The sequence below is a fragment of the Gopherus flavomarginatus genome, chromosome 2 (genome assembly GCF_025201925.1).
Source record: "Gopherus flavomarginatus isolate rGopFla2 chromosome 2, rGopFla2.mat.asm, whole genome shotgun sequence".
Classification (NCBI taxonomy): Eukaryota; Metazoa; Chordata; order Testudines; family Testudinidae; genus Gopherus; species Gopherus flavomarginatus.
In genome coordinates, this window is record NC_066618.1 from 4818138 (window position 1) to 4960845 (window position 142708).

The 142708-nt window shown below is 53.3% G+C and overlaps 1 protein-coding gene and 1 pseudogene across 1 annotated transcript; one reads left to right on the top strand and one right to left on the bottom strand.

Moving 5' to 3' along the window:
- Positions 1–4715: 4715 nt before the first annotated feature.
- Positions 4716–72435, bottom strand: LOC127046011 (SCAN domain-containing protein 3-like; annotated as a pseudogene).
- Positions 72436–134552: 62117 nt separating this feature from the next.
- On the top strand, positions 134553–139828 carry LOC127045936 (cathelicidin-related peptide Oh-Cath-like). The gene is made up of 4 exons (XM_050942832.1): positions 134553–134787; positions 137539–137646; positions 138470–138553; positions 139430–139828. Exons 1-4 carry the CDS (start codon positions 134602–134604, stop codon positions 139565–139567), a joined length of 516 nt encoding a protein of 171 aa, XP_050798789.1. The 5' UTR covers positions 134553–134601; the 3' UTR covers positions 139568–139828.
- Positions 139829–142708: the final 2880 nt, after the last annotated feature.

Below are 142708 nucleotides of genomic sequence, written 5' to 3' on the forward strand. Positions count from 1 at the left end.
ACCCAGAATATCTACAGCTATTCACTGAAATGGGACCTGAATTATGGGGAGTGGCTGGAGAGGGGCCTTGACCTGGTCTTGGGGCTTTCCCACTCTTTGGCACACCTCACAAGACCGGACATACTTGGTAACGTCCTTGCCCATCCCCTCCCAGTGGAAGGACTTCCCCAACCGGTCTTTGATTCTGTTCACCCCAGCATGGCCACTAGGATGATCATGGGCTAAGCTTAAGAGCTTTTCCCGGTACTTGGTTGGAACGACCAACTGTTTTTGCAGGTGCCAGTCTTCCTGGTGTCCCCCAGAAAGAGTCTCCTTGTATAAAAGTCCTTGTTCTAAAACAAACCGGGATCGATTAGAAGAGCTGAGAGGCGGTGGGGTACTCCATGCCGCCGCCCAAGCTTTCTGAAGGCTGTCATCTGCTTCCTGCTCAGTCTGGAACTGTTCCCTTGAAGCTGGAGACACCAGTTTTTCCTTAGACTGTGGACTTGGGCTTGGTCCCTCTGGAAGCGATGTAGGTGATGGGGTTGTTTCCATTGCTGGTGAACTGCTCTCTGCTGGTGCACCAGGGGGTATTTCAGGCTCTGGCTGAGCCTCTTGGGTGTGGTTGTTTGCTGCTTCTGCCAGTTCAGGCTCGCTGGTGCCCTCTGGCGTTGGGGTTGAAGATGGATTTGCAAGCACTGTCGTCAGTGCTGGCAACGGTTCTGGTGCTGGCTGCTTTTCCAGTTCCTGGTCTGGGACTGGAAGCACTGTGGCTGTTTCCATTGTTGGCATGGGATCCGGGTCCACTACCTCTGTCTGGGTCTCTGTTAACACAGATGGGGCCTCAGTGGATGGCTCAGGAACAGGAATGGGTCTGGAAGCTTGCCTGGTTTGGCTATGTGTAACCGTTCCCACTCTCTTGGCCCGCTTCACCTGGTTCGCCAAGCCTTCCCCCAGTAGCATGGGGATGGAATAATTGTCATAGACTGCAAAAGTCAACATTCCTGACCAGCCTTTGTACTGGACAGGCAGTTTAGCTGTAGGCAAGTCTACAGCTTGTGCCATGAAGGGGTAAATTGTCACTTGGGCCTTTGGGTTGATGAATTTGGGGTCTACGAAGGATTGGTGGATAGCTGACACTTGTGCCCCCGTGTCTCTCCATGCGGTAACCTTCTTTCTGCCCACTCTCAAAATTTCCCTTCACTCCAAGGGTATTTGAGAGGCATCTGGGCCTGGGGATCTTTGGTGTGAGGGTGGTGTAATGAACTGCACTCGGTTGGGGTTCTTTGGGCAGTTGGCCTTTATATGTCCAAGTTCATTACACTTAAAGCATCTTCCAGCTGACTGGTCACTGGATCGAGGTGGGTTACTGGAGACTGGTGAGGTGGAAGAATAGGGCGTCTGTGGCTTTCCTTGGGTTGTTGGTGGGGTCTTTGTCTGCCCTCGGTTGTAGGGTTTATTGTCAGTGTGCCCTCTGGGGTATTCGTTCCCCTTGACAGTACCTTTTTTCTTTTCTGCCACTTCCATCCATTTGGCTCCAATCTGCTCCGCCTCGATTACTGTTTTGGGTTTCCCATCTAGGATGTACCTCTCTATTTCCTCAGGAATACCATCTAAGAACTGCTCCATTTGGATCAGGAGATGCAGCTCGTCCATATTGTTAACCTTTGTTCCTGATATCCAGGCTTCATAATTCTTTTCAATGTGGTAGGCGTGTCGGGGGAATGACACATCTGGTTTCCATTTTTGGTTTCTGAACCGCTGACGGGCATGTTCAAGTGTTATCCCCATTCTGTATCTGGCCTTGGTTTGAAAAAGTTTATAATCATTCATTTTCTCCTTAGGCATTTCAGCCGCCACCTCTGCTAAGGGTCTACTGAGCAGTGGCCTCAATTCTACCATGTACTGGTCTTCAGAGATGCTGTACCCAAGGCAGGCTCTTTCAAAATTTTCTAAAAAGGCCTCAGTGTCATCACCTGCCTTGAAGGTGGGGAATTTCTTGGAATGTGGAACAACAATTGGCGAAGTGTTGTTAGGATTAGCCGTGTTCTGTTGCTTAGCCTGTTCTAATTCCAGGGCCTGCCGGTGGGTCTCCCTCTGGAGTTCCAGCTCCCTCCTGTGGGCAGCCTCTATGGCTGCTTGCTGTCTTTTGAAGGCTTCCTCTTTGACTGCTTGCTCTCTTTTTTAGGTTTCCTCTTTGGTTGTTTGCTCTCTTTTGTAGGTTTCCTCTCTGATTTTTTTCTTCTCTTTCTCTCAGCTCCATCTCTTTTTGTTTTATTTCTAGTTCTTGTAGTTTCTTTTCCATGTCTCCCTTGTGGTCTGCGTTTCTGATTTGTTCCTCTGCCTTCAGTCTTGCCAGTTTCTGTTTCAGGTCCTTGGTAGGCATGGTTCCTGTTTTCTTGTGTTGGGGTGCCCTCTGGTGTTTACTGCCTGAACTGCTGGTTCTCTGCTGGCTTCCTGGAGTTGCTTAGCAACAGAGTCCTTTTTAACTTACTAGCCTCTCCTGAAAGAGTTAAAAAGCAAAATAAAACTGTCTTTCATTTACAAATGTGTCCTGGCTGGAGTGCATTGCTGACCACTTAAGGCTGCTTTGTTTAACAAACGACAGTCGTTAAACCTTAATAGCCCTCCCTATGCCCAGCTAGCACAGAGCAAGGAATAGAAAAAAAAATTTCTCTGGCTGCAGTTTAAAAAAATAAACCCCTTCCCGCTGCTCATAACCAGCTAGCAGAGAAGCAAATTAATAATCTTACTGGCTTTTGGATTGTTATCTATCCCACCGAGCTGCCAACCATGTCATAGCATTCCTTCTCAGATCTGAACCTTAGAGTTCAGAAAATGAGATACTAGCACCTGAATCCTCTAAGCTTAATTACCAGCTTAGATCTGATAGCACTGCCACCACCCAAAAATATAGTGTTTTGGGACACTCTGACCTCCCCAACCTTCCCTGGGGACCCCAAGAACCCAGATCCCTTGGGTTCTTAAAACAAGGAGAAATAAACCATTCCCCCACCTTTCCCCCTCCCAGAATTTCCCTCCCTGGGCTATCCTGAAAGATACTGATCCAACCTCTTAAATCACCATACAGAGAAGCATCTCCCTTTCCTTCCACAAAGAGACAAACAGATTCAAGGAAAACAAAGAGATTCTATCTCTCCCCCTCCCATCTCCCCCCCACCTGTCTTGGTGAGTTATCCCAATCCCCTGGAATAACACAAGGGAAACAAGGAAAAAAAAATCAATCAGGTTCTCTAAAAAAAGAAACCTTTTAATAAAAGAAAGGAAAAAGTAAAGTATTATCTCTGTAACTTCAAGATGTAAATATACAGGGTCCTATAGCTTACAGACACCAGAAAGAGACTTTCCCCCCAGTACCAATACAAATCAAAACATTCCCAGCAACTAAACATATAAAAGTTAACCAGCCAGATCCACAATTGCAAATAGAGTAAAACAATCAAAAAGCCTAAACCGCCTGTTTTTACTTACTATTAGAAAAGAAACTTAGAGAGCCTGTAGTAATGTCTGGTCTTTCTCAGACCCTCTGAGAGAAGAACACACAACAAACAAAGAACACACACAAAAGCTTCCCTCCTCCCAAATTTAAAAGTATCTTGTCTTCTGATTGGTCTTCTGGTCAGGTGTCCCGTTCCCTGCTTGTAACCCTTTACAGGTACAAGAGACATTAACCCTTAACAATCTGTTTATGACAATATGGCAATACAAATTCAAAATAATATATGTGAATATTTACTTATAATACTATCAGTGGACAGTTACCCCAAAATTTGGACCCACGACACCCCAACAGTGGCTTGCCTATAACTGTAAAACAATTAACAATTTGTTCCGCTTCAGTGGATAACAAGAAGTTGAACACCTTGGAGGAATTGCTCGGGTTTTACCAGGAAGTTTGTCTCGGACCCTCAGAGAATTCCCTGGAACAGACTAGTTCTGTTAACCCATGAGAGGACATGAATACAGCCTTCTGCTCAGAAGATTGATGCTCAAGCAGTAATTTTTCGAAAACAAAGTGACATTTATTTAAAGAAAATATTCAGTTACCATACATTTAATAATTGAGAGAGAATGTACTAAGACAGTGCTTCTCAAACTATCTGATGTGGCGGACCAGCAATTTTTTTTGCAATGTGCTAGGGACTGGTACCATATTTGTGCTGTATTATTATCATATTCGCATAGGCACATGGCACATCAGATCAGAAAAACTAACATTCTTCACTGTATTAATTGGAATGGGAGTGTGCATACCAAGTGTAGCGTACTTGTGGAGATGTTCCCATTTAAATACATTGAAGACTGACTTAAAATCTGTGCATCTGTGTGGATAGTATAAAATGACTACTATTCGTTTATGATCCAAGAAAATATTTGAACATTTGTAGTAATATTAATTTATATTGGAAACAATATAATGAATATAATAAAAGATGGCAGACATTTTGTTTATTTTGTAAACAAATAATATAATATTACAATACAAATAAAATATTAAAAAAATCGAACAAGCAGTCTCCTAACAAAGATATTATTAAAAAATTATATATAAGTAATAAAGTCAAACTTTATAATGAATAAAGTAAAGGTTAAAAAAAATTGAAAGGAATAGGTAACATTAAATTGAAATCACAGTAATTTTGAAAATGTCATAATACTAAAATATCTAATTGATAGGCTATTTTATTAACACAATGATAGGCAGGTTAAAACCTTTAACCTTTACTAATGTGAAAGATAGCCTGCTTCTTCGTCAGCTTATCCAGTCGTGGCTCAATTGAGGACAGTGCCAGGTGCAATGGAGAATGAATATCCATACTATTCCTGTATTTTGTCTTAATGACACTTGTTGGGAAGCCAGTCTCGCAGAAGTATGTTGAAGGAAATGGGAGAAGAGTTTTCAGAGCAATTTCAGTAAGCTCAGGATATTCTGCTTTGTTTCATAAGAGGAAGCAAGTGATGTTGTTTCGAAACTCCTCTTCAACCTTTCGTCAGCAGGCAGCTCCAACAGTTTATCCTCCATAGTGACAGTTAAGTCATCTTTCAATGGAATAAACGGATTTCAGATCCATCCAGTTCCTTTCCGTGGATGATCATCTCAGCGATGAGCTGCCAAAATCTTAACAACCGGTTCCCTATAAAAAGTTCTGATTTAAGGGATGTTTGACCACATTATGTATTTTTGAACCTTTCTCCATAAGAAATGGCAATGCAGTGAATCATGAGGAGTCATACTTAATAAAAAATTTGTTTACGTTTATTACAATAGAAACAAAGTATTGCTTTATTACACAAATTTAAAATACATTTGAAAAGAAGAAAATATAAAGAGATGTATGAGTAAGCAAACAATAATAAAGAATGAAATGCCTTTTCTTGTATTTTAAAATGTTACGTGATCTACTTAAGTGATTAAAAAAAGTAATATATTCATGTATACAATGCAACAACAAACAACATTTTAAAGAATATTTAAGTAGTAATTTCAAAATGGGTTCTTGATCTTCTCCATAATCTTTGGTGTTGGATACACGAACTCTGGTATCTAATGCAGATTGATGACTTCTCATCCATGATTTAACATATGGTATTGGATTCCAGGAACTTAGTGGTTTTCCCAAAAAATTTATGGTCACAAAGCTTGAGATAAGTTTAATTGTTAAATTCGCCCTTTTATCACTACAATAATATTCATCAACGAAAAAGCTCTCTCTGCTTCTGCAGAACTAATTGCAATTGTATTCATAATTTGCTTTGCTCTCCTTATTGTTTCTGGATCAGGAAGATTTTTTGATTGAATGTTATTGTCTACATTGTCACGAAAATCATTTAAATCGACTACAAATTTTATGAATTTACTTAATTCATGCACTTTTTCTTCTCCTGATTTCCAGGGTAACCTGACTTCTTCAATATTCCATGAAGTGGGATCCATAACATTGAATAATTCAACTATTTTAGGTGTATTACGAGAATGACCTAAATTATCTTCTTTATATTTAATGTGCTTTTCGTTTAATAATCTTGCCTTCATTTTTTTCAATAATGCATTCTTACTTTGTCTCGTGGCAGTGATTTAAACCTTACTGTAGATGGGGTCCGCCGGGGCTTGACCCTCCTGGAGGGGGAGGGGAGCCACACCAGCCTCACTGTCATCCCTGGGCCGCTCCTCGGGCCCGCGGTCCTGCCCTGGGGAAGCTTGTCGCTGCAGTTACAATCAGCTCTGGCCCTTTGGGGCAGGGCAGAGCAGTGGCAAAGTCAAAAGGGGCCCAGGCCTTGGTTTGGGCGGGGCACCAAACACAGTACAATCAGCTCTGGCCCTTTGGGGCAGGGCAGAGCAGTGGCAAAGTCAAAAGGGGCCCAGGCCTTGGTTCGGGCGGGGCACCAAACACAGTACAATCAGCTCTGGCCCTTAGGCCGGGGAGAGGGGGAGTCTATCACCCGGATACGGGTGGCAGGGGTAACGCAGACCTACCCACTCCTCTGCGTTCCAGCCCGGGGCCCTGGTAGCAGCTGTCACCGCTACCGGTGGTCAGTGAGGGTCCTGACCGAAACACACTGACATTGGCAAAGTTAGCTCTGCAGCCTGACTGGAGTCAGGCGCCCCCGGGCTACTTCCTACCTCCCCCCGTACCTCTACCTGGTCTGGGGCCTCTGTTCCAGGGACGTCCAGAACCATCGGTTCCTCCCAGTCCGGGCTGGGCGGCAGGTCCGGTAATGTTTCTGGGAATGCGGGCCAAGCCTGGTCTGGGGGCTCCTCAGGGCCGTAGTAGGGGCGAGGGAGCTCTGGCGGTTCCTCGTTGTAGCGGCCTCGAGAGCGCTCCGGCGGCTCCCCGTCGTATCGACTGCGGGGACGCTCTGGCAGCTCCTGGCCTCCGCCTCTGGCTCGGGCAGTCTCCCAGCTATGGGCGTTGGCGGGCATGTCTGCTCCTGCTGGTGGCAGACCTGCAACTGAAGGCTGGGGCCCGGCTTTTATTCTTCCGGGTCGCCGCCTGACCCTCTGAGGGGCGGGACTTCTGCCCGGCGGCCCCGCCCCCATGGATGACTGACGGGGCTCGACCCTCTCAGAGGCGGAGGGGAGCCACACCACCTCGCTACACTTACATTATCTTCAAACTCTATGCATTTAAAAGTATCACTTTCTATCATTTCATTAATTTTATTTTCATGTATTCTAAAACTATCTTTTAATTGTATGAAAAAAAACAATTGTTTGTTTGATTAGTTTATCTGCCTTTGTTAAACTCAATTGTCCTGCTTGCAGTGCATTTGATGATAATGCAAGTTCATCCAAAATGTCAATCATTAATGCCAAGTCTTTTAAAAATTCTTTGTTTTTCAATCTTTTTGCCATGCCAGAAAATTTCTGATTTTTGGAAAAGTAAATATGAAGAGCTGGATATGCTCTCCAGACCGCTTTGACAGCTCTAAGGCTACAAGAAGCTCATTGTGGACCAAAATCATGGCCTATTTTGATGATTTTAATATACAGTTCTTCAGAAACTTGTTTAAGTTCAAACTGACTTTTATTTGACTGATGAAAAATTGCATAAATCTTGTCCAAAAAATCTTGAAATGGCTTATTTCATTTATATAATTTATAGCATCATTTAAAGCCAGTTGTAGCCAATGATTCAAACAATATCAAATTATAATGTTTGGAAAATCTTCAATCAGTCTTGTAACAACTCCAGATTTATGTCCAAGCATGGTGCTAGCGCCATCAGAACAAAATCCGATTAATTTTTTCTTTAAATATTCTGTGTCAAATTCTGTATCAGTTAATGTATGTCTCAAAGCATTATAAATATTTTCTGCTTTCGTTAATTCTAATTCCACTAAATTGAGAAAAATTGTTGGTGAAGAATCTTGTAGTTCACATTTTAGAAGAATTACAAGCACAGTTTTACTTGAAATTGTAGAAGCTTAATCAATAATACAAATCTTTGAATAGTTTTCGATGATTTTACTAAAAATTTGTTTTCTTATTAATTCAGCAATATGTTCTACGATTCTGATGGCTGAAAATCGAGAATGTAGGCAGTTCCCTAAATCAGTTTAATTCTTAATTTGTAGCTCTACTTCATCCTTCATATCTGACATTTTTCGGTTTCTTTTTACTAACCTGTAAACAATGTTGAAAATTTTGCTGGTTATTGCAATATTTTGTTCAGTAAGTTTATCAATCACTGTAGTGAGAGGTTCTTTTTTAGATTCATGTAAAATATTTATAACTCTCAAATGAGAGCTTGATTCAAAATGTTCCTTCATTTTTTTCTTAATGAAGCTTGCTGAACATTTTTATCAGTTCCAGATGATTTAATAGTACACTTCTGCCATTCCAAAGAAATGTGTAGAGATTTTCCTCCAAGGACCCCAAATGTGACATCTTTGCACAGTGGGAACAGCCAAGTTTTTTGCCTTCAATTATCAAGCCAATGTATTTATTTAAAAAATATTGTGCCTGCTCAGAATTCCAACAATCGGGTACTACATTTTCACAATCATGTAAATCCTCTTCCATTGTGGACACATTTTCAGGTGATTCAACTTTTAAGATATTTTCATCACCAAAATTATCGTCATCGGCGTTTTCAGTAATTAAATCATTATTTTCACTACTCGAACTACTGACTAATGATTTTGTCATTTTACTGGAAAACCAATCACTAATGCTTTTCTGGCGTTTCATTTGTGAAGGGTAAATAATATTGAATAGAAAACTTTAATCTTCGAATAACAGTCCAGTTAGTGTTACACACTGAAATATCACATGCAATTTACTAGAAACAAACAGACCGACTATGACTGGTCGTGTAGAAAACAGTTGCACAAGTGCACGAACAAGGCAAATGCGACTTCAATTAATTAACGCAAGAAACAAGACGTTCTCTCTCTCTCTCTCTCTATCTCAACAAGATGAACTTGGGAGCGATGACATTTGACTCACATGCATATATCAATTTAACGAATGAGGCAAGTGCGACCCTGTTAATAAAATAATAAACTAGACTGGGGTGAGCAAACATCGGCAGGGCCGGCTTTAGGGTGATTCCACCGATTCCCCCGAATCGGGCCCCGTGCCCAGTGAGAATCCCTTCCCTGGCTAGAGCTGCCTTTTTAATTTTTACTTACCCAGCAGCGCTCTGGGTCTTTGGCGGGTTCTTTGGGGTCCACTTGGGGCTATGAGAACTGCAACAGGCAGCTTGTTTGCAGAAAGTGACCTAGACAATGTGTGTGCAGATACTTGAACGGCTGCAGCAACTGTCTGCAAAGTCCACAGCTAGTTGCTGCCAGCCAGCCCCAGACGGCCACCAGGCATAACACTGCCAAGTGCTACCCGGGCACAGGCTGCTCCATTTGGCTTACCTGGGGTAGGATGACCAGACGGCAAATGTGAAAAATCGGGACAGGGTGGGGGGGTAATAGGAGCTTATATAAGGAAAAAAAACCCCAAATTGGGACATCTGGCCATCCTAACCTGGGAACATGGACCCTGCCCCGCTAGCCACCGCTCACCTTACCAAATGCTACTGCAGGTGAGATCTGAACCCACCCAGAGGCAGAACTGGGGGCTGACTGTCCCCTGGAGGAAAAAGGAGCCCCCCCCCCACATCCTGTCCTAGGCAGCCAACCCAAGGTACGCCAGCTACACAACCACTGCACAACAGCCCCTGTCTACACTACACTCAACAAACAATCCGTTGTGCTGCAAGAACCCTGTGCAGGCCCAGCAGAGCATACAGCACCTCAGCCCCAGCAACACAACCATAACACACTGAACACAACCCTCCTCCTCCCATAAGTGACCTGAACTGCACAACCAAGTATTATACATCCCTCCTCAGTGCACAACCCGCAGCCCTCACCCACTACTGTGCAGACCCTCTCCCAGCCGCACAACTCCCCTGCTACGCAGCCGCCCTGCAACACACAACTCTGTCCGGTGCACATGCTATACACATGTCCCTACTACAGCACTCCCCGAACTAAAAAATGCACAATGCTCTGAGCTAGGGGATGGGGGAAGGTGGAGTGGGGGCCAGAGGGGGGGAACATCCTCGTGGGGTAGGGGGCCCCTACTGGGCCTGGGGCAAATTGCCCCACTTGCTGTCCCCTGCCCTGCACCAGGTGGCCCTGGAGCTCGCAGTCCCCCTTACCTTGGCGACCGCTCAAAGCAGCAAGACAAGCTAGAGCTCAGCTGAGCTGAACTTCCCAGCTGCCAGCGGGGGGCCACTGCGGCTCTGCGAGGCAGAGGCTGGGGACAACCCCTCATGGGGCAGGGGGCCCCTGCAGGACCCGGGGCAAATTGCCCCCTGGGCGGCCATGGCGCTCGCAGCCCCCCTTGCCTTGGCAGCCGCTCAAAGCAGCAAGACAAAGCTGCGGCTGGTCACTGAGGCTCTGTGGGGGAGGGGCTGGGGATGGAGGGGCATCCTCGTTGGGCAGGGGGCCCCTGCAGGGCCCGGGGAAAATTGCCCCCAGGTGGCCCTGAAGCTCCCGGCCTCCCTTTACCTTTTGGCGGCCGCTCAAAACAGCAGGATGAAGCTGGAGCTCAGCTGAGCTGGCGGGCTGATCACGATGCGGGGCGAGGGGAGGCAGGGAATCCTGGGGGCTCAGGTGGGGGACAGGGCGGTCCCACGGGCCACATCCAGCCCACGGACCAGAGTTGTTCTACCTGCCTGACTCTTTAACATCCGGTTCTCTACCGGCATCTAATTTTAGCAACCGGTTCTAGCGAACCGGTGCGAACTGTCTGCAGCTCACCACTGCATCTTCTGCTGGAAAGTAAAACTCTAAACGTTCTGCCAAATTTGTCAAGTGTTCACCGATGACGTTTGTTAGAGATGTAACATTTAAGGTCTTTGCCTGCATTGGCGATGATTGTTGCTAATTTGTGAAATGTCATAAACAATCTCTTGACGCTTGACTCTTCCATGCTTCTAGCTTTTGTTTCTGTCTGTCGATCTTATTTGCCATTGTAAGTCTCAAAGCCATTCTTCCCTGCACGGAGGTGTTGAAATAATTAAAGATGGCAAAGATATCAGCCAAATAAGCCAGCTTGGCTATCCAGTCCACATCTCGGAACAATTGTGACCAATTTGTTTTTTTGTCCTGAAGAAACTCGGCAACCTGATTTCGGAGCTCAAATACTCTTAACAGGACTTTTCCCCTTGATAACCAACGTACATCGGCATGCAAATAGGAGCTGTTTATGATCAGCTCCCATATCATCACATAATGCAGCGAATAGTCTATAATTTATAGCATTCACCTTTACATGGTTCACAATTTTTACGACCTCACTGAGTACACTGTTTAGTTCTACTGACATTTTTTTTTTGTTGCAAGACTTTCTCGGTGAAGGAAACAGTGCATCAACTTGCATTTGGGTGCAAGCGCCTTAATCTGGGTAACCACTCCAGAATGCCGTCCTATCATTGTGGCAGCGCCATCAGAACATATGCCTACAGAAAACTTGAAATCCAATCCACATTTGTTGTTAATGTAGTCACTCACAGTCTTGAACACTTCAGAAAAGACGGTTACTCACCTTTGTAACTGTTGTTCTTCGAGATGTGTTGCTCATATCCATTCCAGTCGGTGCGTGCGCCGTGTGCACGTTCATCGGAAGACTTTTTTACCCTAGCAACGCTCAGTGGGTCGGCTGGGCGCCCCCTGGAGTGGCGCCGCTATGGCACCGAATATATACCCCAGCCGACCCGGCCACCCTTCAGTTCCTTCTTGCCGGCTACTCTGACAGTGGGGAAGAAGGGTGGGTTTGGAATGGATATGAGCAACACATCTCGAAGAACAACAGTTACAAAAGTGAGTAACCGTCTTTTCTTCTTCGAGTGATTGCTCATATCCATTCCAGTTAGGTGATTCCCAAGCCTTACCTAGGCGGAGGGGTCGGAGTGAGATGTGGTAGCGTGCAGAACCGCTGAGCCAAAGGCTGCATCATCTCTAGACTGTTGGACCAGAGCATAGTGCGAAGCAAAGGTGTGGACCGATGACCAGGTCACTGCGTGACATATCTCCTGGATAGGCACGTGGGCCAGGAAGGCGGCTGATGAAGCCCGAAGGGACATGAGCCAGGTCATAGCATGTGCGTATGCACGCTGTTACCCAAGAGGAGATCCTCTGGGAGGAGATTGGTAGACCTTTCATCCATTCAGCGACTGCCACGAACAGCTGGGGGGATTTCCGGAAGGGCTTTGTCCGCTCAATATAAAAAGCGAGCGCCCTACGGACATCTAAGGAGTGCAACTGCTGCTCCCGTCGAGAAGAGTGAGGCTTCGGAAAGAAGACCGGGAGGAAGATGTCCTGGTTGGTATGGAAAGCCGACAATACCTTAGGGAGGAACGCCGGATGAGGTCGCAACTGCACCTTGTTCTTGTGGAAGACAGTATACGGTGGGTCCACCGTAAGCGCTCGAAGTTCAGAGACCCTTCTGGACGATGTAATGGCCACCAGGAAGACTGTCTTCCACGACAGGTACAGGAGTGAGCAAGTCGCCAATGGCTCAAAAGGCGGATGCATAAGTCTGCTTAGGACTAAGTTGAGGTCCCAGGTGGGGGCAGGGCGGCGTCCTGGGGGGTAGAGGTGCTCCAGGCCCTTAAGAAATCTAGTAACTAAGGGATAGGAAAACATGGAGTGGCCACTTTCTCCGGGATGGAATGTGGAGATAGCCGCCAAGTGCACCCTCAGAGAAGATATCACCAGGCCCTGTTGTTTAAGAGACCAGAGGTAGTCCAAAACAGCGGGGATCGAGACCTCAGAAGAAGTAACATTCTGCGTTGTACACCAGCAGGAGAAACGTTTCCACTTGGCCAGGTACGTTGACCGAGTGGAAGGCTTTCTGCTCCTTAGGAGAACATGCTGTACCGGAGCGGAACAGCGTACCTCCGATCTGTTCAGCCATGCAGGAGCCATGCCGTGAGGTGAAGGGCCTGCAGGTCTGGGTGGCGAAGACTGCCGTGGTCCTGCATTATGAGGTCTGGAAGGAGTGGTAGGGTAACTGGGCTGGCCATGGACAGGTTGAGCAGTGTGGTGTGACAGGCACGAATGGCTTCATCGCAGTGTTGACAAGTTAGATCTGCTTTGTGGCGTCTGTGAGCTGTGAGAATTTGGTGGAGGGCTCGTCCAGGTAGGTGCCCCCATTTTTTGTGCATCCACGTTAAAAAGGGGTCCCGGGGGTCAGTGAGGGTAGCAGAAGACACCTCGGGGCTACTGGGGGTCTCGGCCTTAAAGATCCGAAGACGTTGGTCGAGGGTGGTATGGAGTGGGTTGCTGTCTGGTCAGTGGCAGGGACAGTTGGTAACAAACCAGGGTAATTTAGTTTTAGGCATGAGGGTGAAGACTTGCTCCCATAGGTCCTTGTGCGCTTGCAGCTGTCCCTCATGAGTGAGGATGGATACCCCGTAAGCAGAGTCAATACCGAGGACAACCCGAGTGCGAGGATGGGCCCAAGTGGGGTGGGAGGTGGCTAAAAGTATCCCCTGAACTTCGGCTAATTGTGCTGAAACATGACTTGGGAGAAGTTCAGCTTGAAACATTTCACACTGCTGGCAAAGAATACCAGCGCAGGGGGAGGGGGCTGTGCCCCCGTCGGACACGATCCATGGGTCAAACGCACTGAGCTCAGCTAGGTTGGGATCTTCTTCAGCTGTGGGACTTGAGCATAATGCCCACTGACCAAAGGCCTCCTGTGCTGTAAACACTAACTTTTCCCATGTGGCTGATGACCCGTGAAACTGTGAAGCTGGAGTTGTCACGGAGTGTGGGGGAGTCCAGCCCTGCACCCCTCTTCCTGGGACCCACAGTGACTCTTAGCCAGCCAGTAAAACAGAAGGTTTATTGGACAACAGGAACACAGGTTACAGCACAGCTTGCAGGCACAGTCAGGACCACTCCACCGAGTCCTTCTGGGCTTTCAGGGTGCTTGGATCCTAGCTAGGATACCCTGAATTCCGCCCACACAGCCCCAAGCCCAAACTCAAACTGCTTCCCTCCTGCCACTCCCTTCCTTTGTCCCCTTCCTGGGCAAAGGTGTTGACCTTTCCCCTCCCTTACCTAGCTCAGGTTACAGACCCTGGCATCGTCCATCCCCTAAAGTCCTCCCCTGCTCTCCCACTCCCCACACAGACAGTCCCTACTGCATCACATCTCTCCCCTCTTCGATACTGAACTGAGCAGGGTCACTCTGCCCAGTGACCTGGGGACGTTCAGGGTCCCCTCTCCGGGACAACGCATCCGCTGTCAGGTTGGCACTTCCCTTCACATGGACCACGTCCATGTCATAGTCCTGCAGGAGCAGGCTCCACCTCAGGAGCTTGGCGTTGGCTCCTTTCATCTGGTGCAGCCAGGTCAGGGGAGAGTGGTCGGTATACACGGTGAAGTGTCGCCCAAAGAGATATGGCTCTAGCTTCTTAAGGGCCCATACCATGGCCAGGCATTCCTTCTCGATGGCCGCGTAGCTTTGTTCCCGGGGTAGCAGCTTCTTACTCAGGTACACGATGGGGTGTCTCTCCGCCTTTTCATCCTCCTGCATTAACACCGCCCCCAGTCCCGTGTCTGAGGCATCGGTGAACACCATAAAGGGTTTGTCAAAATCTGGGTTTGCCAGAACTGGGCCGCTAACCAGAGCCTCCTTCAGCGCCCGGAAAGCCTCCTGGCACTGCTCAGTCCAGATCACCTTGTCTGGCTTCCCCTTTTTGCACAGTTCAGTGATAGGGCCGGCTATGGCACTAAAGTGGGGCACGAACCTTCGATAGTACCCCGCCATCCCAATAAAAGCCTGGACCTGCTTTTTGGTTTGGGGAGCAGGCCAGTCTCTGATCACCTCCACCTTGGCTGGTTCCGGCTTCAGGCAGCCGCTCCCCACCCGATGGCCCAGGTAAGATACTTCAGCCATCCCCACCTTGCACTTCTCAGCCTTTACTGTTAACCCAGCCTTTCGGAGTCAGTCCAGGACTTGTTTAACCTGGGACACGTGGTCCTCCCAGGTCTGGCTGAAGACGCAGATGTCGTCAATATACGCCACGGCAAAACTCTCCATCCCCCTCAGTAGCTGATCCACCAGGCGCTGGAAGGTGGCTGGTGCTCCCTTGAGGCCAAAGGGCAGGGTCAGAAACTCACAGAGCCCCAGAGGGGTGATAAAGGCCGATTTCAGCCTGGCATCTGCGTCCAGCGGCACTTGCCAGTAGCCTTTGGTAAGATCCATAGTGGTGAGGTACCGAGCACTTCCCAGCTTGTCTAGGAGCTTGTCAGGCCTGGGCATAGGGTAGGCATCAGATACGGTGATGGCATTGAGCTTTCGATAGTCCACACAGAACCGGATTGACCCATCCTTCTTGGGAACCAGCACCACTGGCGAGGCCCAAGGGCTGGAAGACGGCTGGATCACCCCCAAAGCCAGCATGTCCCTGACCTCTTTCAAGATCCTGGGCAGTTTTACCAGTGACCCGAAAAGGGGAGCATCTTATAGGGGGATGTGACCCGGTCTCCACCCGGTGGACAGTCAAATTAGTGCGTCCAGGCTGGTTGGAAAACAGCTGTCGGTATAGATGCAGCACCCCCCTGATCTCAGCGTGCTGGCCCGGGGTCAGCTGATCAGAGAGGGGAATCGCCTCCAGGGGGGAACCAGCTTTTGTCTCAGGGAATAGATCTACTAAGGGGTCATCTCCCTGCCCCTCCCAATGTCCACACACGGCCAACACCACATTCCCCCTGTCATAGTATGGTTTCATCATGTTCACATGGTACACCCGACGGTGATGTGCCCGGTTTGACAGCTCCACCACATAGTTTACCTCATTCAGTTGCTTGATAAACTTGAAGGGCCCTTCCCAGGCGGCCTGGAGTTTGTTTCTCCTCACGGGGATGAGAACCATCACCTGATCTGCGGTGGTGAAGGCACGGGCCCGTGCCGTGCGGTCATACCAGACCTTCTGCCTCCTCTGGGCTCGGCCCAAATTCTCCCTGGCCAGGCCCATGAGCTCGGCCAGTCTTTCCCGGAAGGTCAGGACATACTCCACCACTGACTCTCCCTCGGGAGAGGCCTTCCCCTCCCATTCATCCCTCATCAGGTCTAGGGGCCCCCTTACCCGCCTTCTGTACAACAGTTCGAAAGGTGAAAACCCGGTAGATTCCTGGGGCACCTCCCTGTACGCGAACAGCAGGTGAGGTAAGTACTTGTCCCAATCCTGCGGGTGCTGGTTCATAAATGTTTTTAGCATCATCTTCAGCGTCCCGTTGAACCTTTCTACCAGCCCGTTGGACTGGGGGTGATACGCTGAGGCCCAGTTGTGCTGGACCCCACATTTCTGCCATAAGGACCGGAGCAGGGCCGACATGAAGTTGGACCCCATGTCCGTTAAGACCTCCTTGGGGAACCCCACCCAGCTGAAAATTGTCAGCAGCGCATCTGCCACTGTGTCTGCTTCGATAGAGGACAAGGCCACCGCCTTGGGGTAGCGAGTGGCAAAATCCACCACCACCAGGATGTATTTCTTCCCTGACCGGGTCATCTTGCTGAGGGGTCCCACTATGTCCATGGCCACCTTCTGGAAAGGTTCTTCTATGATGGGTAAAGGCCTCAAAGCCGCTTTCCCCTTGTCCCGGGCCTTCCCCATCCTCTGGCAGGGGTCACAGGATTGGCAGTACTGTCGGACATGGGTAAAGACCCCAGGCCAGTAAAAGTTCTGTAGCCGCCTCTGCCTGGTGCGTCGGATTCCCTGGGGCCCTGCGAGAGGGACGTCATGGGCCAGATACAGCAGCTTGTGACGAAACTTCTGGGGAACCACCAGCTGCCTCCTGATCCCCCACGACTCTACTTCCCCTGGGGGAGCCCATTCTCGGTACAGGAACCCCTTCTCCCACAGGAACCTCTCCTTGCAACCTCTCCTCATGGTCTGTACCGCACTAAGGTCAGCCCGGTCCCTGTGCTTCCGCAAGGAGGGATCTTTCTGCAACTCGGCCTGGAACTCAGCAGCTGGGACAGGGATGGGGACCGGCTCTCTCTTGCTGGCTGGGTCTGAGGCCGCAGCCTCTCTGAACCGTGCCCCTGGGCGTTCCCCGCTCCCTGGGTTAGGGTCCTGCACCTCGGGTTGAGTACCTTCCCCGTTGTCGGGGTGCAGTGCCCTTTGCCGACTCTGACTACGAGTCACGACCAGGGCACTCTGGGTGTTACTAGGCCAGTCCTCGAGGTCCCCTCCCATTAACACGTCAGTGGGCAAATATCGGTGTACCCCCACATCCTTGGGGCCCTCCTTGGCCCCCCATTTCAGGTGTACCCTTGCCACGGGCACCTTGAATGGGGTCCCGCCCACGCCCATCAGGGTCAGGTAGGTGTCGGGCACCATCCGATCTGAGGCCACCACCTCGGGCCGGGCCAGCGTCACCTCTGCGCCCGTGTCCCAGTACTCAGTGACCTTCCTCCCGTCTACCTTCAGGGAAACAATACACTCCTTCTGGAGGGGCAGCCCCGCGCCCACCCGGTAAACCAAAAACCCGGAGCCTGGAGCATCCACAAGTGGTATGTTGCCAGCCCCCCTTTCCTGGGAATGTAGCCCCTCCTCCGATTGGGTTTTTACCCAGTCCACCCTCTGCGGGTTGGGTCTGCTTGGTCTGTCCCTGAGCTTGGGGCACTGGGCCCATATGTGACCTCGTTGGCCACAGCGATAGCAGCCCATGTCTCGTGGGTCCCCTTGAGTGGGTCGGAGGGACCTGCCGCTGGATGTTCCCCTTTTGGGGGGGTTCTCCATAGGACCCCGCTGGGAGGTCCCATGATGACTCTCTCTCTGCGTTGAGGCAGGCTTGCTCCTTCGAGACTCCTCCCTGCCATCCCCTGCCCGACTGTCCACAAATTGGTCGGCCAGCTGGCCTGCGTGCTGTGGGTTCTCCGGCTTCTGGTCCATCAACCACAGCCTCAAGTCGGACGGGCACTGCTCGTACAGGTGCTCCAGTATGGATAGGCCAAGCAGGTCCTCTTTAGTTTGGGCCCCAGCTGTCCACTTGCGGGCATACCCCTGCGCCTGGTTGACCAGTTGTAGGTATGTGACCTCATGGGTTTTACGCTGGCTCCGGAACTTTTTCCGGTACATCTCAGGAGTCAGCCCAAACTCGCGGAGCAGGGCCTGTTTGAACAGTTCGTAGTCCCCTGCCTCCGCCCCTTTCAGTCGGCTGTACACCTCCACGGCTGTGGAGTCCAGTAAGCGGGTGAGAACTGCGATCCTGTCTGCAGGGTCAACCCTGTGCAGCTCGCAGGCATTCTCAAAAGCCGTCAGGAAGGTATCTATGTCCTCCCCCTCCTTACGCCGGGGCAGCAAGTGCTTATCAAAGCTCTTTGTAGGCTTGGGTCCCCCCTCACTCACCGCAGCTGGGGCCTCACTTCTCCTCAGCTGGGCCAGGTCCAGCTCATGTTTACGCTGTTTCGCCTTCTCCTCCATCTTTTGCCTCTTTAACTTGAGCTTCTCCCTTTCATATTCCAGCCGCGACCGCTCCACGGATGCTGAGCGTTGCCGGGAGGATCCCCTGCTGGGGGGTGGGCTTCGCTGGGAGGATCCCCTGCTGGCTGGGGGTGTCACGGTGCCCTCGGTATACACTGGGCTCCTCCCCGCCCTTCCCCTAGGCCTAGGAAGGGGGGGTCTCGGGAAGCCCTCGTCCGCCGGCTGACCACTCCCAGCGGGGACAGACACTAGTGCCTGCGCTGCATCTGCCTGGCTGCTTCCCTCAGAGACAGGGCTCCGTTCATTCATGCGGTCTCCCTGCTCCAGCTGGGCAATCTGCTGGTCCTTGCTGAGCCTCCCTCGTGCAGCCCCCTCTGCCTGCACAGCTCCACCAGGTCACACTTGCGCCGCTTGGCATACATCTTCCTGCTGACCACTCACAGGCTGGGGTGCTCACCGCTCCCCACGGTTTCCAGGTGGACCCCTAGTGCACCAGCCCTTCTTGAGGTCACCACCTCTCTGCCAGGGTCGAGCTGCAGACTCCTCCGCCCCTGGGACCGCTTGCTGCAATCCCCCGGGGGACCCTGTTACTGCAAAATCCTTCTCACTGGGCACACACTCCCAGGGGTTAATCACCCCTTCGTTTTACTGCTCCCCAGTCACTTACTGCAGGAAGCGCCGTCCACGGGGTGCAGTATATCCCACCACTGCCACCAGTTGTCACGGAGTGTGGGGGAGTCCGGCCCTGCACCCCTCTTCCTGGGACCCACAGTGACTCTTAGCCAGCCAGTAAAACAAAAGGTTTATTGGACAACAGGAACACAGGTTACAGCACAGCTTGCAGGCACAGTCAGGACCCCTCCATCGAGTCCTTCTGGGCTTTCAGGGTGCTTGGATCCTAGCTAGAATACCCTGAATTCTGCCCACACAGCCCCAAGCCCAAACTCAAACTGCTCCCCTCCTGCCACTCCCTTCCTTTGTCCCCTTCCCGGGCAAAGGTGTTGACCTTTCCCCTCCTTTACCTAGCTCAGGTTACAGGCTCTGGTATCGTCCATCCCCTAAAGTCCTCCCCTGCTCTCCCACTCCCCACACAGACAGTCCCTACTGCATCACAGGAGTAAACAACAGCCAGGGACTGAGCTGCACATGGGGGCCCTGGAGCTTGCCATAAGCCAATTTAGCCCAAAGGGCGGCCAGTTTGACTCCAAGGAGCATGTGTCCCACCGATCTGTACCGGTACTCCGGACCATTAAAGGTGTGGGCACTGTGATACACCGAGTGGTTTTCCTGGGCGATGACGGCACTTACACTGTGAGTTGTGACTGACAATGTGATAAGAACTGGGTCTTTGGGGTCCCACCGATGTAGGATTGGGTTAGAATGGGGCCATGCTGTTAAACCGCTTACTGCCTGATCGACTTCCTCGGTCCAGAGTAGCCTTTTGCTTTTCGCGAATTGCTGAACAACGAAAAGAGCATTAAGCAAGTTGGCCGGAAGGAAAGCTCGGTGGTAAAAACTGAACCCCAAAAACTGAAATGAGACTGATGGCAGTAGGCAGCTCTTTGCTATGCTAACCTCCCACCCGTCATTATGTAGGGTCTGAAGGACCTGATCGGTGACGGTTTGAACGGTGCCGGAATTGGGGCCACAGATGAGAATATCATCTATGTAATGAACGACCTCGAACCCGGGTTGGGGTGATACGACTTGAAAGGTCCGACTTAGGGCCTCAGTAGCGCAGGCAGATGAATTCCGGTACCCTTGGGGGCAGACCCGCCACTGATACTGGGCGCCCTCGTACGCAAAATTGAGAAGTCCTTGTGGGTCATAAAGGGGTATCTGATAGAACATGTCTTTAAAGTCAAGGGTACATGCCCACTTGGCCTGCCGGTTAAGTAGGACACGTTCGATTGTGGGTAGATCCCACTGGCTTACAAATGCAATAGCTTCGATATGTTGGTTAGCTGACTGGTAGTCGATAACGATATGGAACTCATGAGGCTTGTGGGGCTTTGGAATGCCCCATGCGCTAGATAGATATCGACTAGTGGTAACATGACAGATATGTCGAGCGCTTTTGAGTTGAGCTAGGAGTTGACTTATGGAGGCCTTTCCCTGGGGGGGAGTGGGGATAGGTTGGTATTTCCACGGGGTTGGGTTACTTGCCCTGGGTTCGTGAGGATTAACGATTGAGGCGACAGGTAGGGCGTGAATGATGACTGGGGCTAATTTGAAAGTTTTTAACACCCACCCCAAGGATGGCCTGATCTCCCAAGAGGGCAGTAAACTGGACGGGGGTGCCCCGAAGGATAGCCTTTACCTTGACTTCGGGCCGGGACTCGATACTGTTGAGCCCCTGGGCGTGAATGATGCGACCCGTACGCTTATGGGGTATGGATGGGGGAATGATAGCTGCCTGGGCACCCGTATCTAATAAAAACTGGACCTCCTGATTGTCAAGGGTAACTAGAGGAAAATACGGCCTGGAGTTATCAGACCGGGTGTTGGCCGCCATTACGCACCTGGTCTTATGTCGTTTTCCTGATGTGGGCCCTCTGGATGGTCCTCCCACCCCAAGGTTATGGCCAGCTCTTTTTGTTGTGCGGGGTTTAATTTGCAGGTGGCATCCTTGCTAAGCCCCCCTTTATTGAGTAGGAACCCGAAGATTTTTCGTTCTATATAAGAACTTTTGGGATACTTGGGCTTAGCCTCGGGGGCTACTGCGCATGCAGCCACTACGGGTTGGGGGGTAGGCCACTTCAAGTGATCCATAGCCTGGAACAGTGAGGTGACCGGTCGGCCTTGAAAACCTCGCATCCATAACAATGTACTTGTGTCTCCGAGGGGACTACTATTGAGTGCTATGTCTACTACTTGTTCATGTACGAGGATACCAGCAGGGTCAGCGATGTAGCAATAGGCCTGAAATGGACGTAATTGTTGCTGTGCTTGCGTCAAACCCAGTGGTATTTGTACAGGATCCCAGCAGATGAGGGATGCCCCCGCCATGGTATAGATTAAACTGTGGGGGGTAGAAATATCCTTTGGGGGAAGCTGGAACGCTTGGGGGCTGTTCTGCACTTGTAAGTATGCGGCTGCTGGGACGGAAATGGGCCAGACCGGGGTGGTAAGAAATACTCTGCGGGCAGTTTCTCTAGACCAGGAGGCACTTCGGGAGAGTAGGGTTGCCTCCTCCTGGTTGATCAGTTCCTGGCCGAATTCTAGGATGAGCCATCCTAACCAAGCGAACACCGGTTCGTTTGGTTCTCAGCCGGTGTCACTAATGAACTCCTTCATCTCCGCTTTGCTGCGGGTACGCCATTCGTAGGTGATATTCTGTGCTCCAGTTGGGTCCACTTTAGTACATGTTAACTGCACTGGCATGGCCTCAACAGGGCTAGGGTTTGGTTTTTCTGGGTTCACCTCGAGGGGTGGGGGTGGTAGAGCTGGGTATAAACTGGGAGCTGACGGGTATGGTGGAGGGGAGGATTCGGGGGTTTCAGGTGGTGGTTGGGCCGCATCGAGAGCCTTGGGGGTCTCAATTATCTCCCGGGTGGTGGAGGTTAGAGCCCCCACAAAAATAGTTAATTTATCCAGGGCCAGACCTAGGATTTTATGATAGGCACTGGCAACGGCTTCTGGCTTATACTGGTCGGGGCGAAGCTTTTTAGATACTTTCCCGTCCTCTAATTCCTGAATAAGCTGAATTACCAGTTCATGTGCGGGGCCCCTGCTCGGGAGCCTTGGGTTAATGGTGGGTGGATAGGTGCCCCCGACCGCTTTTAAGACCTTTTGGGCATCCTTCCACAAGCGCGCTGGATCAGTCCCAGCACCGGCTTCCCCGGACTTGGTGCAAGTCGGTCGATAACTGGCCTCTGTGGGGGTTAGCCGAAGGCCCACGTGACACGTTAAAAGACAGCCTGCAGCACTGATGGATAGGATAACGGTATAGGTTTGGCTCGAGTACCTGACTCCAATAATACAATTCCAGCTAATTGCCTCAGGGTGCCCCCGATCGAGCAAAACATGATGTTGGAGATGATTAAACTCATCATCGGGGGTTTTGTCAGTAGCCTTGGTTCGCCATGGACAATTAAAATGTGTGGGTGGCGGAGAAAAATTTCCCTCACCCCATCCTGTTCATGACGCCATGACCAAGACAAATGAGGTTCGAGTAAGTGTTTAAAGGGAGGGAGGAACAACGGAATGCAACAGAGTGGAACTTAAAGCCAAATGGCTGTTTATTATTTTTGACTGGATTAGTAACGGGGGATGAGTTACAACTTGGACCGGGAAAGGGTAATTCATCAACTAAAGATATCAGAATAAAAAAAATAAAAACACACACACAACTTTATACTGAGCAAAGGAGGGAACAAAGGGGAAGAGACTAGGCAAAGTGGAATATTTACAAAATTAAAATGCACATACCACACTCCAGATGCAACTGACCAGCAGTACAGACACTGAGCGCATGGCAAATTGGTGGGATGTGACTCTGACACGACACAACACGAGCCGGCGAAATCCGGAGGAGACCCTGGCTGATAGGGTGATGAGGCCTCTCAGCTAATACGGGGGCACTCCTACCGTTTTTGGTGCAGGACACAGTTTTATCTGGAGACCCTTACTCGTGTCAGTGTTGGATTGGTTCCTAGCTCCTTTGCCTTCCGGGTTCCGGGCTAGTGCCCTTTACGTCAGCAGGGGCTGCACCCGACACACCACTCCTTTGCTCATCACACGCTTGCATTGTAGCACACGGCTCTGTTCTGACTGACAATCAGCCAGACCGGAAATCTGAGCGTGGGTTTAGGGTTGCGACAAGTCTCACTGCTCTGAGTTCCTTTATATCTGTCTCCTAGGTGGAGCCCCCAACCCAGGTCTAACGTGTCCGTTACTAAGGTCATGGATGGTTGAGGGGTGCTGAAATTCCATTTATGACAAACTGCTGTCACGTGTTTATTACAGAATGTCAAAATAAATTGCACCACAATTTTGCCTTAAACGATGCAGATTTTTTGTAATGATTATAAAAAGTAAATTGTTCTAAAAATTGGAATTTTTTAAACCACTTCACTGTTTTTAGAACTTGGAAAGATATAATTCAAGTTATTTTTATGTCAGGATATTACTGCTTTCTGAAAAACGTTTAACAGAAAAACTGCTCAGAGCACTAGGTGTTCGATAGAAGTAAATTTTAAAGAGAGGCTCAAACGAAGTGATAGATGACGAGGACAACTTAAACAGCAGGTGCCGCTAAACTTGCATTGTGTTTTCCCGCAAACTACTGCAGTCGTGTGTTCCCCCTGCCCCCCCATCCAATCCTGCCTGCAATAAAGTACATTTTACCTGCTCCCACTATTATGGCAGCAGGTCCTGTGGGACCCACGGGATCCCACTCTCACTACAGCACTCTAGCGAACAGGGCCGGCTCCAGGCACCAGCGCAGCAAGTAGGTGCTTGGGGTGGCCAATGGGAAGGGGCAGCACGTCTGGCTCTTTAGCGGCGAGTCCCTCAGTCCCTCTCAGAGGGAAGGACCTGCTGCAGAATAATGAAGCGGTGGTGGTAGAAGCGCTGATTGCGGCTCCCCCCAACCCCTGGAGCTGGCCCTGGAGCTGGCCCTGCTAGCAAATATCGCTATTCGCTGTAGATCCTGTTTGCAATCCACATAGAATTCCATGATGACATCTTTAATATGCCAAGCAATGCCTGCAGTTAACCGGATAATGCCAGCAACTGCATTGTGGCTGAAATCGTTCTGAGACTGAAACAATGTAGAAGATTAAACTTTTTTTTGCTTCCATGTCGGTGCTCTTGCTGACTATCGGTGTATGAAATCATGACTTGGGTACATCTGCCATGATCTCACTCTGGACTACTGCACTAATAGGCTGTGCATATTCAAATACACAGTCCTTGCTTCTCTAGCTGGTAGGAAGAGCAGCATTTGGCTACGTGTCCATGAATGTGCTGTACAGAGAACATGGATTAATTAATTTTTGTAGTAATGATTCCATGCTGCACCCCCCGCCTCCTTGGCTCCTCCAGGCGCGCCGCAGCCATGTTGCGCCTCCCCCGCCCCGTGCTCCTCCGGCCACATCCTGCATCGCGCCTCACTCCTCCAGCCGCACCACGGCAGTGTTGCCCCCCCTCGCTTTTTTTTTGCTTGGGGCAGAGGCAAAAAATTTAGAGCTGGCCCTGCGCTCCCTGCCCCAGCTCACTTCTGCTCCGCCTCCACCTCCCTGGGCCTGAGCACGCCGCCGGTTGCTTCTCCGTGCTCTGGGGTGGAGGTGAGCCCTTGCGCCCCTCCCTCCTCTTTGGGCACCTGAGGCAAGAGCCTCACTCGCCTCGTCCTTGTTACGGCACTGGAACGTTTGATGGCTTTGACTAGGAGCTACGCTGACCTGAACTAAGAGACAAAGGCTGTTTCTGTTGGTCATTACTCAGTTTATTGCACGCACTGGAACTGGTGGCGGCATTACCTTCATGTAAGTTCTTAACCGAGGAGTCTGAGGTATTTGCACTACTGTCAGCACATTCATTATAATTCACTTTGTCTGCTCCTTTTCTTATCTTAACAATGAACCAATCCATATTTTAAAATTAAAAAGGGGTATCATACGACTGAATTAAAAAGTAAAGCCACGGGCTTGTTATGCTGTTTCAGTAGAGTACATGCGACAAAGATTCTAAACACTGTAGACACTGCGCTGGGCACGCCTGATGCGGCTGCTTATATAGGTCAAAGAATTTTCTAGAACAGTAGTTGGAGGGGGAGGGGAGGACCAATGGTAATGTGGCGCCGCAGCAGTGGGGACGCATGCTGCGAGTGAACATGGGTTTTCCATACATTTCTACAACATCTATATTATGCAATTTGGCACTTATTGCATAATATAAGAATCCATACTTTAAAACTAAAAGAGCGTATCATGCGATTAAATTAAAACGCAAAGCCGCTTGTTTTTTGAGACATTAGGGTATGCCTGGGCACACCTGGCAAGCCCCGTACGCATGCCTATGATCCTTTCCCTGCAGTCTGCAGTTCAGCTCGTTCAATTTGGACGTTATGTCAGTAAGGAACCCGAAGTCTAGCAGCCATGCATTGTCTGACAGCTCATTGCACACTTCATTCCTTGATTTTAGAAAAGTGATGATTTTGGGCATTAGATCCAAAAATCTTTGCAGGGCTTTCCCCTTGCTTAACCACCTCACATCTGCATGGAGGAGCAGCTCACTATAAGCAGCATCCACTTCAAGTAAAGTTTTAAACAGGCAGTGCTGGAGGGCTCTTGCTCGAATCAAGTTTCCAATTCTGACAATGATTTTCATTACATGTGAGAAGTCCAGAACTTTACTCGCTAGTACTTGCTGGTGGATTATACAGTGGTAATTCACAAATGAAGGAAAATCTGGATCATTTCTACAAAATCCAACAAAGCCTGCATGTGTGCTAAGTGTGGCGGGTGCACCATCCATTGTGATTGAAACAAGTTTCTTGATTTGGAGTGATTTTCTCAAGCATGTACTTTTTGAATTCATTGTAGATATCTTCGCCTCTTGTTCTCTCTTTAAGGGGCAAAACGGTCAGATGGTCCTCTTTAGTTGTTGCATACTTAAAAACCATTAAAAAAAACCAACTACCTATGCTGTGTCGGTCATGTCAACTGATTCATCAAAGTGCAATGGAAAACATTCACAGTCATTCAAATACTGCTGTAGTTGCTGAAAGACGTCTTCAGACAAAGATTCCACTCGTCTTGCTACTGTAGAAGCACCGAGAGATATGTTCGAGATTGCCATCATTATTTCCTCTTTGTTTTTAAAGTCTTTAAATAAGGAGTCTGTTGCCACAATCATTGCTTCTTTAAATACTTCTCCATCTGCAAACGATTTCTTGTGTTTGCTAGCAGGTGGCAAACGTGAAATGATGCTTCAGTAGAGGCCTTCCCTTTTGCTGCTGGTTTAGTAAAACATGACTGTTGAGCTTTCAAAATGGCCTTGAATTCATTAACTCCCTTTGTACAAAGCGTGCTAGTCAAGCGGAAACTGTCCTTGAATTTGCTATGCCTTGTTTTGTGGTGCCTTTCTAAATTCCCCTTTTTACTTATTGATATACTTGTGTGACATAAAAGACATACTCACTTACCTTTCACTGTTGCAAGCAGAAATTCACTTTCCAATTCCAAAGGGAAGTTGTTTCTTTTTAGATGGCCTGGGTTCATCACTCATTGTCAATGCTAGCTAGCTAGGCATGTGTTTTATTATAAAAAGAGAATACTAGCTACTAGCTACCACTGTCATCTTGTTGCCGGCACACAGGGTGCCCAAGGACAGCAACAGTGGGGGTGTTCGTCGCCCAGTGTGCTTCACGCCAAAGAACACACCAAGGTGGAGAAGCAGACTAAGTTTATTTGAGATCTCAAACAGATGCAAGGAGACAGGCACGTCTCAGATTATGCACACTGATACAAGCAGTTTCTCTCTTTTTATACATAACTTAGCCAAGCCGTTTCTATTCCCCCCCATGCCCCCTTCTTCCCCTCCCATCTTTCCCTGTGACTGTTACACTAAACAGAAGCAATTATCCCAAGTAGTTAAATCACTTCTGGCACCTACTAATCTATCTTGTTAGTGACTCTTCTTTAAACCACTATCTTATCCTAGTTTCTGTGATTTGTTATCCTGCCCCCTTAGCCAGGTGCATACAGGCCTCATTAGTGCCTCTTGGTACCAGCACTGTAGCTGATAGTCAGCCACTTTACATTCCATTCTTTAAGCCAGCTTGTCAGGTCGCTGAGAGTTCAATCATGGAAGGACTTTGGTTCACTGAGGCCTTAACAGGGGGGGCTTCATTGAGACACAGTGGCTTTCCACCCTCCCGAGTGGGCCAATGACACCAACAATCTATAGGAAACACTTCCGAGCGGTAGACATGTGCACCATGCACAATAAGCTTTTTTCTTTTTTTTTCAGTTCTGCACTTGCAACCAATAAGTGCCATTTTAAATGTAGTTATGAAGCTGTCACGTTGATGGGGTCAACTCATCAGGCCTAGCTAGCAACGTGACTGGTTTGAAAGGGTCTGGTCTGATGTGATCATGCATGCCACTCTATTTGATGCCTAACTTTAGCTTAAAAAAAAGAAAAAAACAAGATGGGGGAATGAAATCGACTGTCAGAGGCTTCACGATTGACCAATCAATCACAATCTACCGGTTGGTGACCACTGCTCTACTGCAAGTGTCTTTCATGCCCAATAACTCGTAATGTAGAAACTGGTCCTTAAGCGCCAGAGGATTCTAAAGGCCCTACCTACGTACAGCTGTCTGTAAGAAAGACATGTTCAATTCAGACTTCAGACCAAAATCCTGCCATGTGAGCTTCTCTAGCCAAACTGTGCAAATCTCACAATTATACAGTTTCATACCATGAATGAAATTCTAACACTCCCAACATCAGATCACAAGAATTATGGTCAATGGAAAATAAAACAAAGGAGGAAGATTCCAGGATTTTGATAAGTATACAACATTTTGTCCTATCACAGTTTAAAGTGATTGACAAATTCAATTAAAAAAGACACTTGCTCTGGTGGTGGCCACACGCTCTCAGGCTCTAGGTGGCAGGACTCTTCTTCCCAGCATCGCCCCTACCTTGTCAGGGTTATGATCCCCCTCTAAGTCTGGCCTGTAGAGCCTCTTGGCTGAGGCGTCTCCCTGTGCTGGGCCCACTGCCCAGGGTCCCCCTCGCTCTCTCCAGCTGCTCACCATACCCAGCTCTGGACTGCTCCAGCTCCACTCTGTCTCAGCATGGCTGCTGCTGCTGCTCTTCCCCCAGCTCACTGGGCTGCTTTTCTGGCCCCTCTGTCTCTGGTCACTGCAGCTCTGCTCCCAGCACAGGATCTGCAATCCCTGGGCTGTGCTCTGGCTTTAGGGCTGCAGCTCTGCTCCTAGCAGCTCAGCTTGGGCCACTGCTCTCTCCTTAGCTCGGCCCCACTTTGTCTGACTCAGGCAATTCCAGCTCAGACAGAGGATGGGACCCCTCTGCTCTCCTGACTCCTTGATTAGCCTGCCCGCCCTGTCAATCAGGCTGAGCTGGAGCATTGGCCTCTCCCCATTGCCCCCGGGAACTGTCAGTCTCAGGGTCCTGATTTCCCATTGACCCTTCCCCTTTTGGTACTGGGAGCTAGCCAACCAAAACACCTCCACTGAATGTTTGTAAGGAGATAAGTCCCAATACGCTTGCAAGTACTTTCCCAAACAAAAGTGAGGCCTTCACTGCAGGCCCACCTCAGTCAGCTCTAGGCTCAGCAGCTGTCTCTGCCCAGGCTCCAGTGAAGCCACCAACAGCCTCTGAGGCTCCCTGCTCAATCAAAGTATGGAGAGAGCTCCACGGCAGCAATCTCACTCCTTTTCCCGCCTGCTCCCCCTGCACGAGGAAGTCTCCCCCTCTTTCCCCAAGGCATCATGGGAGTTGTAGTCTCACAGGTAGATTACAGCACACAGGCTTTTCCCATGGAACGCTTCCAATAAAACTCAGAGGCCCCTCTAATAAAGGGTGCCTACATGTTATTTGACTCAGGTACTTGACTGCTTTTGTTTCCCCTTGCACTGGGAATCCGTTTTAGCAAATGAGTTACAGCACCAATCTTTAACATTAGCTAAAGATTAGTTCCTTCTTCTCATCCCGCATGTTCAGAACCAAATGCTGGGTGCTCATCCAGCAGCTGGAGGAGCCAATGGGGGCCGGGCCTGCCTGCCTGTCCAGCTAGGGAGGCAGAGGGCACACGGGAGGAATAAGAATATCACTGAAGCTGGGAAGGCATTGCAGTGGGATTTGGCATGTTCAGAAATTCAGGATTTCCTGAATGACCAGCTAATGGCCATTTGGAGTGATCTCGAGCACCAGGCGTGGCCCACTGCCCTTACAGGAGTACCATCTGATCTGTGGCCACGGAGACATACTTGGAGATTTTCTGGGTGGAAGTGCGGACGTTCACAGTGCTTCTTCCAAGCACATGGACTGGTTGGAGGGGTGTGGGCTCCCACATACCGAATCCTGCCGGGTCCCTGGGGAGGATGCATGTGGGACTGGGTAATTCACCGAGACATTTGGGAAATTAGACTACCTGGTATGCCTAGTCGATTTTTAGTCAGTGCTCCTGGAATAACACCTGACATTTGGATGGGGATAGGGAGTCTGTCATGGTATAATTCCCCACTCTGAACCTTAGTGTCCAAAAGATGGGGTACCAGCATGAATTCCTCTAAGCTCAATTACCAGCTTAGTACTTGTAGCGCTGCCACCAACTGGGAATTCTAGTGCCTGGTACACTCTGGTCCCCCCAAAACCTTGCCTGGGGACCCCCAAGACTCAGACTCTCTGGATCTTAACACAAGGAAAGTAAACCCTTTCCCTCACCGTTGCCTCTCCCAGGCTTCGCCTCTCTGGGTTATCCTGGAAGATCCCTGTGATTCAAACTCCTTGAATTTTAAAACGGAGAGGAAAATCCACCTTCCCCCCTCCTTCTCTCTCCCCCCTCCCAGACTCTCCCTGAGAGAGAAAGTAATCCAACACTGAGAGAAAATTAACCTCTCTCTCCTCCTTCCCTCCTTTCTCCCCACCAATTCCCGGGTGAATCCAGACCCAGTCCCCTGGGGTCTCACCAGAATAAAAAAACAATCAGGTTCTTAAACAAGAAAAGCTTTTAATTAAAAAAAGAAAAAAACAGTAAAAATTATCTTTGTAAATTTAAGACGGAATATGTTACAGGGTCTTTCAGCTATAGACACTGGGAATACCCTCCTAGCCTAAGTATACAAGTACAAATTAAAATCCTTTCAGCAAAATACAACTTTGAACTCCTCCCAGCCAAATACACATTTGCAAATAAAGAAAACAAACAGAAGCCTGATTCGCCTTATCTACCTAGTACTCACTATTCTGAACTTATAAGAGCCTGTATTGGAGAGATTGGAGAGAAACCTGGTTGCAAGTCTTGTCCCTCTGAGCCCCCAGAGTGAACAACAACCAAACACTAACAGCACAGCACAAAAACTTGCCTCCCTCAAGATTTGAAAGTATCCTGTCCCCTGATTGGTCCTCTGGTCAGGTGACAGCCAGGCTCACTGATTTTGTTAACCCTTTACAGGCAAAAGAGACATGAAGTACTTCTGTTCTATTAGCCCTTGACTATCTGTTTATGACACCAGTAGATTCCTGGGGTACCTCCCTGTACGCGAACAGCAGGTGAGGTAAGTACTTGTCCCACTCCTGCGGGTGCCGGTTCATAAATGTTTCTAGCATCATATTTAGTGTCCCGTTGAACCTTTCCACCAGCCAGTTGGACTGGGGGTGATACGCTGAGGCCCAGTTGTGCTGGACCCCACATTTCTGCCATAATGACCGGAGCAGGGCCGACATGAAGTTGGATCCCTGGTCCGTTAAGACTTCCTTGGGGAACCCCACCAGGCTGAAAATGGTCAACAGCGCATCTGCCACGGTGTCTGCTTCGATAGAGGACAAGGCCACCGCCTCGGGGTAGCGAGTGGCGAAATCTACCACCACCAGAATGTATTTCTTCCCCGACCGGGTCACTTTGCTGAGAGGTCCCACTATGTCCATAACCACCTTCTGGAAAGGTTATTCTATGATGGGTAAAGGTCTCAAAGCTGCTTTCCCCTTGTCCCGGGCGTTCCCCACCCTCTGGCAGGGGTCACAGGATTGGCAGTACTGTTGGACATGGGTAAAGACCCCAGGCCAGTAAAAGTTCTGTAGCAGCCTCTGCCTGGTGCGTCGGATTCCCTGGTGCCCTGCGAGAGGGATGTCATGGGCCAGGTACAACAGCTTGTGACGAAACTTCTGGGGAACCACCAGCTGCCTCCTGATCCCCCACGACTCCACTTCCCCTGGGGGAGCCCATTCTCGGTACAGGAACCCCTTCTCCCACAGGAACCTCTCCTTGCAACCTCTCCTCATGGTCTGTACTGCACTGAGGTTAGCCCGGTCCCTGGGCTTCCGCAACGAGGGATCTTTCTGCAACTCGGCCTGGAACTCAGCAGCTGGGGCAGGGATGGGGACCGGCTCTCTCTCGCTGGCTGGGTCTGAGCCCACAGCCTCTCTGAGCCGTGTCCCTGGGCGTTCCCTCCCCACCAGGTTAGGGTCCTGCGCCTCAGGCAGAGTACCCTCCCCATTGTCAGGGCGCAGTGTCCTGTGCCGACTCTGACTACGGGTCACAACCAGGGCACCCCGGGCATTGCTTGGCCAAACCTCCAGGTCCCCCCCCATTAACACCTGTAACCGGGCGGACTCACCCCCGCGGTGCCTCCTACTGGTCATCCTCAGGAATTAGCTCAGTCCAGTGTCCAGAGCACCCTCTGCAGGCCGGTGATCCACCTTTCCAGCTACTGGCCCCGTGTCCCTCCCTGGACCCAGTCCCCTTTTACATAGGGTGCTGCCCCCTGGCTGTGACCCCTTGTTCTCAGGGTCTCCCCTCCCTAGGGAACCGGCGCCCTCTATTCCCACCTTGCCTCAATGTATGGCTACTGCCAGTCATTGTCTACCTCACACCCTGGGGCAGACTGCAGTATCAGCCAACTCATCACTGACAAGGAGAGTTTGGACCTGCTGCCTTGGCCTACCCCTGGGCTGCACCTTGCAACCCCCAGTACTAGCTCCCTGCAGCCAGGCCCTTCTTCCTCTACAGGCAGAGGGAGACTTTTTGTGCTCCTGGCTTCTCTGCCTTATATAAGGGCCTGTTGCTCAGTTTGGGGCTTGGCCCCAGCTGCCGCCACTTCCCCCAATCAGCCCAGCCTAAAAGGCTGCTTTCTCCAGCCCCAGCCCTTATCCAGGGCTGTTTTAACCCTTTCAGGGCCGGAGCAGTGGTCCACCCTGCTACACACCTCTGTGGGCAAATATGGGTGTACCCCCACGTCCTTGGGACCCTCCTTGGCCCCCCACTTGAGGTATACCCTCTCCACGGGCACCTTGAAAGGGGTCCTGCCCACACCTGTCAGGGTCAGGTAGGTGTCGGGAACCATCCGATCTGAGGCCACCACCTCGGGCCGGGCCAGTGTCACTTCTGCGCCCGTGTCCCAGTACCCAATGACCTCCCTCCCATCTACCTCCAGGGAAACAAGGCACTGTCTCCGGAGGGGCAGCCCCGCGCCCACCCTGTAAACCAAAAACTCGGAGCCTGGAGCATCCAGCCTCCCAGAGGAGCTGACCTGGGGCCCTCCTCCCTCCTTTGCAGGTGGTACGCGGCTAGCCCCCCTTTCCTGCGAACGCTGCCCTTCGTCCAGCTGAGTCTCTACCAAGTTAACCCGGTGTGGGGTCGGCCTGCTCAGTCTGTCCTTGAGTCTGGGGCACTGGGACCGTATGTGGCCCCTCTGGCCACATTGATAGCAGCTCATGTCCCGTTGGTCCCCTCGAACTGGTTGGTTGTCCCTGACGCTGGGTGTTCCCCTTGGGAGGGGGTTCTCCCTATTCCCCCTTTGGGACGTCCCAGGATGACTCTCTTTCTGCGTCGCTGCGGGTCCGTTTCTTTGGGACTCCTCCCTGCCACCCCCCGACCAGCTCTTCACAAAGTCATCGGCCAGCCGCCCTGTATGTCGCGGGTTCTTTGGCTTTTGGTCCCTCAATCACAGCCTCAGGTTGGATGGGCACCGCTCATACAGTTTCTCCAGTACCAGCAGTTTAACCAGGTCCCCCTTCATCTGAGCCCAATCACCCCACTTGCTGGCGTATCCCTCCATGCGGATGGCTAGTTGCAGATATGAGACCTCAGGGGTTTTATCCTGACTCCGGAACCTCTCCCGGTACATCTCAGGAGTCAGCCCAAACTCGCGCAGCAGGGCCTGCTTGAATAGTTCGTAGTTCCCTTTCTCCTCCTCTCCCAGCTGGTGGTACAGTGCCACAGCCTTGGGGTCCAGTAAGGGGGTGAGAACCCAGAGCCTGTCTGCCAGAGCTACCTGGTGCAGCTCGCAGGCCGTCTCAAAGGCATCCAGGAAGTCGTCCATGTCCTCCCCCTCCTTGCGCTGAGCCAGAATGCATTTCTCAAAGCTCCGCGCAGTCCTGGGCCCCCCTTCACTCACCGCAGCTTGGGGGCTCACTGCCCCTCAGCCTCGCCAGTTCCAGCTCATGATGACGCTGTCTCTCTTTCTCCTCCAGTTCCCGCTGTCTTTGTCTCTTCTCATGTTCTCTCTGTCTCTTTTTCTCCTCCTGGTCATGTTCTCTCTGTCTCTCTTTCTTCTCCCGGTCATGTTCTCTCTGTTTCTCACAATCCTCCAGCTCTCTCAGTTTTAGCTCTCTCTCCCATTCCAGCCGCTTCCGCTCCACAGATGCTGAGCACCGCCCGGACAATCCCCTGCTAGGGGGTGAGCTTCGCCAGGAGGATCCCCTGCTGGCTGGGTGGGTCACGGTGCCCTCGGTATTCGCTGGGCTCTTCCCAGCCCTTCCCCTAGGCATAGGAAGGGGGGGTCTTGGGAAGCCCTCAGCCGCCGGCTGACCACTCCCCGCGGGGACAGACACTGGTGCCTGTGCTGCATCTGCCAGGCTGCTTCCCTCAGAGACAGGGATTAGTTCATTGAAGTGATCTTCCTCCTCCAGCTGGGCAATCAGCTGGTCTTTAGTGAACCTCCCTCTGCGCAGCCCCATCTGCTTGCACAGCTCCACTAGGTCGCACTTAAGCCGCTTGGCATATATCTTTCTGCTGGCCACTCACAGGCCGGGGTGCTCTCCGCTCCTCACAGTTTCCAGGGAGACCCCTAGTGCACCAGCCCTTCTTGAGGCCACCACCTCTCTGCCAGGGTCGAGCTGCAGACTCCTCTGCCCCTGGGACCGCTCACTGCAATCCCCCTGGGGACCCTGTTACTGCAAAGTCCTTCTCACTGGGCACACACTCCCAGGGGTTAATCACCCCTAAAATCATCCCTTCGTTTTACTGCTCCCCAGTCACTTACTGCAGGAAGCATCGTCCACGGGGTGCAGTATATCCCACCTCTGCCACCAGTTGTCATGGAGTGTGGGGGAGTCCGGTCTTGCACCCCCTTCCTGGGACTCCCAGTGACTTTTAGCCAGCCAGTAAAACAGAAAGTTTATTGGACACCAGGAATGCAGGTTACAGCAGAGCTTGTAGGCACAGCCAGGACCCCTCAATCAAGCCCCTCTGAGGTCCAGAAAGCTTAGCCCCCTGAATTCCAACCATCCAGCCCAAAACCGAAACTAAATTCCACTCCCTCCAGCTGGCCCCTTCCTTTGTCCACCTTCCCGGGCAAAGGTGTTGACACCCCTCCCTCCTCCCTGGCTCAGGTTACAGCCTTAGTTCCTAGTCCCTCACCTAAAGTAATCCCCGACTCTCCCATCTCCCACACAGACTCTCCTACTCCATCACACCCACCACCCAGCCTAGTCCATCCCAGAGCCCAGGACTGAGGGCAAATGTCCTCCCACCCCCAGGCCATCTGCTTCCACTCCTGGCCTCTCCCAGCTTTGCCAGTAATTCTGTGTGGCTGCATCAGGCAGGATTTCAACTGGACTCCCCCACCCCCTGCTAAAATCACCCCTGTATTGTGACCACTCTGCACCAAGAGCACCTTCTTCCCTGCCCTAGAGCTGCTGGATGGCTAAAAAGCTGAGCTGGGCATTTGATTGATCTGGAATATTAACATGCGCCCCCCCAAAGCTTAATATCCACACAGCTTTGGGGGTGCTATTCCCGCCCCCCAAGCCGGTCTGATCGAGACGAATGAGGTTCGACTAAGTGTTTAATTGGGTGAGGAACAACTGAATACAACCAAGTAGAATTCAAGAACCAAATAACCGTTTATTATTTCTGACTGGACTAGCAACAAGGATAAATTACAACTTGGGCCGGAAAAAGGGGCAATTCATCAACTACAGATACTATCAGAATAAAATACATACACAACTTTATACCAGGCAAAGAGGGAAACAACGAGGAAGCAACCAGATTGAACTAACAACAGGAAAGATTTACAACTCAAATTGAACAAAGGCAGTTTATCAACCAAGAATACTATCAGCAATTATATACACAACCTTATACCAAGTAGAAAAAGGAAACAAGAGGAAAGCAATTATACAGTAATAGACTTTTTCAAAATTAAAATGTGCTTACCACACTCCAAATGCAGCTGACCAGCAGTACAGACACGAAGTGCATGACAAATTGATGGGATGTAATCCTAACACGACACAACACGAGCCGGCAAAAAATGGAGAAGAGCCTGTCTGAAAGGGTGATCAGGCCTCTCAGCCAACACACGGGCACTTCTAATGGTTTTTGGCACAAGACACAGTTTTATCTGAAGACTCTTAACTCGTGTCGGTATTGAATTGGTTCGCAGCTCCTGCGCCTATCGGGTTCCGAGCTGGTGCCCTTTACATCAGTAGGAGCTGCACCCGACACACTAAGAGCTGCACCCGACACGCTACTCTTGCTCACGGCACAAGTAGCACACAGCCCTATACTTTGCTCACGGCACTCTTGTAGCACATGGCCCTGTACTGACTGATTGGCCAGACCGGAAGCCTGAGTGTGGGTTTCGGGTTGTGACATGCCCCCGTGGCCGATTGTCAGTTCATGGCGAAAGGGACAACTCACGCCCAGAAAGGGGGGCGAGCCTGGGAGGGGGGCAAAATTTAGATCGGGGACTCTGTGTCTGACTGGTCGCCAGCTGGTTGGAGGGGGGAATACTTAACTTGAATGGGAAGGGCAGATATAGTTTTAACTATTAAAGCTTTGGTAATTGCAAGACCTAAACAAAATGCAATAATAACGATTGCTGCAACAATTAACCATTGTTTAAGGGACTGTGTCCAATGTCCTAGTCCCCCACGGACAAAGTATTCTGCCACCAGTCCCAGGACTGACGTTCCTCGCAGATGCAGACAGCCAGAGATGACAGCTGCTGGGAGATGGCGGAGACGTTGTTCCATTTGGGACGTAGGCGAAGGCAACATTGACCCTTGAAGCGAGGATCAAGGTTCTCTAGAACTTCACAAAAGTCCTGATGTAGAAAGGTTTGTAACATAAGTCGATCTTGTTCAGTATACTCAGCTAACACGGTAAGAGAATCGTCAACCTGTTGAAATCCAAGAGCAGTAAGGTTAGTAAGCATTTCCAAATTGATTGAAAGACTGCAAAGCTGATTAAGGGTGAAGGCATAACCAAAAGGGTTAAACTGTACATAACCCCAAAAGAGGGTTTCAGTGGTCGATTTCAGATGAGTCCACCACGTGAGATCGCGTTTTTGTGGACCGAATGCAGGGGGAGGCCTGTGAAAGACACCTCCTCCTTTAATGAAAACTTGGCCAAGGGCACGAATGCCCTTGGGGAAACGAAGATGACTGTGGGCAATGCTATAGCCACACAACCAATAGATTCCAGGGGGAGAATACAGGTTGGAGGTGTTGACCCACCTAATGAACAAATTCCTTTTATCTACAGTTGTGGGGTTATGTGCAGCTGTGATCCAATAGCGACGTGCCCAATCAACGGCTCTAAGGCCAACCATTTGCTGACTAGTAGCGAATGCGAAACGAGGGGAGACCACAACCATGAAGAAGCATTAAAAACAGTAATAGGAACATTAGGTTGATTAAGGGTGGCTAGGGTGGATTCAAACGCTTGATAATACCAACTGGGGGAGTCTTCCTTTTCATATTGCCAACCAAAATCATAATCTATATGGCACCAGTGACAAGGGGGTGGTGGCATAAAATAGTGAGAGCAATTGGGATACACTCCCCAGGAACGGTGAGAGTTAGGACCCAAAAACACAAAACGGACTGGCTGGAGGCCTAGGATCAGATACGGAAATAAGGGTGTCATGAGTTTCAAATCGGTCTGATTGGGTAGAATTACAGGTAAACAAGGGTCGCCAGGGCCAGTTGGGTTCATTACACTGTGAGGCAGGATACTTGTGGGACACATTTTCAATGGGGAGGAACTTAAAAGAAAAGGGGACCCCCTCAGGGGTAAATAGGGGGCTAGAGCATACTACACAATGGTGATTTGGGGGAATGGAGGAAACGTCACTTGAATTAGCAGCCAGAAGTTCTTGACGGGCGTAAGCTAGGATCCAATTCACCAGAGGGTTTGGATGTGAACGATGCAGTTGCGGGTAGATCTGAAACGAAAAAACAGAGAATAGGACAAGCCCTTGGGCGAGTCCGGTTATGACCGCCGGCTAAGCCAGTTGTGGTGAACTAGTCGGGTTTCTGATTGGCTAGTACACACAACATGGTATGTAATAGGGAAGTGACCGGGCTTGGATACGATGGCTGGAATAGGTTGTGAGTGTTCAGACGCTTCCGGGGCACATAGCCGCACTGGCTCCTGTGGGGTAAAAACTGGTTTCCAGAGTGGAGGTAACTCCGGGTCGATATGTGGCCAATGACTATAGGCTGCATTTAAAGTGATGAGGGCCTGGGGTAGGGCCAGATGCCAACCTTTATAATCTGGTTTCCCGATAATGGCACAGAGTTGTGTTTTAAGAACTCCAATACGACGCTCCATGACACCATTACTATGAGGTTGGTAAGGGAGGTGAACATGAAGCTGGGTGCCCCACTTGGTGACTAAGGCCTCAAAGTTATGACTGGTAAATGGGGGGCCTCCATCAGTTTGGATCTCAGAGGGGACACCACAGGCTGCAAAGACTTGAAGTAGCGCCTTATTAACTGCTGGGACTGTGGACCGCTTCAGTGGCGTGCAATGGATTTGGCTAGAGCCTAGATCCACAGCTACTAACCCCTTCGGAAATAGTTTGGCTCCAGCTAGAGGGCCGATCAGATCCAATTGCCAATTGTGTCCAGGTTTAAAGAGCTGAGGTCATAAAACCCCATGGGCTGTGGCAGGTCGGGACGTTTGGCGACTCGCTTGACACTGCTGACAAGTGCGGATGGCTTCATTGCAGTGTTGACGGGTTAAATCTGCCTTGCGGCGCCCGTGGGCTGTGAGAATTTGGTGGAGAGCTCGTCCAGGTAGGTGCCCCCATTCTTCGTGCATCCACATTAAAAAGAGGTCTTGGGGGTTAATGGGGGTAGCGGAAAACACCTCGGGGCTGCTAGGGATCTCAGCCTTAAAGGCCTGAAGACGTTGGTCGAGAACAGTATGGAGTGGATTGCTGTCTGGTCGGTGGGAGGGGCAGTGGGTAAGAAACCAGGGTAATTTAATTTTATACATGAGGGTGAAAATTTGCTCCCACAGGTCCTCGTGTGCTTGTGGTTGTCCCTCGCGGGTGAGGGTGGACACTCCATAAGCGGAGTTAATACTGAGGACAACCCGAGCGTGAGGATGGGCACAAGCGAGGTGGGAGGCAGCTAAAAGTATCCCCTGAACCTCAGTTAGTTGGGCTGAAACATGGCTAGGGAGAAGGTCAGCTCGGAACATTTCACACCGCTGGCAGAGAATACCAGCACGGGGGGAGGGGGTTGTGCCCCCGTCAGACACGATCCATGGGTTAAATGCACTAAGCTCAGCTAGGCTGGGATCTTCTTCAGCTGTGGAACTTGAGCATAAAGCCCACTGACCAAAGGCCTTCTGTGCTGTAAACACTAGCTTCTTCCAGGTGGCTGATGACCTGTGAAACTGTGGAGCTGGAGTAAATGACAGCCAGGAAATGAGCTGCACATGGGGGCCTTGGAGCTTGTCATGAGCCATTTTGGCCCAAGGGGTGGCGAGTTTGATTTCAAGGAGCATGTGCCCCACCAATCCATACTGGTACTCCGGACCATTAAAGGTGTGGACACTGTGATATACTGGACGGTCTTCCTGGGTGATAACAGCACCTACACTGTGAGCTGTAACTGATAAGGTGATAAGAATTGGGTCTTTAGGATCCCACCAGTATAGGATTGGGTTAGAATGGAGCCATGCTGTTAAATCGCTTACTGCCTGATCAGCTTCCTTGGTCCAGAGTAGCCTTTTGCTTTTTGCGAATTGCTGAACGATAGCTAGAGCATTAAGCAAGTTAGCCGGAAGGAAAGCTCAATGGTAATTAAATGTGCCGAGCGTCCTCTGAATTTGTTTTCGTGGGGGATGAACCCCCGCCTTAAACTGTGGCTGTAATAAGTGATACGAGGAATGTTGGAGGACTCCCTCCTCAACGTTAAACCCCAAAAACTGAAACGAGACTTACGGCAGTAAGCAGCTCTTTGTTCTGTTAACCTCCCACCCGTCATTATTTAGGACTTGAAGGACCTGATCGGTGAGGGTTTGAACAGGGGCGGAATCGGGGCCGCAGATGAGTATATCATCTACGTAGTGAATGACCTCGAACCCAGGCTGGAGTGAAACGACTTGAAGGGTCCGACTTAGGGCCTCGGTAGTACAGGCGGGTGAATTTCGATACCCTTGGGGGCAGACCCGCCACTGATACTGGGCGCCCTCGTACGCAAAATTGAGAAGCTCTTGTGGGTCAAAAAGAGGTATCTGGTAGAACATGTCCTTAAGGTCAAGAGTACATGCCCACTTGGTCTGCCGGTTAAGTAGGATACGTTCAATTGTGGGTATATCCCACTGGCTTGCAAATGCAGTAGCCTCAATGTGTTGATTGGCTGACCGGTAGTCGATAACCATACGGAACTCATGAGGCCTGAGGCTTTGGAATGCCCCATGCGCTAGATAGGTATCAACTGGTAGTAACACAACAAATATGATGAGTGCTTTTGAGTTGGGCTAAAAGTTGGTTGATGGAAGCTTTCCCTTGGGGAGGGGTGGGGATAGGTTGGTATTTCCACGGGGTTGGGTTACTTGCCCTGGGTTCGTGGGGATTAACAATTAGGGCAACTGGTAGGGCGTGAACAATAACTGGGGCTAATTTGAAAGCCTTCAACTCACCCACTCCAAGGATGGCTTGATCTCCTAAGAGGGCAGTAAACTGAACAGGAGTGTTACGAAGGATAGCCTTTACCTTGACTTTGGGCCGAGACTTGATGCTATTGAGTCCTTGGACATGTATGACGCGACCGGTACGCTTGTGGGGTATGGATGGGGGAATGATGGATACCTGGGCACCTGTATCTAGTAAGAACTGGACCTCTTGGTTGTCAGGGGTAACTAGGGGAAAATACGGCCTGGAGTCATTAGACCGGGCGTTGGCCACCATTACGCACCCGGCCTTACGCCGTTTTCCTGATGTGAGCCCTCTGAACAATCCTCCCACCCCAAGGTTATGGCCAGCTCTTTCTGTTGTGCGGGGCTTAATTTACGGGCAGCATCCTTACTGAGCCCCCCTTTGTTGATCAGGAACCCGAAGATCTTTCGTTCCATATAGGATCTTTCGGGATACTTAGGCTTAGCCCCCGGGGGCTAACACGCCTGCAGCTGCTGTGGGTCGGTGGGTAGGCCACTTTAAGCGATCCATGGCCTGGAACAGTGAGGTGACTGGTTGACCTTAAAAACCTCGCATCCATAATAACATACCTGTGTTCCCAAGAGGACTACGATCAAGTGCTACGTCTACTGCTTGCTTGTGTACCAGGATACCAGCAGGGTCGGTCACATAGCAATAGGCCTGGAATGGACATAACTGTTGTTGTGCCTGTGTCAGACCCAGCGGTATTTGTACAGGATCCCACCAAACGAGGGGTGCCCCCGCAATGGTATAGATTAAACTGTGAGGGCGTAGAAATGCCTTCTTGGGGGAGCTAGAACACTTGGGGGCTGTTCTGCACCTGTAAGTACGTGGCAACTGGGACAGAAATGGGCCAGACCGAGACGGCAAGAAGTACTCTGCGGGCAGTCCCTCTAGACCAGGAGACATTTCGGGAGAGTAGGGTTGCCTCCTCCTGATCGACCAGTTCCTGGCCGAATTCCAGGCTGAGCCGTCCTAACCAAGCAAACACCGGCTCGCCTGGTTCCCGGTCGGTGTTGCTAATTAACTCCTTCATCTCTGCTTTGCTGCGGGTACGCCATTCATAGGTGACATTTTGTGTTCCAGTTTGGTCCATTTTAGTGCGTGTTAGCTGCACTGGTATAGCCTCAACGGGGCTAGGATTTGGTTCTTCCGGGCTCACCTTGAGAGGCAGGGGTGGTAGAGCTGGGTATAAACTGGGAGCTGATGGGTATGGCAGAGGGGAGGATTCAGGGGTTTTAGATGGTGGTTGGGCCGCATCGGGAGTTTTGGGGGTCTCAATTATTTCTCGGGCAGTGGAGGTTAGAGCCCTCATAACAATAATTAGTTTGTCTAGAGCCAGGCCCAGGATTTTATGATAAGCACTGGCAACGACTTCTGGTTTACACTGGTCGGGGTGAAGCTTTTTAGACACTTTCCCGCCCTCTAATTCTTGAATGAGTTGGATTACTAATTCATGTGCGGGGCCCCCGCTCAGAAGCCTCGGGGGCCTAATAGTGAGTGGACAGATGCCCCCAGCTGCTTTTAAGACCTTTTGGGCATCCTTCCACAAGCGTGCAGGATGGGTCCCAGCTCCGGCTTCCCCGGACTTGGTACAGGTCAGTTGATAACTGGCCTCTGTGGGAGTTAACCGAAGGCCCATATGGCACGTCAGAAGACAACCCACGGCGCAGATGGATAGGTTAACGCTATAGGTTTGGCTCGAATAGCCGTGTTGGAGATGATTAACTCATCATCGGGGGTTTTGTCGGTGGCCTTGGTTCGCCACGGACAATTAAGATGCGCGGATGGCAGAGAACAATTCTCACCCAATCCTGTTCGTGACGCCATGACCGAGACGAATGAGGTTCGACTAAGTGTTTAATTGGGTGAGGAACAACTGAATACGACCAAGTAGAATTCAAAAACCAAATAACCGTTTATTATTTCTGACTGGACTAGCAACAAGGATAAATTACAACTTGGGCCGGAAAAGGGCAATTCATCAACTACAGATACTATCAGAATAAAATACATACACAACTTTATACCAGGCAAAGAGGGAAACAACGAGGAAGCAACCAGACTGAACTAACAACAGGAATGATTTACAACTCAAATTGAACAAAGGCAGTTTATCAACCAAGAATACTATCAGCAATTATATACACAACCTTATACCAAGTAGAAAAAGGAAACAGAGGAAAGCAATTATACAGTAATAGACTTTTTCAAAATTAAAATGTGCTTACCACACTCCAAATGCAGCTGACCAGCAGTACAGACACGAAGTGCATGACAAATTGATGGGATGTAATCCTAACACGACACAACACGAGCCGGCAAAAAATGGAGAAGAGCCTGGCTGAAAGGGTGATCAGGCCTCTCAGCTAACACACGGGCACTTCTAATGGTTTTTGGCACGAGACACAGTTTTATCTGAAGACTCTTAACTCGTGTTGGTATTGAATCGGTTCCCAGCTCCTGCGCCTATCGGGTTCCGAGCACCTGACACACTATAAGAGCTGCACCCGACACACCACTTTTGCTCACAGCAGAAGTAGCACACAGCCCTGTACTTTGCTCACGGCACAATTGTAGCACACGGCCCTGTACTGACCGACAGTCAGCCAGAACGGCAGCCTAAGTGTGGGTTTCGGATTGTAACACGGTCTATTTTATTGTTGCAGGGCAAATGAAGGAGCCATAGTTTAATGGAAATATTCAGCCCCTACAATGGTCTTGCAGCAGGGAAAGCAGAGTTGATGGGAAGGGAACTGGTTTGGATAGGAGCCCCAGTCCCCTTACTTTGCAAAATAATTTGGAGAGGGGAATCAGATCACTCTGTGCCTCAGTTTCCCCTTCTGCGGGGGATGGGAGATAAAAGTCTCAGCCTGCTGTGTTGCAGACCTTTCGCATTCTCCCCTCTTGATGTATTTGATTTCCTCCTCCAAACCTCCCTCTCTCTCTCACCTGGAATTCACAGCACTAGGCTCGGGGCTTTTTTCCTGGGTTACATTACATGATCCCAACTTTAGTTTTGAAACAGACACAGGCAGGCACACACTCACCCTCAAACAGCAACACCACCGAAAACCACAAAACCAACCCAATATTACAAACCTGCGGGGAATGACAGGGTCAAACACTCACTGCTGGAAGCCGCAGCAGCTGCTCAGGTGGGTGAGGTCCACTGCAGAGATTCCTGTCTCCCACCGGACCAGAAGCTCCCTCGGCATCTCCTCCAGGTAAGTGCTGGGGGCAGGGGAGGGGAAGAAAGGCTGCAAAGCACATGTGCCTTCTCTCCCCTTCCCCGCTCCTGACCTGCAACAGCCCGGCTGCCTCTGCCTCAGCCCTCTGCCAGGCAACATCTCTCGTTGCTTAGCAGCAACAGCTGCTGCTTCTGGGAGAGACGCTGCCCAATCGGCGCAGGGCCCTCTCAGGTGCGGGGCCCAATTCGGGGGAATCGGGCAAATCGTCCTAAAGCCAGCCCTGGGGGCAGGTGTTGGGGACGGGTAAACCGCGCCAAGTACACGCCCATGCTTACGACCTTGTAAAGGAGCCGCCAACCGATATCCCTGGTGGGCTTTGGAATCAGGCAGAGTAGAGGCTGGCCCACCGGGGCTCCTCACCCTCCAGAGGTGGCAGGAGGTCTTGCCACTTTGTATCAAGGCGGGAGGTGAGGGTGAGGTATGTAGTAAGTAGAGGCCCTAAGATATAAACCTTGGTATCAAAGGCCCGGTATGAGGCCTGAGGCCTGAACTAAAGTAATGGTCAAGTCTTTGCTAACATAAAGCAAAGTGAAGCTGTGAGCAGAGGCAGGCCCTGCTCACAGAAGCTGGCAAGGAAAGGGCTGATGCTGCAAGAAGATACGTACCTAAAAGGTACTGAACACCAGAGATCAAAACATTCACATACTTGCACATTCCACACAGATAACAAGGAACAGGGTGACCCATCCTAATAACAGGGCCAAAAGGGTAATATGATGGGTAGAGTTGTTTTGTTCGAACCAACATGTACAAGGTGAGAGGTGGCACCTTACTACGTAGAGGGGTTGTACCTTGCTACGTAGAAGGGTTGTACCTCAATACGTCAGGAGTGATGTGTAACTTGTTTGTACCTGTGTATAAGAATGCATCCCTGGGGCGGTGTCTTTGTCCGGCCGAGGGGGCAGTGGAAAGTCCCGGCAGTGACTGAGCTGAGTCCATTGACCATGGGCACATGTTAGTAGTATGCCTTTTACTAGAGTAACGATCTAGGGGAACTATCGTTGTGTCCAATACGGCAATAAACCTGGCCGACGTGCCTTCGTACCTTACTAGACTCTCTGGAAATTGGGGGTTCTCTTCGGGTCTGCTGTGTTAGCTATTTGCAGAGCTGGGGCAGCACACAGAGGGAACACACGCACGCAGCCGAGTGATACCAACATTGGAGAGAGCAGAGCACCACAGCGGTAGCATCTGACAACAAGGTAGTGAAGAGTGTGGCGCACAAGCATGTACAGATGTTTCCTCAGCGTGGTCTGGAACAGAACTGGCTGCAGATCGTGCAGCCAGCTAGCAGTGAAAGGGCGGGGTGGGGGCCGATAAAAAGGTCCACAGGACCTGAGGTGGAGGGTGGGTGGGGCGTGCCCTCTCGTAGGAGCCGGTTGAGGTAGGCCCGAGTAGCGGGCGGTAAAGCGGCCTTCACTTCCTGAAGTACGTGCTGGGGAGTATGAGGTCTGGAGAGCCCCATATGCTGAGCGAGTGTCAGGGGATCCAGCCAGTTTCCCCAGTCGTAATCCAGGAGGTCTCTGAACCTGGTGACTTCTGCCAAGACCAGCTCTGGCGCCATGCGGGGGACTCCGCCACCTGCACATGGAGCTGGGGATTGTGTAGCAGGGGCTCCGCAAGGAGATCTGCCCCCTTGGTGGCCGCCACGGACCTGGTCGCAGAGAACAGCCTCCAGGTCCGGAGGAGGTCCTGGTAGAAGATCGGCAGCCCAGAGAGGTCTCGTGGAAGACCTCTCGGATGGAGATAAAGGAGCTGCCGGTTGTATCGGAGCCCTCGGAAGTGGCACAGGAAGGTGTGTGCCAATACGTTCCACGCCGGACTACCTGCACCATAGAGGAGTCTCTGCAGGGCCTGGAGGTGGAAGAGGACCTGAGTGTGTAGGGACTTCAGGCCCTGCGCCCCCTCTTCCAGGGGCAGGTGGAGGACCCCTGCAGAGACCCAGTGCATTCCTGGCCAAAAGAACTCCAGAATCGCCGTCCGGAGGTTGGCCAGGAAACCCGGGGCCGGGGCCAGGACCAGGGTGTTGAGCCAGTACCAGAGCATGGACAGGACTAGTTGATTGAGCACCAGTGCCCTCCTTCGGAGAGAGAGGCACCAGAGTAGTCTTGTCCATTTCCGGAGACATTCCGTCACCCTGTCCTCTAAGCCATGCCAGTTCTCCAGCGGAGACGGATGCATGGCAGAAAGGTAAACGCTGAGATAGAGCAGCGGACCTGCGCTCCGCCGGATGGCCTGAAGGGCAGGTGGGAGGGAGCTCGCCTGCCACCCATCCCTGACCACCAGGCCAGAGCTCTTGACCCAGTTGACGCTGGCAGAGGAGGCCACTGAGTAGATGACCTGGCAAGCCTCCACCCATGCCAAGTCGCCTGGGTCCTGGACCATGAGGAGCACATCATCGGCGTACACTGACAGGACCAGCTGCAGTTCCAGCACTTGAAGCACCAACGCCGTCAGCCTCCGACGGAGGAGACAGAGGAAGGGCTCGATCGCCAGAGCGTACAGCTGACCCGAGAGGGGACACCCCTGCTGTACTCCTCGCCTGAAGCTGATCGGCTTGGTCAAGGTCCAGTTGAGCCTGACCAAACACTGCAGAAGCGTACAGCACCTGGAGAAAACCCACAAACTGGGATCCGAAGCTGAACGCTTGCAGAGTGCTCAGGAGATACCTGTGGTCCACCCTGTTGAACGCCTTCTCCCAATCCAGGGACAAGAGGGTGAACGACAGACCTTACACCCTAGTTCCAGAAGGTCCTGGACCAGATACAGGTTATCAAATATCATGCGGCCCGGGACGGTGTAGGTCTGGTCCGGGTGGACCATGTCCGCCAGCACGGACCCTAGCCGCAGCAAGATGGCCTTCGCTACAATTTTGTAGTCCGTGCTGAAAAGCAAGATGGGACGCCAATTCCGTAAGTCGCGGAGGTCCCCCTTCTTCAGCAATAAGGTGAGCATGGCCCGCCTGCACGAGAGAGGGAGGACCTCGCCCTGCAAAGACACGGCCCAGATGGTGACTAGTTCTGGGCCGAGGACGTCCCAGAACATGCGGTAGAACTCCACGGTCAGCACGTCCATGCCCGGAGATTTATTGGTGGGCCTGCGACGGAGGGCTTCTGAGAACTCTGCCAGAGTGAGAGGCAGCTCTAGCCAATCCCGATTGCCCACACTGACCGTCGGGAGTCTGTCCCAGAGCACTCTGCGAGCGTTAGGATCGGTCGGATCCAGGGAGAAAAGAGTCACGTAGGAGGCCCTAGCCCTCCCGCACATCTCCACTGGATCTGTGAGGGGGGTGCCGTCCTCTGCCAGAACGCAGGTGACGTGCTTCTTGGCCCCCCTCTGTTTCTCCAGGGCGTAGAAGAAGTGGGAGCCACGATCCATCTCCCGAAGGAGATGAATGCGGGATCGAACAAAAGCGCCCCGGGCTCGATGATCATCGAGGGCCCAGAGCTCCTCCCGCTTCTCCCAACACGCTCCGCAGAAGGATGGATCCTCGGGGCTGGTGGCCAGATGCCTCTCCAGCTCCAAGACCTTCCATTCCAACTGCTCTATTGCCGCATCCCTCTGTCAGTTGGCGCCCCGGGTGTAGTCACAGCAGAAGAGCCGGGCACGTACCTTCCCCAGGTCCCACCACCGCCGTGCCGAAGGAAGGGCACGCCGCTGCCCTCGCCAGACCAGCCAGAACTCCCGGAAGGACGCATCCTCCAGGAAACTATTATTAAAGTGCCAATTAGCCGGCCCCAGCCTCTCTGCGCAGAGAGAGGCCGTCACGGTGGCAAGGTGGTGATCTGAAAAGGGGGCCGGCCGAATGCTGGAGCAGTGGGCCCGTGAAAGGTGGAGACATGACAAGTAGATGCGGTCCAGCCAGGAGTGGTGCGACCAATGGGCCTCCACTTGGACAAAAGTGAACGTCGAGACGTCGTCCGGGTGGTGGTCGCGCCAGACATCCACCAGGAAGTGACGTTCGATGATCTTCTGGAGGAAGTCCGCGGCGGCCAGGCACTGCTCGATCCCCGAGCAATCTTGTTCCTTGAGGGTGGTGTTAAAGTCCCCGCCAAGAGCAGGCACTCGTGAGGATCCAAGGAGCCGAGGAAAGCGGACGCTTGCTGATAAAAAATGCCACCTCTCCAGGCCCGATGTCAGGGAGTAAATGTTGACAAGATTGACAACTATTATATACTTGGGGGCAGCCGGCTTAGGAAGAAATCACTTGAGGCCAGAGAGCAGACAGCTAACAAAGCTGCCATTTATTTACAGACACGGAGCTCATCTGACCAGCTCAAGCTAGCTGGGCTATCCCCTAATAATCTAACTCAGTTGCCATAGGAACAAAAACCATGACAACCAAATACACAACAACCACAAGCCCCTCCATGTGGACCCGGAGGTGCAGCAGGCTGCCTGGCAGAGCCTCAGTGACCCCCAGCACCTGGGCTGTAGGATAGGGGAGAACCGTGTCACCACCCCAGTCGTGTGGACCGAGAGGTGGCTAAAGTAGACCCCGTCCCCCCACTCCAGCTGCCAGCTATCTTCAGCAGCCGGATTCGTATGGGTCTCCTGCAGGAAAACCACAGAGTACCCCGCTTCCCGAAGGAAGGAGAGCACCTGGCTCTTGCAGAGACCCATCCTACAGCCCCGGGTGTTTAATGTAGCAAAGATGATCGGTGCCATGAGGAGGGCTGGGGGGGATCCTCGCTGGCAGAGATGTCCACGGCCTCCGTTGGGCTGTGCAGCAATCCGTGACCCACCCCGTAGGTGAGTAAAGAGTCACGGAAGAGGGGGACCCGCTGGTAGGCCGCGGCGGCCTGCTTCCCGGTCCTCTTACCCTTCCCCATGAGACCCCTCGTGGCCCGGAGGATCTGATGGAAATCCCCCCACCACTGGAGAATAAGCTGGACCTTGTTACAGGAGCCACGGACGTCCTCAAGGAACTCCCGCAGCCCCTCTCTCAGCGTATGGGGGGCGGGGTTACGGATCTATGACTGTCCCCCAATGGGGCCCCCATCATAGCCGTGTGGCCCACCCAGGCAGGCAGGCAGGGGGCAGACCCCCGACATGGTGTCCAATGTGCTGGTGCCTCACGGCCTGCCCCGCTTCCCAGTTCAACAGGGGGCGTCGGAGGGAAAACAGCAGCCCCTGGTGGGTCGGGACAGGGAAATACAAAGGCCGCTCCCTGGGGGCTATCCTTTAGGATACGGAAGGAATCAGCCCCAGAGGTGGCAATGGCATCACGGGAGGTGGAGGGGACAAGGATGGGGTCGGCATCAGGGACAGGACAGGGGTCAGGAGTAGGGGCAGGGCAGGGATCAGGAAGAGAATCAGGGAGGGGTGCAGAAGCAGGATCCCGAGCCTCAATGTTTGGGCCGCTGGAAGGCGGCCCCTCTCAGTCTAACTCAGGAATCTGGGGAGTGGGAAGGGGACCCTCAATGATGCCGGGCTCAGCCACTATGGCCGGTGAGGCAGCCATGGCATCCGGAGATGGACGGTTTTCAGTGGGGTCCCTGCCCGGGAAGGAAGTCGATTGCCCCACACCTAAGATGGACGCCCCAGGGGAATCGGGTCCTGGCAGCATGGCACTGGCCGTTGCCTCAGTAGGCTCAGCAGCCGTCAGCAGGGTGCCACCTGCGGCTGGGCAGATGGATGACTCCAGGGGACCCTCAGAGGTGAGAGCAGAAGCAGCGGTTAGGGGAAGGAAACCCAGGGAAAGGGGAACCGGGGTGAGGCAGCTCAGATCGAGGCCCGCTGGCAGAGAGTCGTCCTCCCCCTGTGTGACTGGGGTCAGACCCAGGGCCTCGATCTCCTCATAAATGGAGGGGAAATCACCTTCCACCACCCCAAGGCACTCCCCGCCAGCACCCGAAGCGACACTTACCTTGGCGCTCCAGATGCTAAGGGGGCGAGAGGGGCTCCGGGGGCTTCCACAGGAAGGGACCCCGGAGGAGGGGCGATGTTACCTTCTGGTGCTGCCACATTGTCCCCAGCCAGCACCAACGAATGGGAGTTGTCAGGGGGCAAAGCGGAAGGCTCGGCATCGGTGCCCCCCTTCCTGCCTTTCCGGGGGGTCTCTGAATCTGAAGGATGGAATGGGGTCCAAGCCTTCCACTTGCCCCGCTTCCCCTGTATTAAGGGCCAGCCCTCCATGGCATCATCTGGGGGCTGGCTAACAGAGGTCGGGTCGGGGGGCAAGGGCATGGCTCAGGGACTCGGGGAGGCAATGGTGGGGCAGGACGAAGGAGGTTGGATTCTCCCTGGGGTGGGCCCTCTCCCACGCCCAGCAGTATCTCTGCCGCACCCTCCTCCACTGGCCCCACCAGATCGCAGGAAGCGGAGGCGAGGGTCTCCCGCTCATCTGGGCACGCTGAAGGGAGTACCCCTTGGGCCCGAGTGGGAGTAGCGGTGGACCGAGAAGGAGGAGGGACAGCTTCAGGTGCCAGGCAGCCAGGGGCATCAGCGATGACAGGGCCGCCACCTTGCCGGGGCTCAGGGGTCCCGGATGCTCCTCTGTGCCAGGCCAAGGGTCAGTCCCTCTGGATGTGCCCCATCGCCCGGCAGAGGTAGCATCGGGCCTCTCCCATAGAATAATGCACCCAGTAGCGGGCTCCCTGGTAGGGGACCAGAACAGACCCCTTGAGCATCTCTCCGTCATGTACCGCCGGCAGCAGTTGAGGCTGCACTTGCCAGCGGAATGAGAGGACATGATGGAGGGCGGGGTCTTTGCAGCCCAACGGGAGAGGGCTGATGACAGAGATAGGGTGCCCCAGGGCAGAAAGGGTGGGCAGCAGGGCGGCATTGGGCAGGAAGGGAGGGATGGAGGTCAGGATTAAGCGGACCCCCGGTCTTCCAACGGCATACAAACTTAAGTATAGAACCCTTCGGTGCTTGTATAACTAATTCTATTTCATCTTTCCGTTTTCTTTTTTGTGACCCAGAAAGTTGTTTTTGATACATTGTAACTTGTAAGGGTATTTTTTTAAAAGAAATAACTGCTTAAATTATTGTTTAAAATAACTAATATAGGATAGCCATGAGTCTGTAGACACACCTCACAAGGCACTCCACCCTGACTGAGACACAGTAGACTTGGAAACCCATGTCATTTTTACAAAATCACTTTCTAATTTTAAATATATAGTGGGCATCAGTCTTAATGTTAGTTACAACTCTATATCAACTTTATACTGTAAATAGATTAATGGCATTATCCAATTTAATAAGCTGAGTTTCCAAGCAGTGGGGAAAATAGGACCCTAATTTTATTCCTAGGTAAAGCACAAAATGACCAAAATGAAGGCAGCACAGAATCATCTCATCTTGATTAACGTAGGACAGAAATGTTACAGAAGTCCTATCCACTAAAATTAGTGCAGCCATGGACAGAGACAAACTAATTTTTCTTTCCTACCTAATGTGCCCTTGTTATAGAAGGACCCTCTCCAGGTTTTGTCACTCATCCTTTCTGATAAACAATGCCAATTATGACAGTGAACTTCCATCACCAGTTCATTTTACATAGACAACTGAGTAATCATATGATGATAACTTCCGATCACTTGCAATCTTGACTGGATATCAATACTGTGCTAGCAGCATGACTGCTTGAAGAGCCATTTTTTTCCATCAAGAGCTTATTCAGAAGAAAAATATTTTTTGAGATATTTCTGTGTTGCACCCACACCTCTAAGCTCTGCCTGTTCATATGTCTGACCTTAAAATTGTGCCTTATTTTGGTTGGAAGGATGTGAGCAATAGAAGCACATTTTTGGCACTGCCAGAAATACATGACAAATCACTGCCTCTAAAGTTCCATCAAAAAGTTGGAAGGTGAACGGGGTTGCCACGGACATTTCCAGGAGCGATGTAAACCAGTGCTGGCGTAGCCATGCTGGAGCTATCAGCATGACCTGGTCCCAGTCCCTGTGGATCTTGAGGACCACCTTGTGGACCAGCGGTATCAGTAAGAACACATAAAGCTCGTACTAGGAGTAGGAGAACTGTCAGCTCTGCCATTTTCTTGTTGTTCACTTGTGCTTGCATTATTAGTATTATCTTCAGTCCACGGTTTCTTTTCAGGAATCTTTTTAATCTGCTTCCCCATTTTGTGAGGGTTAGTTTAGTTTAAACTAGATAATATAATCTGTAAATCCACTTAACCAGGCACACGTAAACTGCAGTACATCACGATATGCTGAAAGCGAACGAACGCGTGAGGGCACCACTGTCAACTTCTCCGTATTGTGGAACTCCCACTCTTCCCTCAGGATACCTTGCAAGGCCGGCTCCAGGCACCAGCATAGGAAGCACGTGCCTGGGGTGGCACACTGTAAGGGGCGGCATTCTGGCCAATCTTAGGGCGGCGCTCCTCTGACTGCCCCATCTTTTTTTCCCCTCTGGCAGTGCTCCTCCTGCCACGCCACCCTTTTGCTCCGGTGGTGCTCCTCCTGCCATGCCCCCCAATGGATCGTCTTGCACATCCCCTGGGGTGTGCGCACTCCACTTTGGAGACCACTGTAGTAGGGGATAGAATTACACAGATAGGGAAGGAGTAAATGTAAATAACTAATAGCTATATAATAAACAAACCCAATGACACAGCAGCTCTTCCCTGCCAGCGTGAAGCTCAGGCCCAAGAATGAAACTAAACCCACCCTGGCATTCAAGAAATACGACCTCCAACTTAGAAACCCTAATTGCTTTCTCACTCAATTCCCAGCACTTCAGTGCCGGCAGTGAAGTCCAGGACTTCTACTCCATAGGTAATTGAAGCCCTTGGAGGAGGAACACTGGAAAGTCCCTCGATGGATGTCAGGACAGAAGAAGCGGACCAGGAACCCTCTGGATGGTGTTGTTCTCCAGGTGCAGGACAGGTAAGATGGTAATGTGTCGTCTTCTTTTCTTTTCACTCTGGGAACAAATGGTGTTCTTCACTGATGCACAAGTGCCACGAAGACCTGAAGCCATACACACCGTTGTTATGATGGACTGCCCCATCAGCCTGTGATCCCAGTTATTTTATAGAATCTATGGTGGGAAAACATGATACGATCTGTAGAAAGGCGGGAAACTGTCTGAGGTGATGGAAACTTGGGGATCACCCAGTGGCGGGAAAAACCCACTCAGTCCAGTTTTATCCAGACCAGGCTGACAGTGTACAGAAGATCACAAGATGACAGTTTTCAGACTCCATCTTGGATTACCACAGTGTTCTTAAAATCGCTGATCGTAGGGTCTGATACTCACACATAATTTAATAAACAGCGTGTAATGAACCAGAGAACAATACAACAGTCCATACCCAAAACAGAGTTGCAGATAGTGCACTATTTGATAACAGTCCAATATCCAGTCCACATCCTTCATTCTCTTGGAATGCAATATTACTTTCAGCAGTGCCTGTTTTTTCAGTCTTGTTTGTATTGAGTGTTTCCTCCCATGCAAGAACACTAGTCTGGACTGTTTTTGTATTTAAATCACACATTTTAACAGAATCATCACAGGCTTTTTCATCACAGGCTTGCTCTGAACTATTAGGCCCACTACTAGCTGTAGTGACTAGCGGTTCTGCCTGATCTTCTTTAGGCCTAAACCTACAATCAAACAAAGTACGACCACCCTTCCTGATTTTTTCAAGTAGGGCTTCTTTTTCTCTCTGTTTCTGAGCTCCGGAGTTACGTTTGTACTCCATAATGACACTCTGCCTGACTGCCAGTCACACCAGCAGGGTGCAGCAGCACTTTGGCAAACTATTAATGTCCAAATGGGCTATTTTTAACCATCGGTGTGGGGTGTTGTTTTTTTTAGCAGTTATGATGTAAATTGTGCTATTGTGGGCTTCAGCTATTTTGCTGACCCTCACGCCAAAATATATTGTCTGCCTGAGAAGTGCTGCACTTCTTCCTTTCACCCACCAGAGGGTGCTGTGGCTTGGCACCAAATACAGCCGGGTGGTGTGTGGGGTGGACATGTGTACACCAGGGAGCCACTGCCGCTGTGCACTGTGCAGGGCAGGCTGGAGCCAGTCCCCATGCTGCTGCTGGCCTGATGTAACATCGTCCATGGACATGGAGCTGGACCACATGCGGCATCTGGTGAACGTGTGCACAAGCTGCGCCTGCGCGGATGCAATCCGCCTGACATTTGGGGGGCCCACGGACCCTTTTAAATCATCCGGGCCTGTAGACGTGTGGACTCAGCCCCGCTGCGCCTCCTGCTGGTGACTTCAGGGAATTAGCTCAATCTCAGCCCGGAGCACCCTTTGCAGGCCGGTGATCCACCTGTCCGCTGCTGGCCCCTGTGTCCCTCCTTGGACTCCGGTGCCACTTTAACTGGGTCTCCCCCCTCCCAGGGGAACCCTCACCCCACTATCCCCTCTTTGCCTCAGTCGTGGCTACTGCCAGTCTCTTTTTAGCCCCCGTGCCCTGGGGCAGACTGCAATGTATCAGCCGATCATCACAGGCAACAAGGGGTTTGGACTGGCTGCCTTTACCCACCCTCCGGCTGCCCCTCTGCAAGCCCAGTATATAGGAGGCCTAGAACCAGCTCTGCAGCTTGGGGAGTTGCTGGCCTAGGGATTCCCAGCTCCTAAGGCCTTTCTCCAGCCCTGCCTTCCTCTAGGTCCCCCAAGTGAGTTCCCAAGCAGCCAGGACCGTCTCCCTCTCCAATCAGAAAGAGACTCTTTTCTGCTTCTGGTTCCCTGGCCTTCTTATTAGGCCCTGTGGCTCAGTTTGGGGCGTGGCCCCAGCTGCAGCCACTTCCCCAATCAGCCTAGCTTAAAGGCTGCTTTCTCAGCCCCAGCCTCTTCCCCGGGCTGTTTTTAACCCCTTCAGGGCAGGAGCAGAGATCCACTCTGCTACACACCTCCCCCCTTAAAACCCTCACCCATGGGGATAGGAGGGTTTTTTCCCCTGGACTAGCCGCCCATGTGCCTCCAGTGCCACTCGCTTCCTTTCAGATTCCTCCAAACACTTCTGCAAGCGGACCTCCTCATCTACGACGGCCGCATACTCCTTAGCGAGGTCCACCGCACTCGCCTCGGCTCACGGAGGGCCCGCTCTGGTGCCTCAAGCCGTGCCCATAGATTTGAGTCCCCCAGGCCCTCTTCCTTCAGAGTCTGGGTCCACTTGGTGGTCTGTCCCACAACCACCTGGGTCCATTTTGTTTCTCGGAGATGTCCCCCCTGGGACCTCATCTCCTGCTGGGCCCACTCCGTCTGGGTCCCTCTCCCCCTGACAGGCAGGGTGATGGTCTGGGTCCCGGCCTCCTGCGGGGTCCCCACGATCTCCACCTCGGCCTGTGTCACCATCTTCAGTTCCTGCGTGGCCCCTTCCGGGCCTCCAGGCACCTCCATCGGCCCACCCTCAAGTCTCTTGAGGGGGCAGTGCCTCCTAATGTGGCCTGGTTTCTGGCAGCCCCAGCAGACTCCCTGCCTCCTCGCTGCCTTAGGCCTTCTCTGTTTCTTCATGGGCCTAGACCCCCCTGGGTTGCCCTGCCCCGTGTTCCTTGGGCCCGGTAGTCCCTCCAGAAGTGGCCCACTTGCCCACATGTCCAACATACTGGCGGCTGCCTGGGTTCCCGCACCCAGCAGACTGCCCGAGGGACCTGCCGCCTCCTCTTCTCTGGGTGAGGCACCCTGCCCCCAACCCAGTACAGACAGTCCCTCCTTAAATGTCCTTGCCTGAAACAGGCATAACACGTCTGGCGCTCAGCCGCAGACCTCCCAGTCCCGGCTCTCTGCCTCTCCCAGCTATCTCCACCATGCCTCCAGAACTCCGTCCTGAGGATGTTCACCAGGGCCTGCTGCTCCTGTACCAGCTGGCCCACTTGTTCTCGGAGGGCCTACTGCACTTCCCACATGTCCTGTTGGGCCTCCCGGATCCCCTGCAGCTGGTCAGCCCCCTGTCTCTGGGGCCCTGACACTGGGGCCCAACCAGGGATTCCATCGGGGGCCTCTGCGTAGAAGATCCCTGTGTACCCCGGATCCATCATCCTCCAGATCCCCTCAGTTCAGGCAATAGTCCGCAGTCCTTGCCCAGGCCCCTTGTGTCAGGGGCGGACCGCTATGCCCGCATTCTCCACCATGTGTAGAAGTGTGGACTCACCCCTGCGGCACCTCCTGCTGGTGACTTCAGGGAATTAGCTCAATCTCAGCCCGGAGTGCCCTCTGCAGGCCGGTGATCCACCTGTCTGCTGCTGGCCCTCGTGTCCGTCCCTGGACCCTGGTGCCACTTTAACTGGGTCTCCCCCCTCCCAGGGGAACCCTCACCCCACTATCCCCTCTTTGCCTCAGTCGTGGCTACTGCCAGTCTCTGCTTAGCCCCCGTGCCCTGGGGCAGACTGCAGTGTATCAGCCGATCATTACAGGCAACAGGGGGTTTGGGCTGGCTGCCTTTACCCACCCTCCGGTTGCCCCTCTGCAAGCCCAGTATACAGGAGGCCTAGAACCAGCTCTGCAGCCTGGGGAGTTGCTGGCCTAGGGCTTCCCAGCTCCTAAGGCCTTTCCCCAGCCCTGCCTTCCTCTAGGTCACCCGAGTGAGTTCCCAAGCAGCCAGGCCTGTCTCCCTCTCCTGTCAGAGAGATACTCTTTTCTGTTTTTGGCTTCCTGGCCTTCTTATTAGGCCCTGTGGCTCAGTTTGGGGCGTGGCCCCAGCTGCAGCCACTTCCCCAATCAGCCCAGCTTAAAGGCTGCTTTCTCAGCCCCAGCCTCTCCCCTGGGCTGTTTTTAACCCCTTCAGGGCAGGAGCAGAGATCCACTCTGCTACAGGGCCCCTAGGTAATTGCCCCCTTTACTCCCCATCGGCGAGCCTGCGAATGTGGACCTAATTGAAAACCTAATCGAAATACTCCTTTAGAATTGGACCTGTTTAAAGACCTGACTGGCTCCTCCATTCAGGTGTTTGGAGTGATGTTTCTTTCATCCCAGTCTACCTGATCGCCGTTGGCTAGTCTAACGCCACCATTTTGGTTTTCACAACTCGGATTCCTCGCGGCTGCCGCTTTCTCTCTCATTGTGACTGCTTAAAACTAACGTTGACTATTTAAATCTTTATAATTATAAAACAAATTACATATTTATATGCATCTTATCACCGTGTTTCACTGTCACCACTCCAATTTCACTAATTTACATAAGCCCAAATCTCCATCTCCTCCTGCTTCAGTTAGTGGTGACAGATCAGCACCCTTGATGCTGGACAGCGCCTAGGGCTGACCAGCGTTTTCAGCACAGGGAGCAGCTGAAAAATCCTCTGTATCCATGTTGTATCTGTAGGATTGTTGCGTGGTTGGGCACTTTAGCGAGAATGTTTCTCCTTTGTGACAGGGTTGGAGGGCTGGAGCGGGTGTAGAAAATGTAGTAAGACATAAGTGAAAGGCAAGATGTGTAGATGTTGTCATAACATTTTTTCCCAGATCTGGACCTTAGCGTCCAAAATATGGGTGTTAGCATGAAAACCTCCAAGCTTAGTTACCAGCTTGGACCTGGTATCGCTGCCACCAGCTAGGAATTATACAGTGCCTAGCTCACTGTGGTCTCCCCAAAACCTTCCCTGGGGGACCCCCAGACTCAGATGCCTTGAGTCTTACAACAAAGGGAAATAACCCCCGCCCCTTGTTTCCTTGTTACTTCCTCCCAGGCTCCCCTCCCTGGATGACCCTAGGAGATTCCCTGCTTCCAGTCCTGGAAACACAAGTACTGAGAGATCTAATCTCTCCCCCTCACCCAGAGGGTATGCAAAGTCAGGCTTAGTAAATCTAACACAAAGAGATTTTCCCCTTGACTTCTTCCTCCCACCAATCCCCTGGTGAGCTGCAGACTCAATTCCCTGGAGTCCCCACTAAAGAAAAACTCCAACAGGTCTTAAAAAGAAAGCTTTATATAAAAAGAGTGAAAAAGGACATAATATATAGTCTCTGTATCAAGGTGACAATATACAGGGTCAATTGCTTAAAGGGAAAAAATGAATAAACAGCCTTATCCAAAAAGAATACAATTCAAAACACTCCAGCAACTACACACATGTAAATACAAAAGAAAACAATATAAACCTCTTGTCTTACTATCCTCGTACTTACAACTTGGAAACAGAAGGTTAGAAAGCCAGGAGATAGAAAAATCACTCTCAGAGTCGAGAGGGTCAGACCCAAGACAAAAAACAAAGAACTCACACCCAAAACTTCCCTCCACCCAGATTTGAAAAAGTCTTGTTTCCTGATTGGTCCTCTGGTCAGGTGATTGGTTCCCTGTGTTAACCCTTTACAGGTAAAAGAACATTAACCCTTAGCTATCTGTTTATGACAGATGTATCCTGAACAAATCTGTCTTCAAACTGATGCTCTGGAAATTGTTGATGAATGAGTGCAGGGCTTAAATTCTCATACTGTATTTCCTGGATGCCCCCTCCCCCTCCCTTTCCTCCAGTCTCTGTTTACCAGACAAACAAAAAGCTACTCAAGGAGGCTCCACAGCTGTATCATGTTGTTTTCATACTTCTTTTTTCCTTCCCTGACCTTGCTCCTGAGATCAGTTGCAGCGTGTCTTCCTTTCTTGATGCAGGACCTCGCACATGGCTCAGCAATGGACATCATGGGAGGCGATCCTACCAAACTAATGAAAAGTAGTGTTGATGTGGTGTGCACTTTCAGAGATGATTATGTTCATGCGTGAGAAACTCTGTTCACATTCACTTGATGTTATGAGTATGATATTGATGCACTTCACAAGAGATTTTATGGGAGCTGGCATTGCCTTGTGGTGATTGTCCTTGAACCCACGCACTACTGCTCTCTCGTCCAGCTGCAACCTATGGCAAAGAGTCTGGACTTCATGTTCTGCATGGAGGATGTTGGCATTCTGTGGGCAGTTCCTAGGATGTAGAAATTTGACAACAGCAGCAAGTTGCTCATCCATTTCGTCTATGAGCCTATGCTGCAGCAGGTTTGTCAAACTTCTATAGAATGGAGATCAGCTGATTGATATGTTGCCCTTTGCACTGATGTTCAGCGCAATGCCCTGAAATTCCATCACAGCTTCAGCTTCTCGTCTCTTTTGCTTCCCTGATTCTTGCACTTTGTGCCCAAAACACGCAGCTGCCTCAGAATTTTGTCTTGTGCACTTTGGATGTTGATTTCCCTGGACTGCAAAGAATCCTGTGGCACCTTATAGACTAACAGAGGTTTAGGAGCATGAGCTTTCGTGGGTGAATACCCACTTCCTCAGATGCATGTAATGGAAATATCCAGGGGCAGGTATATATATGTGTGCTAGCAAGCAAGCTAGAGATAACGAGGTCAGTTCAATCAGGGAGGATGAGGCCCTGTTCTAGCAGTTGAGGTGTGAAAACCAAGAGAGGAGAAACTGGTTCTGTAATTGGCAAGCCATTCACAGTCTTTGTTCAATCCTGAGCTGATGGTGTCAAATTTGCAGATGAACTGAAGCTCAGCAGTTTCTCTTTGAAGTCTGGTCCTGAAGTTTTTTTGCTGCAGGATGGCCACCTTAAGGTCTGCTATAGTGTGGCCAGGGAGGTTGAAGTGCTCTCCTACAGGTTTTTGTATATTGCCATTCCTAATGTCTGATTTGTGTCCATTTATCCTTTTCCGTAGAGACTGTCCAGTTTGGCCGATGTACATAGCAGAGGGGCATTGCTGGCATATGATGGCGTATATTACATTGGTGGATGTGCAGGTGAATGAACCAGTGATGGTGTGGCTGATCTGGTTAGGTCCTGTGATGGTGTCGCTGGTGTAGATATGTGGGCAGAGTTGGCATCGAGGTTTGTTGCATGGATTGGTTCCTGAGCAAGAGTTATTATGGTGTGGTGTGCAGTTGCTGGTGAGAATATGTTTCAGGTTGGCAGGTTGTCTGTGGGCAAGGATTGGCCTGCCACCCAAGGCCTGTGAAAGTGTGGGATCATTGTCCAGGATGGGTTGTAGATCCTTGATGATGCGTTGGAGGGGTTTTAGCTGGGGGCTGTATGTGATGGCCAGTGGAGTCCTGTTGGTTTCTCTCTTGGGTTTGTCTTGCAGTAGGAGGCTTCTGGGTACACGTCTGGCTCTGTTGATCTGTTTCCTTATTTCCTCGTGTGGGTATTGTAGTTTTGAGAATGCTTGGTGGAGCTTTTGTAGGTGTTGGTCTCTGTCTGAGGGGTTAGAGCAGATGCGGTTGTACCTCAGTGCTTGGCTGTAGACAATGGATCGTGTGATGTGCCCGGGATGGAAGCTGGAGGCATGAAGGTAGGCATAGCGGTCGGTGGGTTTTCGATATAGGGTGGTGGTAATGTGACCATCACTTATTTGCACCGTGGTGTCAAGAAAGTGGACCTCCCGTGTAGATTGGTCCAGGCTGAGGTTGATGGTGGGGTGGAAGCTGTTGAAATCATGGTGGAATTTTTCCAGAGTCTCTTTCCCATGGGTCCAGATGATGAAGATGTCATCAATGTAGCGTAGATAGAGAAGGGGTGTGAGTGGACGAGAGCTGAGGAAGCGTTGTTCCAGGTCGGCCATGAAGATATTGGCATATTGTGGGGCCATGCGGGTGCCCATAGCAGTGCCACTGATCTGGAGATATATATTGTCATCAAATTTGAAATAGTTGTGTGTAAGTATAAAGGCACAGAGCTCAGCAGCCAGTTGTGCTGTGGCATCATCAGGGATAGTGTTCCTGACAGCTTGTATTCCATCTGTGTGTGGGATGTTTGTGTAGAGAGCCTCTACATCCATGGTGGCTAGGATGGTGTTTTCTGGGAGGTCACCAATACATTGTAGTTTCCTCAGGAAATCAGTGGTGTCGCGGAGATAGCTGGGAGTGCTGGTGGCATAGGGTCTGAGTAGAGAGTCCATATATCCAGATAGTCCTTCAGTGAGAGTGCCAATGCCCGAGATGATGGGGCGTCCAGGATTTCCGGGTTTGTGGATCTTGGGTAGTAGATAGAATAACCCTGGTCGGGGCTCTAGGGGTATGTTGATTTCTTCTGGTGTTAGTGTAGGGAGTGTCCTGAGTAGATGCTGTAGTTTCTTAGTGTATTCCTCAGTGGGATCTGAGGGAAGTGGCCTGTAGAATTTGGTATTGGAGAGTTGTCTGGCTGCCTCCTTTTGATAGTCAGACCTGTTCATGATGACAACGGCACCTCCTTTATCAGCCTCTTTGATGATAATGTCAGGGTGGTTTCTGAGGCTGTGGATGGCATTGCGTTCTGCACGACTTAGGTTGTGAGGCAAGCGATGTTGTTGTTCCACGATTTCTGCCTGTGCACGCCGGCGGAAGCATTCAATGTATAGGTCCAGGCTGTCATTTCGACCCTCAGGAGGAGTCCATGTGGAGTTCTTTTTCTTGTGCTGTTGGTGGGAGGGCACCCGTGTATCAGTGCACTGTTCAGTGTTGTCCTGGAAGTATTCTTTGAGTCGGAGACGGCGAAAGTAGGCTTCCAGATCGCCACAGAACTGTATCATGTTGGTGGGGGTGGCAGGGCAGAAAGAGAGTCCCCGAGATAGGACAGACTTTTCTTCTGGGCTGAGTGTGTAGTTGGATAGATTGACGATATTGCTGGGTGGGTTAGGAGTACCACTGTTGTGGCCCCATGTGGCAGGTAGGAGTTTAGACAGCTTACAGTCCTTTTTCCTTTGAAGAGAGGTGAAGTGAGTAATGTAGATCTCCTGTCTTATTCTAGTGAAGTCCGTTTGTATAGAAGTTTGGTTATTAATGAGAGTCTCCAGGTTGGAGAGCTCTTTTCTGATGTTTTCCTGTTTGCTGTATAGGATGCTGATCAGGTGGTTCCTCAGTTTTTTTGATAGAGTATGACATAATCTCTCACTGTGGTCTGTGTAGTATGTAGATAGCAGTGGATTTTTTACCTTTAGTCCATTTGGTATGATGTCCATCCGTTTGCATTTGGAAAGGAAGATGATATCTGTCTGTATTTGTGCAAGTTTCTTCATGAGGTTGATGGATTTCCATTCCATACGGCTAAATGCAGTGCCTTGCATGGTGTCAAGTATCAGAGGGTAGCCGTGTTAGTCTGGATCTGTAAAAGCAGCAAAGAATCCTGTGGCACCTTATAGACTAACAGAGGTTTAGGAGCATGAGCTTTCGTGGGTGAATACCCACTTCCTCAGATGCATGTAATGGAAATATCCAGGGGCAGGTATATATATGTGTGCTAGCAAGCAAGCTAGAGATAACGAGGTCAGTTCAATCAGGGAGGATGAGGCCCTGTTCTAGCAGTTGAGGTGTGAAAACCAAGAGAGGAGAAACTGGTTCTGTAATTGGCAAGCCATTCACAGTCTTTGTTCAATCCTGAGCTGATGGTGTCAAATTTGCAGATGAACTGAAGCTCAGCAGTTTCTCTTTGAAGTCTGGTCCTGAAGTCTGGTCCTGAAGGATCTACAACCCATCCTGGACAATGATCCCACACTTTCACAGGCCTTGGGTGGCAGGCCAATCCTTGCCCACAGACAACCTGCCAACCTGAAACATATTCTCACCAGCAACTGCACACCACACCATAATAACTCTTGCTCAGGAACCAATCCATGCAACAAACCTCGATGCCAACTCTGCCCACATATCTACACCAGCGACACCATCACAGGACCTAACCAGATCAGCCACACCATCACTGGTTCATTCACCTGCACATCCACCAATGTAATATACGCCATCATATGCCAGCAATGCCCCTCTGCTATGTACATCGGCCAAACTGGACAGTCTCTACGGAAAAGGATAAATGGACACAAATCAGACATTAGGAATGGCAATATACAAAAACCTGTAGGAGAGCACTTCAACCTCCCTGGCCACACTATAGCAGACCTTAAGGTGGCCATCCTGCAGCAAAAAAACTTCAGGACCAGACTTCAAAGAGAAACTGCTGAGCTTCAGTTCATCTGCAAATTTGACACCATCAGCTCAGGATTGAACAAAGACTGTGAATGGCTTGCCAATTACAGAACCAGTTTCTCCTCTCTTGGTTTTCACACCTCAACTGCTAGAACAGGGCCTCATCCTCCCTGATTGAACTGACCTCGTTATCTCTAGCTTGCTTGCTAGCACACATATATATACCTGCCCCTGGATATTTCCATTACATGCATCTGAGGAAGTGGGTATTCACCCACGAAAGCTCATGCTCCTAAACCTCTGTTAGTCTATAAGGTGCCACAGGATTCTTTGCTGCTTTTACAGATCCAGACTAACACGGCTACCCTCTGATACTTGACACCATGCAAGGCACTGCATTTAGCCGTATGGAATGGAAATCCATCAACCTCATGAAGAAACTTGCACAAATACAGACAGATATCATCTTCCTTTCCAAATGCAAACGGATGGACATCATACCAAATGGACTAAAGGTAAAAAATCCACTGCTATCTACATACTACACAGACCACAGTGAGAGATTATGTCATACTCTATCAAAAAAACTGAGGAACCACCTGATCAGCATCCTATACAGCAAACAGGAAAACATCAGAAAAGAGCTCTCCAACCTGGAGACTCTCATTAATAACCAAACTTCTATACAAACGGACTTCACTAGAATAAGACAGGAGATCTACATTACTCACTTCACCTCTCTTCAAAGGAAAAAGGACTGTAAGCTGTCTAAACTCCTACCTGCCACATGGGGCCACAACAGTGGTACTCCTAACCCACCCAGCAATATCGTCAATCTATCCAACTACACACTCAGCCCAGAAGAAAAGTCTGTCCTATCTCGGGGACTCTCTTTCTGCCCTGCCACCCCCACCAACATGATACAGTTCTGTGGCGATCTGGAAGCCTACTTTCGCCGTCTCCGACTCAAAGAATACTTCCAGGACAACACTGAACAGTGCACTGATACACGGGTGCCCTCCCACCAACAGCACAAGAAAAAGAACTCCACATGGACTCCTCCTGAGGGTCGAAATGACAGCCTGGACCTATACATTGAATGCTTCCGCCGGCGTGCACAGGCAGAAATCGTGGAACAACAACATCGCTTGCCTCACAACCTAAGTCGTGCAGAACGCAATGCCATCCACAGCCTCAGAAACCACCCTGACATTATCATCAAAGAGGCTGATAAAGGAGGTGCCGTTGTCATCATGAACAGGTCTGACTATCAAAAGGAGGCAGCCAGACAACTCTCCAATACCAAATTCTACAGGCCACTTCCCTCAGATCCCACTGAGGAATACACTAAGAAACTACAGCATCTACTCAGGACACTCCCTACACTAACACCAGAAGAAATCAACATACCCCTAGAGCCCCGACCAGGGTTATTCTATCTACTACCCAAGATCCACAAACCCGGAAATCCTGGACGCCCCATCATCTCGGGCATTGGCACTCTCACTGAAGGACTATCTGGATATATGGACTCTCTACTCAGACCCTATGCCACCAGCACTCCCAGCTATCTCCGCGACACCACTGATTTCCTGAGGAAACTACAATGTATTGGTGACCTCCCAGAAAACACCATCCTAGCCACCATGGATGTAGAGGCTCTCTACACAAACATCCCACACACAGATGGAATACAAGCTGTCAGGAACACTATCCCTGATGATGCCACAGCACAACTGGCTGCTGAGCTCTGTGCCTTTATACTTACACACAACTATTTCAAATTTGATGACAATATATATCTCCAGATCAGTGGCACTGCTATGGGCACCCGCATGGCCCCACAATATGCCAATATCTTCATGGCCGACCTGGAACAACGCTTCCTCAGCTCTCGTCCACTCACACCCCTTCTCTATCTACGCTACATTGATGACATCTTCATCATCTGGACCCATGGGAAAGAGACTCTGGAAAAATTCCACCATGATTTCAACAGCTTCCACCCCACCATCAACCTCAGCCTGGACCAATCTACACGGGAGGTCCACTTTCTTGACACCACGGTGCAAATAAGTGATGGTCACATTACCACCACCCTATATCGAAAACCCACCGACCGCTATGCCTACCTTCATGCCTCCAGCTTCCATCCCGGGCACATCACACGATCCATTGTCTACAGCCAAGCACTGAGGTACAACCGCATCTGCTCTAACCCCTCAGACAGAGACCAACACCTACAAAAGCTCCACCAAGCATTCTCAAAACTACAATACCCACACGAGGAAATAAGGAAACAGATCAACAGAGCCAGACGTGTACCCAGAAGCCTCCTACTGCAAGACAAACCCAAGAGAGAAACCAACAGGACTCCACTGGCCATCACATACAGCCCCCAGCTAAAACCCCTCCAACGCATCATCAAGGATCTACAACCCATCCTGGACAATGATCCCACACTTTCACAGGCCTTGGGTGGCAGGCCAATCCTTGCCCACAGACAACCTGCCAACCTGAAACATATTCTCACCAGCAACTGCACACCACACCATAATAACTCTTGCTCAGGAACCAATCCATGCAACAAACCTCGATGCCAACTCTGCCCACATATCTACACCAGCGACACCATCACAGGACCTAACCAGATCAGCCACACCATCACTGGTTCATTCACCTGCACATCCACCAATGTAATATACGCCATCATATGCCAGCAATGCCCCTCTGCTATGTACATCGGCCAAACTGGACAGTCTCTACGGAAAAGGATAAATGGACACAAATCAGACATTAGGAATGGCAATATACAAAAACCTGTAGGAGAGCACTTCAACCTCCCTGGCCACACTATAGCAGACCTTAAGGTGGCCATCCTGCAGCAAAAAAACTTCAGGACCAGACTTCAAAGAGAAACTGCTGAGCTTCAGTTCATCTGCAAATTTGACACCATCAGCTCAGGATTGAACAAAGACTGTGAATGGCTTGCCAATTACAGAACCAGTTTCTCCTCTCTTGGTTTTCACACCTCAACTGCTAGAACAGGGCCTCATCCTCCCTGATTGAACTGACCTCGTTATCTCTAGCTTGCTTGCTAGCACACATATATATACCTGCCCCTGGATATTTCCATTACATGCATCTGAGGAAGTGGGTATTCACCCACGAAAGCTCATGCTCCTAAACCTCTGTTAGTCTATAAGGTGCCACAGGATTCTTTGCTGCTTTTACAGATCCAGACTAACACGGCTACCCTCTGATACTTGACTTCCCTGGACTGTAACCCAAGTGAGTTCTGCTAACTCTTGTAGAGCATCAGAGAGTATGCCCAGATTGAGTCTAAAAGATGTTAATGTCAGGGGTTTCTGGAGTCCTCTGAACATGTCTTTTTCTTTACCTTGTGCTTCAGCTGACTACGGGAAGGTAAGCAGGAGTGCACGGTAATTCTTCATACTGCTTTCACTGCCTGGCTACTTGATACAACCCATTGTGTTCCCAGAAGGCGCCCAGTTTTCAAGATTTCTACATGCAAAGTTGCTGCACATTCTTGACGTTCCCTTCTGCTTTTTGGGAAGGCATGTTACAGAGAGTACAGTTTGTCCATAAACACTTTAAAGTGGTTGACTCCCTAAACATCTTGCATGATGTCGTGAACAAAGAGTTCCCATCGGTGGGCAGAGCAGTGTCAAGCAATTACCTTTGGAAAATGCAGCGGAAAACCACTCCGCTTTTCTGACCTAACATGACTGCGGCTCCATCACAAATAAGAGCAAGAGCTGAGGCATCAGTGGCTGGAAGTTTGATTAGGTCAACAAATGTGTTCGTAGGCTGCTCCAGCTCTTCTGCAAGTCGAATGTAAATGATGAGTGGAAGCCTGGCTCAAAGTAGTGGCCTCATCGGTCATTACTGCAGTTTTGCGCTTACTGGATATTATATTTTTAAATATTTTTTTCTTCATTTCCTCTGCAATACGCTGTTCTATACTAGTGCAGGTGACTTTGAGTTCAGAATTCGCACCAGATTTAGACTGTTTAACTTCTGCAGATCAACTTCTGTTTCAAAATTGTAGGAGGTACAATTTTGTTTTGCCAGTTTATACAAAGTACGGAATCCTCTGCACGTAGCCTCAGTATGCTGCAACTGCCCTTGCACATGACATACCATCAATTTATCTTTCTCTGCCTAACTCTGAATAATTTCTGCTTTTTTATGACTCTGAGACTTTGTGCTCATATATCTCTTTCCTCAGAGAGACTTCATTTTCTTTAATTTGCTGTCCCCATAGTTTGAAAAATCAGAATTAGTCCAAACTTTAACAATCTTCAAGCCATGACCTCTCCTCTTAACTCCAAGAAACTGTACTTTTGTGCTGATACTGCAACCCAGTCTACCTTTTGTAACATTTAGCCATTTTTATTTTTTTAGCAAAAACTTTTTTTTTTTGGCTGTCTGGCCAACACAGTGATAGGTCACTTCCGCCACGTTCCACTTCATTGTTGTGTTCTTGCTTGTTAGGGTTACCCTGTACTGCTTCTTCATCTCGACGAACAACAGTTTCACTAACTTCCCCATTGTTCTCCGAATCAGAGAGTTTCCTCTTTCTTGTGGGAAAAATTAGTAATTTTATTTTTTTGACTCGTGTTTGGAAATTGAGTACTATACAGAGAAATTAACCATATGTACAAATCCGGTGAGATTATCCAGTGATCTTCGCCCTCGCTGATTACATCAGAAAGACATGCTTATTTACATTCTGTGTCAGCTGCCTATATCTGTAGTCTGCCAGCCTCCAAAGGGCTCCAGCTGCTCTCCATATACAGTATGTAAATATGTTAATTTGTCATAGTTACCATGAAAATAAATTGCACAGCACTCACAGATATATAGTGTTGCATAATTATTTTTATCAAAGCTACACTTTGTATTGTGTACACCAGGAGTTCTCAACCTTTTTCTTTCGGAGGCCGCCATCCCTCAACGTTCCATAAAAACTCCAGGGCCCAGAAGAGGGCTCCAGCCGTTGGACGGGGGGAGCACGGGACTTCTGCCCTGTGGCAGGGTGGTGGCTGCACTTCCATTGCGGGGCTCTGAGCTTCAGCTGTGAGGTGGGAAAGGGGTCTTGGGGCTTTAGCCCCAGAGGGGGGAGGCGCTGGGGCTTCGGGCTTCGGACCCCCCAGAGAACCATGGACCCTGGTTGAGAACTGCTGGTTTACACCACGCGACAGCATCAGACTGAGGTTAATGCTTGAAAACATTTATGGGAGCTCTGCTCTGGACAGCTCTGGCTGAACTTAAGCCCTGAGTGAGTGTGAGTGTCGTATTTGTTTGTGTGTCTGCGTCTCCCAGTTGCCTAATTAGACTCTAGTTAGGACAACAAAGGAATGCAACACTGTTATAGAAATTGACTGATGGATCATCTAGGCCTGAGGTTGTTAATTTTCACATGTCTTATGAAATCCATAATGCCATGGAATGTGCTGAGGTTTCTGCCAATCCTCTCTTGTAGCCTAACCATAGAATAGTAGCCTGCTAATCTGGTGGGACCTGAACATGCCAGGATCCCAGAGGTAGAATTGAAGCCAATTGCTCCATTATCCTGTCCATAGAGTGTAAAGGGCTGGATTATAGGCTTTATTATTTAATACATATAATGGTAGACATGGCTCCTGATACTCAAATTTATTTCTACAGCCTGTCAGGAGTAGAAGTAAATCTAGCTAAATTAGAATGATTTAGCCATTATTAGACTGAAATCTTTAATGGAGCCAATCAATTACATACACGTGAGGTAGTTGGGGTAGTTAAAGTTCCTCCAGCAGTGGGGCTCTGGTGGTGATTTGAAGGGCCAGGGTCTCTGGCTGCTATCTGGAGCCCAGGGCCCTTTTAAATTGCTGGTCTGGGGATGTTGTCCCCTGCCAGTATGGTCGGCTGCCCCCTGCCCAGACTGGCTTACTTCCACCTCTGTCTCCAGGTTCCTGCTGTGCATCAACAATCATTATGATTTGAATCAGCAAGGCGACCCACTACCTGACATTCCTGGGTCACGACCCATACTTTGAAAAATGCTGCCTTAGAAGCTGGACCCTTGGCTTCGGCGGCAATTCGGCGGTGGGTACCTGCCGAAGGTGCAGGACTGGCAGATCACCCGCAGAACTGCTGCCGAATCCGCATGACCAGCGGGCCTCCTGCAGAAACACCGCAAAAGGCTGCCTGACTGCTGTGCTTGGGGCGACAAAAAAATAGAGCCACCCTGGTTCTTGGTTTAGGCTTGTAGCAGTGATGGAATAAACTACAGGTTCAAATCAAGTCTCTGGAACATCCTCAGCTGGGATGGGTCATCAGTCCTTTGTTCAGTGCTTCAGTTTGTAGCAAGGTTCCTCCAGAAGTAAGAAGCAGGATTGAAGACAAAATGGAGATGCTGCTGCTGCCTTTCATAGCCCTTTTGCCATGTGGCTTGTGCTTTCTTTGTTCCAATCACGAGCCACCCAGGACATGGCATGGAAAAACCTTAGGGCTGGTCTATACTACAGGGAAAAACCGATCTTAGATATGCAACTTCAGCTATGTGAATAACGTAGCTGAAATCGAAGTATCTAAGATCGAATTACTCACCGTCCTCACGGCACGGGATCGATGTCTGCGGCTCCCCCTGTCGATTCCGCAACTCCGTTCGGGTTGGTGGAGTTACGGAATCGATATAAGCGCGTTCGGGGATCGATATATCGCGTCTAGATGAGACGCTATATATCGATCCCCGAGCAATCGATTGCTACCCGCCGATACGGCGGGTAGTGAAGACGTACTGTTAGAGTTCTGTCCATAGGCATGTCCCTGCATGCCTTGCTGAGTCACAAGCTGTATCTGCCTTCTCTCAATGGGTCAGTTGTATAGCTGATGGTCCTTAATGGGCCATCAAGCAGGCTAGGCAGCGCTGACGCCACATTGTCTGGGGTGTTACCCAGAAACATAACACAAGTTTGAAATACAGACAGGATAGAGCCTGTTGTCAGATGCTACTGTTGGAGAAAAACTCCGTTCTTGCGTTTTCTTTGGGTGCAGCAGAATCAAATACTTTATTATTTCTCAAGCAATTGCAATAGAGGGAGGGAGTGCCCTAGGACACAGGGTCGCCCCAGTCCCGGGCAGGTCTCTCAACAGGTAAACAATTACAGCAAGCATTTATGCCTTTGTTACAGACAATAACAAGCAATTATACAGACAATAATAAGCAACAGCTGCATTTTGTTTATACATCCTGCTATCTTATTTTTCTCACTTCTAGAAGACACCAGTCTACATATTTGGTTATCAGTGCAAGATCGTGACAACTTCTCACACAGTTCTTTCCCACTCGCCTCACACCATCCTCGCTTCTACAAGTCTCGCGTCATTAGGGTTACAGCTGCCTAACTCTTGTTAACTGCTAGCCTGACTCTTGCTAACAGACTGACATGCATTAAGATCCCCTACAAATCCTTGTCAATTCATTCCCTACTTCCACACTACTGATGTGGTGCTCTGCTCTGTTCAATGTCGATATCAATTGGCTGCGTGCATGTGTTTCCTCTGTGTGCTGCCCCAGCTCTGCGCAGATAGCTGACCCAGCAGATCCCGAGAGAACCCCCAATGACCACAGACTCTAGTAAGGTATGAAGGCACTTCGACCAGGTTTATTGTCAAACGAAGCACAATGATAGTTCCCTCTAGATGTTACTCTACAGGACATACTACGAGTATGTGCCCCCTGGCAATGGACTCAGGTCAGTCAGTGGCAGGACTTTCCACTGCCCCCTAGGCTGAACAAAGACACTGCCCCAGGGATGCATTCTTATACATAGGTACAAACACGTTACACATCACTCCTGACGTACTGAGGTGCAACCCCTCTACATAGTAAGGTGCCGCCTCTCACCTTGTACATGTTGGTTTGAACAAAACAACTCTATCCATCATATTACCCTTTTGCCCCTGTCATTGGGATGGGTCAGTCTGTTCCTTGTTATCTGTGTGGAGTGTACAAGTATGTGAATGTTCTGATCTCTAGTGTTCAGCACCTTTTAGGTATGTCTCTTTTTGCAGCATCAGCCCTTTCCTTGCCAGCTTCTGTGAGCAGGGCCTGCCTCTGGCTCACAGCTTCACTTTGCTTTATGTTAGCAAAGTCTTGACCATTACTTTAGTTGAGGCCTTAGGCCTCAAACCAGCCTCTGATACCAAGGTTTATATCTCAGGGCCCCCTCTTACTACAATACTTATAACTTTAAATACAAAAATGCTACATGCATACAGATACCACAGTCATAACCAGCAAATCATAACCTTTTCATAGACACCTCACACGACAACCTTTATACAACAGTTGCTGCAAATATATAACAATGGTTGCAACAACGATCTATACGGTTACAGTTTGTCAATAACATCACAGCAAGTCACATGTCCATGAATGATTCAGCAATTTGCCAGGCCGTTGCCATTGTTTACTTGTTAGTTTGAACATTCCCAGGAAAGCTCTGATGTGGATTGGTGTCTCCCAAAGTCCATTGTTAGTTAAGTACTCCCAATTGCTTGAATAATTCCTTCATACTATGTTGGCCAAATTTGCCTTATGTGTTCCCTACAGCAAACACTTTAAATATAAGCATAGAGCCAAGGCTCATATCTTCAGATATAAAAATGATACTCACATGCAGAGAGCATAATCATAACCAGCAAATTACAGCCTTTCCATAGACACCTTACTTGACCTCCTTTGTACACGATTTGGTGCAACTATAGGACCTTGGTTGAAACAATGATCTATATGGTCACAGTTCATGTCAATAATGTCACAATGCATTAGTCAGATTGAAGCTATCTTCTCCAGTTGTACGTTCTTCCAATGGTCAGCAAAACAACAAGTCTTCTTTAACCAGACCTTCATTCACATAATGTACAAGCAGTAGGAAAACAGCTAGATTAGCTACATCAGTCGATTCAGCCAACTGTATAGCATAATATGGACTACTTTTCACTCTATGTACAATTGTAGTCTCTACATTATTTGATGTTATTAATTCTTCGTGACAACGTATTATTGGACAAAGGTACTATGTCAGTTCTTTTTGCAGCTTTTTCTCTGAGCATGCAATGACCTATGTTTTTTATACATGGACCAATCAAGCTCTCTGCTATGGTACGGGCTTCTGATGTTTTTGCTACTTGGTAGCTCACACGGTATGATGCTTTAAGTGCATTTTCATTACCAGTACTTGCTTTGGATATAAAACTGGTAATGTCACTTTTCCTCTCAGCTAATTTTCGGTTGAAAAAAATCAACAGGCTTTTCGAGTTGTGCAGGATGCCTAGTTTCTAAATGGTGCCGAAGTAGAGAAGGTTTGAGGCTGCTGTTTGCTAGAACATTACAACAAATTACACACAGTGGTTCTGGACGTTCTTGATCACCAGTACAGGTAAAGCCATATTTTATATAATCATCATCATATTTTCTTTTCTTTGTAAGTGACTTTCCAGGACCATCATGATCATTAGACTTAGATTTTCCACAGTGTGTACTTGAGGAAACACTAGCTGGTTCTTGCGTCTTTACACTTTCCTTTTCAGCCACTTGTCCATTGAACTTGTGTATAAAAGTTCTAATAAAAATAACACAGAGAGACTGCTAACAATCAACAAACTAGAAAACGAGAAGATTCACTAACGTGTCACAGAAGCAAAACAGCACTCCAGAGAGAATGACTTAGTATCGAGGTGTCTTAATGCTGCTACACTAGCTACAGTGTGGTTCCGGCTGGTTTGCCACGCAAACACCTTTTCTTCCGCCATCAGGACTGTCCCTGGGGGGGGGTGCCCCATGAGGGACAAATTAGCCTGGACCACCCCCCACGTACAGCATGGCCCCTGCTCACTCTGCCCTTCAAGCCACCCAACTTCCCCTGTCTGCCAAGGGGTCCGAGCTGCCGCCTGCCCACCACAGGGCGCAGGCTGCTGGCCCTGCGCTGGGGTCTGGACTGCTGGCTCCGCATTCCACAGGGCTCGGCTGCTGGACCCCGGTAACCACTGGGGCTCGGGCTTCTTGCTCAGCTCTCCACTGAGCTCGGGATGCTGGTCCCCACTGACCAAGGGGCTTGGGCTGCCAGCCCGAACTGCCCAGCTCCGTGCTCCACGGGGCTTGGGCTGCTGACCCCATGCTGACTCTGGGGCTTGGGCTGGGGCTGGGGCTGGGGCTGGGCCCTCCCCCCCCCGATGGCGACTGAGCCACCCTGCTCTCCAGGGCTTCTGCTGCTAGTTCCAACTGCCCACCCCGCTCTCCATGGGGCTCTGGCTGCGATGACCACTGGGGCTCAGCCTGCTGGCCCCAACTGCCATGGGATCGGACTGCCGGCCTCCCCACTGACCAGGGCTCAGCTGCCTGCTCAGCACTCCATGGGGCCCATCCTTGTCTGTGTGGCCCCACCCACACCTGGGTCAACCCACCCACATGGGCCCACCCGTCTCTGCCAGCCCACTCACATAGGCCCACCCATGGCTGCATAGCCCCACCCCTGCCTGTGTCAGCCCGCCCACATGGGCCCACCTCTGCCTGTGTGATCCCACTCCCACCTGTGCCAGCCCACCCACGTGGCCCTACCCCCACCTGTGCCAGCCCGCTGACATGGGCCCACCTCTGCCTGTGTGATCCCACTCCCACCTGTGCCAGCCCAGCCACGTGGCCCCACCCCCACCTGTCAGCCCGCCCACATGGGCCCACCTCTGCCTGTGTGGCCCCACTCCCACCTGTGCCAGCCCACCCACGTGGCCCTACCCCCGCCTGTGCCAGCCCGCCGACATGGGCCTGTCCTTGTCTATGTCAGCCCGCCCACATGGGCCCAGTCCTGTTTGGGTCACTCCGCACAGAGGCACCACCTTCATCCCTGCTCCCCTGGCATCTGCAGTCTCCTCTTACTCTCTCCTCTCATTTTCACCTAACAAAGCCATGGCTGGTACCAGGTCCTGACCGGACAGGGACAGTGCTGCACCCATCTAGGACTGTCCAGCTTTAAACCGGAAGAACAGCCTCCCTAGTCTGGACCCTGCTCTCCCACCTAAGCCCCAGAGCAATCTGTGCTCCAGGAGAAGATAGGTGGAGGAGCGCCTAGCTCGCGTGCAGGGCACAATGCGCTCAGCGTGTCAAGAGGCTGCCTAACCCACACAAAATGGGGGAGGGCCTCCCTTATAACCTTTAGCCCTGTGGTTTAATCCTCCTCTGCTTGATGAGGAGAAAGGATCTGAAGAGAGGTCTCCCTCCCTCTGGGGAGTGTTCAAAGCTGGGACTGCAAAGTGAATTTCATCTGTTTCTGGCTCAACTAATATTTAATTGTTCAGTCCAAGTGGAACAGTTTCAGCAGGAGAGCTTGAGAAAGCTCTACCTGAGTGTATCACTTAGCTCTGTGCTTAGGGGCTCTCACCTGAGAGAACCCTGCTTGTCAGGCTGTTGGGGGAGGCCTTGATCGAGGCGGCACCCGTTTCCTTGGTGCGTACCCTAACCGCTGGGTAAACGGGACTGCATCCTCTGACAGAATGAACCAGTCGAAAGGGAATAAGTGAAGGAAATTCAGTTTGTTTATTTCGGGGGCGGACTAAGACTCACTATTGCAGTGCTGCAATGAGACATTTAAGGCTGCTTGTTAAAATACCATTCCGTATTGCTGGAGCATCAGCATTGACCTGGTGCTTGGGGGCACGTCCCAAGGTACCGATTCTCCAGCGGCCTTTTTGGTTTTGCAGCTATGAGCCCTGGAAAGGGGATTTCCGAGGATGTAGGGGGACAATCCCCAAGTTCTCTGACTCTCAGACCTGACCGAGGCTGAGAACAAATGAAGATGTCAACAAGACATTGAGACCGACTTACCAAACATTCAAAAAGTCACGGGTCAGGCTCCCAAAAATCACAAGACTGGCTTAGAATTCATAAAGTTTTTAAAAATAACAAACGTTGGGTTCTCTTCACCTGCTTGTGTGTGTCTGGGGTTAGGGTATCCTGGGGTGACACTTTCAAGTATTTCTCTGCAAGGCTCAGTGCTAGAAACTTACCTTTGGTTTTTTCATGCAAACTGAGACTGTCACCTCATCACAGGCCTCCAGGAGCTGGTGCTTTAAGAAAAATGCCAAATATCATGGGAGTCGCGATAAAAGCGTGAGAGCTGGCGACACTGCAGAGAACTGCTGCTTTTGTCTCAGAAATGGAACTGAGCCATGTTTTCCTGCCAGAAATGGGAGAGGCCTTTCAAGGCTCAGGCAGGGGTTTGGGCCGAGCCGGGCACTTGGGGAGCTGCAGTGACTGGGAGCATGGAGAAGCCAGTGGAGGTGGAGGGATCGGAGGTTAGGGGCTGGCTGAGCAGTGGGGAGCCTGAGGTTTATTTGGGACAGGGGTAGAGTCTAGGGGTGCTGCCTTGAGGTGCTGTTTTGAGTGGGTCAGACAAAGCCTGGGGCAGCCTCCCCATTGACCCCCACTTCCCATTGCTCCCCAACTGCCCCTTCCCCCGCAGCCCTTCTGCCCCAGCCCACTTACCTGCCCCCTTCAATCCCCATTCACTGCCCTGTGCACCCCTTTAACCCTCATTCCTTCAGCCTGCCCATCCCCCCCACATTGCTCCATCTCCCCCACTACACTCCCCCCGCAGCCAGTCACTGTTGGGCTGCTCCCTCCATCTACCCCAGGCTGCCTGGGCGACAGCTGGGGGCATTGAGAGCACAGGAGAGACCGTCGCCAGCCTCAGGGCTGGACCCAGCCGCCCCATCGGCCAGGAGGAGGCCACCTGGGAGTGGGGGGGGTGTCCCTGGCACTGAGTGTCCTGGATTCAAAGGTCCCTGTTGCTTTGCAGACAGCAGCACGGGATGTGGGGAGAGGAGGGCGAAGGGACTGGATGGACCCAGGTGCTGCGCTCTCCTCTGGGGAGGAGGCAGCGAGAGGGGACACAGACCCCTTGGAAGAAGCATTGTCCAGAGGGCCCTGAGCTGGGGCAGCTCCCACCTCTCCTCCCTCTCCCAGAGGAGCCCTTGGCACAGCCCCTGGGGCTGGGTGGCACCTCGCTGAGAGCCTCACACGGCACCTCCACTGTGAACCTCCCCAGCCCAGGCTATCTCCTCCCACTCACTGCCTCCCCCTCCCACCGGCCCAGGGGCTCAGGAAGGACAGACGGGGAAGGGGAGGCTGGGTCACGCCGACTCATACCTGGGAGGAGGGGGGTTCTCTGCCCCGGGGGTGGGCTGGGCAGGGCACAGGCTGTGCCCACTCACCATAGGCTACGCCAGTCCTTGGAGTCTTCGTCCAGCCCCATGTCCCTGTGGGCACAGCCCCTTCCCGGCAGTGCACCGCCTCGTGGCCTGGCTGGGAGCCGGGGAACCGGCCACTCCCAACAGTGTGGGGACACAGAGTGGGTCCCAGCAGTCAGAGTGGAGGCCGGGGAAGGGGCTATAGTGCTGCCCATGAGCAGGTGGGAGGAGACTTACTCCCCACTGGAGAGGGATGGGGATGGGGTTACTGCAGCGGCTGGGAGCTCTGGGCTGCCTACGGGACCCTGCCCTGCGCCCCTTGGAGCCAGGCCGTTGGGAATGAGGGAGCCAGGCTCAGGGGTTCCTGTTTTTATTGGTGCAAGTGAATAAATGCAAAATACACAAGAAACTCCAGGCTCAGCAAAGCAGGTTCATCGTCTGGCACAGAGGGAATGACCCTCCCACGACCGACATGGCGCAGTCGTTGCCTCTGTCCACAGCGCTTGGAAGGGCCTGGGGTCTCCCGTACCCGACAGCCAGCAGCAAGCTCATGCTTTTTAGGGCTGGATTCACACTGGTGTAAATCAGGAGTGACTTCAGTGAGGTCACGGGAGATACATGGGTGTAAAACCAATGAGGGGAGAATCAGCAGACGTTCTCTTTGTAGCATGTGATGCCTGGAAAGGGGCGTTTGGAGCCGAGCGGCTGGCACACACAGCTCTGGCGATCCGAGGCAGGGGCGTGCAGGCCTGAAACGCTGCCAGCTCGAGGGGCTGGTTCCAGCTTAGTGCTCATTACTAAGGTGGCCCAATAGTATCAGGCAGCCAGGTCTTGATGGGTGACACCAGCTGAATATGGTTCGGTTTCTCGGTCCTCTCACTCCCTGCAACAAATGAATTGGAGAGAGCAAGAATTTAGAGAGAAGAGTGAACAAGTGGGGACGGAGCAAGGAAGTGGTTAACAGCACCAGCCCAGACTGGTTTCTAAAGTGCCCTCCTCCCCTCCCCTCCTTTCCAGAGGCTGGGCCGAGGCCTGGACTCTGTGGTCTCTGCTGATCTAAATGAGCACAGCCCCAGTGGCTTCCAGACAGCTGACGCAATCCTCCTCTTCCAGCGGTGGCTGCCTAGCCGCAGATGGAGCGTTAAAGTCCTTACGGGAGCCTTTTGAGCTGGTATAGTCTCCTGAGAGAAGTGGGAGAATGTGAGCAAATGAAAAACCAGCAAGGACAAAGCAATGGAAACTAAGGAACAGCCACTGGGGCAATGAAACATAACTGGGCTATTGTGGGGGGGTCTGCATTGCCTCAGACTCTGTGCTGTACCTTGCTGAGCAGTACAGGATCCCTCGCTTCTGCCCTCTAGAGATCCCCATGGCAGAAACCTCCCAGCCACAGCTGAGAGGGAGAGGAGTAGGATTTTATAAACATGGTTTTTCCGATACTGATTCAAGTGAGATTGAGCTGTACAGAAGCAGCGCCTGGAAGGGGTGGGTTGAGGGGAAGGCCCATTGTGTTCCTACCAGGGACCTGCAGATCCCAACGTATTTCTCCTTTGCCCACAGGTCCTACCTAAAAGGGCCATGTCCCAGCAATACCCCATCCAGCCAAGGAGGGCTGGGTAGGAATCCGAGTTGGTACCCAGTGACCTCCATCTTTGGTCAGCCAGCAGAATTGCTCTGGAGTGGCTGGAGGCCCCTTGGTCTCCTAGGACCGGGCACTGCTGCCTCCACTCCAATCCCAGACACTGCTGGGCTGGGGCAGAAGGGGCTGAGAGGTGCAAGCCAGTCTCCTGTATCACAGTCCATACTACAGACACGGCGTCCGTGGGGAGAGGGGAGCTCCCAGCCAGAGCGAGGGCCAGGGTGTGGGGAGCTAACGGGCCTGGGCCACATGGCCGGGACTCACAACCTGAAGGGAATGAACCTCCATAGGGTCTGACAGCTGATCACTGGGCCATGCTGTCTCGAGGAGTGGCCTGCTGGGCAAAGCTTCTCCCCACGGAGGTTTTGGGGTTCGGGACAGCAGCGAGGCTGGCGCTGACACCTCCTGATGGGACATTCGGCATTGCCAGGCGCTGCATTCACAGGCAGGAGAGGCCCCGGAGTCACGCTGCCGCAGGAGGGCAGTGAGCAGCCTCTGCTCAGACGGAGTGTCCTGCTGGCCTGGATCCTGTATCGGAGCCTGTCCCGCCCTGTGGGGGATCCCCAGGGACAGCAGGGACAAGGGAAGAGCCACCTCTGCAGGGAAGTGTTGGGGGCCTCACACGCAGGACTTGCCAGTTGATGCTATGAGCCTCTGACCAACTGGGCTGCTGCTCTATTGCGCCCTGCAACCATGCAGTAGCGTAGCTGGTGGGATTCAGCAGAAGCGGTGCCTGCCAGCCATGCTGCCTGCTGCATGGCCGGAGGAGCCGTGGGGCAGCGGGCCGGCCCGGAAGCACAGGAGGGAAGGTGAGCGGGGGGGAGGGGGAAGGGGTCTGGTCTGGGGACGTGACCAGAGGGGAGAGCCAAGGGGGCATGGCCAGAAGGGGAGCCTGGGGGGCGCCTTTTTTATGTTTTGTGCTCCCCCTAATCCGAAAACCTGGCTACACCACTGCAACCATGACAGGAACGTCCACACCCAGCGGCTGCTCCAGGGAGGACCAGCCAGGGTCGCCCCGGCCAGCGCCAGAACCACCTGCAGCACCAGCCACCGACACCTCGTTGTCCTCTCAGGCTGCGTCTCCTTGCGGGACTCAGCATCTACCAGCAAACTCACCTGCTTCTGGGAATCAGCCACTTGTGGGGCTAGGAGCTGTGTAAGGGGCTGGTGAGAGTGAGAGGTTTATAACCAGCCTTCCCCTCTCCCACCCAGAGAGGTACCTTGGGGTTTAGGAGCCTCCTCCCTCCCCCAGGGAAACAGGGAAGGGCCTCGTGTGCAATACACTGAAACTACCACTTAACGGATCTCTCCAGCAGGTTTCCTCACCGCATGGAAACCTGGAGCAAGAACTAATTTGTAACTTCGCCCATAGACCCCGGGCCCAGCTTGACCCCTCCCCTGGGGAGTTTGGGGGATGGGAAGCCAAAATTCCTCCGCACGTTGGAAAATGTTGGCCTTAAGAGACGACTCAGAGACTTTATTCAAATGACCCTTAAATGTCTGTTCTGTCTCCTTGGAGGCTTGATCCAGCCCCATTTCCCTGTGAGCACGGCCCCTTCCCGGCACCGAGCCCCTCCGTGGCCTGGCTGGGACCCTGGGGGCCAGCTAGTCACCAGGTGGGTGGATATCGGCTGGGTCCCAGCTGTCTGAAAGCCAAGACTAGGGGACAGAGATTACTGCTTGACTAAAGGCGGGCAGGAAAAACCCTGCTGTAGGGCCACACTGCCGCTGTTCCCCCGGGGGAGAGGGCGGGGGGAGGCTGGGTATAGGGGCCAGATCTACCGCATACAGAAGGTTCAGTTGTTCAGAGCAGAGATCAGTGAGAATCTCTCTGGGGCAGGGTCATTTCTGGGGAGGCCGTGGATCCCCTGGGTGGGGAGATGTAATTGCCACAGTGGGGACGGGGGGAGGGAGGATCCCTGGCTCCACACAGAGCATCCTGCCAGAGCGACCCTGTATCCGATCTCATCCCACCCCCCTGGGAACCCCAAGAAGGGGCACGCGGCAAAGACCCTCCCTGCAGGGACGTGCTCAGGGCCTCGGACTCACCAGTGGCTGCTGTTGGGCTCCATCCACCTGGGCTGACGCTTCATCACGCGCTGCCACTGCCCCGGGACCCTCCACGCTCAGACGCTGCTGCAGGATGGGCCCAGCCAGGGCAGCCCCGGCCAGCGCCAGAACCAGTGACAGCCACAGATGCCTCATCATCCCCTCTGGTTGCATCTCCTTGCTGGACTCTCGGGCTGTGGCACAGATTCCCCTGGGAGAGGGGCCTCGGCCTCGTGTGGGGCTGGGGGTTGTGTGAGCGACTGGCGAGTGTGAGAGGTTTTTAACCAGCTTTTCCCTCTCCCGCATGGGGAGGTACTTTAGGGGTTAAGGAACCTCCTTTCTCCCCCCTCCTCCCAGGGAAACAGGAAAGTGCCTCGTGTGCAATACACTGAAACTGCCACTTAACGGATCTCTCCAGCAGGTTTCCTCACCACAGGGAAAACTGGAGCAAGAACTAATTTGTAATGTTGCCCATAGACCATGGGCCCGGCTCGACCCCCCCCCCCCCGCCCCGGGATGTTTGGGGGTGGGCGTGAGGGACAGGATGGGTTAGGACAGACTGTTCTGTCCCATTACTCGTACGCGATACTTTGTCTCTCACACTGAGCCATCAGCCCCGACAGTCACTACACGGCATCTCCAGGGCGTCTGATCAGCCCAGTGTTAAAGGAGTCAAAGCCGTGGGGCTCCCACCTGTTACATGGCAGAGCTGCTCAGAGCCCCCGGGGCTGGAACGAGGCGTCCCGGGTGATATGAGGAAAGGGGGGACGGAGGGGGACTAGTAAGGTGTGTGAGTGTGTTTTACCCCCCATGGTGTGCGGGCCTGCTCTGAACAGGGTTAGACATTGGCCCCCTCCTGCACCCCTGTCTGCACTCCCCCTATTCTCACCACCAGGCCAAGCCAAACCTGGGGTAGAGAAAGGGAGAAATTCAAACAAAAATCTCAATGTCGATCCCCCTCTTGCCTGTCTGAGGGAAGGTCAGTCCCTGTGAGCCCTGGGGATCCCCACACCCCGTGTGTACCACGTCCAGCCTTGGTAGAGGAGAGGGAAATGCCAGTCAAGGTTTATTACGCGAACGCTTTTGCTGTGTTCAGTGCGACTCTGCTTCCATTTCCTGCCCCGTGCCAGGGAGCAGTTCAGGGCTTTGCTGAAGCGTGTTGAGATTCTTGTGCCACTGGGAATGGTTCTGTGTGATAACGCCAGAGGCCAAGATTTTCCAAACTGACCAGTGAATTGAGGGGGGCAGCCAATCCGTCTGTAGGGGATGAGACGTGTCTGAATATCACGTACCTTGATGGTGTCTGGAGTTGGGCACCCAAACTGCTGAGTCACTTTTGTAAATCGTGGGTCTCCAGAGATGGGGTTAAAAGTCAGAGCTAGTGGATGTGCCGTGTGGCCCCACAGCCATGGAGAAATTAAGGGCAAATATTTCCCAAGTGGCCGTGGATTTTGGATGTTTCAGTTTCTGGGTTTCCCAGTTACGACACCTACAGCCTGATTGTCTGAGTCTCCCGATCAGCCCCCTCCTCCCGCTCAGGCCTTCGGGAGCCCAGGCCCTGCGTGTGTCGGGGGGGACCCTATAGAGAGAGAGAGCCAAAATTCCTGGGTATGTTGGAAAATGTTGGCCTCATGACAGGACTCAGAGACTTTAAACAAAGGCCGGTAAAGCCCCATTAATGTCTGTTCCACCCCCTTTGTGATTGGGCTCTGGGGAGGGTGGGAGAGATGAGACCAGGACACCTCGTGTTATTAAACAGCAGCCCCTCCCACGGGGCAAGAAGTGACATCAGTTGGCTCCAAACAGGGTCACTTCAGTGGCCCATCCATGCTGGTCGCCGACCTGCCATGGTGCCGGCCGGGCCCTGCTACTTCAGAGGAAGGAAACTTGGTACCCTGGAGCAGTCAGGGCTGTACATGGGGGTATCCCCTGCTGAGAAATGCCCCCCACCAAACCCACGCTTCCCACTGGCTGAGCTGGGCAGGGTCCTTCCGGGCGCCAAGGGAGTGCAGCAGGCCTGGGTCTCCCTGGGAAAATGAGAAGGGACACCTGCCTCCTTCCCTGGTGGCAGCCCCAGGGTCCTCTACTTACTCACCCACTGGGCGACCTGTCCCCAGCACCCCCTGCCGAGCTCTCAGAGGCCACTGCCAGCCCCCTGGCAGATCCTCCCTGCCCCACTTTAAAAAGTGATGGGACCATGGCCCCCCGCCCCCTTCTGCCCCTCGATTCTGGCGCCCCTGCGATGGGCACTGGGAGAGGAGTCGTCTCCCCACCTCCAGGGAGCCAGGCTCAGAGGTTCCTGCTTTTATTGGTGCGAGTGAATAACTGCAAAACACACAGGAAGGTTCAGGCTCAGAAAACGGGTTCATCACCCGGCACGGAGGGTCTGAGCCTCCCACGACTTCCCCAGCTGAGACATCAGTTCAGCCTTTCCGGCTTCCCCTTCTGACGACTCCACGTATGAGTGAGTACATGCCATGTCTCCAAAAGCTGATCTGCGGCCGCACGGCCCGTCTCACTCTCACGCCCTGAAACACACATGAGCGAGACACAGCGCTAGGGGCTGGAGGCACCGGCCCTCTCTATGGCTGCCCCCTCCAGGCCAGCACTACAGACCCCGGGTGTGGGTCCCAGCCCGCCCAGGCTGTGAGGCAGCGAGTCTGGGAGAACGACAGGGCCTGTCAGTGTCCGGCAGCCTCAGCCCAGAATCCCCTTTGCATGGGTCCCAGCTGAGCCCCACGTCCTCCCCACAAGACTCTTCAGCCGACAGGGGGCTGCGCCCACTGATGTGCTGTGCCCAGACCCTGTCTGTATTGCAGTGGGGGGTATAAAGTGGGCCTTGCCCTGCCTGGCTCAGCCATGGGCCCTGCTTGGCCTCTGTGCCGTGGAGACTTGACGGGGGCTGGGCACTGGGCGTTGTCTGGGATCCCAACATTTAGGAACCTGGGGGCAAAGCAAGAACCTCCCAGCTACAGCTTCCCCCCCCATCAGGAGAGAGGGTGGGGGGAGGCTGGGTTCAGGGGCCGGGTCTGCCCCATACAGAAGGTTCAGTTGGTCAGGGCAGGGGTCAGTGAGAATCTCCTTGGGGCAGGGTCATTTCTGGGAAGGCCATGGATCTCCTGGGTGGGGAGATGTAATTCCCAGAGCAGAGTTGGGGATAGGGAGGGTCCCTGCCAGAGCGACCCTGTATCCGATCCCATCCCACCCCCCCAGAGATCCCCAGGTAGGGGCACGAGGCACAGAGCCTCCCTGCAGGGACGTACTCAGAGCCCTGGACTCACCAGCGGCTGCTGTTGGGCTCCATCCACCTGGGCTGACTCCCCATCACCCGCTGCCACCGCGCCAGGACCCTCCACGCCCAGTGGCTGCTGCAGGATGGGCCCAGCCAGGGCAGCCCCGGCCAGCGCCAGAACCAGCAGCAGCACCAGCCACAGATGCCTCATCGTCCCCTCCGGCTGAGTCTCCTCCTGGGACTCTCGGGCTGTGGCACAGATTCCCCTGGGAAAGGGGCCTCGGCCTCATGTGGGGCTGGGGTTTGTGTGAGCGACTGGCGGGTGTGAGAGGCTTTTAACCAGCCTTCCCCTCTCCCACACGGGGAGGTACCTTGAGGGTTAAGGAACTTCCCCCCCCAGGGAAACAGGAAAGTGCCTCGTGTGCAATACACTGAAACTGCCACTTAACGGATCTCTCCAGCAGGTTTCCTCACCGCATGGAAACCTGGACAAGAACTAATTTGTAACGTTGCTCATAGACCCTGGGCCCGGGCAGACCCCTCCCCTGGGGTGTTTGGGGGTGGGCGTGAGGGGCAGGATGGGTTAGGACAGACTGTTCTGTCCTGTTATGCGTACTTGATACTTTGTCTCTCACACTGAGCCATCAGCCCCGGCAGTCACTACACGGCAGGCCTGCACAATATATGCAGCCCACGGAGGCTCACTGTGCGGCCCACGAGGGGATTCTAAATCCTGCGCACACGGTGCTCTGTGGGCAGCCCAGAGCCCTTTGAATCCCGGCCGTGGCTGAGATTTAAAGGGCTCAGGGCTCCATGCGGGCAGCCCAGAGCCCTTTGAATCCCGGCCGCGGCTCCAGTGGCCAGGCTGGGGCTGGGATTTAAAGGGCTCGGTCTCCCCTCAGCGGCAGGAGCTCTGGGCCCTTTAAATCCCTGCCCCAGCCCCGCAAAGCTCCAGGTTCCCTCGGCCGCCGGAGCCTCGGGCCCTTTAATTTGCCCCTGAGGGTTCCCAGCCACTTCATCAGCTGGGAGCCCCTGACTGATTTAAAATCAAGTATCACCTCCCCACCCCCAACCTTCCTTTTTGGCCCACAGCTGTTTTGGTGGAGTGGCGCTGGGGAAGGAGGGTTTGTTTCTGCAGGGCTGGGCGGCGCTGGAGTGGGGTGTTTCCATGGGCTGGGAGTTGCTGGGGGGGGGCATGTTTCCGTGGGGCTGGGGGTTTTTGGCCCTCAGCTGTTTTCTTTGGAGTAATGTGGCCCTCGTCGCTTTATGAGTTGTGCAGGCCTGCTACACGGTTGTGATGCAGTAGGGACTGTCTGTGTGGGGAGTGGGAGAGCAGGGGAGGACTTTAGGGGATGGACAATGCCAGGGCCTGTAACCTGAGCTAGGTAAGGGAGGGGAAAGGTCAACACCTTTCCCCGGGAAGGGGACAAAGGAAGGGAGTGGCAGGAGGGAAGCAGTTTGAGTTTGGGCTTGGGGCTGTGTGGGCGGAATTCAGGGTATCCTAGCTAGGATCCAAGCACCCTGAAAGCCCAGAAGGACTCGGTGGAGGGGTCCTGACTGTGCCTGCAAGCTCTGCTGTAACCTGTGTTCCTGTTGTCCAATAAACCTTCTGTTTTATTGGCTGGCTGAGAGTCACTGTGGGTCCCAGGAAGAGGGGTGCAGGGCCGGACTCCCCCACACTCCGTGACAACTGGTGGCAGCGGTGGGATATACTGCACCCCGTGAACGGCGCTTCCTGCAGTAAGTGACTGGGGAGCAGTAAAACGAAGGGGTGGTTAACCCCTGGGAGTGTGTGCCCAGTGAGAAGGACTTTGCAGTAACAGGGTCCCCCGGGGGATTGCAGCGAGCGGTCCCAGGGGTGGAGGAGTCTGCAGCTCGACCCTGGCAGAGAGGTGGTGACCTCAAGAAGGGCTGGTGCACTAGGGGTCCCCTTGGAAACCGTGGGGAGCGGCGAGCACCCCGGCCTGTGAGTGGCCAGCAGGAAGATGTATGCCAAGCGGCGCAAGTGTGACCTGCTGGAGTTGTGCAAGCAGAGGGGGCTGCGCCCGGGGAGAGTCACCAAGTACCAGCTGATTGCCCAGCTGGAGCAGGGAGACCGCATGAATGAACGGAGCCGTGTCTCTGAGGGAAGCAGCCAAGCAGATGCAGCGCAGGCACCAGTGACTGTCCCCGCTGGGAGTGGTCAGCCGGCAGACGAGGGCTTCCCGAGACCCCCCCTTCCTAGGCGTAGAGGAAGGGCGGGGAGGAGCCCAGTGTATACCGAGGGCACCGTGACACCCCCGGCCAGCAGGGGAGCCTCACGGCGAAGCCCACCCCCCAGCAGGGGATCCTCCCGGCGACGCTCACCCCCCAGCAGGGGATCCTCCCGGCGACGCTCGGCATCCGTGGAGCGGATGCGGCTGGAATATGAAAGGGAGCTGAGACGGGAGAAGCTCGAGTTAAGGAGGCGAGAGCTGGAGGAGAAGGCGAAACAGCGTGAACATGAGGAGAACCAGCGTAAACATGAGGAGAACCAGCGTAAACATGAGGAGGACCAGCGCCAGCGTGAGTGGGAGGAGAAGGCGAAACAGCGTAAACATGAGCTGGACCTGGCCCAGCTGAGGAGCAGTGAGGCTCCGGCTGCGGTGAGTGAGGGGGGACCCAAGCCTACAAAGAGCTTTGATAAGCACTTGCTGCCCCGGCGTAAGGAGGGGGAGGACATAGATACCTTCCTGACGGCCTTTGAGAATGCCTGCGAGCTGCACAGGGTTGACCCTGCAGACAGGATCGCAGTTCTCACCCCCTTACTGGACTCCACAGCCGTGGAGGTGTACAGCCGACTGAAAGGGGCGGAGGCAGGGGACTACGAACGGTTCAAACAGGCCCTGCTCCGCGAGTTTGGGCTGACTCCTGAGATGTACCGGAAAAAGTTCCGGAGCCAGCGTAAAACCCGTGAGGTCACATACCTACAACTGGTCAACCGGGCGCAGGGGTATGCTCGCAAGTGGACAGCTGGGGCCCAAACTAAAGAGGACCTGCTTGACCTATTCATACTGGAGCACCTGTACGAGCAGTGCCCGTCCGACCTGAGGCTGTGGTTGATGGACCAGAAGCCGGAGAACCCGCAGCATGCAGGCCAGCTGGCCGACCAATTTGTGGACAGTCGGGCAGGGGATGGCAGGGAGGAGTCTCGAAGGAGCAGGCCTGCCTCAACGCAGAGAGAGAGTCATCATGGGACCTCCCAAAGGGGGCCTATGGAGAACCCCCCCAAAAGGGGAACATCCAGCGGCAGGTCCCTCCGACCCACTCAAGGGGACCCACGAGATATGGGCTGCTATCGCTGTGGCCAACGAGGTCACATACGGGCCCAGTGCCCCAAGCTCAGGGACAGACCAAGCAGACCCAACCCGCAGAGGGTGGACTGGGTAAAAACCCAATCGGAGGAGGGGCTACATTCCCAGGAAAGGGGGGTTGGCAACATACCACCTGTGGATGCTCCCGGTTCCGGGTTTTTGGTTTACCGGGTGGGCGCGGGGCTGCCCCTCCGGAAAGAGTGCATTGTTTCCCTGGAAGTGGATGGGAGGAAGGTCACTGGGTACTGGGACATGGGCGCAGAGGTGACGCTGGCCCGGCCCGAGGTGGTGGCCTCAGATCAGATGGTGCCCGACACCTACCTGACCCTGATGGGCGTGGGCGGGACCCCATTCAAGGTACCCGTGGCAAGGGTACACCTGAAATGGGGGGCCAAGGAGGGCCCCAAGGATGTGGGGGTACACCAATATTTGCCCACTGACGTGTTAATGGGAGGGGACCTTGAGGACTGGCCTAGTAACACCCAGAGTGCCCTGGTCGTGACTCGTAGTCAGAGTCGGCAAATGGCACTGCTCCCCGACAACGGGGAAGGTACTCGACCTGAGGTGCAGGACCCTAACTCAGGGAGCGGGGAACGCCCAGGGGCACAGTGCAGAGAGGCTGCGGCCTCAGACCCAGCCAGCAAGAGAGAGCCGGTCCCCATTCCTGTCCCAGCTGCTGAGTTCCAGGCCGAGTTGCAGAAAGATCCCTCCTTGCGGAAGCACAGGGACCGGGCTGACCTTAGTGCGGTACAGACCATGAGGAGAGGTTGCAAGGAGAGGTTCCTGTGGGAGAAGGGGTTCCTGTATCGAGAATGGGCTCCCCCAGGGGAAGTAGAGTCATGGGGGATCAGGAGGCAGCTGGTGGTTCCCCAGAAGTTCCGTCACAAGCTGTTGTACCTGGCCCATGACATCCCTCTCGCAGGGCACCAGGGAATCCGACGCACCAGGCAGAGGCTGCTACAGAACTTTTACTGGCCTGGGGTCTTTACCCATGTCCGACAGTACTGCCAATCCTGTGACCCCTGCCAGAGGGTGGGGAAGGCCCGGGACAAGGGGAAAGCGGCTTTGAGGCCTTTACCCATCATAGAAGAACCTTTCCAGAAGGTGGCCATGGACATAGTGGGACCTCTCAGCAAGACGACCCGGTCAGGGAAGAAATACATCCTGGTGGTGGTGGATTTTGCCACTCGCTACCCCGAGGCGGTGGCCTTGTCCTCTATCGAAGCAGACACAGTGGCAGATGCGCTGCTGACAATTTTCAGCCGGGTGGGGTTCCCCAAGGAGGTCTTAACGGACCAGGGGTCCAACTTCATGTCAGCCCTGCTCCGGTCATTATGGCAGAAATGTGGGGTCCAGCACAACTGGGCCTCAGCGTATCACCCCCAGTCCAACGGGCTGGTAGAAAGGTTCAACGGGACGCTGAAGATGATGCTAAAAACATTTATGAACCAGCATCCGCAAGATTGGGACAAGTACTTACCTCACCTGCTGTTTGCGTACAGGGAGGTACCCCAGGAATCTACCGGGTTTTCACCTTTCGAACTGTTGTATGGAAGGCGGGTAAGGGGGCCCCTAGACCTGATGAGGGACGAATGGGAGGAGAAGGCCGCTCCCTAGGGAGAGTCAGTGGTGGAGTATGTCCTGACCTTCCGGGAAAGACTGGCCGAGCTCATGGGCCTGGCCAGGGAGAATCTGGCCCGAGCCCAGAGGAGGCAGAAGGTCTGGTATGACCGCACAGCATGAGCCCGTGCCTTCGCTACTGGGGATCAGGTGATGGTTCTTATCCCCGTGAGGAGAAACAAACTCCAGGCCACCTGGGAAGGGCCCTTCAAGGTTATCAAGCAACTGAATGAGGTAAACTATGTGGTGGAGCTGTCAAACTGGGCACATCACCGTCGGGTGTACCATGTGAACATGATGAAACCATACTATGACAGGGGGAATGTGGTGTTGGCCGTGTGTGGACATTGGGAGGGGCAGGGAGATGACCCCTTAGTGGATCTATTCCCTGGGACAAAAGCTGGTTCCCCCCTGGAGGCGATTCCCCTCTCTGAGCAACTGACCCCGGGCCAGCACGCTGAGATCAGAGAGGTGCTGCATCTGTACCGACAGCTGTTTTCCAACCAGCCTGGACGCACTAATTTGACTGTCCACCGGGTGGAGACCGGGTCACATGCCCCTATAAGATGCTCCCCTTTTCGGGTCACTGGTAAAACTGCCCAGGATCTTGAAAGAGAGGTCAGGGACATGCTGGCTTTGGGGGTGATCCAGCCGTCTTCCAGCCCTTGGGCCTCGCCAGTGGTGCTAGTCCCCAAGAAGGATGGGTCAATCCGGTTCTGTGTGGACTATCGAAAGCTCAATGCCATCACCGTATCTGATGCCTACCCTATGCCCAGGCCTGACGAGCTCCTAGACAAGCTAGGAGGTGCTCGGTACCTCACCACTATGGATCTTACCAAAGGCTACTGGCAAGTGCCGCTGGACGCAGATGCCAGGCTGAAATCGGCCTTTATCACCCCTCTGGGGCTCTATGAGTTTCTGACCCTGCCCTTCGGCCTCAAGGGAACGCTGGCCACCTTCCAGCGCCTGGTGGATCAGCTACTGAGGGGGATGGAGAGTTTTGCCGTGGCGTATATTGACGACATCTGCGTCTTCAGCCAGACCTGGGAGGACCACATGTCCCAGGTTAAACAAGTCCTAGACCGACTCCGAAAGGCTGGGTTAACAGTAAAGGCTGAGAAGTGCAAGGTGGGGATGGCTGAAGTATCTTACCTGGGCCATCGGGTGGGGAGCGGCTGCCTGAAGCCGGAACCAGCCAAGGTGGAGGTGATCAGAGACTGGCCTGCTCCCCAAACCAAAAAGCAGGTCCAGGCCTTTATTGGGATGGCGGGGTACTATCGAAGGTTTGTGCCCCACTTCAGTGCCATAGCCAGCCCCATCACTGAACTGTGCAAAAAGGGGAAGCCAGACAAGGTGATCTGGACTGAGCAGTGCCAGGAGGCTTTCCGGGCGCTGAAGGAGGCTCTGGTTAGTGGCCCAGTTCTGGCAAACCCAGATTTTGACAAACCCTTTATGGTGTTCACTGATGCCTCAGACACGGGACTGGGGGCAGTGTTAATGCAGGAGGATGAAAAGGGGGAGAGACACCCCATCGTGTACCTGAGTAAGAAGCTGCTACCCCGGGAACAAAGCTACGCGGCCATCGAGAAGGAATGCCTGGCCATGGTGTGGGCCCTTAAGAAACTAGAGCCATATCTCTTTGGGCGACACTTCACCGTGTACACCGACCACTCTCCCCTGACCTGGCTGCACCAGATGAAAGGAGCCAACGCCAAGCTCCTGAGGTGGAGCCTGCTCCTGCAGGACTATGACATGGACGTGGTCCATGTGAAGGGAAGTGCCAACCTGACAGCGGATGCGTTGTCCCGGAGAGGGGACCCTGAACGTCCCCAGGTCACTGGGCAGAGTGACCCCGCTCAGTTCAGTCTCGAAGAGGGGAGAGATGTGATGCAGTAGGGACTGTCTGTGTGGGGAGTGGGAGAGCAGGGGAGGACTTTAGGGGATGGACGATGCCAGGGCCTGTAACCTGAGCTAGGTAAGGGAGGGGAAAGGTCAAACACCTTTGCCCGGGAAGGGGACAAAGGAAGGGAGTGGCAGGAGGGAAGCAGTTTGAGTTTGGGCTTGGGGCTGTGCGGGCAGAATTCAGGGTATCCTAGCTAGGATCCAAGCACCCTGAAAGCCCAGAAGGACTCGGTGGAGGGGTCCTGACTGTGCCTGCAAGCCCTGCTGTAACCTGTGTTCCTGTTGTCCAATAAACCTTCTGTTTTACTGGCTGGCTGAGAGTCACTGTGGGTCCCAGGAAGAGGGGTGCAGGGCCGGACTCCCCCACACTCCGTGACAACGGTATCTCCAGGGCGTCTGATCGGCCCAGCGTTAAAGGATTCAAGCTGTGGGGCTCCCACCTGTCACGTGGCAGAGGTGCTCAGAGCCCCTGGGGCTCGAACGAGGCGTCCCGGGGTGATATGAGGAAAAGGGGGGCTGAGGGGGGCTAGTAAGGTGTGTGAGTGTGTTTTACCCACCCATGGAGAGCAGCCCTGCTTTGAACAGGGTTAGACATTGGCCCCCTCCTGCACCCCTGTCTGCACTCTCTCTATTCTCACCATTGGGCGGAGCTGAACCTGGGGTAGGGAAGGTGGGAAATTCAGACAAAAAATCTCAATGTCAACCCCCCTCTTACCTGCCTGAGGGAAGGTCAGTCCCTGTGAGCCCTGGGGATCCCCACACCGCGTGTGTACCACGTCCAGCCTTGTGTGTGCACAAGGGGGGGGCGGGGAGGAGGCGACGGCAGCACCAGTAAAGGGTTAATTACCTGAATTCTTTTGGCTGAGGCAGCAGGTGCTGCAGCCTGTGTGTGTTCAATGCGACTCTGTTCCCATTTCCTGCCCGGTGCCAGGGAGCAGTTCGGGGCTGTGCTGAAAAGGATCTGGGGATTACAGTGGATGAGAAGCTGGATATGAGTCAGCAGTGTGCCCTTGTTGCCAAAAACTCTCACAGTATACGGAGCTGCATTAGTAGGAGCACTGCCAGCAGATCGAGGGACGTGATTATTCCCCTCTATTCGGCACTGGTGAGGCCACACCTGGAGTATTATGTCCAGTTTTGGGCCCCTCATTACAGAAGGGATGTGGACAAATTGGAGAGAGTCCAGCGGAGGGCAACAAAAATGATCAGGGGGCTGGAGCACAACTTACAAGGAGAGGCTGAGGGAACTGGGGTTCTTTAGTTTGCAGAAGAGAAGAGTGAGGGGGGGATTTGATAGCAGCCTTCAACTACCTGAAGGGGGTTCCAAAGAGGATGGAGCTCGGTTGGTCTCAGTGGTGGCAGAACAAGGAGCAATGGTCTCAAGCTGCAGTGGGGGAGGTTTAGATTGGATATTAGGAATCACTATTTCACTAGGAGGGTGGTGAAGCACTGGAATGGGTTACCGAGGGAGGTGGTGAAATCTCCATCCTTAAAGGTTTTTAAGGCCTGGTTTGACAAAGCGCTGGCTGGGATGATTTAGTGGCCGTGGATTTTGGCTGTTTCATTTTCTGGGTTTCTCATTTGCGACACCTAGAACCTGATTGTCTGAGATTCCTGAGCAGCCCCCTCCTCCCGCTCAGCCCTTCGGAAACCCAGACCCTGCATATGTCAGGAGGGGACCCTATGACCTAAGAGAACCAAAATTCCTGGGCACATTGGAAAATGTTGGCCTAATGGAAGGATTCGGAGACTTTAAACAAATGGCCTATAAGGCCCCATTAATGTCTATTCCGCCCTCTGAGCGACAGGGCACTGGGGAGAGTGGGAGAGATGAGACCATGGACCCCTCGTTTTGTTAAACGGCAGCCCCTCCCATGGGGTAAGCAGTGACATCAGTTGGCTCCAAACTGAGGCAGGCCAGTGGCCCATCTGCGTTGGTGGCCAACCTGCCATGGTGCCAGCCAGGCCCTGCTCCTTGAGAGAAAGGAAATTTCTCTAGTGCCCAGTTCAGTCAGTGCCCCCACCCATGGGCCAACGAGCAGCTGCTGCCCTGCCAGCTCTGGGGCAGACCCTCCCTGCCCCACAGCCCGACGCCCATCGCACAGACCCTGGGGAGGTGGGTCTATTGGCACCGACTCCATAGGTGCTCAGGAGCTCAAGCATCTGCAGAGAAATATTAGGAGGCGCTCAGCATCCCCTGGGCTGGGGGGAGGGCGGGGCTGCCAATCATCCGTTCAGAGGCTGGCCCTGCACCCCCATCAGCTCTTCAGTGTCTGTTCTGACGATCAGCTGGAGAGAGGGACTGCCCCGCCACTCGTTCCTCTGCTCTTAAGGCAGGAGAGGGCAGAAAGGAGAGGTTAGGCGGGCGGGAGGCGCTCCTGGGAACAAGTCTTGGGCAAGGGCGGCTCTAGGCACCAGCACGCCAAGCGCGTGCCTGGGGCGGCAAGCCACGGGGGGCACTCTGCCAGTCACTGCGAGGGCGGCACACAGGTTGCCTTCGGCGGCATGCCTGCGGAGGGTCTGCTGGTCCCGTGGCTTCGGGGGACCTCCCGCAGGCGTGCCGCCGAATCCGCAGGACCGGGGACCTCCCGCAGGCGTGCCGCCGATTCCGCAGGACCAGGGACCTCCCGCAGGCAAGCCGCCGAAGGCAGCCTGCTTGCTGTGCTTAGGGCAGCAAAATACCTAGAGCCACCCCTGGTCTTGGGGGAGGAGGCCGAGCGGGGGCGGGAAGAGGTGGACTGGTGGTGGGGACTCGGGAGAGGGGGGCGAAGCCAGGGTGGGGCACCCATTGGAAAAACCAAAGGTCAGCACCTCTGGGTGGGTGCATAGGCGCCAACTCCGTGGGTGATCTGGGGCTGGAGCACCCACAGGTAAAAATTGGTGGGTTCTCTGCACCCACTGGCAGCCAAGCTCCCCACCCCAGTTCACCTCAACTGACTTCTGCCTCCTCCCCTGAGCGCGCCGTGTCCCCGCGTCCCCTCCCAGCGCTTGCCACCGCAAAACAGCTGTTTCGCAGCGTAACAAGCTGTGGGGGGGAGGGGGAGGAGTGGGAACGCTTGGGACGAGGCGGGGATTTGGGGAAGGAGTCCAATGGGGCAGGGAGGGGGCGGAGTTGGGGTGAGGACTTTGGGGAAGGGATTGGAATGGGGGTGGGGCTGGGGGCTGAGGGAGGTAAAGCACCCAGCGGCGCCGGGAGAAGTTGGTGCCTATGGGTGGGTGCCATTGGCAACACAGGCCGGGGGGGGGTCCCCAGCACTGGGGGGCCAGGGGAGCCTGGCTTCTCCCTAGAGATTCATCCAACCCCATGTCCCCTGAAGCAAAGACCCTTCCCAGCACCCTGTCTCCTCATGGCCTGGCTGGGAGCCGGGGAACCGGCCACCCCCTTCGGTGTCAGGACACAGGGTGGGTCCCAGCTGTCAGAGTGGAGGCTGGGCCAGGCCCTAGTGCTACCCATGGGCAGGTGGGCGGATCCCAGCTCCCTGGGCCTCGCTCCAGCTGTGCTGGGGATGCAGCCTTATTCCCCACTGGAGAGGGGCAGGGATGGGGTTACTGCAGCCGCTGGGAGCTCTGGGCTGCCTGCGGGACCCTGCTCTGTGCCCAGTGGTGAGCTCCAGCCAGTTCGCACCGGTGCGCAGGAACCGGTTGTTAAATTTAGAAACCTTTTTAGAACCGGTTGTTCCAGGACAACCGGTTCTAAAAAAGCTTTTAAATTTAACAACGGCTTGGGCAGCTGTCCACCTGGCCCGGCCCCACCTCACTTCTCCCTGTCCCCTGAACACTCCACCCTCCTTCTCCTCCCCCTCCCCTGCTTCCCGCGAATCAGATGTTCGCAGGAAACCTTAAAACAAGTAGCAGGCAGGTAATCCGGGCGCATGGGTGTGGGGGCGGACACGCAGAGGGCTCCAGGGAGGCACAGCGCACGCGGCCCAGTCCGGCTCCCCCTGGCCCCGGCCGAGCGTCCCCGGCTTGGGCTGGTCCTGGCTGAGCGGCTCCGGCCCAGCTCGGGGGTGTCTGGGCCCCGTGGTGCTGGTCCTGGTGCCGGCCAAGTGGCTCTGGCCCAGCCTGGCCCGGTCCGGCCCTGTCTGGCTCGGGGAGTCGGGTCCCGTGGCGCCAGTCCCGGTGCTGGCTGAGCAGCTCCGGCCCGGCCCAGCCCAGCCCAGCCCGGGGAGTCAGGCCCCGCGGCGCCGGTCCCAGTGCCGGCCGAGTGGCTTCGGCCCGGCCTGACCCGGTCCGGCTCAGGGATTTGGGCCCCGTGGCGCTGGTGACGGGCCGGCAGAGCGGACCCGGTCCGGGCCCCAGGGAGTGTGGTAAGGGGGCAGGGAGCAGGGAGGGGATGTTTGGTGGGTTGTGAGGGGGTGGATAGGGGTCAGGGCGGTCAGAGGGCAGGGAACAGGAGGATTGAATGGGGGCAAGGGTCCCGGGGGGCAGTCAGGAAGGAGCAGGGGTTGGATGAGGTGGGGGGACAGTCAGGGACAGAGAGAAGGGGTGGTTGGATGGGGCAGGGGTCCTGGGGGGCCATCAGGAATAAGAGGAGGGGTTGGATGGGGCAGCAGGGGGCAGTTAGGGGACAGGGAAGGGGGGTGGATGGGGCGGGGTCCTGGGGGTGGAGTGTCAAGGAACGTGGGGGGTTAGATGGGGCAGGAGTCCCGGGGGTGGGGGGGCATGGCCCCCTTGTGGGGTGAGGAGGACGGAACCGGTTGTTAATATTTTGGCAGCTCATCACTGCCTGCGCCCCTTCGAGCTGGGGCCGTTGGGAATGAGGGAGCCAGGCCCAGAGGTTCCTGCTTTTATTGATGTGAGTAAATAAGTGGAAAACACACGGGAAGCGCCAGGCTCCTCAAAGCGGCTTCATCGCCCAGCACAGAGGGACTGAGAATCCAACGATCTACAAGGCCCAGTCCTGGCCCCCCGCCCGCGGTGCTCAGCAGGGGCTGGGAGTTTCTGTACCCCACAGCCAGCAGCAAGCTCACTCCTCATGTGTAACCTTTGCAGAAAGCTCAGCAGCGCCGGGGAACAGGTGCGGGAGGGGAGGCCGGCTGGGCCCAGCCAGAGGGGAGTGACCGGTGGTGCCGTCCCCTCCCCAGCTGAGCCGCCTGTTCAGCCTTTCCGTTTTCCACGTATAATGACTGTGCCTACGACTGACCAACTGCCTGGATTCCAGGATCTGAAGTTCTGCAGCCACGCGGCCCGTCTCACTCTCGCTCCCTGAAACACACACGGGCGAGACACGGCGCTAGGGGCTGGAGGAGCTGGAGGCACCGGCCTGCTCCATGGCTGCCCCCTCCAGGCTGGCACTAGGGAGACCCCGGGTGTGGGTCCCAGCCCGCCCAGGCTGCGAGGCAGCGAGTCTGGAAGAAGCACAGGGCCTGCTCATTCCGTCCCCCCTCCCTCTGTTACTCCCTCTCCCCCTCCCTCGCTTGTTTTCACCCGGCTGGAGCACGGGGTTGGGGTGTGGGAGGGGATGCGAGCTCCAGCTGGGGGTGTAGGCTCTATGGTTGGGTCATAGGGGACCTGGGTGCAGGATGGAGGTTCCAGACTAGGGCTGAGGGGTTCATTGTGGGAGGGAGCTCTGGACTGGAGCAGGGGGTTGGGATGTGGGGTCTGGGCAGAAGTTTGGGTGCAGAAGGGTCTCCAGGCTGGAGCAGGGGGTTGGGATATGGGAGGGATTGTGGGGTCCAGGAGGGAGTTTGGGTGCAGGAGGGTCTCTGGGCTGGAGCAGCGGGTTGGGATGTGAGGTCTGGGCGTGAGTTTGGGTGCAGAAGGGTCTCTGGGCTGGAGCAGGGGAGTGGGATGTGGGAGGGGGTGTGGGGTCTGGGAGGGAGTTTGGGTGCAGGAGGGTCCCCGGGCTGGAGCAGGGGGTTGGGATGTGGGAGGGAGTTTGGGTGCAGAAGGGTCTCCGGGCTGGAGCAGGGGGTTGGGATATGGGGTCTGGGAGGGAGTTTGGGTGTAGAAGGGTCTCCGGGCTGAAGCAGGGGGTTGGGATGCGGGAGGGGGTGGGGTCTGGGAGGGAGTTTGGGTGCAGAAGCGTCTCCGGGCTGGACAGGGGGTGGAGTCTGGGAGGGAGTTTGGGTGCAGGAGGGTCTCCAGGCTGGAGCAGGGGGTTGGGATGTGGGAGGGAGTTTGGGTGCAGAAGAGGATTCGGAGCTGGGTTAGGGAGTTGGTTTGTGGGAGGGGTGCAGGGCGCGGGCTCTGAGTGGTACTTTCCTGTGGAATAGCGGCCGGCATGTCGCTCCAGCTCGGGGGCAGCCAGGTGATTCTGTGTTCTGTCTCTGGTGGCAGGCGCTGCCCTCACAGCTCCCATGGGCCGTGGTTCCTGGCCAATAAGAGCTGCAGAGCCCCTGTGGCCGCCTGTACACCCAGGAGCTGGAGGGACATGCCAGCTGCTTCCCAGGAGCTGTGCCACAGGGCTGGGCAGGGAGCCTGCCAGCCCCGCCGCGCCACCAGCCAGACTTAACAGCCCGGTCAGTGGTGCTGACCGGAGCCGCCAGGATCCCCTTTGCATTGGTCCCAGCTGAGCCCGTCTCTTCCCAGTGCGGGCCGCGCCCACTGCTCTGCTGTGCCCAGGCCCTGTGCGTATTGCAGTGGGGGGCTCGAGAACAGGCCCTGCTCGGCCTCTGTCCCCTGCAGCTATGACTGGGCCCTGGGCAGTGTTTGGGCTCCCAGCGTTTAGGAGTCTGGGGGCAAAGCAGGAAACTCCCAGCTGGGGCTGGGCAAGGGAGACAGATTTAACCACATCTGCCGGGAGAGTTACGGGGGGCCGGGGGGAGAAGCGGGAAGGCATTAACTCACCACGGCAAACTCTCATTGGCCGAGCAGGTGGGGATTCAGGCCGGGCGCTGACGCTCCACAGGGACCGAGAGCGAATTACCCCTGTGGTGGGGTGACACTCACCGCACGCCCAGCAGGGGGTGCCCTGCAGCCGGGACGTCTCACACTCCCCCTGGCTTTTCCGGGCAGGTTTCTCCCCATTGTTCCCCCTCTCTCAACCCTTTGCCTCCTGCCCCCTAATGCTCAGGCCTGAATCAGAGTCTGGCTCGGGTCCCGGTTCGCATTTCCTGCTCTGAAGGGAGCCCCTTTGCCTGGAGCTGATGAGGAGCTGGCGGCCGATCCACCGGCTCACCTCCCCAGCTACAGCTGTCCCCCACCCCAGGGGAGAGGGCGGGGGAGGCTGGGTGAAGGGGCTGGGTCTGCCCCATGCAGAAGGTTCGGCTAATCAGGGACGGGTCAGTGAGAATCTCCCTGAGGCAGGGTCATTTCTGGGGAGGCCGTGGATCCCTGGGGTGGGGAGATGTAATTGCCACAGTGAGGACAGGGGGAGGGAGAGTCCCTGGCTCCGCACAGAGCATCCTGCCAGAGCGACCCTGTATCCGATCCCATCCCACCCCCCCCGGGGACCCCAGGTAGGGGCACGCAGCAAAGAGCCTCCCTGCAGGGACGTGCTCAGGGCCCCGGGCGCGGGACTCACCGGCTGCTGTTGTTGGGCTCCGTCCACCTGGGCTGACGCCCCATCACCTGCTGCCACCGCGCCAGGACCCTCCATGCCCAGCGGCTGCTGCAGGATGGGCCCAGCCAGGGCAGCCCCGGCCAGCGCCAGAACCAGCAGCATCACCAGCCACAGACGCCTCATCGTCCCCTCGGGCTGAGTCTCCTCCTGGGACTGTCGAGCTCTGCTAGCACTTCCCCTGGGAGAGGAGCCTTGGCCTCGTGTGGGGCTGGGGGTTGTGTGACCCATTGGCGGGTGCGAGAGGCTTTTAACCAGCCTTCTCCTCTCCCACATGGGGAGGTACCTTGGGGGTTAAGGAACCTCCTTTCTCCCCCCTCCTCCCAGGGAAACAGGAAAGTGCCTCGTGTGCTGAAACTGCCACTTAACGGATCTCTCCAGCAGGTTTCCTCACCGCATGGAAAGCTGGAGCAAGAACTAATTTGTAATGTTGCCCATAGACCCTGGGCCCGGCTAGACCCCCCCCCGGGGTGTTTGGGGGTGGGCGTGAGGGGCAGGATGGGTTAGGACAGACTGTTCTGTCCCATTATTCATACGCGATACTTTGTCTCTCACACTGAGCCATCAGCCCCGACAGTCACTACACGGCATCTCCAGGGCATCTGATCAGCCCAGTGTTAAAGGAGTCAAAGCCGTGGGGCTCCCACCTGTCACTTGGCAGAGCTGCTCAGAGCCCCTGGGGCTGGAACGAGGCGTCCCGGGTGATATGAGGAAAGGGGGGACGGAGGGGGACTAGTAAGGTGTGTGAGTGTGTTTTACCCCCCATGGTGTGCAGGTCTGCTCTGAACAGGGTTAGACATCGGCCCCCTCCTGCACCCCTGTCTGCACTCCCCCTATTCTCACCACCAGGCCGAGCCAAACCTGGGGTAGAGAAAGGGAGAAATTCAAACAAAAATCTCAATGTCGACCCCACTCTTGCCTGTCTGAGGGAAGGTCAGTCCCTGTGAGCCCTGGGGATCCCCACACCCCGTGTGTACCACATCCAGCCTTGGTAGAGGAGAGGGAAATGCCAGTCAAGGTTTATTACGCGAATGCTTTTGCTGTGTTCAGTGCGACTCTGCTTCCATTTCCTGCCCGGTGCCAGGAAGCAGTTCAGGGCTTTGCTGAAGCGTGTTGAGATTCTTGTGCCACTGGGAATGGTTCTGTGTGATAAAGACAGAGGCCAAGATTTTCCAAACTGACTGATGAGTCTGGGGAGGCAGCCAATCCGCCTGTGGGGGCTGAGACGTGTCTGAATATCATGTACCTCGATGGTGTCTGGAGTTGGGCACCCAAACTGCTGAGTCACATTTGTGTAACCCTTCTGCCCCTCTGAGTTGGCAGCAACAAGGGCCGGGTTCAGTATCCAGGGGTTCCGTTTCAGTAACACAATGCATAACTGGCTCGAGCCCCCACCCAGTGACCTGGGACACTCACATATCACACCCCCCTGGGCACCTCTAGGAGGCAATACTTCCCCTCTCGCAAGCATGGAGTCTGAGTGTAGCAAAATCTTTTTAATAAAGGAAGGAATCAATGCGGCATCCCATTGGAGAAACACCACAAACAGGGTTATAACACAAATCATAAACAAAAACCCACCTCCAAGTACGTTTGGCACTGTTCTTTTTCCCCTTAGGGTTTTAAGTCCAATCACCCCAAAGTCCAACAACCCAAAAGTCTCTGGTCAATGCCACCCCAGAGTTCGAGAGTTTATCTGTAGAGGTCCCTCCCCCCGGCCTGGGTAGAAAGGGGCACCTTACGTGGTCCAGGGCCAACTGCCCTGCCTCTCCGTGGGTTCTGCTTCCGCCTTCTCCACGAACTGCTCCGCTTTACCAGCTGCTCCACTCTGCTCCTCCAGCCGTCCTCAGGAACTGCTCCGCTCCAACAGCTGCTCTGCTCCACCAGCTGCTCTGCTCCATGAGGTGCTCCGGTTCTCTCTGCAAACTGCTCGGCTCCGCTCGCTCTGTGGGCTGCTCCACCCGTCCCACAGCTACTCCGCTCTGTCAGCCGCTCTGCTGCCACCAGCTGTCCCGTGATCCGCTCCAGCCGTCCCCACAAACTGCTCTACTCCGCCAGCAGCTCTGTTCCACAGTATAGCTTTGGGCTCCCCACTAGTTAGCACTATACTCAGTGCTCTCAGCTCAGTGATTTTAGCTATTTTCAGCTCTTAGTGATTCCAGCTCATAGTAGGGGAGCCCCAGTGCTAGTGCACCATTAGCCCAAAGTGAGTTCAGCTCAGTAACCTGTATTTAAATTCTTAAGGGAATAAAAAAATCAACTCTGACATTCCACAGTGGAGAGAGGAAGGGGTGCAACTGGTGCTTCTAGCTCTACAAGGAGACTGCACCACCAAGCACAAATACCTGTCCCCAGCCTCTCTCAATTCTCTGGGTTTTGGAACCCATGTCCCATGTCTAGCCAGTACCACCCAACTGAGAGTGAGCAATTTGTCACCAAGCAGTCTCACAGCTTGGGAGTCTGGGATAGGGTAGGCGTGCCTATGCAAATACACTCTCTGAAATTCTTTCCACCAGATGTCAGAGCTTATCCTGACTCTGCTTACATCCTCCCCCCAGCCAAGAATTTGTCGTCCCGACAAATCACATTCCCTACTATACCAACTTATTGGTCCCCTCCAAAAGGCATTAGATAGCCCACTTTAGCTTTCACAAACCTGTGTGCTAAATGTATAGGCTCCTCACTAATCACCCCAGGTGCATCGTAAGTTAACCGTTTCACTGGTCTTATTACCCTGTCTTGCCTATTGAGAATCTCTGTTGCTATGGTAGAGGGGACATCCTCTTGAGTGCCGGATCGGGAGGTTTCCTGTGAGTTCCCCTCGGGTACTGGCATAGGCCCCTGCATTTCTAGTTCTAACAGTGGAGGGTCGCAGGTGCTCTGGACATCCTCCATCTGTATGTCACCACTGTCCAATAGTCTGTGTAAGTCATTACACGGGGGTCCCACCAGTGGCTCAGGGATGTCAGGAATGGGCCTAAATACTTCTGCCATAGGGTTTAGGGCAGAAGAGGATGTGCTCTCTTCTGATTCAGCGGATCGAGACTGAAATCTTGTCTTCATCCCAGGATACACCATGGTTGTGTCTTCCTCCTCAGACTCACTGTCAGATGTGCTGAGTAGGGGTAGGTTAGCTGCAGGAGGCCGGCTGTCCACTTTGGAAGGCGGCTTTGGTACAGCACCTTCATTCTGCCCAGTTGCCCTGTTGTGGCCCATCTCATAAGGGCTGCCTACCAATTCTCCCACAGGAAGCAAAAGGTTTCTATGCACGGTTTTGGTCTGCCCTGGACCCTCTTGTAGACCGGCAGGTCTCCTAGCTTTTCCATCACTAAGTAAGGTATTGCCTTCCATCTGTCAGCTATCTTGTGCTTGCCAGCAATACCCAAATTTCGCAGCAGGACTCTGTCTCCCCTGGCTGGAGCTCTTGCAGACGCACCCTAGCATCATATCGCTGTTTGTTGCGGTCTGCGTTCTTCCGAGCTGCAGACGTAGCTAAGTGATAAGCATCCCGTAGCTTTTCTCGTAGTCGGGATACATATTGCTGATGGGTTTCATAGCTATCGCCATCCTCTGATACACCAAAGCACAAATCTATGGGTAGTCTTGGTTCTTGCCCAAACATCAAGAGATATGGGGTGACCCCCGTAGCATCGTTCTTTGTGGCATTGTAGGCGTGCACCAGAAATGCAACGTGTTGGCTCCAGGTTGCCTTCTGCTCTGGCCGCAAAGTCCCTAACATATCCAATAGGGTTCGGTTGAACCTCTCTGGCTGAGGGTCACCTTGTGGGTGGTAAGGCATTGTCCTCGACTTTTTAATTCCTGCTATCCTCAGCACCTCCTTCAGAAGGAGACTCTCAAAATCTCGTCCCTGATCTGAGTGTATCCGGGCTGGGAATCCATAAACTGAGAAATATTTTTCCCACAGTGCTCGAGCGACGGTAGTGGCCTTCTGATCACGTGTGGGGTATGCCTGTGCATATCGCGTATAATGGTCGGTCACTACTAGAATGTTCCCAATATTCCTCTTGTCTACTTCTAAGGACAAGAAATCAATGCAAACCAGCTCCAGAGGTTTGTTGCTGGTGATGTTCTTCAGATATGCGGCCCTTGTGGGCAGAGTTTTCCTTTGAACACATCGAGCGCAGGTGTCACATTTTCTGCGAACATCTTCGGCCATCCGAGGCCAATAGAACCTACTGCGGATAAGTTCTAGGGTCCTCTCCATCCCTAAATGTCCAAAGTCATCATGCAGGGCCCTCATGGCCAGGGCTCTGTACTCTTTTGGCAGCACTAGTTGATTCCGTTGCTTTTGTAGAGGGTCTGTGGTCACGCGGTGTAGCACTCCCTGAATCAGTTTCAGTTTGGTCCATTCTCTCAATAGTAGTTTACCCTCTGGGGTAGGTGGGACAACCGCAGCTGGGCCTCGCCCCTCTCTTTTGGCAAGTAGTGTATCACAAATGTCAACATCTTGCAGCTGGGCTTCCTGCCAGTCAGCTGCATTGAGCATGGGCAAGGGAGATTGGTCCAAAGCAATATAGTTCACTGAAGCAGAAGGCACGCATTCAGGGGGCAGGCCCAAAGCTTCAGCAACACATCCATGAAGGCTCTCAGGGGCCTCTGGCTCTCGGCGACTCACACTGCAGATAGCTCTCACGCCATCCGTGGGTATCACAGCGACATCAGGTGCCTGCGGACGTCTGGACAAGGCATCTGCATCTACATTGCTCCTCCCTGATTGGTATTGAATGCTGAACTCATAGCTAGCCAAGGCGGCCACCCATCTCTGGCCTGTAGCATCCAATTTAGCACTTGTTAACACATAGGTCAGTGGGTTGTTGTCTGTCCACACCTGGAACTGAGCACCGTACAAGTAGTCTCGAAATTTCTCAATGATGGCCCATTTCAAGGCCAAGAACTCCAGCTTGTGGATGGGGTAGCGAGTTTCACTGTCAGACAGTCCTCGGCTGGCAAAGGCTACCGGTTTGCTTTTGCCTTCCACTTCCTGATACAGTACTGCTCCCAGACCCTCCAAACTGGCATCAGTATGCAGGATAAACGGTTTGCTTGGGTCAGCAAAGACTAGGATGGGAGCATGAGTTAGGCAAGTAATGATTTCCCGAAAAGCCCTCTCACATCTTTCATCCCACCGCGGCCCAAATGGTTCGAAGGGGCCATAGTGTCTCTGCAAAGGAGGCTTTGGAGGCCTCCGCTTATTCTGGGTCTTAGATTTGTTCTTGTTGGACTGGTATCCCCTGGTAAGATCATTCAGAGGTTTTACAATCGTAGCATAGTTCTTCACAAATCTGCGGCAGTAGCCACTAAATCCAAGAAACGTCTTGAGTTCTCTGTAGTTACTGGGACGTGGCCAGGTAGTGAGTGCTTCTATTTTATCGGGGTCAGTACTCACACTCTCTTGGGACACGATGTGACCTACATACTTCACTGAGGTTTGGCAGAACTGGCATTTATCGATTGAAAGCTTCAAACCGTATGCCTCCAACCTATCGAGCACTTTAAGAAGTCTTTCTTCATGTTCCTCCAGGGTTCTTTCAAACACAATCAGGTCATCCAAGTAAACTAACACCTGCAGTAAATTCATGTCTCCCACGACTTTTTCCATAAGTCGTTGAAATGTGGCAGGGGCCCCAGAAATCCCTTGTGGCATGCGTTCGAACTGGTAGAACCCTAACGGGCAGATGAAGGCTGTCTTCTCCCTATCCTCTTCTCCCAGAGGGATTCGGTAGTATCCACTCCGAAGATCCAACACAGAGAACCACTGACTACCCAGCAAACAGTCCAAGGCATCTTGTACTCGAGGCATGGTGTACTGATCAACTGTAGTGCGCCTGTTTAGGGTGCGGTAGTCAATACACATCCGGATTTTTCCACTCTTCTTACGAACGACCACAATGGGTGAGGCATGGGGGCTTCGTGACTCTGTGATGATACCATTCGCGATCAGCTCTTGAAGATGATGGCGCACGTCTTCCATCTCAGAGAGAGCAATCCTCCTAGACCTCTCCCTGAAGGGTCGGGGATCTTGTAGCCTGATATGGTGTTCCACTCCCTTTGCACATCCCACGTCCCACTCATGTAGTGAGAACACCTTGGATCTCTCGCAAAGCTTCTTCCTCAGGCGATCCTTCCACTCCTCAGACAGCGGTGAGTCCCCAAAGTCAAACTTCGCAGGATCTATCATTGGAACTTCAGCTTCACACTGGGGTCTCACAACGCTTTCAGGCTCAAAGATGTCTGCAATCTTCTGCCCTGGTTTTACAAACACATCACGGTGTGTTTCATTAGCAACCAGTATCGTCACCTCCTCCTGGGCTTCAACAGGTAGGGTTATGACTCCACTGAGAACCAGCACTCCTTCTGGGAGCCCTCCCTTGGTTGGCTGCTCTACCACAGCTAATGTTCCCTTACTGCCTTTTAGGCAGGTACTCCTGACAATCACCTCCTTTTCTGACATGGCAGGCACCACTAAAGGGACCGGGCCCGCATACCTCAGTGCTCCTACTGGCAAATCAGGCATCACTTTTCTTGTGTCCTCAATTTTTCTGTAAGCCGCGGCACAGTGTGTGTGTATCACCAAGGTGTTCAAATATTGGTCTCCTGCTTGCTGTCTGCAGTAATCGACCAGTATCCTAAAGAGGCTGGAGTTGGTCCCTATCAGCACAGACACATCAGAGGTCCCTTTCGGGTCAGGGCATATTAAGGCAGCGGTGTCTACCTCTTGCCTTACCCCAGCAACCTCCTCTGGGAATTCCAGGTGCACTATGACATACCCTTGATAGGGGTATTCATCCATGCTGAGGCCACACAGACCAATGCCAGTCAATGGCTGTATGGGCAGGTGCCTAAGCATCTGTTGGTAGAATGACTGAAATATAATAGTCACTTGAGATCCAGTGTCAAGCACGGCTTTACACTCCGCCCCTTCAATCCTCACCATGACCTCTGCTCGAGGCCCTATCAGTCCTGCAGGGATCCCAGCTGGATGGTCTCTTCTGGGGGAATCTTCAAATCCTCTAGGCCTAGGTGGTCTCTGTCCCCGGACCTTCTGACAGCTACTGGATCTCTTCCAACTAATCCTCAGCTTTTCATACACTAAAGAGGGGTTCTCTTCCTTATGGCAGTTAGCAGCACTGTGCCCATCCTGACCACACCGGTAGCAAAAGAATTGTCCTTTCCCCATTCGGCAAGGTGGGACGGTGACTCTAGATACTGACTTCTCTATCGTCACAGTCTGAGGCTCCTTATTCCTGGAAATCTTAGCTTGGTCAATGATGCTTTGCAGCTCAGCTATCCGTTCTGTCAGGACTTGCATTTGTTGGGCAAGTTCCTCTGTGGTGCTCACCATCAGTACACTGGCCATTGGCGGTGGCGTCGTGCTGGCTGGTTCCAATGTTTGGGCTTCCCAACACTCGCTGGCCGCCTGCCTTTCTTCTTCTTCCCTGACCTCCTTTATCAGCTGGGAGTAACTTGGGGGATGTTCCTGCTGTTCTCTTAGTCGGAGGTGAAGTAGGATCAGGTTCTGATACTGAGTCCCTCTTACAACTTGAGCCAGTCTGGTCTGATCCATCTGCTCAGCAGTCACTGCTCCCCTCATAACAGCTCTCTGAAGTAGTCTCTCCAGCCTCTGTATATAGGCTGAAATTTTCTCACCCCTTTGCTGTTGGGAATTAATGAATTTACAGTAACTGTCCTCAGGGCCCTCTACGCTCCCAAAGGTATTATCAAGGGCCTCTAGGCAGTCCTTCACACTGACCTCAGGGTCAATGAGCTTCAGGGTGCGAATTACATCTAATGCTGGGCCACTAAGGCTCTCTATTAGACATCGTCGCTTTTCTACATCGGGTACGGCCCACTCCCGCAGCATTTCAGTAGTATGCTCCGACCAGAGTTCAAACTCCTCTTCCCCATCAAATAACCTTAACTTACGACAAGAGTTCGACGTAGCATAGGCCAACACAATCTTTTCCAATATATGCCCCAGTGCGTTTGCCCAATCATAGGCTGAATCTGCCGCCCCTGAGCTAGAGGCTGCAGGACTGGAGCCCAACAAACCCAACATATTAGCCATTATACAAACAGTAGTTCCCTCAAAATATAAACACAATTATTTCCCATTACAGTGGAACACTCAACAGGTGCTTGCGAGGGGTACTGACCCAGGGATCCCGGACGAGCCCCCAAAAATGTAACCCTTCTGCCCCTCTGAGTTGGCAGCAACAAGGGCCGGGTTCAGTATCCAGGGGTTCCGTTTCAGTAACACAATGCATAACCGGCTCGAGCCCCCACCCAGTGACCTGGGACACTCACATACCACACCCCCCTGGGCACCTCTAGGAGGCAATACTTCCCCTCTCGCAAGCACGGAGTCTGAGTGTAGCAAAATCTTTTTAATAAAGGAAGGAATTAATGCGGCATCCCATTGGAGAAACACCACAAACAGGGTTATAACACAAACCATAAACAAAAACCCACCTCCAAGTACGTTTGGCAATGTCCTTTTTCCCCTTAGGGTTTTAAGTCCAATCACCCCAAAGTCCAACAACCCAAAAGTCTCTCGTCAATGCCACCCCAGAGTTTGAGAGTTTATCTGTAGAGGTCCCTCCTCCCAACCTGGATAGAAAGGGGCACCTTACGTGGTCCGGGGCCAACTGCCCTGCCTCTCCGTGGGTTCTGCTTCCGCCTTCTCCACGAACTGCTCCGCTTTACCAGCCGCTCCACGCTGCTCCTCCAGCCGTCCTCAGAAACTGCTCCGCTCCACCAGCTGCTCTGCTCCATGAGCTGCTCCAGTTCTCTCTGCAAACTGCTCGGCTCCACTCGCTCTGTGGGCTGCTCCACCCGTCCCACAGCTACTCCGCTCTGTCAGCCGCTCTGCTGCCACCAGCTGTCCCGTGATCCGCTCCAGCCGTCCCCACAAACTGCTCCACTCCGCCAGCAGCTCTGTTCCACAGTATAGCTTTGGGCTCCCCACTAGTTAGCACCATACTCAGTGCTCTCAGCTCAGTGATTTTAGCTTTTTAGTGATTCCAGCTCATAGTAGGGAAGCCCCAGTGCTAGTGCACCATTAGCCCAAAGTGAGTTCAGCTCAGTAACCTGCATTTAAATTCTTAAGGGAATAAAAAAATCAACTCTGACATTCCACAGTGGAGTGAGGAGGAGGTGCAACTAGTGCTTCTGGCTCCACAAGGAGACTGCACCACCAGGCACAAATACCTGTCCCCAGCCTCTCTCAATTCTCTGGGTCCCATGTCTAGCCAGTACCACCCAACTGAGGGTGAGCAATTTGTCACCAAGCAGTCCCACAGCTTGGGAGTCTGGGATAGGGTAGGCGTGTCTATGCAAATACACTCTCTGAAATTCTTTCCACCAGATGTCAGTGTAGAGCTTATCCTGACTCTGCTTACATTTGTAAATCGTGGCTTTCCCCGTCGTGGGGTTAAAGGTCAGAGCTAGTGGACAGGGCATGCGGCCCCACAGCCATGGAGACGTTTAGGTTGAAAATTTCCCAAGTGGCCGTGGATTTTGGCTGTTTCAGTTTCCGGGTTCTCCATTTACAACACCTAGAACCTGATTGTCTGAGAATCCTGAGCAGCCCCCTCCTCCCGCTCAGCCCTTCGGGAGCCCAGGCCCTGCGTGTGTCAGGAGGGGACTCTATGAACTAAGAGACCCCAAATTCCTGGGCACATTGGAAAATGTTGGCCTAACAGCAGGATTCAGAGACTTTAAACAAATGGCCGATAAGGCCCCAGTAGTGTCTGTTCCGCCCCCTGTGCGACAGGGCTCTGGGGAGGGTGGGAGAGATGAGACCAGGACACCTCGTGTTGTTAAACAGCAGCCCCTCCCACGGGGTAAGCAGTGACATCAGTTGGCTCCAAACCGGGTCAGACCAGTGGCCCATCTGCGTTGGTGGTCGACCTGCTGTGGTGCCAGCCAGGCCCTGCTCCTTCAGAGGAAGAAAACTTCTCTAGTGCCCAGTTCAGTCAGTGCCCCCCCCCTCCGCCCATGGGCCAATGAACAGCTTCTGCCCTGCCAGCTCTGGGGCAGATCCTCCCTGCCCCACGACCTAATGCCCATTGCACAGACCCTGGGGTGGTGGGTCTGTTGGTGCCCGCTCCATGGGTGCTCAGGGGCTCAAGCACCTGCAAAGAAATATTTGGGAGTGCTCAGCACTCAGGGGGCTGGCCAGGGCTACAGCTTTGGTGGCTCTGGGGGTGGTTGCCAATCAGCTGTTCAGTGGCTGGCCCTGCGCACCCATCAGCTTTTCAATGGCTGCACAGTCGATCAACTGTAGAGAAGGACTGCCCCACCACTTGCTCCTCTCTGCCTTTAAGGCAGGAGAGGGCAGAAAGAAGGAGGTGGGCGGGCGGGAGGCGCTCAGGGGAGCGGGTCTTGAGGGAGGTGGCCAAGTGGGGACGGGAAGAGGTGGAGTGATGATGGGGAGAGGTAATTCCCACAGCAGTGATAGGGGAGGGAGGGTCCCTGGCTCCTCACAGAGCATCCTGACAGAGCGACCCTGTATCCGATCCCATCCCACCACCTGGGGACCCCAGGAAGGGCACGAGGCAAAGAGCCTCCCTGCAGGGACATGCTCAGAGATGGAATCTGGAAAGGCTGAACAGGCGACTCAGCTGGGGAGGGGATGGCACCACCGGTCACTCCCCTCTGGCTGGGCTCAGCCAGCCTCCTCTCCCACACCTGTTCCCCGGCGCTGCTGAGCTTTCGGCGAAGGTTACACGTGAGGAGTGATCTTGCTGCTGGCTGTGGGGAACAGAAACCTCCAGCCCCTGCTGAGCGCTGCGGGCGGAGGCCAGGACTGGGCCCTGTCAGTCGTGGGAGGCTCATTCCCTCCGTGCCGGACGATGAACCTGCTTTGCTGAGCCTGGCACTTGCCGTGTGTTTATTCACTCCCACCAATAGAAGCAGGAACCTCTGAGCCTGGCTCCCTCATTCCCAACGGCCCCGGCTCCAAGGGGCTAAGGGCAGGGTCCCGTAGGAAGCCCAGAGCTCCCAGCCGCTGCAGTAAACCCATCCCTTCGGTGGCATGACTGCGTGAGGTCTGCTGGTCCCATGGCTTCAGCGGCAATTCAGTGGCAGGTACGCCGAAGCCGTGGGACAGGAGGACCTCCTGCAGGCATGCCGCCGAATCCACATTACCAGTGGACCTCCCGCAGGCATGCCGCCGAATCCGTGTTACCAGTGGACCTCTCGCAGGCACGCCGCCGAATCCACGTTACCAGTGGACCTCCCTCAGGCAAGCCGCCGAAGGCTGCCTCACTGCTGTGCTTGGGGCCCTGCCAGTAATACATTTTAATGTTTTTAGAAGGCCTCTTGCTATGTCTATAATATATAACTAAACTATTTGTTGTATGTAAAGTAAATGAGGTTTTCAAAATGTTTAAGAAGCTTCATTTAAAATTAAATTAAAATGCAGAGCCCCCTGGACTGGTGGCCAGGACCCAGGCAGTGAGAGTGCCACTGAAAATCAGCTCATGTGCCGTTACTATGACACACACACACACACACACACACACACACAAAAATAGTGAGTTTCATTTGGAAGTCACACTGATTTTACAGTGATAGGGGGCCACATAGGTGTTATGTTCACCACTTACAAACAGAAAACAGAGAAAAATATAAAATACTCTTGTTGGAAGTTGCAACTTAGCACAACTTTAATTTCTTAGAATACAGAAACTTAACACGCAAGAACCAAATACAGGAAGAGACAAAGCAGGCTGCTCCCTAAATCAGGGAGGCACAACTCATCCCACCTTGCTGTAGGTTGGCTCTTTGCAGACTGACTCTGCTAGCTTCCCTACAGAGCCCCTGGCCTGCAAGGAGGACCAGGCAACCCTGCTGAGCATTTAAAGTGATAGCGTACAATTTTGACACAGTTTTCAATATACCACTCTAGGTACCTGGACACAGAGCAGCTCCTGCAGGAGGCCAGAGTTCTGTGAGCTTGTAATAACCTTAGTCCCAGATTTGGACCTTAGCGTCCAAAATATGGGGGTTAGCATGAAAACCTCCAAGCTTAGTTACCAGCTTGGACCTGGTACCTGCTGCCACCACCCAAAAAATTAGAGTGTTTTGGGGCACTCTGGTCCCTCTGAAAAACCTTCCCTGGGGACCCCAAGACCCAAATCCCTTGAGTCTCACAACAAAGGGAAATAATCCTTTTTCCCTTCCCCCCTCCAGGTGCTTCTGGAGAGATACACAGACACCAGCTCTGTGAATTCAAACAGAGTGAATCTCCCTCTCTGTTTCCAATCCTGGAAACAAAAAGTACTTTCCTATTCCCCCAGAGGGAATGCAACCTCAGGCTAGCAATCCAACACACAGATCTCCCCGATTCCTTTCTCCCACCAATTCCCTGGTGAGTACAGACTCAATTTCCCTGAAGTAAAGAAAAACTCCAACAGGTCTTAAAAGAAAGCTTTATATAAAAAGAAAGAAAAATAAGTACAAATGTTCTCTCTGTATTAGATGATACAACACAGGGTCAATTGCTTAAAAGAATATTGAATAAACAGCCTTATTCCAAAAGAATACAAATCAAAGCACTTTAGCACTTATATTTATGCAAATACCAAAGAAAAGAAACCATATAACTTACTATCTGATCTCTTTGTCCTTACACTTAGAAACAGAAGACTAGAAAGTAGAACTACTTCTCCAAAGCTCAGAGAAAGCAGGCAGCCAGAAAACAAAAGCTCAGACACTCAAATCCCTCCACCCAAAGTTGAAAAAATCCGGTTTCCTGATTGGTCCTCTGGTCAGGTGCTTCAGGTGAAAGAGACATTAACCCTTAGCTATCTGTTTATGACACGCCCCCCAAATTGCAGACAGTGGGGAAGCTCACTGGCGGCGATTTCCTTCTAGAACTTGAAAATAAACAGATTAATACAACACATGCACCTTTACATATACTACTAAGTATATAACTAACAGACTTCTACATTTTAAGAAAACTTTTTAACTACTGAATTCTGGGAAACTCTCACGGGAGAGTGCATCAGCTACTTTGTTAGAAGCTCCTGTGATGTGTTGAATTTCAAAATTAAAATCTTGGAGAGCTAAACTCCAACGAAGAAGTTTCTTGTTGTTCCCCTTGGCAGTATGAAGCCACTTTAGTGCAGCATGGTCAGTTTGTAGTTGGAACCGCCGTCCCCAAACATATGGGCGTAGCTTTTTCAGGGCGTACACAATGGCATAGCATTCCTTTTCACTGACTGACCAGTGACTTTCCCTCTCAGACAGTTTCTTGCTGAGAAACACGACAGGATGGAAGTTGTGATCTGTTGCTTCCTGCATGAGCACTGCTCCTATACCACGCTCAGATGCATCTGTGGTTACTAGGAATGGCTTGTCAAAATCCGGGGCCCTGAGCACAGGGTCCGACATGAGCGTTGCCTTAAGTTGGGTAAAGGCCTTTTGACACTCATCAGTCCACTTAACTGCATTTGGCTGGGTCTTTTTGGTCAGGTCGGTCAGTGGGGCAGCGATTTGGCTGTAGTGGGGTACAAATCGCCTGTAGTATCCGGCCAAGCCTAAGAAGGATTGGACCTGCTTCTTGGACCGTGGGACAGGCCACTTTTGGATAGCATCCACCTTGGCCTGTAGGGGGTTTATGGTTCCTTGACCCACCTGGTGCCCCAGGTAAGTCACTCTGTTTTGGCCTATTTGACACTTTTTGGCCTTAACAGTTAGTTCTGCCTGCCTGATGCGCTCAAAGACCTTTTCCAGGTGTAGTAGGTGTTCGGGCCAGGAGTCTGAAAAAATGGCCACATCATCGAGGTAGGCAACTGCAAATTCTCCCAGTCCAGCTAGTAGACCATCTACCAGCCTCTGGAAGGTGGCGGGTGCATTTTGAAGGCCGAAAGGAAGGACATTGAATTCATACACCCCCGCATGGGTGACGAATGCTGACCTCTTCTTGGCAGGTTCATCTAGCGGTACTTGCCAGTACCCCTTGGTTAAGTCTATTGTAGAGATGAACTGGGCACGTCCCAACTTTTTCAATAGCTCATCGGTACGTGGCATTGGATAGTTGTCCGGACGAGTTACAGCATTTAGCTTACGGTAGTTCACGCAAAAGCGTATTTCCCCATCTGGTTTGGGTACCAGAACCACTGGAGATGCCCATGCACTGGTAGATGAGCGGATTATACCCATCTGTAGCATGTTCTGGATCTCCCTCTCTATAGCGGCTTGGGCATGAGGAGACACTCGGTAGGGTGGGGTTCTGATTGGGTGAGCATTACCTGTATCAATGGAGTGGTATGCCCGTTCAGTCCGTCCTGGGGTGGCTGAGAACAATGGGGCGAAGCTAGTGCACAGCTCCTTGATTTGTTGCCGCTGCAGACGTTCCAGGGTGGTTGAGAGGTTCACCTCTTCCACGCCACCGTCTTTTTTCCCGTCATAGTAGACACCGTCAGGCCACTCAGCATCCTCTCCCTGGACTGTAAACTGACAAACCTGTAAGTCTCTGGAATAGAAAGGCTTGAGAGAATTAACATGGTACACTTTAGGCTTTAGTGAGGAATTGGGAAATGCTATGAGGTAGTTTACAGCTCCCAGGCGCTCTTGGACCGTGAATGGCCCTTCCCATGATGCTTCCATCTTATGGGCCTGTTGCGCCTTCAAGACCATAACCTGGTCTCCTACCTTGAAGGACCGATCTTTGGCATGTCTGTCATACCAGGCCTTTTGCGCTTCTTGAGCATCCTTTAGGTTCTCTCTAGCAAGGGCTAAAGAGTGTCGGAGGGTGCTTTGTAGGTTGCTTACAAAGTCCAGAATGTTAGTTCCTGGAGAAGGCGTAAACCCCTCCCATTGCTGCTTCACCAACTGTAATGGCCCCTTAACCTCGTGACCATACACAAGTTCAAATGGTGAAAACCCTAAACTGGGATGTGGTACAGCCCTGTAGGCAAACAGCAACTGCTGCAACACTAGGTCCCAATTATTGGAGAATTCGTTGATGAATTTTCGTATCATGGCCCCCAAAGTTTCATTGAACCTTTCCACCAGGCCATTGGTTTGATGGTGGTACGGGGTGGCAACCAAGTGATTCACCCCATGAGTTTCCCACAGTTTTTCCATGGTCCCTGCCAGGAAATTAGACCCTGAATCTGTAAGGATGTCAGAGGGCCAACCTACCCTGGCAAAGATGTCTGTTAGGGCCAGGCACACAGTGTTAGCCCTGGTGTTGCCTAGAGCGACTGCTTCTGGCCATCGGGTAGCAAAGTCCACTAAAGTCAGTACGTACTGCTTTCCTCTGGGCGTCTTTTTTGGGAAAGGGCCCAGAATATCCACAGCTACTCGCTGAAATGGGACCTTAATTATGGGGAGTGGCTGGAGAGGGGCCTTGACCTGGTCTTGAGGCTTTCCCACTCTTTGGCATACCTCACAAGACCGGACATACTTGGCAACGTCCTTGCCCATCCCCTCCCAGTGGAAGGACTTCCCCAACCGGTCCTTGGTTCGGTTCACCCCAGCATGGCCACTGGGATGATCATGGGCTAAGCTTAAGAGCTTCCCCCGGTACTTAGTTGGAACCACCAACTGTTTTTTGCGGCTGCCATTCTTCCCGGTGTCCACCAGAAAGAATTTCCTTGTATAAAAGTCCTTGGTCTATAACAAACCGGGATCGATTAGAAGAGCTGAGAGGCGGTGGGGTGCTCCGTGCCGCCGCCCAAGCTTTCTGAAGGCTGTCATCTGCTTCCTGCTCAGTCTGGAACTGTTCCCTTGAGGCTGGGGTCACCAGTTCTTCCTCAGACTGTGGACTTGGGCTTGGTCCCTCTGGAAGCGATGTAGGTGATGGGGTTGTTTTCGTTGCTGGTGTACCGCTCTCCGCTGGTGCACCTGAGGGTATTTCAGGCTCTGGCTGAGCCTTTTGGGTATGGCTGTCTGTTGCTTCTGCCAGTTTTGGCTCGCTGGCGCCCTCTGGCGTTGAGTTTGAAGATGTAGTTGCACTTGCTGGTGCTGGTTGCTGTTCCAGTTCCGGGCCTGGGACTGGAGATGCTGTGGCTGTTTCAGTGGTAGGCATGGAATCCGGGTCCACTACCTCTGTCTGGGTCTCTGGTAACACAGACGGGGCCTCTGTGGACGGCTCAGGAACAGGAATGGGTCTGGAAGCTTGCCTGGTTTGGCTACGTGTAACCATTCCCACTCTCTTGGCCCGCCTCACCTGGTTGGCCAAGTCTTCCCCCAGTAGCATGGGGATAGGATAATTGTCATAGACTGCAAAAGTCCACATTCCTGACCAGCCTTTGTACTGGACAGGCAGTTGAGCTGTAGGCAAGTCTACAGCTTGTGACATGAAGGGGTAAATTGTAACTTTGGCCTTTGGGTTGATGAATTTGGGGTCAACGAAGGATTGGTGGATAGCTGACACTTGTGCCCCCGTGTCTCTCCACGCAGTAACCTTCTTTCCGCCCACTCTCAAATTTTCCCTTCGCTCCAAGGGTATTTGAGAGGCATCCGGGCCTGGGGATCTTTGGTGTGATGGTGGTGTAATGAATTGCACTTGCATGGTGTTTTTGGGACACTTGGCCTTGATATGTCCCAGTTTATTACACTTAAAGCATCTTTCATCTGATGGGTCACTGGGCCGAGGTGAGTTACTGGAGACTGGTGAGGTTGAAGGGTAGGGTATCTGTGGCTTTACTTGGGTGGTATGTGGGGTCTTTGGCTGTTCTCGGTTGTAGGGTTTATGGTCTGTGTGCCCCCTGGGGTAATTGTTCCCCTTGACAGTAGCTTTCTTGCTTTCTGCCAGTTCCATCCATTTGGCTCCAATCTCCCCCGCCTCAGCGATATTCTTGGGGTTTTTATCTTGTATGTACCGCGTGATGTTTTTAGGAACACCATCCAAGAACTGCTCCATTTGTATGAGGAGGTTCAGTTCTTCCAAGGTTTGAATGTTGTTTCCTGTTAGCCAGGCCTTATAGTTTTTTGCAATGTAGTAGGCGTGTTTGGGAAATGACACCTCTGGTTTTCACTTTTGGGTTCTGAAGCGCCGACGGGCATGATCTGGGGTTATCCCCATCCTGTATCTGGCCTTGGTTAGAAAAAGTTTATAGTCATTCATTTGGTGCTTAGGCATTTTAGCTGCCACCTTTGCTAAAGGTTCACTGAGCTGTGACCTCAATTCTACCATGTACTGGTCTTCGGGGATGCTGTACCCAAGACAGGCTCTTTTAAAGTTTTCCAAGAAGGCCTCGGTGTCATCACCTGCCTTGTAGGTGGGAAATTTCCTGTGCTGTGGAGCAATATTTGGCGCCGGGTTGTTAGGGTTGGCTGGCACAGGCAGCCCAGCTTTTGCCATTTTCAGTTTATGTTTTCTCTGTTTTTCCTTCTCTTCATTCTCTTTTTGTTGTTTTTTCATTTCTTTTTGGTGTTTTTTCATGTCTTGGCGGTGGGCCGCCTCCTCTTCTTCTTGCTTCCTTCTGTGGGCCAACTTATCTTCTGCTTGTTTCCTTCGGTAGGCCACCTCTTCTTCTTCTAGTTTTCTTTTGTGTGCGGCCTCTTTGGCTGCCTCTTTGATCTGTTCTTCTCTTTCTTTCATCTCCATCTGTCGCCTGTGTTCAGCTTCTTTGATTTGTCCTTCGGCGTCAATTTTTGCCTTAGAAGTCATGGTTCCTGTTTTCTTGTGTTGGGGTGCCCTCCGGTGTTTATCTTCTGAACTGCAGGTTCTCTGTTGCCTCCTGAAGTCTGCCTAGCAACAGTGCTTTTTTCCCTTTCTCTCTCTAGCTAATGTTCAATGAAGGGAAACCAGAAAAACCACTTTATTTGCATGCATATAAGTGCCGGTACTTGACTCCTAATGGGAGGGCTATTGCATGACAAAAGACCCTTAACATGCAAGCCACAAACTGCGAGAGAGAGCAGAAAAAAAAATTCTCTCTGGTTCCCTTTTAAAACCAACTGCTTCTCTCTGCTAAAAAGCCCTTAGCAGAGAAAAGAAAAATATAATATTCCTACTGGCTTCTGGATTCTAGTCCCACCACTGCCACCATGTAATAACCTTAGTCCCAGATTTGGACCTTAGCGTCCAAAATATGGGGGTTAGCATGAAAACCTCCAAGCTTAGTTACCAGCTTGGACCTGGTACCTGCTGCCACCACCCAAAAAATTAGAGTGTTTTGGGGCACTCTGGTCCCTCTGAAAAACCTTCCCTGGGGACCCCAAGACCCAAATCCCTTGAGTCTCACAACAAAGGGAAATAATCCTTTTTCCCTTCCCCCCTCCAGGTGCTCCTGGAGAGATACACAGACACCAGCTCTGTGAATTCAAACAGAGTGAATCTCCCTCTCTGTTCCCAATCCTGGAAACAAAAAGTACTTTCCTATTCCCCCAGAGGGAATGCAACCTCAGGCTAGCAATCCAACACACAGATCTCCCCGATTCCTTCCTCCCACCAATTCCCTGGTGAGTACAGACTCAATTTCCCTGAAGTAAAGAAAAACTCCAACAGGTCTTAAAAGAAAGCTTTATATAAAAAGAAAGAAAAATAAGTACAAATGTTCTCTCTGTATTAGATGATACAACACAGGGTCAATTGCTTAAAAGAATATTGAATAAACAGCCTTATTCCAAAAGAATACAAATCAAAGCACTTCAGCACTTATATTCATGCAAATACCAAAGAAAAGAAACCATATAACTTACTAGCTGATCTCTTTGTCCTTACACTTAGAAACAGAAGACTAGAAAGTAGAACTACTTCTCCAAAGCTCAGAGAAAGCAGGCAGCCAGAAAACAAAAGCTCAGACACTCAAATCCCTCCACCCAAAGTTGAAAAAATCCGGTTTCCTGATTGGTCCTCTGGTCAGGTGCTTCAGGTGAAAGAGACATTAACCCTTAGCTATCTGTTTATGACAGAGCTGCATCCGCTGCCCCCCACCACCTGAAACACACAATCCATTGAGGCGTCCAGAAGCTGGTTCCACGTGACCTCTCCCACCAAGAGAGTAGGGGTGGACATGGCCCCCTTGTACATTACTTAGGGCTCCTTTGTAGCTGGAGTGGGGATTAGTAGGTTCTTCTTCGAGTGATTGCTCATATCCATTCCAGTTAGGTGTGCGCGCCGCGTGTGCACGTTCGTCGGAAACTTTTTACCCTAGCAACTCCAGTGGGCTGGCAGGTCGCCCCCTAGAGTGGCGCTGCCATGGCGCTTGATATATACCCCTGCCGGCCCACCCGCTCCTCAGTTCCTTCTTACCGCCGTGTCGGTCGTTGGAACTGTGGAGCGCGGCATTGCTGTCCTCCACGTCCCTAGCTCTCCTTCGTTTTACAGTTCATAGTTGTAGTTAGTAGTAAATAGTTGTTAAGTATAGTTAGTTAATTGGTGTATTGTAAATAGTTGTAAATAGTTGTTAGCGGGTTGGGGCCGTAGCCCTTCCCGGCACCCGGCACCGGGCCCATGCCTGGTTCGCCAGGCTTCAAACAATGCGTGGCCTGTAAGAAGCCGATGCTGACCAGCGATCCCCACGACGCGTGCCTAAAGTGCCTGGGGGAATCGCACATTTCGGACAAGTGCCGCATTTGCAAGGCTTTTAAGCCTAGGACAAAAAAGGAGAGGGACCAGAGATTAAGGACTCTCCTTATGGAAGCGGCACTCAACCCGGCAGCTTCGCAGACCGTCAACTCTACACTGGCACCGGACCGCGCCGGCACCGGAAAGACACCTCGGCACCGTCCTTCCCCGGCACCGGGACCCGAAGCAAGGCCCTCGAAGTCTGCGACTCCATCCAGGCAGACTCGAGTGGAACGCCCGGCACCTACCTCGGCCGCGGCACCACCAGCAGGGATCCCGTCGACTCCGGGCCCGGAGGGTCCGTCGAGTCCAGTCCCTCCTAGCTCCCCCATAAGATCTGGAGTTGAGCTATTGGTCCCATCGACGCCGGAGACTTTTGCTTCGGCACGGGACCTGATCACTTTTACAGAGCCAACCCAGCCTCCATCCCCGGTACCCCCGGTGCGGGTTGTGTCCAGAGGCAAGCCGACGATGAGAGCGCCATCTCGGGACTCACGTTCGCTGTCGAGGCCCCGTCACCGTGGACGCTCCCGATTGCGGCGCCGCTCGCAGTCCCGGCACCGCTTCCCTCGGCAGTACCGGTCGCACTCGCTGCGCTGGTCATCCTCCAAACAGTCCCGGTCTGGTTCAAGTCACCGCTACCGGCACCGGGACTCTAGGAGCCGTTCCCACCAGCGATCAACTCCCCGGTCGACCTCCCGGCACCGAGCTGGTGGCAGGTCTCGGTCCCGGTCGACCTCCCGGCACCGTGTCGGTGGCAGGTCCCGGTCCCTATCCCGGCACCGAGTCGAAGGCAGGCCCCGGTCCCGATCCCGGCACCGGTATGATTCCCGGTACCGGTCCCCGGCACCGAGAACATCTTCGGCGTCAGGACGAAGGGATCCCTACCAACCGCGTTCGGCCCCTCCATGGCCTTCCAGACAGCCGTCTGTGTCGTCACAGGCAGACAGTGTTTATGCGCTGGACACAGACAGGCACGCGGCCCTTTTTCAGGACCCTCCTCCGCAGGACCAGGGACTGCAGCAGTGGGGGTTCTGGACACCCTGGGCGTACCACCAAGCCCAGGGCCCCCAGCAACTTCCTCCTAGGCCTGCGACGGCTGAGCACAGGGCGCTGGAGGCATCGCTGTCTTGCCCCCCTCCCTCTCCGGGAGGGGAGGACAGGTCCAAACAGCAGGACCCTGAGCTCCCTCTGGAGTCAGAGGCGCGGGCTCAGACAGACCCTCCGATGGACACTCTCTTGCCAGGGGTCTCCTCATCGTCCTCTCCCGATGAGGCAGTGGCAGGCACTTCTTCCACCAGCCCTCCCCCACTCGACCTCAGGGCGCACCAGGACCTCCTCAGGCGCGTAGCGCAGAACTTAAACCTGCAAGCTGAGGAGGTCTCCGAGATCGAAGATCCCGTGGTGAGCATTCTCTCCTCAGATGCTCCCACCAGGGTCGCCCTGCCCTTTATTCGGACTATCCAGGCCAACGCCAATACAATCTGGCAGTTGCCGGCCTCCATCCCCCCTGCTGCACGAGGCGTGGAGCGTAAGTACATGGCCCCCTCCAGGGGCTATGAGTACCTCCATGTTCACCCGACACCGTGCTCCCTCGTAGTGCAGTCGGTGAACGAGAGGGAGCGTCATGGACAAGAGGCCCCAGCTCCCAAGTCCAAGGAGGCCAGGCGTATGGACCTCCTCGGCTGCAAGGTCTATTCGGCGGGGGCCCTTCAGCTCAGAGTTTCCAACCAACAAGCCCTCCTTAGCCGCTACGCCTTTAACTCTTGGGTGGCAGCGGATAAGTTTAAGGAGCTGTTGCCACAGGAGGCGCGTCAAGAATTTGCGGCAATTCTTGACGAGGGCAAGAAGGTCGCAAGAACCTCGTTGCAGGCCTCCTTGGACACAGCAGACTCGGCCGCTCGTACCCTCGCCTCAGGGGTTACAATGCGCCGCATCTCCTGGCTTCAGGTTTCTGGCCTTCCACTGGAGCTCCAATATACCATCCAGGACCTCCCGTTCGAAGGTCAGGGCCTGTTCTCGGAGAAGACAGACCCCAGACTAAAAAGTCTGAAGGACAATCGGGTCATCATGCGCTCCCCTGGGATGCACACGCCCGGGACACAATGCAGACCCTTCCGGCCGCAGCAACAGCAGCAGCGCCGGCCGTACCCCCAGTTCCGCCAGCGGCAGGACCTCAATCGGCGCCGCGGCAGGAATGGAAGGCGCAGACAGTCGGGGAACAAAGGGAGGCAGAACCAGAGCTCCTCCAAAGCCCCACCTGGGCCCAAACCTTCGTTTTGAAGGTGCGCCCGAGGGCGCGGTACCAGTTTCCCCCACGGATCCTTCCCCCCCGTTTTCCAACCGCCTTTCATTTTTCCTCCAGGCATGGACCCAAATAACATCCGAATGCGGCTCTGGGACTTTTGTATAGCCCACTCCACTCACGGCTTCCTTCCTCCCCGGAGTACGGAACACGCTGGCGGACCACCTGAGCAGATCCTTCCTCTCGCACGAGTGGTCCCTTCGCCCGGATGTCACCCTCTCACTCTTCCAGAGGTGGGATTGTCCCCGGGTGGACCTCTTCGCGTCCGGGGGGAACAGGAAATGCCAGGCGTTCTGCTCCTTTCAGGGCCGGGAACCCGGGTTGGTAGCGGACGCCTTCCTTATCCCGTGGACGACCCACTTGTTCTACGCGTTCCCCCCGTTCCCGCTGGTCCACAAGGTCCTTCTGAAGGTGCGCAGGGACAGGGCCCGCGTGATCACGGTAGCCCCAGCGTGGCCCAGGCAACATCGGTACCCCATGTTGCTGGACCTGGCCATAGCCAACCCAGTCCCCCTGCCCCTTCACCCGGACCTGATCACCCAGGACCACGGCATCCTCTGTCACCTGGACCTCCAGTCGCTGCACCTTGCGGCATGGCTCCTGCGTGGCTGACCAGATCCGAGTTACGCTGCTCTACCCCGGTACGTGAAGTACTCCTGGGCAGCAGGAAGCCTTCCACCAGAGCGACGTACTCGGCCAAGTGGAAGCGTTTCTCGTGTTGGTGTACAGAGAGGGGTTTCCTCCCTATGGAGGTTTCTGTTGCCAATATTTTGGACTATATTTGGTCCCTCAAGCAACAGGGCCTGGCGATATCGTCCCTTCGGGTTCACCTGGCGGCTATCTCCACCTTTCATCCGGGTGGGGATGGTCGCTCGGTTTTCTCTCACCCGACGGTGACTAGATTCCTGAAGGGACTAGAACGTCTTTACCCCAACGTCCGACCCCCTGCCCCTACCTGGGATCTCAACCTGATTCTGGCTCGGCTCATGGGGCCTCCTTTTGAGCCATTAGCGACTTGTTCCCTGCTCTATCTTTCGTGGAAGACTGCCTTTCTAGTGGCCATCACCTCAGCTAGACGGGTGTCGGAACTCCGGGCCCTCACAGTAGATCCCCCGTATACGGTTTTCCATAAAGATAAGGTACAGCTGAGACCGCACCCTGCCTTTCTCCCCAAGGTGGTCTCAGCCTTTCACGTCAACCAGAAGATCTTCCTCCCCGTCTTTTTCCAGAAGCCTCATTCATCACGCAGGGAGCAACAACTCCACTCGCTTGATGTCCGTCGGGGTCTCGCGTTTTATGTGGACAGAACCAAACCGTTCCGCAAATCCCCCCAGCTTTTCGTGGCAGTAGCGGACCAAATTAAGGGGCTTCCCATTTCCTCGCAGAGGTTATCCTCGTGGGTAACGTCCTGTATCAGGACCTGCTATGACTTGGCTCACGTCCCTACGGGCCGTGTGACTGTGCACTCTACCAGGGCGCAGGCGTCGTCCCTGGCTTTCCTCGCCCTCGTGCCCATCCAAGAGATCTGTCGGGCAGCGACCTGGTCATCGGTCCACACCTTTGCTTCCCACTACGCCCTGGTCCAGCAGTCCAGAGAGGACGCGGCCTTCGGCTCTGCAGTGCTCCATGCCGCTACTTCTCACTCCGACCCCACCGCCTAGGTATGGCTTGGGATTCACCTAACTGGAATGGATGTGAGCAATCACTCGAAGAAGAAAAGACGGTTACTCACCTTTGTAACTGTTGTTCTTCGAGATGTGTTGCTCACATCCATTCCACACCCGCCCTCCTTCCCCACTGTCGGAGTAGCCGGCAAGAAGGAATTGAGGAGCGGATGGGCCGGCAGGGGTATATATCAAGCGCCATGGCGGCGTCACTCTAGGGGGCGACCTGCCGGCCCACTGGAGTTGCTAGGGTAAAAAGTTTCCGACGAACGTGCACGCGCAGCGTGCACACCTAACTGGAATGGATGTGAGCAACACATCTCGAAGAACAACAGTTACAAAGGTGAGTAACCGTCTTTTCCCTTTGTCATTAGCGATCGCTCACAGAACGGTAATTAGACTGTAATCTCTTCACTCCCCGTAACGTCTCTCGGTGTCCAGAGGGAGACCAAGGCTGTCACAGTGGGCTCTGCGGAAGAGGGAGGCAGGCTCCCTGAACAGGTACAAAGAGCAGACATGGAAGTTTTGAAAAAACGGTTCTGCTTTCAAGGCGTGCCAGGCAGCAGCCACCCGGGGGCAGCAGAGGGTAAGGCCCAAGGGCTGGGGTGGCTGTGCTGGCGGAAGGGTGACCTCAAGGCCTCCTGGCTGGTTCCCATCAGGGGAGTCCCTGGGCGGTAGGGCTGGGGGTACCACGCTTTGCTATGGGCAGGGCACCCCGGCTCACGGCGCCATCTCCATGCGGCTCCCAGGAGGCGCCTGGCACCGTTGTGCAGCCCTGCTCGTTGCAGTAGGAGAGCGGGCGAAGGGCAGCGTGTTTTGCCTGGCTCAGAAGGGGAGGGCTAGCGATGGCCAGACTGGCTCAGAATCCATCCCTGCTTCGCCCTTCCCTGCAAGAGCTTCGCTCCTCAGCCCTGGGCCATGTCCCCTGGGCATGCCAGCTGGCTCACAGGCACTGGATGGCCCCTGCCCCAGGGCCAATGACCCAGAGCGGCTCTGCCCTCCCACGGCACCTGCTGCTCATGCATTCACTGGGCCAGGACCCAGAGCCCAAGGTAACCCGCCTTAACTCTTTCCTGGCCACCAGCGTGAAAACTCCTGTCTCTGTGTGTGAGAGAGAAAGAGTGACTCCCCCGCAAGGAAGGCCCATGGGGTCCGTGCTCTAGAAGCTCTGCCTGAGAAGGGCATCGTTAATGCGGGGCCCGGAGATGCTCACCTCTCTTCCCCAGCAGCAGCTTCCCCAGGGCTGTGCTGAATCAGAGTAGCCTTGGACCGGCCCCAGCCCCTCTGAGGGCTGCCCTGGCTGCCTGAGAGCCCCCAAGAAAGTAGGAGTGTGTAGACACTTACCCTGTGCTGGGCTTTCTACAAGCAGCAGCCCACCACGGGCGCAGGTGTGACGCCAGGGTCACTGGAGAGGGAGGTTGAGTCCCCTCAAGCCAGTGCCCCCTCCCCGAGCTGTATACCACTGTCGCCCGAGGGCCGTGTCAGAAGAACCCGCCAGACACCCGGGGTGATGCTGTTGTGGGCTTGTGCACTCTCACTGCATCCTCCTGGGAAGCTAAGGGGGTGCGAGGGTGGGATGGTAGGCAGCAGCAGGGGATTGAGGGAGGAGACTGAAGCGGGCAGATAGCCTTGTGGCTTTGGCACAGGACTGGCTCTCCAGGGAGCTGGGTTTAATTTCTGTCTCTGCCACCGTGCCCCTGGCTCATTTTGGGCAAGTCACTTACCGTCTCTGGGCCTCAGTTCTCCTCTGTGAAATGGGGCCAACGATACTCCCTTGCTCCCACCCTTTGCCTGCCTAGATTGTAAGTCCCTTGGGGTAAGTCCTTTCTCTCACAAAGTGTTATGTACTGTGCCTAGCACATGGGTTCCCTGAGCTCAGCTGGACCCGCTCAATGCTACTGCTCAGCTCCTGTGCATGAAGCCTTTGAACAAGTATTTCAGAAGCACTTACACGTACACAAAAGTGTAGCCCCATGGAGCTGCCTTAAGGGGGCAGCATCAGTGCACAAGCACTCACAGCACTGCCCTGCGGCTGGAATACATCGGCCGGCTACATCCCGTTATATACCACGCTCCCCCAGCAGCACGTTTTTACTATTTAAAAGGCATTTGGTCCCACTGCTGTGGTGGCTCAGCCGGGCTGTGGCAGACGGGGTGCTGCTCTGTAATAACTGTGGACACTGTATGTGATCTGGTTATAGGACGGGTCCTGTATGACTGCGTTGGTTCAGTGTAGTAGCTGTCTCTTGGGAAAAACAAGCAGGAAGTTAAACAGTAGCTCAAGATAAACTCCCTCCTGGTAAACAGTTCAAGGTGAGAGAGGCAATGCCTGAGCTCCTCGCTGTAAAGATCCTACCTCCGGGCTCAGAGATCATATGCCAAGGCTGCAGGGCCGGGTCCAGGGTTTTTGCCGCCCCAAGCAGCCCTCTCCCCCTGTCAAAAAAAAAAGAAAGCAGTGATGGCAATCGGCAGCACTTCGGCAGGAGGTCCTTCACTCCAAGCGAGAGTGAGGGGCCCTCCGCCGAATTGCCACCAAATAGCTGGATGTGCCACCCCTCCTCCGGAGTGGCCACCCCAAGCACCTGCTTGCTAAGCTGGCACCTGGAGCCAGCCCTGCAAGGCCGGGTGCCAGCAGTGCAGAAAGACTGCAAAGAATTAAAAGGTCCCTCTTGGTCCAGAGGCCAGGGGAGCAGTTGCTGAGAAGTTGACCAGATGGACAGACAATGCTGGGGATGTCTGGAGTAGGTAGGCCTGCCAGGGGCCCCATCGCAGGGTGGTAGGACTTTACGTCAGATTGTTTGTTGATTTAAAATCCTTTTCCTCTTATGTTATGTTCCTCCAGTTAAGGTTAAATGGTACTTTGGTTGCACAAGGCCATCTGGTCACTGTGAATTCCCTCACAATCACAGGCTCCTGAAGGGAAGAAAGGCAGGTTCTGAGCCCAGACGGAGCTTTTGGGGTAGGCATGGGTGAATCTCAGGGTGCTATAGGCTAAAAGTGGGAGAATCACATGATTCCACCCCAGGAGAGGTAAGGGCATGAGGCCTGGCACATCAGGCAGAGGACAGAGATAGAGCCAGCCCTGTAACCATGGGCACAGCTGCCACCCACATTCTTAAGGCTCCCCTTGCAGATCTAACCTGCTCCCTGTTAGCCTTGCTACAGGAGCAGCTCCCGGACCATGCAGAGCACCTCCAGCAGCTGCCGCATCTTTTGGTCTTCGTTCAGCTCCTTTTCCCTGACAGCAACCACAGATCCGTGTTTGGCTGCTTCCCCCAGAAACAAGCAGAGATCTGCCCTATACATGACCTCTGCAGCAGTCTGAAGACAATGCTTGCTGAATACTAAATATCTCCATGACGTTCCCAGGCACCCTACAACAAGGCAGGGCTGCCTTCTCTACGACACACAGCTGTAGTCCGGCTTGAGAGGGGAGTGGCCAAGAAATACGCTTGCTCCCTTTGGAACATAGAATTTATTATCTCCATGTTTCAGAGTGGTGAAGCCCACCCCAGAATCCACCCTAGTCAGCAGAGCGGGGATTCCTTCCTGGCCTCTGCAGCAATTTGCTTATGCCCTGAAGCATGAGATTTATTTACCCTTATTTTAGCCCCTTATCTACAAAGATCAAATTAACCAGCCTCTTTCCAAACCTAGCCACGGTTCTTAAAGCGACGCTTCCTTCCTGGCCGTTCCCTCACCCCCTCCTCAACAGAGTTACTTTAGCTCCTGAGAAGGGCATGCGGGGGACACATAGCCCCCTTGCTCACAGTGTGTGGGGTATCTACGTGACAGCTTCCATACGAACCCAGTTCCTGAAGAAGGAGGTAAGGCCGGTAACCAAACAGCAGCACAGCTGGCCTGTCCCAAATGCATCTGTCTTAGGGGCTCTGTCACCAGGGGCGGCTCCAGTCCCCAGCAGGCCAAGCGCATGCTTGGGGTGACATGCCACGAGGGGCACTCTGCCAGTCACCGGGAGGGCGGCAGGCGGCTCCGGTGGACCTCCCAAGACCAGCAGACCCTCCGCAGGCACGCCTGCGGGAGGTCCACCGGAGCTGCGGGACCGGCGACCGGCAGAGCGCCCCCGTGGCGTGCCGCCGTGCTTGGGGTGACATGCCACGAGGGGCACTCTGCCAGTCACCGGGAGGGAGGCAGGCGGCTCCGGTGGACCTCCCAAGACCAGCAGACCCTCCACAGGCACGCCTGCGGGAGGTCCACCGGAGCTGCGGGACCGGCGACCGGCAGAGCGCCCCCGTGGCGTGCCGCCGTGCTTGGGGTGGCAAAATGTCTAGAGCCGCCCCTGTCTGCCACGCCCTATGAGAAAACTCCCACTGGCTTCAATCAGTGCAGGACTGAGCCTCAGGGGCGTAACCACCCTGAAAAAGGCACCGGGGGGCTCTGGGTTTATCGTCTCTCTGACTCCAGATCAAATGTGCCCTGTTTACGTGTAAGACATGGGCAGGGAGGGCTCTGACTACCAGCCCTGCAAGCCCCTCTGGGATTGGAGCAGCTCACTCCCCCGGAACCTCTGCACCTGGGCCAAGTGAGCGTAAAACGCAGCTGCTGGTGGAAGTGAGGATTCTGACTCGGGAGCATTTTGTGCAGGTGTCAACAGGGCCGCCCAGAGGATTCAGGGGGCCTGGGATCTTCGGCAGCGGGGGGCCCCCACTTCTGCAGTAATTCGGTGGTGGGTAGTCCTTCTGCTCCAGGACCCGCTGCCGGAGTGCCCCGAAGACCTGCGGTGGGGGCCCCCCGCCGCCCAATTGCTGCCAAAGACCCGGAGCGGAAGAAGCTCTGGGGCCTGGGCCTCGTGAGAGTTTTCCAGGGGCCCCGGAGTGAGTGAAGGACCCTGCTCCAGGGGCCCCGAAAAACTCTCCTGGCGGCCCCTGCGGGGCCCAGGGCAAATTGCCCCACTTGCCCCCCCCGGGTGGCCCTTGGTGTAAATGACTCACCTGGGGGCCAATGCAGGGGGGATCGTGCCCAGAGAGCCAAATCAGGTTCTTTCCTTCTCACACTCCCCCCACCATTGATTGGAACTTTGTAAACAATTCTGCTGGTGATGCACGTAGCGAAAGAGCCCCCAGCTCCCTCTCCAAAGCTCTGGTGCCTCCCCGGAGCTAACGGGGATGGAAAAACAGACATCCGTCCCTAACAGCCAGTGCATCTGATTTCAAATACGCCCCCCGGAGTAGCCCAGTTGAGGAAGATGATGCAGTTTTTACATAGCCCCCTTTCAGAGCAGAATCCTGGTTTCATAGAAACTCCTGTTGCACGTGATCAATTGCGCATCTGCAAAAGTTCAGAGGGGTGTCTGTAGAAAGCACGCCAGTTCAAATTCAGCACAGCGCACCGTCAGCGTTCAGGCCTGCTCACGCACTGCGGCCGTCGTGTAGATCACCAGGAGAAGGATGGGGAGGAGAATCTTTGTGTTCACGGGAAAAAGATTTTTTTTAAACCTCTTAAACTTTGCAAGTAAACAACCCCCTACAGAGGAAGTGACCGAGGAGGGAACATTTAAGCCCAAAAAAGTAAAGCTTTTATAAAACAGGAACTGCTGGACTGGAGAAGACCCTAGGTCCATCTAGCCTAATGTCCTGACTCGGACAGTGGCCAGTACCAGCTGCCTCATAGAACGGTGTAAAAAGCCCTACAGATCTGAGCTAATCTGCCTCTCTAGGAACATCTCCTCCTAACCCCAACAGAGATTTATTTAAACTCTAAAGCAGGAGGTTTAATTTTCCTTCCAAAGTGCTTTGGTTGCCATTACCTATTATACCACTGGATATTCTGGTATAAATGTCTGGTCCCTCACAGAATCTTGAATGTTATGAACGGGTGCAAATAGCTGACACTGAAAACGTTTTTGCAACTGAACTATAGTGGTTATGGCCAGCAGAATCAATATACTGCTAGGCATAAAGCAGAACTGCGCCCAGCCCTTTGGAAATACCAAGCACACAGCGCTAAGCTGATTTTCCACTGGCTTGCACCTTGCATGGACATACAGAGCTTGATCCAAAGCCACACGGACCCAGCTGACATACTCCCATAGGCTTTGGGTCAGGCCCCCCACCGGAGGGCGAGTAAAATGCCACCAGATCTGCATGGGAGCATTTTATACTCATAATTTATTTTACGTTGGTGAACCACTTAGCACAACAGGGCACAACTTCATTGCAGCTTTTGGGGCTACCACAATATCCGTGTTAAACTAGAAGAAGAAGGAGGTGGCTGGAAGGTGTCAGTGTACGAAGGAGAGAAGTTGGTCTGAGTTGGTATCTTGTATTGGACCAGCCGGCCTGTTCTGCCTTGTATTTAGCTGTGACACTCTGAGTACATTTCCCAGCCTGAAGAAGAGCTCTGCAGAGCTCGAAAGCTTGTCTCTCTCCAGGGCCAGCTCCAGGCACCAGACCAGCAAGCAGATGCTTGGGGCGGCCAAGGGGAAGGAGCGGCACATCTGGCTCTTCAGCGGCAATTTGGCAGCAGGTCCCTCTCGGAGGGAAGGACCTGCCGCTGAATTGCCCCCAAAGACAAAAGTGGCGAATTGTTGCCGATCACGATCGCAGCATTTTTTTCCTTCATCGCTTAGGGCAGCAAAAACCCTGGAGTCGGCCCTGTCTCTCTCACCCACCAAAATTGGTCCAATAAAAGATATTACCTCACACGCTTCAGGGGCGGCTCCAGGCCCCAGCACAACAAGTGTGTGCCTGGGGCGGCAAGCCATGGGGGGCGCTTTGCCGGCGCCACGAGGGCGGCAGGCAGGCTGCCCTCTGCGGCTTGCCTGCGGAGGGTCCGCTGGTCCCACGGCTTCGGAGGACCTTCCGCAGGCACACCTGCAGGAGGTCCGCCAGAGCCACGGGACCAGTGGACCCTCCGCAGGCAAGCCACCGAAGGCAGCCTGCCTGCCGTGCTTGGGGTGGCAAAATGCCTAGAGCCGCCCCTGCACACTTTGTCTCTCTACTATCCTGAGACTGACACAGCTACAGCAACGCTGCCAACAGTAAACCTTAGAGGCATTAGCTAAGTCAATGGAGGAATTCTTATGTTGACCTAGTGCTGATTACATCAGTGGGGGGGCATGTAGGATGGCATTTTCCACATCCCGCAGATTGGTAACTGTACCAATGTAAAGTCCAGGTATGGCCCAGGCCTCAGTTAACTTTCATTTGGAGACATAATCCTGTGACTGTGTCTGTCCTGTACACACAACTCTGTTACTTTACATGTGTCTGACAAAAGGCAGCCTGGCCTGCTGGGCAGGACACTGGGTGGTGTAGAGAGGTTAGCTGGGGCTCGTCTCTCTCCGAGGCAGCAGGGAATCACACCACCTCACTGAACTCGGGAAGATGCCTTGTGCGGAACTAGCCCGGCTGCGGGAGTCTTCCTCTGCAGCCTTCGTGAGGGCAGAAATAAACGCAGTGAGCCCAGGCCCTAGGTCAGGGCGGGGCACTGGCGAGTCAGGCGCTCAAGCCCTCAGACAAGGGCTGAGCAGCAACAATATAAACAGTCGGTCCAGGCCCTAGGTCCCAAGGGCCAGGGAGAGGGGGAGATGGGCATCCGTGAGGTGGGTGGCAGGGAGGACGCAGGCCTCCCGCTCCACGGCATCCCAGCCTGGGGTCCTGCAGCGGCAGATGATCCGCTGCTGCGTCAGTGGGGATCTTGGCTGCAACACACTGACATGGGCTCTGGCAGTGCTGCAGCGAGACTGGGGTCAGCTGCCCATGGGCTACTTCCAGACTCCCCCTCTGGTGGTACCTGGGTCGGGGCAGTGTCCTCAGGGAGCTCCAGCACCATGGGCTCCTCGGGAGAGCTGGTGAGGGGTACAGTCAGCAGCTTCTCCTGGTAGCTGGCACGGCACAGGTTGGTCCCGTCCTAGGGTTTACTGCAGGCCGCTGGGCTTTCCCAATCGCGAGCTAGGCTGGAGGCATCTGGCTTCCCCCGCAGTTGCTCTCTCAATGAGCTCTGAGGTCATAAGAACATAAGAACGGCCGTACTGGGTCAGACCAAAGGTCCATCTAGCCCAGTATCTGTCTACCGACAGTGGCCAATGCCAGGTGCCACAGAGGGAGTGAACCTAACAGGAAATGATCAAGTGATCTCTCCCCTGCCGTCCATCTCCATCCTCTGACTAACAGAGGCTAGGGACACCATTCCTTACCCATCCTGGCTAATAGCCATTTAAGGACTCAACCACCATGAATTTATCCAGTTCTCTTTTAAACACTGTTATAGTCCCAGCCTTCACAACCTCCTCAGGCAAGGAGTTCCACAAGTTGACTGTGCGCTGATGAAGAAGAACTTCCTTTTATTTGTTTTAAACCTGCTGCCCATTAATTTCATTTGGTGGCCCCTAGTTCTTATATAATGGGAACAAGTAAATAACTTTTCCTTATCTACTTTCTCCACACCACTCATGATTTTATAAGGTCGGGCCTTTATACTTCCGGGGCAACGCTTGACCCTCTGGGGGGGGAGGGGGGCTCAGAGCTCCCTGGCTCTGCCCACTCTGGTATCTGGAGGGACTCGTCTCTCTCTGGGGCGGCAGGGAACCACACCGACTCACTACAGGTGGGAACTTGGGAGAGCCAGCTTCTGTTCCTGGCTCAGCTACTGACCGGCTTTGTGACTTCTTAAGTCATTTCACTTTTCTCTGCCTCTGTTTCCCCGATCACCCTGTGTCTTGTCTATTTACAGTGTCTGCTCCCTGGGGAAAAGATTTACACTGGGTTTGTGCCCCACCTAGCACACTGAGGCCTTGACCTTGGCTTTGGGGATTGCTATAAAGAATCATTCTATATATTTTCATTTCTGTTTATCCCAATTCTACTCTTCATTCTGCTTCCTTCATCTTAGCTCTCTGGCCACGTCAGAAGGACCGTTCCCTGAGCGATTTGCTAACACCCAAGTAAAGAGGTTACAAAAGTCTGTTCTTGCCACACCGGTTCCCAAAGCTTAGCTCTTGCATAAAACTGTTTTCTGATTTGTTAGGAAACGAGAGGCAGCCTGCACCGCTTAGAACTTGGCATGTAGGGGGCGGGGGACTGCGATTTGACCACCCTGGATTGCAAAAACGTGTACTCAATACAAGGCTGCGGAAATGTCTGCGATGCATTTTCAAAGCAGAAGCGGAGGAAGAGTTGAGCAATTCTAAGCGCTCTTCTCCAGGCTGGCAGCTTCTGCAGATCGGCCTGTTAGCTGGCATCAAAACCTGGGCCTTTATTCCTAGAGCTCCAAACCTGCCAAGAGGGTCTGGCTCCCACTCTCCGCTGCCTCGGGGTAAACCAGGAGCGATGCCACAGAAATTATGGACTGACAAGGGTGCGAAAGAAGGGAGAATCGGGCTCAGGACCTTCATGTAACTGTAGCTGGCAGGGAGCTTGCCTGATCTGATCATTTACATCATCACAGTGAGGCTTCAGCAATTCAACTGCAGCGTGGCCCAGCTGTTTGCACACATGGGCCAGAAAACTACCCTGTTATGGCCAGCCAGGTGACAAATCGTGGTCACTGCCCTCGACTGGCTAAGAATTAGGCACCTTCTATTAATTTTATTACCGACTCCACCACCCCCAGCCTATCTGCCTGATCCACCCTCCTGTTATGCTTTGTCTTTTAGACTATTGGGGCTTTGGGGCAGGATCTGTTATTTATTACATCTCTGTACAGCGCCTGGCACAACAGGCCTACACCCTGCTTGAAGCTTCGGGGCACAAGCATTTAATGAAAATCACATGGTAAGTAACTTCTTCTGTGCTACTTACTCACTCGGTACCTGCTGGCTTGTGCAAAAGAGGGGTTTCCAGGCGCAGCAGGTGTTACACACACATCTGCTAGATGCAGCTGTCCCCGGCTGTCCCATAGAGCTAAAAGAGCCGACACTCAAGAGCATGATCCTGCATGCTGTGCCACTGATTGTTTTTAATCACAACTCTCTAGGGATGTCAGCTGAGAGTGCAGGTTAAAAGCCAGCACTGGGGTCGCTTCTGAGGGTCTAGATTAGGGATTGGCAATGTTTGGCACACGGCCTGTCAGGACAAGCCCCCTGACGGGGCGGGGCGGTTTATTTACCTGCTGCATCCGCAGGTTTGGCCAACTGCAGCTCCCACTGGCTGCAGTTCGCCGCTGCAGGCCAATGGGGGCTGTAGGAAGCTGCGGCCAGCACATCTCTCGGCCTGCACTGCTTCCCGCAGCCCCTATTGGCCTGGGGCGGCGAACCGCAGCGAGTGGGAGCCATGATCAGCCGAACCCGCGGACGCGGCAAATAAACAAACCGGCCCGGCCTGCTAGGGGGTTTACCCTGGCAGGCTGCGTGCCAAACGTTGGTGATCCCTGATCTAGATGTGCTTGCAATGATTCGCATGCTTATTCAGAGATCCACTTATTTTTTTTCCTTTCACACCCTTAGAAGAGTTCACTGACTCTGGAAATATTTGTCACTGGTCCTGCTGGGCATTTCTAGCCCATCGAAGGCAGAGATGGATTGAATTGGTAAGATCATATTGCATCATTCTCAAGGCCTAGCTGGGCTTTCCTCACTTCCAGTCCTAAGTGGCTGGGTGCCACAGAGCTGTTTCAGTCGATCGAGATTTAGAAAACGTCCTTTGTTAATATGCTGTCCCTTCCAGTCACCCATTCTGTAAGCACAGTTAACAAGACACGCCCAGTCACGGGCTTACCAGGTGTGGCGGGGCACGAGGTGTTGCTGTCCCGAGCGGGTTTGTATTGGTTGAGTTATTGCTCCCAGAGAAGCTACTTTTGCAGGCGCGCTGAGTTCACACCCCACACAGCATCCCAGGCCATGGCAGGGCCACTGACAAGGGACCCATTGAGTTGCTCTGACGCCTCAGGCCCAATCTGCTTCCACCGAAATGGGTGGGTCTCTCCACCCCTGACTGGGTATGTGGGCATGGGCCTGGGGTCTAAGCCCTGGTGGTGAGCGTTAACAGACTTTCTCCTTTCACTCACGCGGCAGAAGCCTGTGTTTTCAGAGGCCAAGGGTGAAGGTTCTACCCCTGCTGCAGCATGTCTGTGATTTAGCTGTAGGGTGTCCATTATCTTCAGCCCAGAAACTCATTGCACTGTGGCTTTGTCTTTCCCCGCTTCCCTTCCCAGCAGTTAACCGTCCCCCTCCCCCCTACTTCCCAGGATCGAATGGCTCCAGGTGGTTGCTGTCACACACTGCTATGCCCAGGGGGCTCTAAGGGTCAGGTACGCACTCCTGGAGGGACCGTGGTGAAGGGCGAACAGCTCCTGGCATGGGGAAAAGTACCATCCAGCGTGTGTGTGTGATCCATGCACAAAGCGAGGGGAGTTGGCAGGTTGCTCAGCCCAGCTCTGGGATACGGACATGAGGCACCGGGCGTTACCATAAGGGTGGGCTCTGGAGAACACTGGCAACCTGCCCTTTGATTGGCTAATTAACTACACATCTCTGCTGTGGTTTGATCCTTCCCATCCCCACGTGTCCTTACCCCTCGCTGGGGCCCCTCTCCTGACTGCTTCGGTGCGGGATCAAAAGAGGGATTTTCGTGGGAGGTTACCTTAGGGTATGGAAAGCACACAAAGCTGACTGGCACGATAATCTGCTTCACACAGGACCACACACCTCAGGCTCATCGATGGAGGGGAAAATGCACGTTAGGAGCTTAATCCTGCTTGCTTTACTCATCCATGGGCTCTCATTCCCTGCAGTGCTCGTGGGAGGACAGTGACCATGCCGTGAACTGTAGTGGCCCAGGGTACTCAGAGCCGGGGGATAAATAATATCAGAGCAGGACATTTCCCTGCCTTGCCCTTATAACTAAACTACTGGAAGAGGAACGTCTGGGCAGGAAGGGAGGGAACCTTTGTTTAACCACATGGGAGTTGCCCATGATGTGAAAGTACCTCTCAGCACTAGATGGAAACCCCCCAGTTTACTACAGCAAGGCCAGGGCCAGTAGTCACTTCCCTGTTTATGTAAGAGCCTGGGACCTGCCCCCAGCTCAGCAACTGGTCCCATCTATGTTTAGATGCATATGGCTCTTCTGGGTAGCCCAGGGCAGCCTGCAGTAATGCTGGCACAACTGCACATTTAATTTGCACACGCGTCCAAGGATTGCATGCTTAATTCAGGCAAGTGCAAGGTGACCAGCTGAGTGTCTAAATGATAGTTAAGTATCAGAGGAGTAGCCGTGTTAGTCTGGAGTATTCACCCACGAGAGCTCATGCTCCAATACGTCTGTTAGTCTATAAGGCGCCACCGGACTCTTTGCTGCTTTTAAATGATGGTTGGCATGCATACATCCATGGTTTGCAGCGCACAGGCCGCTGCCACAGTGACATGGTCACAAATAATTGTGTGCAGATTTCTGAACGCAGCTGATGCTTTGTATGATTGGTGTCATGACATGTAGGGATTAGAGGACCGTGGAAGGGTCCTGCTGCTGGCATGCCTCCTTCTGGCTGGGCATGGCATACCAGGCTTTCTTCCTCTAATGTCCCCATGGGACGGTTGCTCCAGTCCCTGCGGTGGTCTGCCTCATTTCATGACTCGGCCCTCTGGCCAGGTCACAGCCATCCCTTCCGGGGTAACAGACAGCCCAACAAAAACAAACGCCTGACCCCCTCTGCTGCCCTTGGTTCTGGCCCCAGTGGTCGGTAGATGATTTCCCCAGGGGTTCACGCCACCCTACCAAAGGTTGGTAGGGGAACCCAGGCCCATCCTCTACACTGGTTCCAGTCCAGCGACCCTAGAAGAGGCAGTCAAGGACAGGGTGACCAGATGTCCCGATTTTATAAGGACAGTCCTCATTTTTGGGTCTTTGTCTTACATAGGGTCCTGTTACCCCCAACTCCCTGTCCCAGTTTTTCACATTTGCTGTGTGGTTGCCCTAGTCAAGGATCACACCAGACTCCCTGCTGCTAGCTTCCCTCTAGACTTCTCCCTACCAAGGGTGTCAGCAAGGAGCTCTATGCTTGTCCTGCCAGGGCCAGGACGCACAAGGCTCCCCCCGGAATACCCCATCAACCCACCAAACAAGTATAAACAAACCCACTTCTGCCCTCCTTCGGCTTGACTTTTCATCCCCCCGAGCCTCAGGGGAAAACCTCCCAAGGGTCTCTCCCTGCAGGTCCAGATCCTGCCTCAGTATCAGAGCTCGTCACTAGAGCCTGCTCCAGCCCCAGAGCCTGCTCCATGCCTCTCCTGGCCTCTTACCGGACTCCCCTGCAGAGCCCACTCATCCCCTGGGCTCCCTCCTGATCTCTCCACTCTAGTCCCAGAGCTTCTCCCTGCTCCGGACTTCCTGCCTTTAGAGCAGCCACCCCACTCCTCTGCCGGCTGTGACACATGGGGCTGCCCCCGCTCCCCACAGCTGCAGCCAGCTGGGTTAATTGGCCTCTCATTAACCCTGTTACAGCCAGGATGGGGTATATGTGTCTCATCACAGGGCCAGGCAGGAGCAGGTCTCCTTTGTGTACACACACACACAGAGTATGCTAGCTCACAATCTCAGTCAGGCTCTTTTCAGTTTCTTTCCCTTGAGTTGGGCAGGGGGATAAGAGGTATTTCCTAAGCAACACCCACTTGTGATGCCAAACTGCAGCATCATAGCTGGCATTAAAATGATGGTCACTGGGCCCCTACGTTAGCTCGGCACTGCAATGAATGGGGCAGGAGCTGTTGTTTCAGGCTCTCTGCAGGCTCAGGCAGACACTGCTGCAGAGGGGACAGATGAGATCGCACAGAACAAGATGGCAGTTGGGGAGACGTGGTGCTCCACCACGTTCCTGGGCATCTCTCACCCGGACCCTGGGAGAGAAGAGCTAATAATAAATGAAATGTAGGCAGGGAGCTGCACGGCCACTTTTTCCTTCTTCCTTCGCAGCTGCTTGCCCATGCCAAGACAGACAAATGTTTAGCAATATGCACAGCCCCAGCATTGTCCCTTGTTTGCGCTGAGCTGCTTGTTTTGCATGTACCAGCAGATTGGCCAAGAGAGATTTCCTGTAAAAAACAGAAAAAGCTTCGGTTTCCGGGGAGCCCAAGGACATAAACAGTGAGTCATGAGTCTCCCCGTAGTGGAGCGAGATATAAAAGGGCTTCCCTCAGGAGGCAGGATGGCACTCCGCTGGCACTGCCTCCAGTGGGCCCAGGGATGGAGACCTGCTGCCGGTGCCTCCTGCTGCTAGGCATTGTGGCTGCAGCAGCCACCGCGGTGCCTTCTCAACACAAGACGCTGAGCTATGAAGAGGCCGTTGCCCTGGCTGTCGATTTCTACAACCAAGAGTCAGGCATAGATCATGCCTTCCGGCTCCTTAAAGCGGACCCACAGCCTGAGTGGGTAAGTACCAGCTCACTCTCTTTATGGTGCTATGCCCTGGCTGCGGCTTGAAACCAGGCACCAGAATCAGACCCTCACCCACTAGGCTCTTCGCTCCCACAACCCAACTCCCATCTATTCAAAACACAACCCAAGAAGCTTTGAGATATTCACACCAGGTTATAACACAGCAACTTCCTGCTTTGTAAGTCTATAATTGACAGATCCCGGTTGTTGGGCGGGATCGAACCTGGGACCTCTGAAGCTTAATGCATGAACCAAAAGCCACAATGGCTGTTAGCTGAGGCTGTAGCATACCCATTAATCTCTAACTGGTCTCGGTGTCACTAGAGGGGACAGAACACCACACCCAGGAGGTGTGCGGGTTACATACCTCCCTAGTGAGGAAAGATGTCCTGAGCTTCAGAGACTTCCCAGCTGAAATCCCAGACGAGCCCCCACTTGTAACAGCAACAGACCCCCAGTCGTTGTTGTGTGGGATCAAACCTGGGACCTCAGTGCTTGAGTCTCTACTGCATGAGCTAAAAGCCTCATGGTTCTTAGCTAAGGTGGTAGCACTCATTACGCTCTAAGTGGTCTCGGTGCCACTGGAGGGGGCAGAACACCATATCTAGGAGGTGTGAGGGTTACATAGACAACCACGAGGGGTCCTAACGCAGCCTTTCCACAGGATTTGTTAAGATAGGGATTGTTTTCTCTCTAGGCAAAAATTCATGATAAACCTTAATATTACATATATTGCAGAGCTCTCTCTACATATATTTCCAATGGAGAACCATGCAAGAAGAGAGGAGTTTTGAGTTAAGGGTCAAGTGTTCAAGCATTTGGTTGTGCAAAATACAGGAGGTGATAGCTAGACTAATTTGCACATGTGATTGCTGGGATTGCTTGTGCAAACTGGTAATTGCATTACCAGCAGGCCCGGTGCAACTATTTACGCGGACTAGGCGGTTGCCTAGGGCGCCGAGATCTGGGGGCGCCATAAAGCACCCCCCAATTTTTTTTAAATGGTTGAGCAGCTGCTGCTGCTGGGACAGAGAGGGAGTCTGAGCTGCCGGCGGCAGCTGGCAGCCCAGGGTTTCCCCCGGGTCAGGGCGCCACCGTGGCAGCCCGCAGTCCAGGGGTTCCCCTGGGTCAGGGCGCCTCCGCGGCAGCCCGCAGTCCAGGGTGTCCCCCAGGTCAGGGCGCCTCCGTGGCAGCCCGCAGTCCAGGGTGTCCCCTGCGTCAGGGTTCCGCCGCGGCAGCCGGCAGTCCAGGGTGTCCTCTGGGTCAGGGCGCTGCTGCGGCAGCCCAGGGTGTTCCCTGGGTCAGGGCGCCTCCACGGCAGCCGGCAGTCCAGGGTGTCCCCTGGGTCAGGGCGCCGCCGCGGCAGCCCGCAGTCCAGGGTGTCCCCCGGGTCAGGGCGCCTCTGTGGCAGCCCGCAGTCCAGGGTGTCCCCTGGGTCAGGGTGCCGCCGCGGCAGGCGGCAGTCCAGGGTGTCCTCTGGGTCAGGGCGCTGCCGCGGCAGCCCAGGGTGTTCCCTGGGTCAGGGCGCCTCTGCAGCAGTCGGCAGTCCAGGGTGTCCCCTGGGTCAGGGCGCCTCCGCGGCAGCCTGCAGTCCAGGGTGTCCTCTGGGTCAGGGCGCTGCCGCGGCAGCCCGGGGTGTTCCCTGGGTCAGGGCGCCTCCGCGGCAGCCCGCAGTCCAGGGTGTCCCCTGGGTCAGGGCGCCTCCGCGGCAGCCTGCAGTCCAGGGTGTCCTCTGGGTCAGGGCGCTGCCGCGGCAGCCCAGGGTGTTCCCTGGGTCAGGGCGCCTCCGCGGCAGCCCGCAGCCCAGGGTGTCCCCCGGGTCAGGGTGCCGCCGCGGCAGCCCGCAGTCCAGGGTGTCCCCTGGGTCAGGGCGCTGCCGGAGGGGGCAGCAGGCAGCTCCCGTGGAGCTGTCGCAGTAGTGCCTGTGGGCGGTCGGCTGCGTGCGTGGCTCCAGTGGAGATGCCGCAGTTGTGCCTGCGGATGGTCGGCTGCTTGCACAGCTCCAGTGGACCTCCTGCAGACACCACTGTTGCAGCTCCATCGGAGTCTCGGGACCAGCACGTGGGGCGGCGAAATTGCCATCCGCCTAGGGCGCTCAAAACCCTAGTGCCGGTCCTGATTACCAGCAGTGCATTTGTGTGTGTATTTGTCCAGTTTGCATGATCACTAGTGATAATTATGTTACTATTTAAATTAGGTGACTATTTGCCATCCAAAATGTTTGTAAATCTGCCCCCTGGTGTCCACCGTGTGCCTCACTGTGCAGTGAATTGACATCTCAATAAGATAAACCCTGAGACACTACTAAAAGCCTAAAGGACAGAGCTGGAGATCGAGTTGAAAGCAGATTTATGGAGATTTAGCAACAGTCACCTGCTCCCCGTGTCCTTTGCAAAAGACTCATTTTATTTGTAAATTGCAACGATGGGGCTCAATCCTGCTCTCAGTCGCTGCGGTGTAAATTGGAGGAGTTCCACTGGTGTGAGTTGGGTGACGTGGGAACTTTGTCTTCTGCCGCATTACAGCTGGACCAGTGCGCTACCTGCGGCTGCACTAGTGCTGAGCTGCAGCCCGCTGCATGGTTGCTCTTGCTGGATAAAAGCAGAGAGAGAAGTTGAGATAGCACGTGGCTGATGTGAGCTAAATGGCGAAGCAGAGGCTGATATGTGGGTGCCGTGGTGGATATGGGAGCTTACTCCTCATCAGCATTTATCCCAATCTTCTATTTCATTTCCCCGCCCCCAGGATATGACGTCTAACCCTCGGCAGAAGCTGAAGTTCACGGTTAAAGAGACTGTGTGCCTGGTGTCAGAGAACCGCCATGGGACCGAATGTGACTTCATAGACAATGGGGTAAGCCATAACCGTCTCTGGAGACAGCTCCACAGGCTCTGTCTCCTGTTTCGTTTAACACCCAGCTGCCGTGGTCCCTGATCAGCGCTACCTAGCCCCCAGGGCTAGCAGGCGTAGAACGTTCTTCACCATGGCCCTTTGTGGGGTGACAGGCTCTGTGCTGAAATAGAGGGGGCTAGTCATGGGAGTAAACCCTACCCAGGAGGGGTAAGAGATGCGGCACCAGACCCAAGCCCTTTTGCTCGAAATGATTATCTGGACGGGAGTGAATTCATTTTACAAGCATGAGCAGACGTTCACAGGCTGCTCTGCCGTTATCACCCAGCAGGGAAGACTGCTGCTGGGGGTAAGCGTTCTTAGAGAAATGGTTGGAGGTGGGCTCTGACCCACATGTGTCTTCTGCCCATAATGGTTTTCAGCCTGTAGTCCAGCACTGCTCAGGAAGCAGCAATGGCCCATCCAGCTTTCTGCCTAGCCCAGAAGTTGCAATGTTTCCTCTCTACCGTGGTCCTCACCAGGGTCATCCAGCTGTAGTCACCTCTGGGCTAGACTCCTGTCATTGCTCTACTTAGGGCTGTATTTGCAGACCACCAAGGACTTTAACTAGCAGGGATGCAGCTGGTGGATAAAGTGGCCATCCTGATCTCTCCCTCTTGTACCCAGCCACACCTCCTGAGGTGCTGCTTGTCACCATGACCTAGGCTGAAGACTTCAGCCCATTTTCCCCACAGCCAGATTTGTACCCACACCTCCAGAGGCGGCTCACGCACTGCCCTTCCTCCCACGGCACTCAGAAACTGAGCTGAGATCTTCCTCCTCACAGGTGGTCAGAGACTGTTCAGGATCCTTCTCCACCCAGCAGGAGTCGCCCATAGTCATCATCAGCTGCAACACTGTGACCCAGGAGGTAGGTCTTGCACTCTGGTGACATCATCTTCCAAGTGGGGGCTGGGCCGGTGATGGGGCAGGGAGGGTGTCTTCCCTATCAGTTCCCTGGGTGGGATTTGAGACTGTGAGGATAGCACAGTGATGGGTGTCTAGCTGCATCCAGTAGGGGCATAGCCACTAGAGACCCCCCCTTGGGCTGACAGCTGAATCCCACAGATCCCATCTGCCATGCAAACACCTCACTGGGATATAGGAGGAATCCAAACTTCGATGTCATCTCCACCTGGGACCAAGAGATGGCCAGGTGGAGGGGGGATGCCCTCTCTGCAGCTACGATTTAGTCCCATTTAGGAGATTTATGGGTAACCAATATAGCAGGAGCCTTTCCTAAGCCCATATAACAGAAATTGCCCCCTCCCACGATGTAGCAAGGACCTTCCCCCATGCCCAGAGAACCATCATGGAAGCAAGGCTTGGACAGAAGTGGGAGGTGGGTACTCTTTCTTCCATGAAAGCTTTGTCCCAGAGCTCTGGCTCTCCAGCAAGGCCATCCCGGACAGGATCCATCGTGCAGTGTCAGCCTTCAGCCAGGAAGAGAGAAGCAACAGTCTCTTCCTGGGGGGACCCAAGGGCTGCAGCTGCTTCTCCCCGCTCCCAGAGCACCCAGTTATAGCATCCCCGCCACTAAGCTCCCAACTCCCGGCCATGGAGCAGGCGACCAAGCTGGGCCTCCTGACTCAGACCTCCCCAACACAGGGCAGTGCCGAGAACATAGCAATGGGCTGTTGAAGGAAGCCACCTCCTCCCACTTCCCAAGCAAATCCAGAGTGGCAGATAGTGATACAGAGCCAGTATTGTTCTCCCTGTAAACGCTCATGTGCTCTTTTCTCTCCAGGATACTCACATCAGGAGGCCCAGGAGCCCAAGACGTAAATGGAGGCCTCCTCGCAGGCACCTGCCTGGCTCCTACACACTCATCTCCCATGGCGGAGGCAAAGGCAAAGGCAAAGGCAGTAGATTACAAGTGGCCTGATGGGAAGAGGCCTGGGCATCCATACACCAGCTTCTGCGACTCTCGCTTTGTTGCAACCTTTGTTGCTTTGTTCCTTCCGTTTCTGTTCGTTGTTTTACTCCTGACACCATGTCATGTTCTTCTGCACCAGATGTGGACTGGCTCCAGAGCTTCCTTATACCCACCAGATGTTTTCATCATAAGAACCTTTAATGCTTTGCCGGTGGTATTTGACACACAGGTGTGGCAAGAAGGTATTAAATAAAGTATTTGACACACAGACTTCCCCCAGTGGCTTGACAGTATAATACAATTTAGCATCTCATTACACTTCCAGCCTTCTCCTTCTAGCTTCTGACTGGCTTGTAAGTGACTCAGATACCAAGGTTGGCCACATGACATCAGAACCACGGTCCAGCTAGGCCAGTGTCCTGCCTCACGCCGGGACTAGCTTCTCAAGATGACGCAAGGAGGAAAGACGTTTCAAGCACTGTCTCATTTCCCATCTTTCCTTGGGTTGGTTTTAAATGGCACGTGTCCTTTCCTCAACAAGAGATTTAGCACAGCCGGGTGACACAGGGGTGGGCCTTCGAGTAACATTCGTCCTTGGGCTTCCTGCCCAGCGTTGTGAGTCCAGGGATGCCCAACACAAGCGCAAGCACTCTGGGCTCGAAGCCAGTAGGGACATATGAGGAGCTGGGGTGGAAAGAGCTGGGAATGGGGCTCCTGCCTCACAGCTGGTGGCTCGGGACAAGTGACAGGTGCTCCAGAACTGCCGATTGATGAAGATGGTTAAAACAGTCACTGTGTATGGGCCTGAGCCAAAGCCCACGGAAGCCAGGAGGTGTCTTTCCATTGACTTCAGTGGGGTTTGGGTCAGGCTTTCAGCTCCCGCTTCCCTTGGCCTGTTGCGGGTGAGAAGCGCCGGACGTCACCTGGGCTCTCCCAGTGGCAGAGCAATCGCTGCGGCACTGAAGGCCCCATACCGCTGACAAGAACCCCAAGGCAATGTAGAAAGGAAGTAGAGGCTGAAATTTCCCCCGAGATCAGGGGAGACAGAGACAGTATTTGACACTGCATCAGGCTTCCCAGTCTCCCCTTAACCTTTGGCAGGGGGCCCTAGATACATACTAGTCTCAGTGCCCCGTTTCGGGGTGGGGAGAGTTCATCCCCCCTGAAGTTGTGGTTTAGTACAATTACATCCAACGACGCTATTGGAGTCTATCCGCATATGAAGGTTCCTGTAGATCAGAGATGGGCAAACTACAGCCTGCGGTCCACATCCGGCCTGTGGGACCGTCCCGTCCGGCCCCTGAGCTCCTGGCCTGGGAGTTTGGGGGGTGGTCAGGGGCCAGGGGTGTGGATAGGGGTTGGGGTGGTCAGAGAGTGGGGAACAGGGGGGATGAATGGGAGCAGAGGTCCCAGGGGGGCAGTCAGGAAGGAGGGGGGGTTGGATAGGATAACGGGGGGCAGTTAGGGGTGGAGTATCCGGGGATGGTCAGGGGACAGGGAGAAGGGGTGGTTGTATGGGGCAAGAGTTCTGGGGGGGCAGTCAGGAAGGAGGGGGGGTTGGATGGGGCAGTGGGGGGCAGTTAGGGGCAAGGGGTCCAGGGACGGTCAGGGAGAAGGGGTGGTTGAATGGGGGCAGGGGTCCTGGGGGAGCAGTCAAGAAGGAGAGGGGGAGTTGGATGGGGTGGGGGGTCCAGGGGTGGGTGGAGGACAGAAAGCAGGTGGGATGGATGAGGCGGGGTCCCCTGGGCCGTCAGGGAACGGGGGTGGGGGATTGGATGAGGCACAAGTAACGATCCCCAGCTGTTCTACCTAGATCCCCTTGTGCTAAGTTTTATCCCAGTCGGTTGCAACTGCTTTCCTCTGAGTCTCACCCTAACACTCTGTCCTAGTCCTGCCCCCCAGCCATTCCTGAATGTACCATCCTCCTCTCACCCAAGTAACAGTCTCCTTGGAGAACGAGCTCTTCATGCTCTGTGGGCCAGACACAGACAGTCCTGCACTGGGAGGGGCTCCAATCACAGTTCTGACTGGACGCATCTCTAATTGCCCCATGTGGGCACTGCAGGGGATTTGAATTTTCAGGGTCTGGAGTTAGGAAGCCACTGGATAGACTCCCACTGATTTCAACAGGCTTCAGATCCAGCCCTTGCTGATTTGTGCCCTTTTTGCCCCCACATGGCTTCCCTTGGGTTCCAGACACACAATTGGGTCTGAATTTGGCTCAGGCAGTAAATAAATTTAGATAATCAGCAGTGATATTTACAGCTATTCTCAAACCCAAACGTGAGTGCAGTCACTAAGTATGGGCAATCTAAACACAATTACACGTGGCTGTCCTAAGCAGATCTCAGGCACATACAGAGTGTAACAGAAATGTGTCAAGCTTCACCCTTCACATTGAGAGTATAGCCAGTAACATCACCCCCTGCACGGCCTCTCTAGGTGAAAGTTACCCCTGGGCAGAGGGCCAGCCCAGGGCTATGTACCACTGAAGTCCCACAGACGACCTCTGTGCTGCGTAAGGCTCTCCGTGAACGTTCTCTGCTGGTCATCTGATTTGCTGTGTCCATCATACAGGAAGGCTGGCCCTCTACTCGGTTACAACCTCTTGATTTCTATGATCAGACAATCATCCATTAATCTGTCTTGGTTCCTGCCCCATGGGTTATTTCCCTGATGGCTCGGATGCTCTTTCAGTCTAGTTACACCTGTTGTGGAACACCTGTTTGCTGTCTGCTCGGAGACTTATTGCTCCTCATGGCCTATGAAACATGTCTGCAAGCAGGGGAGCTGGACTAACTTGTGTAGTGGGGGTGCTGAGAGCCATTGAACCAAACCCTGTATATAATGGAGTCCATTTCAAGCCAGGGGGGTGCGGCAGCACCCCCAGCACCTATGTCCGCAAGTGTCTTTCTCAGCACAGGTCTAGCACTGCAGCAGCCCCTGGTAGTGCGGTCTGGTCTCCTACGCTGCTCTGCCAAAGGGCCTGCAACCTCACTGCTAATCCAGTCCTGAGCACACACCCTCCACCCCCCATGTAGCTTCACAATGCACCTCAGGGCTGAGCTGCAGCTCCCTTGCTCTTCCATCCCTGGCCTCTCTCCCCCACCCCGCACACCCCCCACCAGGGCATATGGATCCTGACCTGCA

Excerpts from the sequence above, each read along its gene's own strand:
- LOC127045936 (XM_050942832.1), top strand. The coding sequence starts at position 134,602 with ATGGAGACCTGCTGCCGGTGCCTCCTGCTGCTAGGCATTGTGGCTGCA. Across the intron at positions 137,647-138,469 it reads GTGACTTCATAGACAATGGG|GTGGTCAGAGACTGTTCAGG; the intron begins GTAAGCCATAAC and ends TCCTCCTCACAG. Across the intron at positions 138,554-139,429 it reads GCAACACTGTGACCCAGGAG|GATACTCACATCAGGAGGCC; the intron begins GTAGGTCTTGCA and ends TTTTCTCTCCAG.